The 144,179-nt window shown below is 37.8% G+C and overlaps 2 protein-coding genes and 1 pseudogene across 8 annotated transcripts; 1 reads left to right on the forward strand and 2 right to left on the reverse strand.

Moving 5' to 3' along the window:
- Positions 1-6,021: 6,021 nt before the first annotated feature.
- Positions 6,022-17,113, forward strand: MRPL19 (mitochondrial ribosomal protein L19). The gene is made up of 6 exons (XM_065929221.1): positions 6,022-6,139; positions 6,330-6,447; positions 9,635-9,753; positions 9,965-10,099; positions 14,024-14,205; positions 14,299-17,113. Exons 1-6 carry the CDS (start codon positions 6,037-6,039, stop codon positions 14,518-14,520), a joined length of 879 nt encoding a protein of 292 aa, XP_065785293.1. The 5' UTR covers positions 6,022-6,036; the 3' UTR covers positions 14,521-17,113.
- Positions 17,114-35,480: 18,367 nt separating this feature from the next.
- Positions 35,481-117,020, reverse strand: GCFC2 (GC-rich sequence DNA-binding factor 2). 7 transcript variants are annotated; one of them, XR_010662341.1, is made up of 18 exons: positions 116,740-117,020; positions 112,935-113,060; positions 95,419-95,640; positions 94,184-94,281; positions 83,355-83,470; positions 74,385-74,571; positions 69,727-69,850; positions 68,662-68,743; positions 68,084-68,196; positions 66,854-67,053; positions 64,983-65,133; positions 59,452-59,573; positions 52,253-52,329; positions 50,314-50,380; positions 48,429-48,575; positions 44,134-44,258; positions 42,872-43,318; positions 35,481-35,994 (listed from the first exon to the last, which is right to left on the reverse strand). XR_010662341.1 is itself a non-coding variant. In XM_065929224.1 (17 exons), exons 1-17 carry the CDS (start codon positions 117,008-117,010, stop codon positions 43,198-43,200), a joined length of 2,325 nt encoding a protein of 774 aa, XP_065785296.1. In that variant the 5' UTR covers positions 117,011-117,020; the 3' UTR covers positions 41,859-43,197. The 7 variants fall into 7 exon arrangements, 4 of the variants coding, with proteins under 4 accessions (XP_065785296.1, XP_065785295.1, XP_065785294.1 ...); XM_065929224.1 differs by lacking the exon at positions 35,481-35,994 and having other exon boundaries at positions 41,859-43,318; positions 112,935-113,036; XM_065929223.1 differs by lacking the exon at positions 35,481-35,994 and having other exon boundaries at positions 41,859-43,318; positions 95,419-95,637.
- A 19,618-nt stretch (positions 117,021-136,638) lies between these two features.
- Positions 136,639-136,737, reverse strand: LOC136165741 (U6 spliceosomal RNA; annotated as a pseudogene).
- Positions 136,738-144,179: the final 7,442 nt, after the last annotated feature.

Raw genomic sequence — 144,179 nt, forward strand, 5'->3', positions numbered from 1 at the left:
GAATCTGCCTGCAGTGCAAGAGACCTGGGTTTGATCCCTGGGTTAGGAATATCCTCTGGAGAAGGGAATGGCAACCTATTCCAGTACTCTTATCTGGAGAATTCTATGGACAGAGGAGCCTGGTGGGCTATAGTCTGTAGAGTGGCAAAGAATCAGACACAACTGAGCGACTAACACTTTCACTTTCACTTAAAAGTTTGGGCTTCCTTGGTGGCTCAGAAGGTAAAGAATCCACCTGCAATGTGGGAGACCTGGGTTTGATCCATGGGTTGGGAAGATCCCCTGGAGAAGGGCATGGCAACTCACTCCAGTATTCTTGCCTCGAGAATCCACATGGACAGAGGAGCCTGGCGGGCTACAGTCCATGAGGTGGGAAAGAGTCAGACACGAATAAGTGACTAAGCACAAACAGTGGGAAACGTCCCACTAACATATACAGACAACTTGTTACATGTTTCCGCAGTCGAGGCTGCCTGTGGCCTTAGTCTGGATGCTCTGCTGTGGATATCTGTCCTATTCCAAGCCTTTTTTGTGACTTGTTCTTCTTTGACAGTGTACTGAGGAAGAGGCAAGGGCTTAGAAGTGGACAGGCTCTGTGAGGAAACTCCCACCATATCCAAAGACAGAAGACATTCACTCTATCACTGGGAAACTTGAAGAATTGTCCTTCAGAATTTGAGAAATGGAGGCCCCTGGGTAACCCCACCTGAGAAAGTAATTGCAATCCCAAATCATGAGGTTGACAATGTGTAAGAGCTTTAGCTGTCACTAACAGGAGTATTTTTGTGAGTTTCAAAAATATTATAACCTGAACTTTAAATGTGATTCCAGTGGCTGACCATACACCTTTCTCAATTTTAGACAGATCTAGTCTGTAGAACTAAATTAACAATGAAGTTGCTGGGATATATAAGTAGAGGGTAGATTTTCCTTGTTTTGTTTTTTTCCACATTAGGAAATGTAAGTAAGTATTGGGGTTTCCCTAGTGACTCAGCAGTAAAGAATCCACCTGCAATGCAGGAGATGCAGGTCGATCCCTGGGTCAGGAAGATCCCCCTGGAGGAGGCGTGTCAACCCACTCCAGTATTCTTGCCCGGGGGATTCCACGGACAGAGGAGCCTGGCAGGCTACAGTCCACAGGTGACAAAGGGTCAGACACGTCTGAAGAGACTGCACACACACACACATACACACACACACACACACACACACACACACACAGAGTAAGTACTGTTTGAAGGGAATTTTCTGTGGCTCTTTTGAGCTTCTATGTGTCTTATTGGTTATGCCATTCAGACTGTTTCTCAAGACTGAGTTTACATGAGCAACCTCAAGGGATAAAAACATGTCTAACCAGGACAAAGCACAGGCTTGTTTACCGTTGCTATAAAAGCAAAGGCTTTACTAAGTTCAGTGTTCCTCAGCGTAAAGCACACCCATTGCACGGGCGCCACCCATCTGTGTTCATTGTGACTCCTGTGCGGAGTTTAGGGGCAAAGGAAACCCTTGCGAACATGCTGAAGCTCAACCTTCTTCTTGTCCATGAGTAATAAAGTCTGTTGTCTCAGGAGTCCCATGTCTTCTATCACTGTTGAGACACAAACAACGTATTCACTATAAGCAAGGGAAAATCAAATCACAGTTCCTTCAAGTATGTATCACCTCTGTGACAGCAAACTAATCGACATAATTATACAATTAGAAATAATTCTTTACTCCTGCGTGCTGCCTGCTAAGTCTCTCTAGTCATGTCCGACTCTTTGTGACCTCATGGACAGGCTCCTCTGTCCATGAGATTCTCCAGGCAAGAATACTGGAGAGTGAAGGAAAGTTACATGGCTCAAAATAGCCTGGAGTTAAAACTCCCCTCCAGGTCCTCCCCACCATTCTATGCAAAACAAAGAACTCTCTCACCCGAAGAAAAAAAATGGACATTAAGATTGATTACGTCCAGTTCCCAGCTGGTCCAGTCTCTGGCCAATCTCCAGAATTCCTTGCCCCAGCCATTTAAGAGATAACTACTCTGAACAACCTTGGAGAAGAACAGACCCCCTTAAGACAGTAGATTTCCACATATATTCTTATATATACTTACTCTTTTCCTGGGTTAGTGCAGCAGCTCACTAATCTGACTGCTGCCCCTTCTCGCCTCATTAAAGGTGATCTGTTCCTGTAAAGGGCCAGCCTCATTCTTTTTCCAAACCTCGCCTTCTTTAACTCCCTTACCCTACACAGAATACTGGAGTGAGTAACCATTTCCTTCTCCAGGAGATCTTTCTGACCCAGGGATCAAACCCAGGTCTCCTGCATTGCAGGCAGATTCTTAACCATCTGATATTAGGGAAGCCCTCCTAATATAAAGGCTGGGACTTCCCTGGTAGCTCAGACGGTAGTGTCTGCCTACAATGCAGGAGACCCGGGTTTGATCCCTGGGTCAGGAAGATCCCCTGGAGAAGGGAATAGCAACCCACTCCAGTACTCTTGCCTGGAAAATCCCACGCACCGAGGAGCCTGGTAGGCTACAGTTCATGGGGTCGCAAAGAGTCGGACAGGACTGAGCGACTTCACTTCAATATAAGGGTGGACTGATTATGTGGGAATACTTTCAGGAGCAGGAAGAGCTAGGTTTGGAGCAGGAAAAGCTCAGTTCCCCCTCCCCCCCCACCCTGGAAGAGCTTAGAAGGGGATCAACCAAAATGTCGGGAAAATCTTCTGGTTGGTTCTCCAGGTTTTACATTATGAAAGCCATACAGGTCGGGATTTTGGACCATGAAAGGACCATGGAAACCTGAAGATAGGGGATCTCACTCCACTTTTTCCATTCTGTGGCAATAAAGATCTAATTGCAGAATGGTATTATAATTTAGAGACCTGTTTTCAGACCATTTTTCTCCATTCCCCAACTTACAAAAAGGCCAGGCACTGCTACAGTAGAACTTAAGTTTCTCCTTTTTAACCCTTCGATTTTAAAGAACTACCAGTTCGTAGGGATACACTCCAGAAGTATTTCTTCTGGCTTGTAGAGGGATACTCCCATGTTGAGTAACCTGAAACCCAGAACAAGACAGCACTCCTAGAATTGAATCTAGTGTCCCAGATACATTTACCAGAAGGCTTTAACCTGAAGGGGTTCAGTTCGAACCTGATGGAGTTTCAAGAATCCTCTACTCTTCCATCGATTTCTAACCAGACATCTCTGGCCCCTGTGACACCCTGTGCAGGGTGCCCAACCCAGTACAGCCAGAGAAGGGCTTTCTAGTGTAGACAGGTTGCCAGGACTTTTCTTAGAAGGGATCCCTTGTCTATAGAGCTTATGTTCTATGATAGGTCTTCCCACACTGGGGTGTATTCCTCAAGACTGAGCATCTACAAAGTTTATAATTTGGGCTTCTGGGTAGCAACTGGTCCAATAGGCTATCTGTAACAGTGTGGAGGCTGCCAAGGCCTGGAGTGAAGGGGTCCAATAGATGCAAAGAGGAACCCTTGGAGAAATTAAGAGTTGGGTGCTATGGAAGATGGCACATGGTTCAAGGCTTGAGGGCTGGGAGGCAGAGAAATTCTCATAGTAGATTTCTGGACATAGAGTCAGGTGAGAGACTAGACAGCAGAAGAACCCAAAATCCTTGGCCCTGTCTTCCTGGCAGCTGAGATAGAATTGAGACTCGTCTGACAATTTTGTCCGGCACGGCACCAAGTGTGACGGTGGTGAGGATGCAGCTTAGGAATGATATCTAGGAAATCATTCTGGAGAAGGTTGCAGAGATAAGAAGTGAGAACGAGACCTTGTTGTGCAAGTGAGAGAGGGAGAGTGAGAGAGCAAGAGGAAGTGAGAGTCAGAGACCCCTTGATTCCTGCACAGTCAGAAATCACGTTTCTACCACGTCCCAGAGGACAGCATCAGCTGTGTCACCCCAGCAGTGCTTGAATCTGCACTGCCTGGAGAATTCCCCTGCCACCCCCTATGTTGGGGGGAGTCATAATGCTGTAAACGGACAGAGATTATGCCCTGCGGGTCTTGAAAGCAAAGGGGAGAGTGAGAGAAAGAAGGCAGGAGCAAAAGTCAGAGGCCTCAAGCCACAGCTGGGCAAGGCCAGCAATTTACCCTGACTTTCTGAATTCCCAGGTTTCAGCACCAGATATGATCTCGGGTGGCCTCAACTGCAGCGGCTTGGAGCGGGGCTTGGGTTCCCAGCCAGAGATTCACGCTTGGTTGTGGCAGTGAAAGCATCAGATCCTAGCCACTAGACCAGTGGTCAGAGACAAGGGCCCTGGCCCTTTAGCTTTGCATAAAAGGAAAGTAGTCAAGCAGGTAAACCATTAAGAGGAAAACAGTTCAGTACGTGTATATAGGCACAAGGGCAGATTTAGAGGGAGAGTCCCTCGGTTGTGCCCTCTGGCAGTCTTAATTACTTTTATGGGGTATTTCTTCTGGGTTTACTTTGGCTGACCATTTTGATTTGCCTGGTTCGTAGTTCATATTTGGTATGTCTCAGGATCCTCCCATGAGTATGCACGCATCTCTTAGCAAAGATGGATTTTACCAAAAATGCGTCTCAGTAGGGAACATCCCTTGACATAACACCCTTGGCGCCTCCAAGGAGCCTTTTCTGTGCGTGTGTGGTTGGAAGAGAGAATTCTCTACTGGCTGAGAATGAGAAATATGTGGTCCCGGCAGGGCCCAGCCTTCTCCCTTGCTGTTGCTGCTAAATCGCTTCAGTCGTGTCCAACTCTGTGCAACCCCATAGATGGCAGCCCACCAGGCTCCTCTGTCCCTGGGATTCTCCAGACAAGAAGAGTGGAGTGGGCTGCCATTTCCTTCTCCAATGCATACACGCATGCTAAGTCACTTCAGTCATGTCCAACTCTGTGCAACCCTATGGACAGCAGACCACCAGGCTCCTCTGTCCACGCGATTCTTTAGGCAAGAACACTGGAGCGGGTTGCCATTTCCTTCTCCCCTTCTCCCTTGATTGTCCTGCTATTCTTAGAGTTTCAGTCTAAGGGGAATGAATCTCTAATTGCTTTACCCTGAGGGGAACCACCTACCTCTTGCCTCAAGGTGCACCCAGTTTTCAGGGTAATATTATGACTACCTACAGTTATCCAGTGCAAACTCAAGTTTAGCTCCTTAGAGAAGTAATGCTCTCTGTAGTCTCAGACTCGAGCCACTCCTTCTGTCAAGAACTATTTTCTTTTCCTTTCAACAAAGAGTGAGGGCCAGCTAGATGCTGAGAGAAAATGGTGAGCAAAAGACAACCTCCACACCCTCAGGAGTCTGTAGTATAAGGCTGGAGTTAGAATCTAATCCAATAAATATACAAGTAATTAAAAATTAAATTAATAATTAAAATTGCAAATCATCAGAGTTGCTAATGGAAGGATGAGAGTCTATAATGAGAATTTTAACAAGCTGAAGTCTTGCCTGAGAAATTGAAGATAAATAGTGAGGATTCAAAGAGGAAGGAATGCTTTCCAGGCTGAGAGAACACCCCAGTGTACCGATATAACCTGGCACATTATGGAAACTAGAGAAATACAATTCAGTTCAGTTTAGTCGCTCAGTCGTGTCCGACTCTTTGCGACCCCATGGACTTCAGCACGCCAGGCCTCCCTGTTCATCACCAACTCCCGGAGTTTATTTCAACTCTTGTCCATTGAGTCGGTGATGCCATCCAACCATCTCATTCTCTGTCGCCCCCTTCTCCTTCCGCCTTCAATCTTTCTCAGCATCAGGATCTTTTCAAATTAGTCAGCTCTTCGCATCAGGTGGCCAAAGTATTGGAATTTCAGCTTCAACATCAGTCCTTCCAATGAATATTCAGGACTGATTTCCTTTAGCATGGACTGGTTGGATCGCCTTGCAGGGAAATAACAGTGCACTTTCCCTAAGACAGTCAGGCCTTTGTGGGGAGCGGGGCTCGGGTGGGTAGAGAAAGACGATTATTTTGTCCCGTAGAAGCTGCCATCTGGCCGTGGGCGGCCGCTTCCTTGTCGCACTGATCACTGGGAGATGTAGTCTCAACAGAGATCGCAAACATGGCGGCCTCTATCGCAAGGGGCTGCCAGGCTGCAAAGGGTCTGGGCCCGAACTTTCGATCCGCCAGGGCTCTACTCCCTGTGTCAACCTCTGTCGCCAGCCGTAAGTGCAGCGGAGCTTGCTAGCCGGGGGCAGAAGGAGCTTCGGGTCAGGCTAGGGGAGAGGCGAGTCTGGAAGTCACGGGCGACCTGGGAGGAGCCTCTCGTGGGACCGGGAGCTGGGGGAGAGTGCGAGGTTTCAGGGGCTCTGGGTTGTGAGAAGCAGTCTTGACCTCTGTGGTGTGCCTCTGCAGGGGTCCTGGCGGGGCCGGGCCGGCGGCAGATCACTGGACCTTCTGAGCCTGGCGTGTTCCAGCCACCGCCGAAACCAGTTATAGTGGACAAGCGCGGTCCCCAACGCCGGGAAAGCAGGTGAGGCCCGGCGACCTGGAAGCGATTCTTGCGTTTTTGGGTCTGTGCGTTCTCGAACCTATAGTTGCTTCCGAAGTCTGAAGCGGGTCTTATCCTAGGATCTGGAACTCACAGGATAAGAGCTTGTGTGCAGAATTCATGAATCTGGGAAGCAACCGAGCTCAGGTTTGTCTTCCTGGCTCTCCCAAACCAGCACTTTCTGCAGTCATACTAGATCAGAACTTCAAGTAGAGATTGCCCAGATTGGAAGCTCTTTGGCCTGTACCAAGAATTTTTCTGTGAAGTACGTCGTATTTCACCTGTTGATGTTAAGGAACGGATCTGACTTCCCTAGGTGGAAATGGATTGGACCAAACAGCCTGGTGTAATTTCCCAACTCATCGTATTTTAGTGTCCCTGCAAAAGCGACACAGTGGTAGAAATTTCCACTAATTTGTGCTTGAAATTTGCTCTTCAAAACAGTGTGCTTAAAATCCTGGTTAAGGGACTTCCCTGGTGGTCCAGTGGCTAAGACTGGGTGCTCCCAATGTAGAGGGCCTGGTTTGGATCCCTGGTGGGGGAACTAGATCCCACATGTGGCAACTAAAGGTCCACATGCTGCAAGATGGAAGATCCAGCCTGCAGTGATTAAGACCCAGCAGAGCCAAACAATTAATTAAAAATAATTATTTTCTAAAAACCTGGTTCACTTAAGTGTACAGTGGTAACTTTGAAGTACATGTAAATTTAGATGATCTAGGATTTGCAGAAAGTGTTTCTGTAAACTTGTATAACAGCCTTATTAAAAAGCAAATATTAGGGGGGGAAATTGGTGTGATTTAGGCTATATAAAGGGCTCCCCGAGTAGCTCAGATGGTAAAGCATCTGCCTGCAATGCAGGAGATCTGGGTTCAATCCCTGGGTTGGGAAGATCCCCTGGAGAAGGAAATGGCAACCCACTCCAGTATTCTTGCCTGGAGAATTCCATGGATAGAGGAGCATGGTGGGTTACAGTCCATGGGGTCACAGAGAGTCAGACAGGACTGAGCAACCAACACACACAGGCTATATGAGAGTTCTGTATTGTCGATTGGATTATCTCTGTATGTGTATTTGTGTTTAACATTTAAAATATCCTGTGATTCTAAGTTGAAATAAACTTGAATTTATGGAACCGAGAGACTCAGAAAATATTTCTCTGTACTTTTTTTTAAGGTGGAAAAGGAATATTTCTCTTAAATGGCAACACTTAATATAATTCAGTTAAATGGGAATAACTACTTTGATAAATAATTTGACAAAATTTAGTAAGTTTGAGGTTGTACCTTTCCATCCAGAGAGTATGCAAGTTAAGGAAAGTATATGAACTGAGAGACATGTAACATGTACAAGGAGATATGTACAAAAATGAACACAAAAGTAATGTTTGTAATAAAGATTTAGAAGTAGCCTAGATATCCTTCAGGAGGTGAATGGGCAAATACATTCACATAATGCACTGTTGTACAGCAGTGAAACATAAATGAACTAGAGTTAACATGGATGAACTTCACAAATACGATGTGTGAAAGCAACCTGCAGAAGAATTGACAAGTATTGTAGCGTTTTTATATTGCCCATACATTCATACATATGTAAAGTTTAAAAAATGTACAGGGGAAATTCTCTGCTTTTACAGAGCAATCAAATCTGGTTTTCCAAATAGTGGTACAAGCTGACATTATGTGTCTCCCGATGTGACAGAATAAGATCACATCATCATCTCAGTAATATTTTTACCAAAATGTTTAACCTCAGTCTAGGCATGTGGAAACAATAAATCCAGAATCCAGCAGTGGTCTATAATGTGATAGGCTTTGAATCTTCGAAGAAAAAAATCATTACAAATTACAGATAAGGGAAGAGTACTAGTTTAAGACAATAAAAACCAGAAATAATGTGTGAAGCTTGATTATAGTTTGAAATGGGCAACAGAATCTATAAAAGACCTTTTTCAGGACCAATTAGACACATTTAAATATGAACTATGTTAGATTATTGAATTAATGCTGAAGTTCTTAGTTGTCATAAAGGTATTGTGATAAATGTAAGAAAATTCTTAGTGGAAGCCTTCTAAAGTATTGAAGGATGAAATGCCTTGCTATTTGACATTTTCAAATGGTTCAGGAAAAAATTATATATAAAGCAAATCTGGCAAAATGTTGGTAGTTGGTGAAATTACATGAAGTATATATGAGTGTTCATTGTATTACTATTTCATCTGTTTGATATGTTTGAAGCATTTTAAAGTAGGACATTGAGGAAAAGGAAGAAATTCTTAGGAATAATCATCACCAAATTAATTATCCCATAGTAATTAGCTGTGGAGCTTCCCTGGTGGCTCAGTCGTAGAGAATCCACCTGCCAATGCAGGAGACGCAGTTTTGATCCCTGGGTCAGGAAGGTCCCCTGGAGAAGGAAATGGCAACCTGCTCCAGTATTCTTGCCTGGGAAATCCCATGGACAGAGGAGCCTGGTGGGCTACAGTCCATGGGGTCACTGAAGAATCAGACACAGCTTAGCAACTAACACAACAACAACAAAATTAACTGTGGTGGTAGGGAGGGGTACACTGGAGCTTCAACTATATTGATAATTTATTTCTTGAGATGGGTGACAGGGACAGGTATGCTCATTGTAATGTCATTTATACTCTTCTATAGATTAAATATTTTGTAATAAGTTTAAAATCAGTTTGAGAATAGGGAGATTATTTTTAAAGTTAGTTTGCAGTTGATTTATATGTTTATATCTTTTCCAATATAATTTATTGTAACATGTACAACTCAACATGAAGCCTATGGGTTACAGACTTTGGAATCTGACAGACATGCCTATATTTAATGATACATTTATAGCTAATGTAATAATAAATCTGTTATTTACTGTCTCCAAGCTTCATTTTCTTCATCTGTGAAAAGGAGATGATGACACCAAACTCATGTTTAATAAAACTTTTAACACAATGCTTAGTGAGTACTCAGGAATTATTAGCTGTTTTTATGAGAATTGACAACAATTATAGAAATAAGGTGGGCTTTTCTTATTTAGAGAAGAAAGAATAAAACATATCAGCATCCTAATCTTTCACTTTTTTTGGTAAAACAGTGGTTTGTTTTAATGGTGTTTAAGTTTGCTTTTAATTTATTTTACTTTATATTTTTCATAGGTTCTTGAGTCCTGAATTCATTCCACCAAGGGGAAGAACAAATCCTCTGAAATTTCAAATAGAAAGAAAAGATATGTTAGAAAGGAGAAAGATACTCCACATTCCAGAGTTCTACGTTGGTCAGTAAGAGCTGGATGCTTTTATCATTAGTGGTAGGAGGGTTAGTTTTCATGATACAGAGAAAATTGTTTTTCAAACAGGTTTTGCCCATATGAGGTACTTATTTCTAACATTATATTAATATATTTTGGAAGTTTTGGAGTTATGTGGAAATACTGTTGTTTGACTCTGCAATTCATGTAAAAGTTCGCTTCTCCTTTGAATTTGTAGGAAGCATTCTTCGTGTTACTACTGCTGACCCGTATGCCAATGGAAAAACCAGCCAGTTTCTGGGGATTTGCATCCAGAGATCGGGAACAGGACTTGGAGCTACTTTTATCCTTAGGAATACTATTGAAGGACAAGGTAGGATTCATTTCATTGTTTTCATTTTCTGGAAAATGTTATCTCAGGAGTCTTTTCTGTTTTCTTCATCATGGAATAAGACATCTGGAACCTGAAAGTGAAATAGAACTCTGAGGGATGATATGGAGCCTGTGGCCTAGAAACGTATGAGAACTGAGGTTGTTTCCAAAGGCTTCTTTTGTTACAGAGACAACAACCGTTAGAAGTGGACTTTCCAAATCACAGCAGCATCAAAAGATGAGACAAGTGACTATGAAACAGTGCAGGGACATTTATTTTTGAACCAAATAACCCTTGAAAACATTAAGGTAAACATAATGATGTCCTTATAAGTTGCTTTCTCCTGAAATGAATGGCCCCCATTTTGCTTTATATTACACCAGTCACCACAGTTAATAAGAACTGGAGGAATTTTTTAAAAGGCAAAATTATTTTTTCTATGCCAATAAGATAGGGGAATATATGGTAAAATTGTAGAAAAATTATGGATTATGGATCAAAATGGCAGGAACATGGATGGACTTGGAGAGTATTGAAAGTGTGAAAGTGTTGATCCCTCAGTCTTGTCTGACTCTTTGCAACTCTATGAACTGTAGTCCATTAGGCTCCTCTGTCCATGGGATTCTCCAGGCAAGAATACAGGAGTGGGTTGCTGTGCCCCAATCCAAGGGATCTTCCCGACCCAGAGATCAAACCTGGATCTCTTGCATTGCAGGCAGATTATTTACCACTGAGCCATGTAGGAAGCCCTCCTGGACCACCAGGGAAGTCACAAGTGCTGAGTTTGAAGTCAGCTATTTCACTCTCCTCTTTCATTCTCAAGAGGCTCTTTAGTTCCTCTTCGCTTTCTGCCATGAGGATGGTGTCATTTGCATATCCGAAGCTGTTGCTATTTCTTCCAGCAGTCTTGACTCCAGCTTGTGTTTCATCCAGCCTGGCATTTCACATGATGTACTCTGCATATAAGTTAAATAAGCAGGATAACAATATACAGCCTTGACATACTCCTTTCCCAATTTGGAACCAGTTCATTGTTCCATGTCTGGTTCTGTTGCTTCTTAACCTGCATACAGGTTTCTTATGAGGCAGGTAAGGTGGTCTGGTATTCCCATCTCTTTAAGAATTTTCCACAGTTTATTGTGATCTACACAATCAAAAGCTTTAGCATAGTCAGTGAAGCACATGTTTTTTTGGAGTTCTCTTGCTTTTTTCTGTGATCCAGTGGATGTTGGCAATTTGGTCTCCATTTCCTCTGCCTTTTCTAAATCCAGCTTGTACATCTGGAGGTTCTCGCTTCAGGTACTGTTGAAGCCTAGCTTGAAGGATTTTGAGCATTACCTTGCTAGCATGCGAAATGAGCACAGTTGTACAGTAGTTTGAACATCCTTTGGCACTGCCTTTCTTTGGAAATGGAATGAAAATTGACCTTTTCCAGTCCTATGTCCATTGCTGAGTTTTCCAAATTTGCTGGCATATTGAATGCAGCACTTTAACAGCATCATCTCTTAAGATTTGCAATAGCTTAGCTGGGATTCCATCACCTCCACTAGCTTTGTTCATCATATTGCTTCCTAAGGCCCACTTGGCTTCACACTCCAGGATGTCAGGCTCGAGGTGAGTGACCACACCATCATGGTTATCTGGGTCATGAAGATCTTTTTGTACAGTTATTCTGTGTATTCTTGCCACCTCTTCTTAATCTCTTCTGCTTCTGTTATGGTCCTTGCCATTTCCGTCCTTTATTGTGCCCATTTTTGTATGAAATGTTTCCCCAGTACCTCCAATTTTCTTGAAAAAATTTCTAGTTATTCCCATCCTATTGTTTTCATCTATTTCTTTGCATTGTTCACTTAAGAAGGCTTTCTTATCTCTCCTTGCTATTCTGTGGAACTCTGGATTGAGTTCCCTTTCTGTTTTGCCTTTTGCTTCTCTTCTTTTCTCAGCTATTTGTAAGGCTTGCTCAGACAACCATTTTGTCTTTTTTATTTGTTTTTCTTTGGGATAGTTTTAGTCACTACCTCCATCCATAGTTCTTCAGGCACTCTGTCCATCAGATCTACCTCCCTGGGTTGTGGTCAGTTAATTCTCATGTTGTATGTGAAGTACTTGACACAGAATTCTCACAAGTATTAGCTCTGTCTTGCCTTTAACATTTTCTACCATTAACATTTTGACTGTGACCTGTCTGTACCTTCCACACTGATACTTCCTACTTTGATTCTTTCTAGTCCCTTGGCTTTAAATACCATTCATGTGGTATTTATTCCCAGATTTATGTTGATGACTGGCCCCTTCCTTATTCCAGATACTCTAATACAGTTACCTGTTTGACATCTCCATTTGGGTATCTTGTTAAAGCAAGTTCAAAACAGAACTCCATTTCCTTCATAATGTGTTCTTTTCACAGGTTTGTTTTTTGTTTTTTCTTTTCTCTTTCCATAAGTTGTATTATTCCATACCCATTTACTTAAACCCAAAACTTAGGAGCTATTTTTAGTTATTCATTTTCACACATCCAGGCAGCAAGTTTTCATGGCTTAATCTCCAGAAATTTTATCCCAGCTTTGTCTGTGTCTCCACCTCCATTGCTACCACTCTTGTCCTTGCCTCCATCATCTCCTGCCTGCAGCTGTGCAGTATCCTTGGCTTACCTTCTTGATCCACCAACTTACTATACTTTAACCAAATGGACCTTTTTCTGGTTTTTCCAACATGGTAGGTTTGTTAAGACCCCAGAGCCTTTGTATTGCTGTTCTTTCTGCCTGGAGCATTCTTGGCCCTTTGTAGTATCAGTTGAAATTCTGTCTTTTCAAAGAAGCTTTTCCTGATGATACTGTTTAAAGTTGCCCCTGGGAATTCCCTGGCGGTCCAGTGGTTAGCACTTGATGTTTTCCTGTCAATCCCTGGTTGGGGAACTAAGATCCCACAAGCTGCATGGTTCAGGATAAATAAAGTTGCCCCTTTCTCAGTCACAATGTAATCATCTTGTATTGTCTTCACTATATAAAATTACCTTGCTGGTTTTTTTATTTATTGTTTGCCATCTCTTTATTGTTGTCACCTGCCAACTCAATGGACATGGGTTTGGGTAGACTCTAGCAGGGTGATGGATAGGGAGGCCTGGTATGCTACAGTTCATGGGGTTGCAAAGAATCGGACATGACTGAGTGACTGGACTGAACTAGAATATAAGCTTTATGAGAAGAGAAGGGTTTTATCTATTTTGATTTTGCTATAGGCACAGATCCTAAATCAGTGCCTATAACAGAATAGATGTAGAGTGAAACTTGATTAAATCCTGGTATTAATACTAGATGTTAATGTTGATCATATGTTTTACTACCTATATTTCTCTTGGGTCAGAATACACGTCCCTTTAAATGTTCATGATACAGATTATATATATTAACCTTTTATATCAGCATCTTGGAAACACTCAAAGCTGTTCCTGCTATAGAGGGCACAGAGTATTTATAAACCTCGGCCATCTTACGAGGACTTCTGAATCAAAATTAGAACTTAAAAATTGTACTTAACTCTTTTGAATCATTAATTCTGTTGCTTAAAATGTAGAAGATCCAGTTTTATTAAAGTATTGGGAAATAAACAAGAATATGAGTGAAGAATTTATTCAGACTTCCAACTAATACTGTCAAAATCAAAGAGATAAATGGCTCATTATATTTATAGAAGACATTTTTCTTTAGACTTTTCATTCTAACTCAGGTTTTCTCATTTTTTTAATCTAATAGATTTATTTCTATTTCTTTCAATAATCTTCATTTTAAAGGTTACAAATTTATATCACATTTCCTACATGAAAAAACTCTGAGCTAATTCCTTCATGAAATAGTCTTTATTGTAGTATAAGGTATATGCAGGAATCTGAATTTAGATTGTTAAGAATATGTTTTCTCTTTTTAGGTGTTGAGATTTGCTTTGAACTTTATAATCCTCGCATCCAGGAGATCCAAGTTGTCAAATTAGAGAAACGGCTCGATGATAGTTTGCTATACTTGAGAGATGCCCTTCCTGAATACAGCACTTTTGATATGAACATGAAGCCAGTAGCACAAGAACTTAGCCAAGAAGTTCCTATTAATCAGGTATAAATTGTACATTTGGAACTGGAAGTGCAAGAATAATTTTTTTTTGGCAATTATCAGCCTAATTTGTTCCTTTTCTTATATCTTCCTTAGCTAAAAGTAAAAATGAAGCCAAAACCCTGGTCCAAACGCTGGGAACGTCCAAAATTTAATGTTAAAGGGATCAGATTCGACCTTTGTTTAACCGAAGAGCAAATGAAAGAAGCCCAGAAGTGGAGTCAACCATGGCTTGAGTTTGATATGATGAGGGAATATGACACATCAAAGATTGAAGCTGCAATATGGAATGAAATTGAAGCATCGAAAAATTCCTGATCTGAGAATGGGTTTGGTTACTAGCAGAGGATATACTGACCCTCAGAGGATTTATTTAGAAACCAATTTAATCTCATATATTAGGACATAGTCATTAAATCAGTTAAGTGTTATTTTATAAATTTTATTTAAAAAATCATCACACCCGTTTATTATTTTAAAAAGAAAAATGTTCATGCCAAGTAGTCTGATGTCCATTCTTTTAATGGAGGCAAAGCTATAATAGCATCAAACTGTTACTGGAATGCTCTTCATTGAGCTTGGGATCTGAACAAGGAAGTCGGTAGGATGATTTTTTGAATTTGTGAAATAAATTATAAATACAAAAAAGGGTATGATTGAAAGAGTAATAATAAAATGATCATTCATATACCCACTACCAGATTAAGAAGTAAAACATTTGTAATATTGAAGAAGGTTAGGAAATAGAGCATTTAGCAGAATCTAAGAAGACTCTTGTGTGTCTGTAATTGCATCTGTCCTCTCTCCCACATACATGTGGATTATCCCAACTTTGTGTTAATCATTCCCTTGCATTTCTTTTAGTTTATTACATAACATACATTCTTAAACAGTACATTTACTTTTGAAAAATCTGTTTGCAGGTGTAAAAGGACAAGATTGCCTTTTTTTGTCGTGCTGGGTGTCAGAGCATGAGAGGGCTTCTCTGCTTGCGGCACACAGACTTTCTCGTTGCTGTGCATGGGCTCTAGTTGTGGTGCGAGGGCTTAGCTGCTCTTTGGCATGTGGGATCTTGGTTCCCCAACCAGGGATTGAACCCTGGTTTGATCCAGTGTCCCCTGCATTGGAAGGTGGATTCTTAACCAGTGGATCACTAGGGAAGTCCCAACATTGTCATTATTACATGAAGGCTTCAGGGAGAGCATAATGAAGTTCTTTGGATCATAGTTGCTTCAGCTTCCATGAGAGTTTACAAAAAGATACTCCACATGAGTATCTTGCTTTGGTCAGTCTCCAAAGTAAAGGCTTCCAATCTCCTTCCTGGAGGCTAAGGATCTTTCTATCTTTACCCATATTGAAGAAAAAGAATGAGATTTTCTGGCATCCTGTATTTTTATGGCCATCCTGTCCATCCCCTCCCCCACACACAAGTGCCTGCAGTCCAGAAAACTGTTCTGGCTTCTCTAGAGAAACCTCCTAACTTCATCTGATGTGGAGGAGGGCCAGACAAGCAATTGTGGGGAGTTGGGAAAAGGATATCCTATTTGAAACTTCCAAATAGTTTCATCAGGTTTCATGAGTTTAGCCACTGTCCTTGACCCCCTAGTTGCTGGTCTGCTGACTAACAATTGAGGTTAACTGGGTTGGTTCTCATCTTTCTCCACTGCTGGCTTGATTTGCCTTTCTTAAGTCTGCCAGTCCATTCATGTTTTTTCAGCTTTTAAAATTGTGTTCTGCTTGTTTCTTGTCCTGTTCTTCTTGTGGTTTTATATCTCATCCATATGTTTCTCAACATTTTGTACTATTTGCGTCTTGTCCTGTTTTCTCCTTCCTTGTGGGTTTTCTTTTCCCTGTGGTATATTTTAGTGGTTATTTGAATAATTCATTTGACAAATTAACCTATTTAGCCACTTTCCCCAGTAATAGATTTCTTTTGAAGAAAATTTCAGATATTAGTCCTTGGGGTTCTCAACATTCAGTGCTATCTTGCTCTTTCACTAAAAGTTACACTGCCACCTATTTTCAGAAAGCAACATATATACCATCATTCACTTATTTAGATTACTTGCTGAGATAGCCTCTCAAAGTAAAATTTTAACAGTCTATGTCCTACATTTTCTTCTCTTGTCAGAAGAGAACCATTAAAGCTTGTTCATTTTTTACCTTGATAAAACACACTTCAACGTTGGTAGAAGGGCAGATGAATGGTATATTTTGAGATCTAAAGCTGTGCAAATGTATGATTGGCTCATAAGTACATATGCTTATAACAACATAGCCAGTCATGTTTTTTACTCTATAAAATTCTCTAAAATTCTTTTGAATTTTCCCCCAGAAAAAGCAGATCTTAGTAAATATTTATTGTAATATATATGCATATTTTACCATAATAAAATTGATATTAAAAATGATTATAACAAAATTTATCATTTTAACCATTTTTAAATATGCAATTTTAGTGGCATTAATTACTTTCATATTGTGCTGCCATCACCATTATCTTCAAAACTTTTTCATCACTCTAGAAAGGAACTGTGACTAGTAACTCCCAATTCCTCTCTCTGTGTCAGCTCCTGGTAAGTTCTAATCTACTCACTTTATGAATTTACCTATTCTGATTCTTGTAAGTAGAATCATACAGTATTTGTTCTTTTTTAATATTTTTAAAACATATATTTCAGGTATATACATATCTTGGAGTATAATTGCTGGATCATATTTGAAATTTCCCTTATACTTTCTTTGATCTATTGGTTGTTAAAGTGTTCATTGCCACATTTAATATGCCACAAGTGAAGTTTCCACTTCTTTTGTTACTGATTTCTAGCCTCATTCTGTTGTGGTCAGAGAAGATACTTAGTGTGATTTCAGTCTTTTTTAAAAATAGAATAAACAGTCACATTTTACAAAATTATTTATTTATTTATTTAACTTTTGACTATGATGGATCTTTGTTGCTACACAAGCTTTTTCTGTTGTTGCAGTGTGCAGGCTTCTCATTGTGGTGTCTTATCATCGTTGTAAAGCACAGGCTCTAAGGAGCATGTGCCTCCTGAGCTCTAGAGCACAGGTTCAATAGTGGTGCATGGGTACAGTTGCTCTGTAGCATGTGGGATCTTCCCAGATCAGGGACTGAACCCGAGTCTCCTAAATTGGCAGGCAGATTCTTCACCACTAAGCCACCATGGAGGCCCTGCATGCAGTCTTTGAAAATGTAGTAAAAATTGTTCTATGGTCTAATATATGGTCTGGACAACATGCCTTGAGCACTTGAGAAACATATTTTACTGTTGTTGGGTTGAGAGTTTTATATGTCTATTAGGTCTAGTTTGTTTATAGTGTTGTTGAAGTCTTCTGTTTCCTCACTGATCTTCTGTCTAAAGGTTTTATCCATTTTTTGAGAGTGGAATATTGAAGTTTCTAACAATTCTTACAGAGCTATCTACTCTTTGATTCTGTCAATGTTTGCTTCATATATTTGGGGGCATCTGTCATTTTGTGCATAAATTTTATCTTCTTGATGAATTTTTATCAATATGTAATATGCATTTTGGTTTCTTAAAACAATTTTTGGCTTACAGTCTTATTCTGCTTAATATACCCACATCAATTCTCCTTTGCTTACTATTTACATAGGATATCTTTTTCTGTCCTTTCACTTTCAACATATCTGTGTCTTTGGAGCTAAAGTGAGTCTCTCAGCATATAGCTTATAGTTCTTAGCCTATAGCTGGATCATTTGATTTTACCCATTTTATCCGTTTTATCCATTCTGTTTGGAGTTTATTTTATTCATTTACATTTAAAGTAATTAGTATAAGGAAGAACTGCCACTTGTCTTTATGTATTATACATTTTTTGTTTCTCATTACTGTTTTTTTGGTGGTTAACCATTATGATTCCCTTCTCATTTCCCTTTTGCATATAGTCGTTAAATATTTTCTTTGTAGTTTCTATGGTGATTATACTCAACATTATACAGTCTGATTTGAATTGATTATCAGTTTGAATTCAACAACAAACAAAATTTCTAATCCTATAAAGCTCTATTCTCCCTTTATTGATGTCACAAATTACATCTTCATATATTGTGTGCCTCATAATATGTTTATAATTATTTTGTTGCACTGATCTTTTAAGTCATGTAACTGTTAGTCGGTCAGTTGTGTCCAACTCTTTCATGTGTCCAACTCTTTACAGTCCATGAACTGTAACCCGCCAGGCTCCTCTGTCCATGGGATTCTCCAGGCAAGAATACTAGAATGGGTTTCCATTTCCTTCTCCAGGGGATATTCCCAACCCAGGGATCAAACCTGGGTCTCCCTTTAAGTCGTGTAGGAGATAAAACAGAGTTACTAAACAAAATTACAACAATAATAGCTATTATATTTTCCTATGTATTTACCTTTACTAGAGGTCTTTATCACAAACTAGATGTAGATTCAAGTTACTGGCTACTGTCCTTTCTTTTCTGCCTGAAGTACTCCCTATAACCTTTCTTGTAGGACAGGTCTAGTTGTAATAAACTGTCTTAGGTTTTGTTTATCTGGGAATGTCTTTATTTCTACTTACTGAAGGTTTCTAGATAGAGTATTTTTTGTTGACAGTATTTTTCTCTCAGCAAGTTAAATATCTCCTGGCCTCTGATTTCTGATGAGATTTGTCTGTTAAATTTATTAGGATATTTTGATCATGAGTTGTTTCTCCTTTGCTGCTTTCAGGATTGTCTCTGTCCTTGTCTTTTGCCAGTTTGATTATTATATGTCTTGGTATGGGCCTCTGAGTTTATTCTGCTTGGAGTTCATTGAGATTCTTGGATTTGGAGATTCATGTCTGTCATCAAATTTTGGCTGTATTTAACCATTCTTTCTTCAAATATTCCTTCTGATCCTTTCTTTTGGGACATTCATAATGCACATTAGTCTTTTTGATGGTCCCATTAGTTTTGTAGACTGTGTTCACGTCATTCTTTTTTTCTTTTTGCTCCACAGGTATGATCATTGTAATTATCCTAGTATTAAGTTAGTTGATTAATTTTTTTGGCCTGCTCACACTGGCTGTTGAACTCCTCCAGCACTATTTTAAAGTGTCAGTTATATATTTCCATCCTTAGAATTTGGTTCTTTGTTGATTTCTATGTTTTTATTGCTAATCTCACTTTGTTCATATATCCCTTTTCAAATTTCCTTTTGTTCTTGGTCTGTGTTTTCCTTTAGCTCTTTGAGCATGTCTAAGACAGTTATTTAAAGTCTTTGTCTATTAATTCTGATATCTCTGCTTCTGCAGTGATTGGTTCTGTTTAAATAGCCATGCATTCCCATGTCTTTGAATGTATTTTGCTTATTTTTGTTGAAAATTGGACATTTAAATATTCTAATGTGATTCTGGAAATCAGATTTGCCCTCCTTCCCTAGAGTTTTCTCTGTTTTGATTATTGGACTATAGTAGTCCTTTGGCTTTGGAGAAGGCAATGGCAACCCACTCCAGTACTCTTGCCCAGAAAAATCCCATGGACAGAGGAGCCTGCTAGGCTGCAGTCCATGGGGTTGCAAAGAGTTGGACATGACTGAGCAACTTCACTTTCACTTTTCATTTTCATGCATTGGAGAAGGAAATGGCAACCCACTCCAGTATTCTTGCCTGGAGAATCCAAGGGACAGCGGATCCTGGTGGGCTACCATCTATGGGGTCGCACAGAGTTGGACACGACTGAAGTGACTTAGCAGCAGCAGCAGCAGTCCATTTGCTTAGTGATATTCTCAAAATTATTTTTTGCAAACAATATATTCCTTGTATGTGATCACTGAAATCTGTTTCTTACCTTTTTTTAGATAGTGTTTTGATAGGTTTTCTTAAAAGTCAGGAGCTAAAACAAACACACCTCTCCCTGTTTTTACAGGTTGTCACTTTTCTAATATACTCCCTCAACAATAAACAGGCTTGCACTAAGCCTAACAGTTAGCCTGTGTTGAAAACTTAGGGTCTTTGGAGTCTTTTTAAAGCATGTTTCTTATTCTGGATGTATGTGGCTTTCTAAATTTCCCTATATATACTTCTGAATATCCTAAGGGCCCAAAGTAACTCCCCACCCTCAGCTTTTTCTCCCAGTCCTTATATGGTCTGTTGTATCATAGATCTTAGATGTATCTCAGTTGTAATCTTTTGACCCAGGCACTTGTGGATTGTTGACTTGCCTTATACTGTTTTAGGGCAATGCTTTCTGCTTTTCTGGCCTGAGTTTCCAGTTAGGCAAAACAGAAATGAGTGCTTTGCTTCAGTTTTCAAGAAACCCCCTGAGAGGCTAGAGTATAGACATAAATAGAAATTTGTGAATGAGGTCTGCTCTGTACCATCCAGTCCATCCTAAATGAATTCAGTCCTGAATGTTCATTGGAAGGACTGATGCTGAAGCTGAAACTCCAATACTTTGGCCACCTGATGCGAAGAACTGACTCATTTGAGAAGATCCTGATGCTGGGAAAGATTGAAGGCAGGAGCAGAAGGGGATGACAGAGGATGAGATGGTTGGATGGCATCACTGACTCAATGGACATGAGTTTGAGTAAACTCTCGGAGATGGTGATGGACAGGGAGGCCTGGCGTGCTGCAGTCCATGGGGTCGCAGGGAGTCGGACACGACTGAGTGATTGAACTGAACTGAACTAACTGCACCATCCAGAGACAGGGAGTGAAGTTTCACACTGAGAACAAAGCTTTTTTTCTTCAAGATAGCTGCCACATCAAGGAGGGGTGAGGGAAGGGCAAATAAAAATGCCACAAAGGGTCCAGTGGAGGCCGGCGCCGCACTGGGCCAGTGCTGGTAAAATTTTCCCGCGCCCTGGGTTAGGTAGTGTAGAAGAGAAGCGTGTTGGGGTTTCTACCGATCCTATCAGCCAAGGTCGTTCTCCTCACCTCATCCTCATAACTACCTCCCTTACCACACGTCGGAAGGGTGGGAAGGGACTTACGTGGCGGTCCTGGACTTCACCCGCTTCCGCATTTGATATAGGCCGCCTCGGGCGGAAGCCGAGGCTGTGGGGTAGGCTCCCACACCTGTACGGACGGTGGTGGCCCGAGAGGGTCATTTTTAACGAGGGAAAAGGCATTCCAGGTTTGCTCTTGTAACTACAAGTTTACGGAGCGCTAATACAGATCCGACAAGATAAAAGCTGCAAGAGAAAGAACAGTGAAGTATAGAGAATTGGAAGGATCTTGGATTTGACTGACGATGCTTGGCGAGAAGACAAGCTGCCTCACGAGGATGTTGCAATACCACTGAATGAGATTCCTGAACCTGAACGGGACAAAGGTGGCACCACGGAATCTGTTAAAGAACAAGAGATGAAGTGGACCGACTTGGCCTTCCAGTACCTCCATGAGAATGTTCCCCCCCATAGCAAACTGACACCTGGCTCCTTGTTCATCGACAGATTTTTTTTTTTTTAATACAGATACAAAACATTTTTTGTCTCCTAACTTAAATCTTTTAGTGATAGATCAACACCCAAAAGTGTACAATTAATTTTGTGGCAGCAAAATGCAATGTGAAAATGCTCAACCAGGTTGAGAAGCTGATTGCAGTTTCTTAGGGATACAGAACATCTGGCCCTTTGAACCTAAAGTTCTTCATTAACTAGCTTGTGTTTGAACATCATTCATTAAACATTTGCCTTTAAAAAAAAATGCTATAAAGCTTTTCAACCATTTGTTTTTGTGAAAATTTTTTCTAGTATTTTTTGAGATATAATTGAGTACTATGTAAGTTATAGCTTAATAGTTTTACTTTCATATGTTGAAATGATTATCAGCATTTTTAGGTAATATCAATAATCTTATATTTGTACAAAAAGAAAATGATTCTTGTGATGAGAAATTAGAAACTAGTCTCTTAATAACTTTAAAGTACAACATATAGCAGTGTTACCTATAGCCGTCAAATTGTATATTACCTCTCCAATACTTATTTATTTTATAACCGGAAGGCTGTACCTTTTGAGCAACTTTATCCAATTCCTCCACCTCCTGCTCCCTGCCTGAACCACCAAGAATCTGATGTTTTTGGGTGTTTGTTTCAGTTTTGCATATAAGTAAGTTCATACAGTATTTGTCTTTCTCTGACTTATATCACTTAGCGAAATGCCCCACAAAGTCCATCCATGTTGTAAATGGCAGGATTTCCTTATTTCTTTATGGCAGAATAATATTCCATTGTATGTATATTACAAACCACAACTTCTTCATTTTTTATCTAGTGACAGATAGTTAGGTTTTTACCATGCTTTGGCTATTGTAAATAATGCTACTATAAACTTGAGGGTGTAGATAATTCTTTGGCATAGTGTTTTTATTTCTTTGTATACACCCAGGAGTAGAAGTGCTGGATCATATGGCAGTTATACTTTTAATTTTTTGGAGAAATCACCATACTATTTTCATAGTTGCTATATTAATATACATTTCCATGAACACTGCACAAGTGTTCCCTTTTCTCCACACCCTCAACATTTGTTCCCACATATATTTTTGGTGGTAGTTATTATAATAAGTGTGAAGTGTTATCTCATTCAGGTTTTGATACACAAAACTATACAAAAAAGGTCTTAATAACCTAGATAACCACGATGGTGTGTTCACTCACCTAGAGCCAGACAGCTTGGAGTGTGAGGTCAAATGGGCCTTAGGAACCATTACTATGAACAAAGTTAGTGGAGGTGATGGAATTCTAGCCACACTATTAAAATCCTAAAAGATGATGCTGTTAAAGTGCTGCACTAAATATGCTAGCAAATTTGGAAAACTCCAAATTTAGTGGTGATGGGACAGGAAAAGATCAGTTTTTATTTCAGTCCCAAAGAATTGCAATTCCACAGAACATTCAACTGTGTATATACTCGGTTACTCAGTCATATCTGAATCTTTGTGACCCCATGGACTATAGCCAGGCAGGCTTCTTTGTCTGTGGGATTTTCCAGGCAAGAATACTGGACAGGGTTGCCATTTTCTACTCCAGGGGATCTTCCTGACCCAGGAATTGAACCCACATCTCTTGTGTCCCCAGTTTGGCAGGCAGATGCTTTACAACTGGTGCAATCTAGGAAGCCCTAGAAAGCTCAAAGATCAAACTACCATACAGTTGCACTCATTTCACTTGCTAGCATGGAGATGCTAAAAAAGGTCTATAATAGCTTTGACTATACGGACTTTGTTGGCAAAGTGATATCTCTGCTTTGAAAAACTCTGTCTAGGTTTGTCATAGCTTTTCTTCCAAGGAGCAAGCATCTTTTAATTTCAAGATTGCAGTCACTGTCAAGAGTGATTTTGGAGCCCAAGAAAATAAAATCTGCCACAGTTTGAATGTTTTCCCCACCTATTTACCATGATCTTAGTTTTTTGAACGTTGAGTTTAAGCTAACTTTTTTACTCTCCCCTTTTCACCCTCATCAAGAGGCTCTTTAGTTCCTCTTTACTTTCTGCCATTAGAGTGGTATCATCTGAAGTTGTTAATGTTTCTTCCAGCAGTCTTGACTCCAGCTTTTGATTCATCCAGCCCAGCATTTCTCATGATGTATTCTGCATATAAGTTAAATAAGAAGGGTGACAATATACAACCTTGATGTAATCCTTTCCCAATTTTGAACCAGTTCATTGTTCCATGTCTGGTTCTAACTGTTGCTATTTGACATGCATACAGATTTCTCAGGAGGCACGTACAATGATCTGGTGTTTCCATCTCTTTAAGAATTTCCCACAGTTTCTTGTGATCCATACATAGTCAAAGGCTTTAGCATAGTCAATGAAGAAGTAGATGTTTTTCTGGAATTCTCTCACTTTTTCTATGATCCAGCTGATGTTGATAATTCGATCTCTAGTTCCTCTGTCTTTTCTAAATCCAGCTTGAACATATGGAAGTTCTTGGTTCATATACTATTGACGCCTCGCCTAGAGGATTTTGAGCATTACTTTGCTAGCATGTGAAATGAGTAGTAGTGTAGTAGTAGTTGTGTAGTAGTTTGAACATTCTTTGCTACTGGCTTTCTTTGGGGTTGGAATGAAAGCTGACTTTTTCCAATCCTGTGGCCACTGCTGAATTTTTTAAATTTGCTGGCATATTCAGTGCAGCACTTTCACAGCATCATCTTTTAGGATTTGAAATAACTCAAACTGGAATTCCATCACCTCCACTAGCTTTGTTCATAGTGATGCTTCCTAAAGCCCACTTGACTTCTCACTCCAAGATGTCTGGCTCTAGGTGAGTGATCACACCATTGTGGTTATCTGGGTCATTAAGATCTCTTTTGTGTAGTTCTTCTGTGTATTCTTGCCACCTCTTAATATCTTCTACTTCTGTTAGGTCCATACCATTTCTGTACTTTATTGTGTTCATCTTTGCATTAAATGTTCCCTTGGTATCTCTAATTTTCTTGAAGAGATCTCTAGTCTTTCCCATTCTATTTTTTCCCTCTATTTCTTTGCATTGTTCACTTAGGAAGGATTTCTTATCTCTCCTTACTATTCTTTGGAAGTCTGTATTGAGATGGGTATATCTTTCCTTTTCTCCCATGCCTTTTGCTTCTCTTCTTTTCTCAGCTATTTGTAAGGCCTCCTCAGACAACCATTTTGCCTTTTTGCATTTCTTTATCTTGGGGATGGTTTTGATCACTGCCTCTTGCACAATGTTACAAACTTCTGTCCATAGTTCTTCAGACACTCTGTCTATCATATCTAACCCCTTGAATACATTTGTCACTTCCACTATATAATTGTAAGGGATTTGATTTAGGTCATGCCTGAATGGCCTAGTGACTTTCCCTACTTTCTTCAATTTAAGTCAGTTTGGCAATAAGGAGTTCATGATCTGACCCACAGTCAGCTCCTGGTCTTGTTTTTGCTGACTGTGTAGAGCTTCTCCATCTTTGGCTGCAAAGAATATAATCAATCTGATTTTGGTGTTGACCATCTGGTGTCTGTGATGACTATCTTTTGTGTTGTTGGAAGAAGGTGTTTGCTATGACCAGTGCATTCATTTAGCAAAATTCTGTTAGCCTTTGCCCTACTTCATTTTGTACTCCAAAGCCAAACTTTTTTAAATTAATTTTTTAAATTAATTAATTAATTAAAATAACTGTTGCTATTTGACATGTATACAGATAAAATTTAATTAATTTTTTAATTAATTTATTTATTTTAATTGGAGGCTAATTACTTTATAATATTGTAGTGGTTTTTGCCATACATTGACATGAATCAGTCATGGGTGTACATGTGTTCCCCATCCTGAACCCCTGCCAGGTATCTCTTGACTTCCTACTTACTCCAGATATCTCTTGAATTCCTACTTTTGCAATCCAGTCCCCTATAATGAAAAGGACATCTTTTTTTGGTGTTAGTTCTAGAAGGTCTTGTAGGTCTTCATAGAACTGCTCAACTTCAGCTTCTTCAGCACTAGTGTTTGGGCATAGACTTGGATTACTGTGACATTGAATGGTTTGCCTTGGGAATGAACAGAGATCATCCTGTCATTTTTGAGATTGCACCCAAGAACTGCATTTCAGACTCTTTTATTGACTGTGATGGCTACTCCATTTCTTCCAAGGGATTCTTGCCCACAGTAGTAGATATAATAGTCATCTGAATTAAATTCACCCATTCTGGCCCGTTTTAGTTCACTGATTCCTAAAATGTCAATGTTCATTCTTGCCATCTCTTATTTGACCACTTCCAATTTACCTTGATTCATGGAGCTAACATTCCAGGTTCCTATGCGATATTGTTCTTTACAGCATCAGACCTGACTTTCACCACCAGACACATCAACAACTGGGCTTTGTTTTTGCTTTGGTTCAGCCTCTTTATTCCTTCTGGGCTATTTCTCCACTCTTCCCTAGTAGCATGTTTGTACATCTACTGACCCGGTAGATGTTTGTACATCTACTGATGCTATGCTTCATCATAAGCATAGCACTGCATAGCACTGCATTAATATATATATGTAATATATAATATATATATATGTAATATATATATGTAATATATATATAATATATATATGTAATATATATATTAATATACAACATTAACCTGTTATCATACACGTGGTTTGCTGATATTTTTCCCATTGTGTAGGCTGTTTTTTCATTTTGTTGATTGTTTCTTTTGTTCTGTATACATTTTTAAGTTTGATGTTGTCTCAGTTGTTTATTTTGCATTTTCTTGCTTGAGTTTTAGAAGTCATATTCAAAAAATCATTTCCAAAACACATGTAAAGAAGCATTTTTCCTATATTTTCCTTTAGGAGTTTTAAGGTTTTCAGTCTTACATTTAAGTCTTCATTCCACTCTAAATTAATTTTTGTGAGTGGTGAAATACAGGGGTCTAGTTTTATTCTTTTATATGTTCAGTTGCTCAATCATGTCTGACTCTTTGCAACTCCATGAACTGCAGCATGCTAGGCCTCCCTGTTCATCACCAACTCCCAGAGTCCACCCAAACCCATGTCCATTGAGTTAGTGATACCATCCAACCATCTCATCTTCTGTCGTCCCCTTCTCCTCCTGCCCTCAATCTTTCCCAGCATCAGGGTCTTTTCAAATGAGTCAGCTCTTTGCATCAGGTGGCCAGGGTATTGGAATTTCAGCTTCATTATGTAAATATCCAATTTTCCAGGCACAATTTATTGATGATATGCTTTCTGCATTGATTATTTTTGGTTGCCTTGTCAAATACTAGTTGCTGTATATACATGGGTTTATTTATGGGTTTTCAATTCTGTTCCATTAGTCTGTGCATCCATTTCTATGCAAGGACTATACTGTTTTGATTACAATAGTTTTTTAACATGACCTTAAATCAGAAAGTGTGATGCAGAAAGTGTGATCACTTCTCCTTTTTCAGGATAGCTTTGTCTATTCAATGTCTTTCATAGTTCCCTATATGTTTTAGGATTTTGTTTTCCTCTGGTAAAAAAAAAAGTACCATTGGAAGCTTAATAGGGATTGCATGAATTCATAGATGGCTTTGGGTATTATGGACCTTTTAACAGTACTCATTCTTCCATTCCATGAACATGGGATACCTTTCCATTTATTCATGTCTTCTCCAGTTTCTTTCATCAGCACCTTAAGTGAGAGATCTTTTACCTACTTAAGTTTATTCTTAACTTTTTCTAATTCTTTTTGATGCTATAGTAAATGAAATTGTTTATTTCATTTTCAGATAATAGTTATTAGTGTATAGAAACTCCACAGATTTTCATATGATGATTTTGTATCCTACAACTTCACTAAATTTATTGATTAGATCTAATAAGGTTTTTTCTGGGAGGGGCAGTTTTAGGATTAGAAAATCATGTTGTCTGCAAATAGTCAATTTTACTTCTTTTGTTCCAATTCTGATGCCTTTTATTTCTTTTTCTTGTCTGATTTCTCTGGCTAGGACTTCCAATACTTTGTTGAGTAGGAATGATGACAGTTGGCAACCTTGCCTTGTTCCTAGTCTTAGAGGAAAAACTTTCAATTTTTCACCATTGAGTATGATGTTAACTGTGATCTTGTCCTATGTGGCCTACATTATGTTGAGATTTGGTTCTTCTGTACTTAATTTTTGAAGAGGTTTTTATTAAAAAAAATATTTATTTGGCTGTGTAGGGTCTTTTAAAAATATTTTATTTATTTGGGTGCATCAGGTCTTAGCTGTGGCATGCAAGATGGTTGCAGTGTACAGCCTCTCTAGTTGTGGCATGTAGATTCAGTAGTTATGGCATACAAGCTCAGTTGCTCTGCAGCATGTAGGATCTTAGTTCCCTGATAGGGCTTGACCATGCAGCCTCTGAATTGAAAGGCAGATTCTTAACTCCTGGACCATCAGGGAAGTCCCTATGTAGGGTCTTGGTTGCAGCATGCAGGATCTTTGCATCATGTGATTTCTTTCATTGCAGCACATGGACTCTCTATTTGTGCTGCAAGGGCTTGGTAGTTGTGGCCCATGGGCTGCAGAGTGTGCAGGCTCAGTAGCTGCAATATGCAGGCTTAGTTGCTCCTTGGTATGTGGGATGTTATTTCCCTGACCAGGGATCAAATTCATGCCTCCCTGCATTGCAAGGTGGATTCTTAACCACTGAACCACCAGGGAAATCCCTCTAAGAGTTTTTATCATCAACAAATGTTGACTTTTGTCAAATGCTTTTTCTGTATCTCTTTCTATGATTATTTTTCTTTAGTTGTATTAGTGTGATATATCACGTGTATTCCTCTGTGGATGTTGACCCATCCTTGCAGTGTAAATTCCACGTAGTCATGGTCAATGATCCTTATAATGTGCTACTGAATTCAGTTTGCTAATATTTTATTAAGAATTTTTGCATCCATATTCATCAGGGATATTGGCCTGTATATTACTTGCAGTGTCCTTTCCTAGCTTTCATATCAGGGTTATGCTGGCCTCATAAAGTTAGTTGGAGAATATTGCCTCCTCTTCAATTTTTGGGAAGAATTTGAGATGTATTAGTATTAATTCTTCCTGGTGTGGCTCAGCAGTAAAGAATCCTGCAATGCAGGAGATGCAGGTTTGATCCCTGGGTTGGGAGGATCCCCTGGAGAAGGAAATGGCAATCCACTCCAGCATTCTTGTCTGGAAAATTTCATGGACAGAGATGTCTGGCAGGCTACAGTCCATGGGTTCCCAAAGAGTTGGACACGACTGAGCAACTGAACACACACTTCTTTAAATCCCTGGAAAAATTCATGAGAGAAGCCATCTGGTCTTGGATTTTTCTTCTTTGGGAGATTTTTGATTATTAATTCAATCTCCGTATTAGTGATTGGTCTGTTCAGATTTTCTATTCCAGATTCAGTCTTATAGTTCATCTTTCTAAGACTTTTTCCATATCAAGGTTTTCCAGTTTGTAGGCATATAATTGTTCATAGTAGTTTATGATCTTTTATATTTCAGTTGTGCCAGTTTTGAATGTCTCCTCTTTCATTTATAATTTTGTTGTCTGAGTCTTCTCTTTTATCACTGGTTGGATAATTAAAGTTTTGACAATTTTGTTTATATTTTCAAAGGACCAATTCTTTTGTTAATACTTTCTATTGTTTTTCTCTTCTGTATTTCATTTATTTCTGCTCTTATCTTTATTATTTTCTTCCTTCTATTAATTTTTGGTTCGGTTTGTTCTTCCTTGTCTAATTCCTTGATGTGTAGAATTAAATTGTTTGAGATCTTACTTATTTCTCAATGTAGGTTTTTTTTCTATAAACTTCCCACTTATAACCTCTTTTGTTGCATCCCATAACTTTTGGTATTTTGTGCTTCCATTTTCATACATCTCAAGATAACTTTTTATTCCTCCTGCAATCTATGATCCATTAGTTGTTCAGGAGAGTGTTGCTTAACTTCCCTTTATTTGTTAATTTTCCAGTTTCCTCCTGTTATTGATTTCTATTTTCATACCATTGTGGTCAATACTTGGTATGACTTCCATTTTCTTGAATTTGCTTAGACTTTTATGGCCTAATATATGGTCTATCTTAGAGAGTATTTCTGTGTGCTTGAGAATATGCTATTTTGGATAGAATATTCTGTATACATATGTTTGGTTCATTTAGTCTCTGTTGTTCAAGTGCACTCATTTGTCTTTGATTGTTTGTTTGGATGATCTATTATTGAGTCAGATATTAAAATTTCCAATTATTATTGTATTGCTATTTACTTCTCCTTTTAACTTTTAGTTTTTATTTTATATATTTAGTGCTCAGATGTAGGGTGCATATTTAGATCTCTTATATCTTGATGGACTGACCTCTTTATAATTATATAATGACCTTCTTTGTAATTTTTACCATTTTTAATTTAAAATATATTTGGTCCAAAATAAGTATGGAAGCTACTATTTTCTTTTCTTTTTGCTTATGATTTACTTGTGATATCCTTTTCTATCCCATCATGCTCAATCTGTGTGTATCTGTAGGCAGCACATCAATGGATCTTTTTGTTTATCCTTTTAGCCATTCACTGTCTTTTTATTACAGAAGTAATCGGTTTTTGTTTAAAGTAATTTTTGATAGGTGGTAATTACAATGGCCTTTTCTTTGGTTTTGTTCTGGTAGTCTGGCTGTTTTGTAGATAATTTGTTTCTTGCTTCTTATCCTGTTTTTCTTTTTTTCTGGTTTGTTGTCTTTTGGTATCAGATGTTTTGACTTTATCTTGTTTGTGTGTGTGTGTGTGTGTGTGTGTGTGTGTGCGCGCGCGCACACGCGCGTGTGTAATCACTACAGGTTTCCCCCCTTATAATTACCATGAAGCCTACATAAAAATCTTAAAATTGCAACACTCGGGTTTAAACTGGTACCAACTTTGATAGGATTTCTACAATTTACACTTTGACTTCTCTGCCTCGCATTTTTGGTTACTGATATTATAGTTTATATATTTTTTAATATTGTGCATCCAACAACAGGTTGTTGTAGTTATGTTTATTTTCACTGTTTATTTTTTAACTTTTAATCCAAAGTTGTAAGTGAATTACATGCTGCCATACCATATTACATAATCTACCATCACAAGTGAGTTTCAAACTACCTTGTTTCATGTCTTTTAGTTCAATTCAAAGAATTCCCTTTAGCTTTTCTTATAAGGCAGATTAATGCCAATGAACGCCTTAAATTTTTGGTTGTTTGGGAAAATTATCTCTGCTTTATATCTGAAGGACAGCTTTTCCAGTTATAGAATTCCTTATCGACAGGTCTTTCATTTGGCATTTTAAATATATTATCCCATTCTTTCCTGACTTGAAAATGTTTCTGTGAGAAATCTACTGATACTATTATCTGGTTCCCTTGTATGTAACTTTTCCCTCTGTCTGTTTTTCTACTTTCAAAATTGTTTGATTTGAAATTTTAATTATAACCTGAAAAAGAAGTTGTTATTAAAATGTCCATGTTGTTGTCCTTTGGGCCTTATGAATCTGAATGGATATGAATCTCATTTCTCTCCCAAGGGTATGAAGTTTTCAGCCATTATTGCTTTTTTTTTTTTTTTTTCCCATTATTGCTTTAAATATACTTTGCCCCTTTCTCTTTCCTTCTGGAATTTCTATAATGCAGATGTTGTTTCCTTTGACTGTGTACATAAATCCTACTGGCTTTTTCTCTTTTTCCTTTCCATTCCTCTGATTAGATAATTTCAAGTGTCTTACAGGTCATTTATTCTTCTGCATGGTTGGGTTTGCTTTTGAAGCTCTCTATTGCATTCTTCAGTCATTGTATTTTTTCAGGTCTAGGATTTCTGGGGGTTTTCTTTGCTTTGTCAGGGCAGGTCGGTATTGCTATCAGGGTCTATTTTGTGGTGACGCTGCAGCCTGAGATCTAAGGTTGGGGGACTGCCATTGACTGAGAACAGCTGGAAAGGACTGCTGGCTTAGCTCTCTGCCCACTTGAGGCCGTACAGGTTCTTTGGCTGGGGTTACTAGATGGTCAGAACTGGGCACTATCCTCAGCAGTTATCTTGCCTGACCTGGCAGGGCAATGGCTTATTGTTTGGGGACCTGAATCAAACAAGACTGTACACTGAATTCCCTGGCCAGGTGGGGCCACTCCTTTTGTTCTACAGACAGGGAAGCCACAGGCTGGCTCTGTGTTCAAGTGCCACTTTAAGCAGAGCTGTTGGATAAGATATGCAACTTCCTATCAAAGTGCCCTGATAAGTTTCCTGGTAGGGTGGGCAAGACTATAAATTAATTTTCCTGTCAGACTGAGTAGACTAATCAGATCCAAGGTTGGCAAGTGTCTTTGCAATCTTGACTCAGGCCAACCCATGCACCAAGTTTCCTGGCTAAATGGGGCCACTGGACTTGCAGATGATCACCTGTGTTTGCATCTATTGGTGTTGCTGGGTTAGTTTTCTACATGTTCCAGCCAGGATTTCTGGTTTGGAGGGGCTGAAGTGAGAGAGACTATGAATTAGCTCCTTTGTGTGGGCAGAGAGAGGGAATCAGTTCAGTCTGGAAAAGCTCTGTTTGAGGTCTTGACTCACGCTAACCCTCACCCCAAATTCCCTGGCTGAGTGGTGTGCTCTGTGGATGATCAGCTCTGCCTACTGTACTCTCTTGTTCAGTGTCATTGGGTTACACAGCTTATCAGGTTTTCCAACCATGCTTTCCCTGTGAGGTGAGGCCAGAGTAGAATCCCAAGAAGTAGCCAATAATCCTGGGGGAGCTGGATGTTTACCCCGGGCTCTTTTTTTCCCACTGGAGGAAATGGAGGGGCAGTGGAACCCTCTTGGTGTATTGCTGCCCTTGCCTGGGGGATAGGCAACGTGCTAAGCATGTAGCTGCTCCTCTTCCTCTGCTTATGCAGTGTCTCAGTCTCTGTGGCGCGGGGGAGTGCTTCAGCTTCACCTCTGTGTTCTAGGATTTTCTCAACAGTATCTTGCTTATGAATAGTCGTTGGTTCAACTTGTGAAGGGGAATGAAGCCAGGAACAACGCCTGACATGATCTATGTTGCTGTCTTGGTGACTTCCTACCATTTAAAATTTGTTTTGCCTCAGTGTTTGGTTGGCTGCTATTAACTTTTTGACCTTTCCAGAGTTCTGGAAAAGTTGGTTGTGAATGTTGGGGTTTTTTCAGTGTTTCTCTGGAACATCAAGATCTTCGAGGTATCTAGTAATCATTTTTCTCAAGTGTGTTGTTTTTAAACCTCCCTTTAGCATTGTGGTGGGACAGTTATTAGCTGGGAAGAAACAACTCCCTGAGTCTTTTGTATAACTCAGAGTTTAAAAGTAGCGTTTTCCTTTGTTTCCAAGAACAGGCTAGTCTATGTCCTATTAGAAGTCCTCCTGTTTCAGACACTGCAAGGCACTTCATGTCTCTTAATATTCACAAAAACCTGGTGAGATCAGTGTCTTTAGTTTTACAAATAAAGTAGCTACGGAGAGGAAAGTAGCTTATCTAAAGTGGAGACAGGTGATCAGGCTAATGTTAAAACACAAAAATGTCTGAATTTTCAGAACTGTTTAAAAAAAATACCTCCAAACTATCTCAGATTATGATGGGGAAGGTGAGGGATGGAGATTTGCTGTTTAAAAAGTTCTCATTGTGAGAAAAAAAAAGAAAGTTCTCATTGTGACTGTAATGTATAGTTTAAGAACTTAACATCTTGGTCCTACAGGAACAGCAGAATGGAGGTGAAATTCAAGGCAGGTCACTTTGTTCTAAATTAGGCCACTAACCAAAATGTCCACATACTGTGAAGGGAGTAAGTAGAGTGACTAACTTGTCTTGGTTTGCTAGGGATTCCCCAATTTTAGTATTGAAAGTCCTGCATGTTGGAAAATATTAGTCCCAGAAAACCAAGATGGCTAGTCATCCCTACCAGTCATATAGTTACAAAATTTAATTATCTGCAATAGCCTTGTTTTTTTTTTTTTTTTTTTTGCTGTGCTGTGCAGCATAAGGATCTTAGTTCCCCAAACAGGGATGGAACTCATGCATGTCTTGAGTTCATGGCATTTTTTTTTTTTTTTTTTAATTTTGGTCACACCATCTTCATTACTGAGTGGGCTTTTCTCTAGTTGCGGCAAGCAGTGGCTACTCACTAGTTGTGTGGTGCTCAGGCTTCTCATTGTGATGGCGTCTCTATTGTAGAGCATGGGATCTAGGGCATGTGGGCTCAGAAATTGCAGCTTGCAGGCTCTAGAGCACAGACTCAATAGTTGTGGCACATGAGCTTAGTGGCTCTGGGGCATATGGGATCTTCCCAGATCATGGATTGAACTTGTGTCTTCTGCACTGGCAGGCAGATTCTTTACCACTGAGCCACTAGGGAAACCTGGGAGTGTGGAGTCTTAACCACTGGACCACCAGGAAGTCCCTGCAATAGCCTTTTTATAATTTAAAAGTCCTAGTGCTCCTGAAAACTAGAGCACAATAGGGACGTGGTATTTCTATGTATTCCAGTATAGCTTTGCTATAAGAAGTCCAAATATATCCAGAAACATTCTTTGCTTTTCAATGAATAAGCTATCAGTAGTTCTCACATTCTTACTTCACAGAGCCTTTAGTTTTGGAGAAATTTTAAAAGGGTGCCCTATCCTTTATTTATCTCCATACCTCCTGTCAAATGATGGGTGCCACTTTTTAACCATTGAGGTCCTAATAACAAAATTTAAAAAAAACATGTAAATTACTTTTATTGCATCCTTAAATAATTACTAATTGAGGTTGCATTCATCTGCTGTCCTCTATGTAACTTACCAAATCTTGGAATCAGATTGAACACTATCAACTCATATCCATACAGAATTTTATACGGTATTTGCTTTTTATCACAGCAACCTTTGAAAACCCAGCTTCAAAAATACATCTCTTCTAAAGTTATGTCACATAATCTAATGTTGAAACTGAACAACCTTGGGGTGTAAGTGCCAGTGGTTCTGACAAGGTGTCAAGTACTGCTATTTTCCTTGAAAACTTAAAATGTCCCACAGTGCATCTGCATTCACAGTGCTGCCACAGGGCACCTATGATCAGTTTGGGAACTGTGGTTCCATAGACATTTGATTCTGTCATGCAACCAATGCACAAAAATATTCAAATGAATAGACAACTTTAATGTTCTTTTGACATTTTGTAAGGAGCCTGTAAAATCTCTCTGGAATAATTCCGTGAAACTTATTCAAGTTTAAAGGTATCATCAACATAAATGTTTTGTTCATGACTGTCTTAAAGAATCTGCCTGTGACATTCCTGGTTAGCAGGTCATACTGAAATATCTGGGGCAGTGATCCTAAAGCACTATCTTTAAAAAATAATTAATATAAATTGGAGGATAATTACTTTACCATATTGTGGTGGCTTTTTCCCATACATCAACATGAATCAGCCATAAGTGCACGTGTGCCCTATCCTGAAACCCCCTCCCCACCCCATCCCTCTGGGTTGTCCCAGAGCACTGGCAGTGAGTGCCCTGCTTCATGCATCGAGCTTGCCCTGGTCATTTTACAGATGGTAATATACATGGTTCAATTAAAGCGCTAGACTTGCTGGAAACTTGTTAGGGTCAGGTTTGGGCAGAAAAGAGTAAGAAACCACTGGTCTGGTGGACTGTATTGTTAAAAATCTCTCTGAATATCACTATCAGTTTTCTTCCATTAACATCCACTGATGACTTCTGAAAACTGTCATAGGAGGGGCAATTAATATGGTCTTCAGTGGTGCTCAGTTCATTCATAACACTACCAGAGATAGTTCATTATTCTAGATAGTTGTCTGACATACAAGGTATTTTTTTTAAATTGATGCATAATTAATGTACAATAAAATACACAGATCTTTGGCTTTCTCTTTGAATGTATTCCTACCTTTCTTTCATTTAATGACGTTTTCGGGTATACTTATTGTATACAATAGTTTATTTCTAATGTTGGGTAGTTTTCCATTGTATGAATCTAAAGCTCTATCCATTTTGGTTACAGTTTGGGGCTATAATTAATAAGGCTCCTATTAACACTCTTATATAAGCTTTTCTTATGAACATATTTTTATTTTCTTAGGTAAATACACCTAAGAGTGACACTGTTGAGTTGTTTGGTTAGTAAATGTTTAATAAATTGATGAACAGTTTTCCAACGCAGTTTTTCCATTTTACACTTCCATCTGCGACCTAGGAGTGTTCCAACGGCTTCACATTCTTGGCATCATTTGTTGATATTAGTCTTTTTCAGTCATTCTAGTGGATGTGAACTGGTGTATCATTGTAGTTTTAATTTGTATTTCCCAGCAGACCTAAGATGTAGAATACTTAAAAAAAAACATTTATTTATTTTTAAATGAAACAAAGATGAATATTTTTAATGATAAAAGGTACAATTCACAAAGATGATATACATCATAAATCATGAGACACCTAACAAGAAACAAACAAAGATATATAAAGCAAAAATCAGAATAAATTTAAGGGAAAAGAAAAAATATATATAATCTAATCATAGTGAGACATATTAACATTTCTCTGAGACTATTTTATCAGGTGTAGAAAAAATAAGAATGGGAGCATCTTGAATGACGTCATTAATAATTTAAATATATTTCTATTTATATTAATTTACATTAACCTTATATTCTACACAAATATATTTAAAATTTTGTATCTCATATGTTGTTATCAGATGTCCATAGGACATTTAGAAAAACTGGCAAAAAGATAAATATTACTAAATTTCAAAAAGTAGCTGTTTTTTTGTGATTCAGTTATACATATACATATATGTTACTTTTGAAATTATTTTCCATTATAGGTTATTATAAGATATTGACTATAGTTCCCTGTGCTATACAGTAAACCTTTGTTGCTTATCTATTTTTTTAAATTAGAAATGTAGCACTCCATTCATACTAAGTCAAACAAATGGAATCAAAATGTCATAAATTTTTTAGTTAGGCAAAAATTAGTAAGCTTTCTAAAATATATATACTATACATACTATATATATGTATACAAAAGTTTCTCTACTACAATTAATAAAGGTTTGATAAAGAACATCAAAAAAAAAGAATAACTGGAAAACTAAATGGAATGGGAGCACTAAATATGAAATAGAAATAGAAAAAGTGAAACAAACTAGATAAAAGATCCTCATACGGTCCAGCTGTTTTTAAACATGGCTGCTCATAAGAAACATATCTGGAGCTCTGGTGAAAAAATAATAACTGAGTATTTGTATTTTTCAAAAAATTCCAAAATAATTCTGATATGCATATGGATTTTAAAAAGTGATTACAGATTTTCTATTAAACACTTGCTTTGGTGATATAGAATTCTATTCTTCAGTTGACCAATCATGATACAATGGTATTAAGTAACAGCTACATAATCACTACAGTCAAAGATGTTTCTCAGTTTCACAATCTGTAGCCAGACAAAAAGTAAAAGATAATTACAACTGCAAGTCATAATAGGAATATGATTAACCTAACAATATAAAATAATTAATAAAAATTGGGGGATCAAGCAGAGTGATATGGTAAATGGAAGTGCATACATGCACATATTTTCATCTACCTAGTCAGTCTATGTCTTTTGATTGGTGCATTTAATCCATTTACATTTAAGGTAATTGTCAATATGTATGATCCTATTACCATTTTCTTAATTGTTTTATGTTTATTTTCTGTAGGTAGGTCTTTTCCTTCTCTTGTTTCCTGCCTAGAGAATTTCCTTTAGCATTTGTTGTTGGTGTTCCTTTAGCCTTTGTTGGTTTGGTGGTTGAATTTGCTTCACTATTGCCTGTCTGGATAGCTTTTGATTTCTCCATCAAATCTGAAGGAGAGTCTTGCTAGAGTATTTTCTGCTGTACGGTCTTTCCTTTCATCACTTTAAATGTATCATGTTATTCACTTCTGGCTTGTAGTTTCTGTTGAGAAATCAGCGGATAGCTTGATGGGAGTTCCCTTGTATGCTGTCATTTCCCCCTTGTTGCTTTTAATATTTCATCTCTGTCTTTGGTTTTTGTCAGCCTGATTATTACGTGTCTTGGTGTGTTCTTGGGTTTATCCTTATGGGACTCTCTGTGTTTCCTGGACTTGGCTATTTCCTTTCCCATGTTATGGAAGTTTTCAGCCATTACCTCTTCAAATATTTTTTCAGGTCCTTTCTCTCCTCTCCTTCTGGGACCCCTATAATGTGAATGTTGGTGCATTTAATGTTGTCCCAGAGGTCTCTTAGGTTGTCTTTTTTTGCCCCCTATATTCTGTTCTGCGGCAGTGATTTCCATCAATCTGTCCTCCAGGTCATTTATCCATTCTTCAACCTCAGTTATTCTGCTATTGATTCCTTCCAGTGTATCATTCACCTCTGTTTGTTTGTTCTTTAGTTCTTCTAGGTCTTTGGTAAACATTTCTTTGCATTTTCTCAAGCTTTGCCTCCATTCTTTTTCTGAGATCCTAAAACATCTTCACTATCATCATTCTGAATTCTCTTTCTGGAAGGTTACCTATGTCCACTTCATCTAGTTGTTTTTCTGGGGTTTTATCTTATCCCTTCATCCAGGACATAACTTTCTGCTTTTTCGTGCTATTTAACTTTCTGTAATGTGGTTTGTTAGTCACTAGGGGACTGTGGTTCTTCTTGTGGCTTCTGTCTGCCCTCTAACGGAGGAGGTTAAGAGGTGTATGTAATCTTTCTGATGGGAGGGACTGATAGTGGGGAAAACTAGGTCTTTCTCTGGTAGGCAGGGTCTTGCTCAGTAAAGCTTTAATAGCTGTCTGCTGACTGGTGGGGCTGCAGTCCCTCTGGGAGTTTTTTGGCCTGAGGTGACCCAGCTCCCTGGTCGGGTTAATGGTGACCTCGAAGAGGGTTTACACCAGGGAGGGACATTCCCAGACTGCTGCTGCCAGTGCCCCCATCCGCGGTGAGCCCCTGCCGACCAACACCCCCACAAGAGACCCCCAACACCAGCAAGTGGTTTTGGTCCAGTCTCCGGTGCGGTCACTGCTTCTTTCCTCTGAGTCTTGGCGAGTGCAAGGTTTTGTTTGTGCCCGCCAAGACTGGAGGTTCTCTTTTCCCCAGTCCTGTGGAAGTCTTGTAATCAAATCCCTCTGGCCCTCAAAGTCAGATTCCCTGGGGATTCCCAGTCCATTTGTCAGGTCCCCAGGGTGGGAAGCCTGACATGTGGTTCAGAACCTTCAAAACAGTGGGAGAATTTCTTTGATATTACTGGTCTCCAGTTTATGGGTTACCCACCTGGTGAGCATGGGATTTGACTTTTATCATGATTGTGCCCCTCCTTCCGTCTTGCTGTGGCTCTAAGGTGTAGAATACTTTTGAATAAATTTTAAATTTTGAAAAAGTCCAACTTATCTTTTTTGGTTAGTGTCTTCTGTGCCCTACCCCCTGAAATCTTTTATCTATTCCAGTGTCAAAGACAGTCTATGTTTCTCCTTGCAAGCTTTTGTCTCTAGGCTTTACATTTAGATTTGATTCACCTGTGTGGGTGTGTAGAAAATAAGGGTTCAGGTTCATTCTGTTTCTTATTCAGTGGTTCTACCAATATTGTTATACTCTCCTTTTCTGATGTATTAACATGATACTGTGGTCAAAAATTGATTATTTATATTTAGGTCTGTTCCTGGACTCTTGATTTTGTTCCGCTGATGTATTAGCTTATTCTTATCCTAATACCAAAGACTTGATTATTGTAGCTTTATAGTAAGTCCTGAATTCAGAAAGAACAAGTCTTCCAATTTGTTATTCTGTTTCAAGATAGTTTTGGCTATTTTAAGGTCTCTGTACATCTAGATAAACTTTAATTATTATGTATTTTAATCAATCACTTTGTTCTTTTTTTTTAAAGTCTGATAGAATTTTGATAGGAACTGCATAACAATCGATATTAATCAATATAAGAAGAAGATACCTGAAACAATACCTGAGTTTTCCAATTCATAAACGTGATGTCTATCTTTTTATTTAGGTTTACACATTTTTTCCCTCAGCAATTTGTGTACTCCTCAGTGCACAGTCTTTCTATAGATTTATTCCTAGATATGTGATGTTTGTCAAGGCTACTGAAGTAGTATTGCTTTAAAACTTGTTTCCACTTAGATCGCTAGTATGTCCTTAGGCTTTGAGTTTTGTAAGATCTTGCTAAATTCAAATTTTTTTTTTTTGGTAGAGTGCATAAGGTTTTCTATGTAAACAATCTTGTCACTTGAGAATAATGATTCAACTCTTGTGTTTTAACCCTTATGTCTTTTTCTTGACTGACTGCATGGTTAGGACCTACAGAATAATGCTGAACAGAAAAGGTGAGAGCAGACATCCTTGCATTAATACTTTACCATTAAGTATGATGCTAAATATGGATGTTCTTTTACAGATGGTCTTTATTGAATAATTTATATTCCTGTTTTTGTACTGGGAGAGGGTGTTGAATTTTGTCCAGTGCTTTTCTGTAATCATTGGATGATCGTATGGTTTTCCTCTTTTATTCTGTTCACAGGTGAATTATACTGATTAAATTTCTAATGTTAAGCTGACCTTCTCTTCTGGGAATAAAACCTATTTGGTCATAATGTATTATTATTTTCCTTTTTATACATTGCTGGGTTCAGTTTGCTAGTATTTGAAGGACTTTTATTCCTATATTCATGAGGAATATTGGTCTATTTTCTTGCGGTATCTTTTTCAGATTTCATATCACATATGGTATTTCTTAGAAGTCATCTACATAAAATAATCCAACTGTTCTGAGGTATATTTTCACGGCCATTGGAAAGTTCCTAAAAGCCATATAAAAAAGTAAAAACAAAAAGGTAATTTATCTGATTCAGTAAAAATTTTACATTCTTTAAGTGAACAAAAACCTGAAAAAATCCAGAGAAAGAACTGAGATGTGAGTTAAGTTGTTAACTCAAAGGTTTGTTTTTGTTAGCTGGCATTTCTCTTCTTCATTCCATTCCATTTCTTCATCCATTTCACAGTAACAAGAAAAAAAAAAGAACTCTGCATTGAGGATTAGGCAATCTCCACAAATGTTTTTGAATATTCTTAGTTACAGTATATGATGGATAAAAATCCTGAGATTCAAACCCCAAGCATAGTGAAATTTCAAAACTACTGGGAGTTTAAATCAATTTGCAGTTTTGAAAGTAGTTCTAATATTTTCAATTCTACAAAAAGCAAGAGAAATTCTCTACCCAAGTTAAAAATGTAAGGAATCATCTAACACACCTTTAATTACAAAGGCAAAAATCATAGGAAATTTCAGGTGGTGTACACTTTTAACAATAAAAAAGTACAAATTTAATACACAATAAAATATTTGCCACTTATATAAAAAATAAAGCTGTGTATAGACATATGTGTACATACTTTTTAAGTAGAGAAAAGTTCTGAAAGGATAACAAAGTGAAAACAGCAGTTGCCTCTGGGAATAATAATTGTGTAAGAAAACTTGACTTCTTTTAACAATGGCTTGAATTTTCTAGATGAGATTCTGTTCTGTATAATTTGTGTAACTAAAATAAACTTTAAGAAACTGTTCATACCAGTGAATCATGAATCTTCACTATAGTAGAAATCACATATCACTCTGCGAAAATTTATTACATGCAGCTTCAAAACTAGTGTTGATATACTGTAATGTTCTTTATCTTTCTGACTTACTTCACTCTGTATAATGGGCTCCAGTTTCATCCATCTCATTAGAACTGATTCAAATGAATTCTTTTTAACGGCTGAGTAATATTCCATGGTGTATATGTACCACAGCTTCCTTATCCATTCATCTGCTGATGGGCATCTAGGTTGCTTCCATGTCCTGGCTATTATAAACAGTGCTGCGATGAACATTGGGGTGCACGTGTCTCTTTCAGATCTTTTGAAAGAACAGCATGTATATTATCTATGGTGAAACGGACCACCAGCCCAGGTGGGATACATGAGTCAGGTGCTCGGGCCTGGTGCACTGGGAGGACCCTGAGGAGTCGGGTGGGGAGGGAGGTGGGAGGGGGGATCGGGATGGGGAATACGTGTAACTATATGGCTGATTCATGTCAATGTATGACAAAACCCACTGAAATGTTGTAAAGTGATTGGCCTCCAACGAATAAAATAATATTAAAAAAAAAAAAAAAAAAAAAAAAAAAAAAAAAAAAAAAAAACTAGTGTTGATGATGTTAGAAGCCACACGCTCAAACCCTACATGTAGAGTTCAAAGGCTGGTTCTTTATTCAAACTATTAAACTGGACATATAACCAACTTTTTCCTGATTTATCTTTTGGGCAACAATTTGCAGGATACATTTAAGACTTCCTGAAAGTTATTTAAACAAATAGATTTAAGAAAAATTATCAGTAAACTCACTGTGAAAAATGTTCTCAATTTCTTTTTGATTCAATGACCTTGCCTCACATTCTTAATCACACACATTTTTAAAAAATGAATCATATGTTCCAATTATTTAAAATACTTGTTTCCTCTCTAGGCCTACTACCAATGACACACACAAAAAAAGCATAACAAAAAAACAGTAGTAACTACCAAATAAGCAATAACTTAGTACACCAAAACTCATACACAAATTTAAAGAAAACGGCAAGTGAGGAAAACTGTAACACAGCATGGGCACAACATCAGTTATCTTTTTGTTTTGTTCTTATTTTTGGCCAAACCATGTGGCTTGTGGGATCTTAATTCCCTGACCAGGGGTCAAACCCATGCCCTCTGCAGTGAAAGTGCAGAGTCCTAACCACTGGACTGCCAAACCATCAGTATCTTTAAAATATAAAGCTCTTACAAATCCATAAGGAAAAAACAGATACTTCAAAAGAATTACAAATGACCAAGAAAACAAGTAGGCACTCTCTAACAGTCAATATAAATAATTAAAATAAGATTTTTTTTCACCTATTAAGTACAAATGAGTTAAAAAATATACTGCTGGCAGAGATTCATTGGCTGTTCTCAGACTTGTGTTAGAACAATATACTGGTATAGATTCTGGAGCACAATCTGACAAGCATTAGTAGCTTTAAAATGCCTTAATCAGAATTCTTAATAAGTAATTCATTCCAATTAAGATTTTCATTTTAACTCATACAAATGGGTTAAAAACAGAGATTGCTAAAATGAAGAGAACTAAAAGATGTTTTTATGGTTCAGGACAGAAGACTCACCAAAGCCAAAGCAGCTCAATAAGCTTCAAGTCCTTTCTTAAACTGGAAAAGTCATCAGAAGAATCAAATGGAAATACATTAAACTCCTACTGTTTCTGTGTGTTTAATTCCTGCAAACACTCAAAAAGGGGAGGTCAGTCTTTCATGATACCAGAAGGCAGAATATGGAGGGAATGGAGGGACAGAGTGCTATTCTTTTGGTTTAGGAAATTCTCTTCTCCATTACTGGGAGTAAAGAAAAGGCAACACCTTTCTTTCTTTTTCTACAAGCAAAATAGCCAAGTGTGACTACATTAAAATCTCATTTTAGTACTTTTCTATAGAGTTTACTCAAATTCTTTAATTACTGATCTAAGATGGTCTAGGTGATATTCTTCTATGAAGGATTCTGCTTGATTCAAAGCTTTTATTTTCACCAGGATAAGAATTATTTCTTTGACTTCATCCCTGAAAAAAACAACAAAAGGGCATTTTCTTTCTTAGAAATGCAATGCATAAGGGCACAGTGAAACATCAGTAGTTAATCTGAAACAAACTTTACCTGATGCCAATATCTAAAATATATAGCATGAAGTATTTAGATGCTACCTTCTCCACATAATCATGAAATTCCACTAGAGACTATTAGTGGATATATTCTGGAAAAATTTAATGTGAATGACTATAAAACCATAGAAAAAGCACAGAGGAAATCTATCATTAGCAATCTGAGCAGTGGTACGCTGCTACCAGCAGTTTATATGGACAATCATGGTGGAAGTATTTATCCCACAGATACAATCAAATGCTGCAATTTGAGGGGTCATTTTGTTTGTGTTTTGAGGTGGTTTGCCAACACCATTGTATTCAAGTCCTTAAACATCTAGCGTTGTGAATGAGATCCAGCTGCTGCTGGGTAAATGCCAGGTTGCAGATCTATATTTAACAAATGTTGAGATTTTGAAATGGCTAGGAAAATTAGAAAGACATTAAAAACATGCTTAAATAAAAGGCCTTTGACTTACAGTTTTAATTCTAAATTCCCCTGTGATATAGTTTTCTGGAAGTGCTTATTTTGGAAGAGATTTACATTTAAAAATATGAACTAATATGCCTGAGGTGTAAAAGTAAAATACTGAGTGATTCTAAAGTTGCATATGAAAACATCTAATTCTACAGTGACAGTCTCAGATTTTTAAATGTAAAGTACAAATCTTTCTAAAAATTGCCAAGAACAGAAGCCTAAACAATGCTTATGGAGGTACAAATAAAATATGCATTACCTGATTTCATTTCTAGATAATTTACGTGCAGACTGCAGTAAAAACTGGATGAAATTTTCCAGCTGGGGAATGGACGTTCTCATGGCAGAGTTTTGGAACCACTTTTCTGGTAAATATGCTGCTATCTGATAATCAAAACACATGGTTGATTTTTAATGACAGTTATTAACTAAGTACTTTAACATAATCTCATTTAATCCTTATACTACTCATGTTAAGATTCCTTGGAAGATCCCCTGGAGAAGGGAAAGGCTACCCACTTCAGTATTCTGGCCTGGAGAATTCTATGAACTAACTGTATAGTCCATGGGGTCACAAAGAGTCAGACATGACTGAGCAACTTTGACATACACACTACTCATGTTGGTTGTACTATTCTTCCATTTTATAGTTCATGGTTAAATAACTTTTGAGAATTTCCCCTTTCTTTGTTAAGGTTTTAAACTTAAAAAAAATCATATTTGTATACCGAATGCTTAAAGGAGACTACTCTTTATAAATACTTACTAGTATTGTAATACTTTCACTACTCTGTATTCCTGAGTGATTAAATTGTACAAAACATAATCTATAACTAAACACCAGAAATGTGTAGACAGAAAACACTTAGTTAACAAACCTACATTTGGCCCTTTAACAATGCAGGGAGTTAGGGACAGTGACCTATGCGCAGATGAAAATCAGTGTATTAACTTCACAGTCGGTCCTCCATATCTGTGGCTCTGCATCCACAAGTTTAACCAACTGTGGATTGTGAAATACTCTAGTACATACTGATATTTATTGAAAAAAAAAATCCACATAGAAGTGGACCCATGTAGCTTAAATCTGTGCTATTCAAGGGTCAACTGTATAAAATAGGTACGTTTAATGTGATTTCATAATATGAAATTAGATGACTTTGTGTATAACCTATATGAATAAATTAGAGTTAAGAAATAAAGGTCATTCTAAGATACACTGTATAAAAAATTTATTATAGTTTTCTTCTAATTTAACACATTGCTTTAAATGTCAATGGCAGCATAAGGAATCAATGTATGTGCATTCATTTGTTTCTTTTGGGGGTGGAAAAACCCCTCAAACAACCCTTACTGTCATCATGCTAAAGGTAATACATGACTTGGGGAAAAAGTTTTGGAAAAAACCAAAAAATGTAAATGAAAAGGAAAACTTCCTTGTTGGAGAAGGAAGAATTTTTTTTAAAAAGGAGAGAGAATGGGAGCAAGGAAAAATCTGAGATCATACTCTTTAACGAAATTCTTGGTTATGTTAGTTGCTAAGGTCAGGATCAGTATGTACCTCTAGAAAGTAGAAAGTTGTACTATATATATATAATAAAATACATTAAGAGAAAGTTCTGGGATACATGTTTTCTAAAATAAATCTAGTTGGTCAACACGGAAAACACAGTTGAAGATTTATCCTATTTCTTAATCACTTTTTTCAATTATCTAGAAAAAACAGACCCACTAGTTGCCTAAGGCAGAAAGTCCTATAAGTCTTGTTATACAAACTATATCTTTTTAGTTTTAAAACCAGCTGTTAACTGATCTAGAATTTAATGTCATTTACACTTGCTTTCCCCTTGTTTTGTATCACACGGCTCAAAAAATTCTGAAGAAATTATCTAGCTTTCCCATAAATGATCCTGGGACTTAAAGCCACACTGATTTGGTCTGGTTTTCTAGCCACAAACTTTGAAGAGAATGTCATATATCCTCTATTGCATAGTAGAGCTTTCTGGTCAAAGAGAATGAAACTGAAATCTGAAACACAACAGGATGGATGAAGATTGAAATTTCTGATAAATAATGTAGTTAAAAACTACACGATACAAAACTACATGATACAAAAACCATAGCTGGGAAAATAATGATTGTCTAGGAACTGCTAGACAGTTCCTAGGAATTGTCTAGGAATCCGCCTGCAATGCAGGAGACCCTGGTTTGAGTCCTGGGTCAGGAAGATCCCCTGGAGAAGGGATAGCCTACCCACTCCAGAATTCCTGGGCTTCTCTTGTGGCTCAGCTGGTAAAGAATTTGCCTTCAATGCAGGAGACCTGGTTTCAATCCCTGGGTTGGGAAGAAGTCTTAGGGCTTCCCTTGTGGCTCAGCTAGTAAAGAATCCGCCTGCAATGCGGGAGACCCGGTTCGATCCCTGGGTTAGGGAGATCTCCTAGAAAAGGGAAAGGCTACCCACTCCAGTATTCTGGCCTGGAGAATTCCATGAACTGTACAGTCTATCGGGTTGCAAAGAGTTGGACACGACTGACTTTCACACTTTCAGGAATATATAAGAATATAAATATTTCCCCACATTCTTAGAAGATTATGTCCATTGATTTTTTAACTTAGGATACTTTCCTAGAAGTAAAATTGCTATGTAAAAGCATGTGGACTTTATTATTATTTTTTTTTTGGCTGATGGTTCTTTGTTGTGGTGGGATGCTTCTCTCATTGTGGCATGCAAGCCCTCTAGTTGTGGCACATGGCCTTAGTTGCCCCGTGGCATGTGGGATCTCAGTTCCCTGACAAGGGATTGAACCCGTGTCCCCTGCATTGGAAGGTAGATTCTCAATCACTGAACCACTAGGGAAGTTCTCTAAAAGGTTATGAACTTTAAAGGCTTTATATCGATTGTGCCAAAAGAGTCTCCAGAGTTGTATTCCTCAGTCCCACAGTGCAGAAACTATTTCTCAAAATTGACTCTCCACACCTTCTAGATGAATGATGTTCCCGGACAGATATGGGGCTGTTGTTTCCATGTGCTTATGACAACACTGGGAATTACAATGAAAATAACAGCATACACACACAGAGAAAATCCTTACTGAATTATTTACAATTCTCTGATTATTAGTACTATTAATATTTTCCATATATTTAGAGGTTATTTTGGCACATTCTTTCTCAGGGGGCGGATTGCTTTGCCTTTTGGTCATTTTCAACAAGCACATTAAAATTGTTTAGATTTGTAGAGAGCTTTTAAAAAAATGTGGGTGTTTATCTTCATTATGCACATTATAACTTATTTCTGTTTTTCAACTTTCTATTTAACTTTTTATTATAGAAAATTCCAAATATAAACAACAGGAGAAAGAATAAGTATGTGCTGGGCTTAGTTGCTCAGTCGTGTCTGACTCTTTTGTGATCCTGTGGACTGTAGGCCACCAGGCTCCTCCTCCATGGGGATTCTCCAGTCAAGAATACTGGAGTGGGTTGCCATGCCCTCCTCCAGGAGATCTTCCGAACCCAGGGACCAAACCCAAGTCTCCCACACTGTAGGCAGATTCTTTACTGCCTGAGTCACGAGGGAAGCCACGAGGGAAGCCACGAGGGAAGAACAGGTATAGTGAGCCCAATAAGCCCATCTTCGAGTTTTAACAATAATCAAATAATCCTGATACCTTTATTTATTTAATTGGAGGATAATTACTTTACAATATTGTGATGGTTTTTGCCATACATCAATATGAATTGGCCACAGGTATACATGTGTCCCCTCCATCCTGAACTCCCTACCCGCTCCCCTCCAACCCATCCCATCCCTCCAGGTTGTCACAGGGTACCCTGTGTCATACATTAAATTCGCATTGTTTATCTATTTTACATATGGTAATGTATATTTTTCAATGCTATTTTCTCAAATCATCCCACCCTCTCCTTCTCTCACTAAGTCTAGAAGTCTGTCTTTTATGTTTGTGTCTCCTTTGCTGTCCTACCCATAGGATTATCAGTACCATCTTTCTAGATTCCATATTTTTGTGTTAATTTACAATATTTGTCTTTCTCTTTCTGACTTATTTAACTCTGTATAATAGGCTCTAGGCCGATCCACCTCATTAGAACGGACTCAAATGCAATCCTTTTTATAGTCCTGATACCTTTCTGTTTGATGCTTTTTGGTTGACCAAAGCTTTTTATTTTTGTCAAATCTATTATCTTTTCTCACCATTTTTTTTTTTTTTACATTAAAGTTCAGAAAGGACTCCCTTAACATCAGGTATAGTCATTTATTTTCCTAGTACAATATTTTATAGTTTTATTTTTTCACACTTAATTTTTTACTTTAGCTATAATTTACACTGGTATTTAAGTGAAAGGTGAGGATCTAACAGTCATTTTGTAAATAGTTAACCAGTATACTAATTTTTAAATACTGGATTCTCCTGGATTTCTAGTCTGTTAAATTAATTTGTTATTAGATAACACAATTTAAATTATTTTGCTATAAAATTAATTTTAATAACTTTTAAAAGTGATAAAATGAGGATCAATTTCTATACAACTTACCTGGCTGCACTTTTTAACAACATCTGGGCCAGGTATGGCATTGAGAAGAGCTATAATAAGGTAACGATTCAGCAGCTTCCCTAGTCCTAGCTCTTGCAAGATGTCTTCCGGGAGGAGTTCATTCCAAAGAAGAATATTGCCGAAGAGCTAAAATACAACAAAATTTCAGGTGACTCTGTATCTTTTCTCCAAAGGAAAACAAAACTGTAATAGTCTCCAACAGACAAAAAGCTGGTCAAACTGTAAAATTCTCACCACAATTAGTACTGTGGGAACCATCAATTTTAGAATGGAAAACATTTCTGAATAAACACTCAATTCTTCTCAACCTGCATGTATTTCTTCATCCTATCTTCATTTTTTTTTTTTTAGGATAACCACTCAAAATCTATTTCAAATTACCTTGCTGGAACTTTTCCAGATCAACAATCTTCCTTCTCAATCCGTTCTCTCTTGGAGGCTGGGGCCATTGGATATAAGACTGCAGAACTCCAGGATTCATAAAAGCACTGATGTTAAAGTCAGTGGTACTGTTACCAATATGTGACCTTGAGAAATCAATCAAACCTGAGAACCTCACTGCTCTAATATAGAAAATAAGATTAATAATAACCTGTGGGTTTGGAGATGTTTTGGGTAAAATCCTTTTAAGAAATTCTAATAAAATAATACAGGTTGCATCTCTCTCCTCTAAATGCAGACCTTTATGTGAATTTTATGGTAGCTTCCATTTTCTTTCCATTACTAAATTTATTATGTAAGTGCTAAACTACATCCAGTTGTACTAACATGCAATGGTTTTTCACAATGTCATTGTTGATGTTGCTCCCTCTTCCTGAAAAGCCTTTTTCCTGACCCAACCACATGACAAGTATTGACTCACCCTATCAAAACTATTCCTGCTGAAGTCATTCATGACCTTATAACTATGAAACCCAGTAAACGTTTTCAGTCTTCCTTCTAATTCTCTTCAGTGGCATTAATACTTTGCTCTCAAAAGTCCTTCACTTAGTTTCCCTGATGCCACTCTCCTGTGACCATTCTTAAGTTTAACAGCTTATTCTTAAGGCCTGTCTGAAGACTTCACTTTGTCTGCCCACTGCTGCTTCTCTTCAGAGTTTGTCATTCATCACCATGCCTCCAAACACTGCCTAAATGTGATTGACTCCCAAATCTCCAGCTCAGATCTGTCTCCTGTAATTCAGACTCACGGATTCAAGTGCCTCCCTTTATCCCATAGATATCTTACATCCACTATGCCCACTTATCTTTCTCCCAAACCTTTTCTTCCTTCTCTAATGCCCTCAAAGAATGCCGCCATAAGTTAATAGGGTGCCAAAGTCAGAAACTTGGGTAGCACCCTACATTCTTCAGGGTAGAATTAATTCTGTAATCAGTCATTAGGTTCTTTCGATGCTTCATCCTAAAGATCTTTTGAACCAATCTTTTCCTTACTGTCCCCATTGCCATTGATTCAGCACCAAATTCATCCTTTACTGTTTAGACTGGAGGTTAGACAACTATGGCCTGTGAGTTAAATCCAGCTTATGGTCTGTTTTTGTAGAGTTGGTGCACTGAGGATGGTTTTTATAATTTTAAATGATTGAAAAAAAGAGTAATTTAAGACATGGAAATTATATGACAGTCAAATTTCAGTGTCCATAAAGTAAAGTTTTACTGAAACACAGACATGCTCATTTATTTACATATTGTCTATGACTGCTTGCACTACAGTGACAGAGCTGAACAGTTCAAGACATTATACAACCTACAAAACCTAAAATACTGCTGTCTGGTCCTTTATAGAAGAATTTTTCTGGTCTTCACTATACAGTAAACTTTTTTTTAAGAAAATGTTTTTTTATTTTTGCAGTTTTCTGCTTACCTTTAGACCCGACCAGAACTGTCTTTCTTGAAACTTTGAATGTGGTGATGTTCTGTTTTCTACAGCACTAATTTAAAGCAAAAGAAAGAAAATGCAAATGACTGCTCATCTTTCAGAAACAGAGTTTAAAGAACTGAATGGTTACTTTTTTTTTTTAATCAACCAAACTGTGTCTTAACAATATAACTGAAGGTGCTCTGGTGATATCTAATAAAATTACTAATGTATGTACACTCTTCCAACAAATCCATGTTTGAGAATGCCTTCTATAGATACATTTGCACATGTACAGGATAATATGTTCATAAAATTATTCACAACATTGTTAGTAATGGTTTACTGCTTACATGTTCATCAATTACAATACAGCCATAAAATGGCATATTGTGCAGCTAGAAAAGCATGAGGAAACAATTTGTGGATGACACAAAAAGATCTCAAAGATGTACTAAGTTAAAGTAAGGTATAAAACAAGGGTTATGACAACAATATACTTACTTTGCTATAAAAAAGAAGGGGAAATAAGATTAAATCTAATTGCACTGTAAGTATTAAAATTCTATCTAAAGTATTTAATTCTAATTGCAGAAAGAAATTCCAAAAAGGTAAAAAAAAAATTACCAACAATGAGTATTCTTGCATGTGTACAGAAAAGAAGGCAAAAACTGGGTAGATGGAGGTCAGGAGCAGGAGAGAATAAGACTTTTCATTTTAAACATAAGTAAAAATTTTAAATACACATACTTTTTAACTGTGCAGATATATTACTCACCTAAAACACTGAAAGTGAAAGTGAAAGTTGCTCAGTCGTGTCTGACTCTGCAACCCCATGGACTATACAGTCCATTGAATTATCTAGGCCAGAATACTGGAGTGCGTAGCCTTTCCCTTCTCCAGGGGATCTTCCCAACCCAGGGAATCAAACCCAGGTCTCCCACATTGCAGACGGATTCTTTACCAACTGAGCCATCAGGGAAGCCCTGATGGCTCTAAAACATTACAAATCTTAACTGTTGTTGTTGTTTAGTTGCTAAATCATGTCTGACTCTTTTGTGACTCCATGGAAGGTAGTCTGCCAGGTTCCTCTGTCCATGGGATTTCCCAGGCAAGAATACTGGAGTGGGTTGCCATTTCCTCCTCCAGGGAATCTTCCCGACCTAGGGATCAAACCTGCATCTCCTGCATTAGCAGGTGGTTTCTTGACCAATGAGCAATCTGGGAAGTCAACATACTTTAATTGGGGTGAAATTTTACATGCAGGCATCTCTTTAGGATTCCAATTAACTAGCAAGCTTAGAAGTTCTTTTTTTCTTTCCATAGAACTCTTTGATCATGTAAGTACTCACTCTAGAGTGAGCTTCAGTCCATAATCCATTACTACAACTGATGCTTTCTTAGCAAACCTACCAATATGCATCAAATACTACTTGTCTGATCATTTAAAAGTAAATATATATTGCAAAGATGTAGGTTCTGGCCCCTCAGTGATGTTCCAGGCCTTATTTTGAGCTCTCTGTGTCAGGTATTATTCTGAGCACTCTCTTCATCTTCACAGTGTCCTATGAGATAGGTGTTAATTTAATGCCCATTTTATATACAAAGACACTGAGGCATGGAAAGGCCCAAGGTCAAGTGTCTAGTAACGGTGAATCTGCACTCCAGAAGCTGTGTTTCTAACCACCTGGCTATGCCACTTGTCATGTTCTCAGGAATATCATCACATCATACATGGCATATAAAAGGTGATTAAGAAATATTTGTTGAAATATCAATTTGCGTGCTCGCTTCGGCAGCACATATATTGAAATATCAATTTGCATCTTAATGGGTATATGTGTTTTGAAAAAAATATATTTAGTTTCTTCTCTATTACACTCTTAAATGAATCTGTATTGCAGGAGTAACTATTTCATAAAATCTAGAAACTAGCAACTCTTACCTCTTTGGATACAGAGGAATAAAAACATCATCTTCTATTGCCTTCTTCATTCTTGAAACAATGGATTTAAGTAAATCCTATTTTTAAAAAATGTAAAAACATCACTGATAGTCATAGATAAAAATGTATGAACCAAAAAAAAAAAAAAAAGAAGAAAAAGAAATGTATGAATCAAAAGAAGCAGTTTTAATAGAATAGTGCAAATTTGTACACACTCAAAGACCTAGGTGTTAAAGTAATTGTAAATTAGGTACAAGAGAACTTCATTCATCCAAGTGGTTGCATACTGCAGTAGCTGGTGCCTTTTCATTGCAGCGTAGTATTCTGTTGCATGACAGACCATTTATTTAGATGGTCTTTGGTTTAGGGGTTATTATGAAGCATGTTACTATATAAATTCCTGTAGAGCATGTCTTTTAGTATACATGGGCATATATTTCTAATGGGTATATATATAGAGATGGAATGGCTGGAATTCAGTTCATGTCAAATTTGGACAGAATGCCAAGTTGTTTTCTGAAACAGCGGTATCCCATTTATAGTCCCACTAGTCAGTATGAGAAATCCTGTTCCCCTACACCTTTACTAAGTCATATTTTTAGGGTTTTTAAAAGCTTGCAGTTCTGGTGAGTATGTCAGTTAGTCAGTTCAGTCGCTCAGCTGTGTCCGACTCTTTGCAACCCCATGGACTGCAGCAGGCCAGGACCCTGTGTTCATCACCAATCCCCAGAGCTTACTCAAACTCATGTCTATTGAGTTGGTGATCCCATCCAACCATCTCATCCTCTGTCGTCCCCTTCTTTCCCACCTTCAATCTTTCCCAGCATCAGGGTCTTTTCCTATGAGTCAGTTCTTCACATCAGGTGGCTAAAGTATTGGGACTTTTCAGCTTCAGCATCAGTCCTTCCAATGAATATTCAGGACTGATTTCCTTTAGGATGGACTGGCTGGATCTCCTTGTAGTCCAAGGGATTCTCAAGAGTTTTCTCCAACACCACAGTTCAAAAGCATCAGTTTTTCAGTGCTCAGCTTTCTGTATAGTCCAACTCTCACATCCATACATAACTACTGGAAAAACTATAGCTATGACTAGACGGATCTTTGTTGGCAATGTAATGTCTCTGATTTTTAACATGCTGTCTAGGTTGGTCATAACTTTTCTTCCAAGGAGCAAGCATCTTTTAATTTAATGGCTGCGGTCACCATCTGTAGTGATTTTGGAGCCCCCCAAAATAAAGTCTGTCATTGTTTCCACTGTTTTCCCATCTATTTGCCATGAAGTGATGGGACCGATGCCATGAGCTTGGTTTTCTGAATGCTGAGCTTTAACCAAACTATTTCACTCTCATGAAGAGACTCTTTAGTACTTCGCCTTCTGCCATAGGGTAGTGTCATCTGCATATCTGAGGTTATTGATATTTCTCCCGGCAATCTTGATTCCACCTTGTGCTTCACCCAGCCCAGCATTTCTCACGATGTACTCTGCATATAAGTTAAATGAGCAGGGTGACAATACACAGCCTTGGCATACTCCTTTCCCAATTTGGAACCAGTCTGTTGTTCCATGTCCAGTTCTAACTGTTGCTTCCTGACATGCATACAGGTTTCTCAAGAGGCAGGTCAGGTGGCCTGGTATTCCCATCTCTTTCAGAATTTTCCACAGTTTATTGTGATCCACACAGTCAAAGGCTTTGGCATAGTCAATAAAGCAGAAGTAGATGTTTTTCTGGAACTCTCTTGCTTTTTCGATGATCCAGCGAATGTTGGCAATTTGATCTCTGCTTCCTCTGCCTTTTCTAAAGCCAGCTTGAACATCTGGAAGTTCTCAGTTCACATACTCTTAAAACCTGGCTTGGAGAATTTTGAGCATTACTTTGCTAGTGTGGGAGATGAGTGCAATTGTGCGGTAGTTTGAGCATTCTTTGGCATTGCCTTTCTTTGGGATTGAAATGAAAACGGACCTTTTCCAGTCCTGTGGCCACTGCTGAGGTTTCCAAATTTGTTGGCATATTGAGTGCAGCATTTTCACAGCATCAACTTTTAGGATTTGAAATAGCTCAACTGGGATTCCATCACCTCCACTAGCTTTGTTCACAGTGATGCTTCCTAAGGCCCACTTGACTTCATATTCCAGGGTGTCTGGCTCTAGGTGAGTGATCATAGCATTGTGATTATCTGGGTCATGAAGATCTTTTTTGTATAGTTCTTCTGTGTATTCTTGCCACATCTTCTTAATATCTTCTGCTTCTGTTAGGTCCATACCATTTCTGTCCTTTATTGAGCCCATCTTTGCATGAAATGATCCTTTGGTATCTCTAATTTTCTTGAAGCGATTTCTAGTCTTTCCCATTCTATTATTTTCCTCTATTTCTTTGCACTGATAACTGAGGAAGGCTTTCTTATCTCTCCTTGCTATTCTTTGGAACTCTGCATTCAGATAGGTATATCTTTCCTTTTCTCCTTTGCTTTTTGCTTCTCTTCTTTTCACATCTATTTGTAAGGCCTCCTCAGACAGCCATTTGCCTTTTTGCATTTCTTTTTCTTGGGGATGGTCTTGATTCCTGTCTCCTGTACAATGTCACGAACCTCTGTCCATAGTTCTTTAGGCATCAGTCTATTAAATATAGCCCTTTGAATCTATTTCTCACTTCCACTGTATAATCATAAGGGATTTGATTTAGGTCATACTTGAATGGTCTGGTGGTTTTCCCTACTTTCTTCAATTTAAGTCTGAATTTGGCAATAAGGAGTTCATGATCTGAGCCACAGTCAGCTCCCAGTCTTCTTTCTGCTGACTGTATAGGGAGGGCTTCTCTATCTTTGGATGCAAAAATATAATCAATCTGATTTCGGTATTGACCATCTGATGATGTCCATGTGTAGAATCTTCTCTTGTTTTGTTGGAAGAGGGTGTTTGCTATGACCAGTGAGTTCTCTTGGCAGAACTCTATTAGCCTTTGCCCTGCTTCATTCTGTACTCCAAGGTCAAATTTGCCTGTTACTCCAGGGGTTTCTTGACTTCCTACTTTTGCATTCTAGTCTCCTATAATGAAAAGGACATCTTTTTTGGGTGTTAGTTCTAGAAGGTCTTGTAGGTCTTCATAGAACTGTTCTACTTCAGCTTCTTCAGCATTACTGGTTGGGGCATAGACTTGGATTACCATGATATTGGATGGTTTGCCTTGGAAACAAACAGAGATCATTCTGTCATTTTTGAGACTGCATCCAAGTAGTGTATTTCAGACTCTTTTGTTGACTATGATGGCTACTCCATTTCTTCTAACGGATTCTTGTCCACAGTAGTAGATATAATAGTCATCTGAGTTAAATTCACCCATTCCAGTCCATTTTAGTTCACTGATTCCTAAAATGTTGATGTTCACTCTTGCCATCTTCTGTTTGACCACTTTCAATTTGCCCTGATTCATGGATTCATTAGATTTCAGTTAACAATGAGAAACAAACTTCTCTCCTACACCTTCCACAGACTGTTTATAGTATACCTCTCAAGATCATGCAGAACAAATCTAATCATTCTTCCATATGAAAACTCTTCAGATTTTAAGATTGATATCTCACTTTTCTATATTTTCTCTTTCCCATACCATCTTAGACATTCTCCATTTAATATACTTTAACCTAAAATTAAATGCAAATAGCCCAGGGAAATGAGGAAAGCACATATAACAATTTTACTCAAAAAAGCAGACATCTAGAAGGATAAACTTCCATTAGTCTTTCTGCTACTCAAGTGACACTGCTGATTCATACTGAGTTTATGGACGATTACAATCCCTCTCCATTTTACCTGTGTTGCTTTAAAGTTGTGCCTCTCCCATCTTTTATTTATGCATAAAATACATATTCTTTTCACATTTTATATTTTGAGAGTCAGTCTTTTTCTTGGTATTTTGAAATTCTTTTGGATTCTAATTCTGTTATCCATAGATTTATGATAGAATTCCTAGCTTTCTGCCATTGAGAAATTTCATTAGCATGTATTTTACATACTCATCCAATTTAATAAAAATACCGAACAGGTAAAGCTGAGAGGATTCCAGCCTTATGAATCAGTATTCTTTAGGTATACTTTTACTGGTTTTCTTTGTATCTAACTATACCCTATTTTCCCCCCATTTGATCTGTAAGAAAATTATAACATAGTTAAATAATTATTTACTGTACCTGTACAGTACCTTACTTAGTGGAAGTAACTGAGATATTAGTAATATGGAAGAATATACTTTGACATATATTTGGTTTTAGGAACCCCATCAATGAGAGATTACAGTAACCACTGCTTTCTTATTTTAAGTGTTCATAATCCATCTCTGTAATAATCTATTTTAGAACCTTAGAATTAAAAGTATTCTCACCAGGCATTAGCTTACAGAATCATTTACTATTCACTGAAAATCAGCCACTGTGCTGATTTGTGTCTCTGGGGCCTTTCTCATTCTCTTCAATTCTTTAAACATCACTAAGAAAAACAGAGTGAGCTCACCAGCAAACTGTGTTACTAACCTGGAATCTTACCTAGTACACTGATTCTCAAATAGGAGTAACTTTGCCATGCCTCAGAATATTCTCTAAGTCTAGAGATATTTTTGGTTGTCAAGACTGGGAGCTTACTGCACAGAACAGTCTCACACAAAGAAATATTGGTTCCAAATGCCAAGAACGCCAAAGCTGAAAAGTCCTGATGTAGCTCTGGTCTCCTACTAAAGCCAAAAACCCGTTTCCAACATTCAGAGTAGGAGGGTTTCCAGAATTAAGATTACCAGTACAAAAACTTCATGAGTGAATCCATAAACTGTTGAAAGACTTTAGTGGTTACAAAATGCCAGGCTTGCCACTGTTAAAAGTGATCTTTTAAAGTAACTTGGCCCTCTAGGCCCCAGCTTCCTCACCTGTAAAAATGTAGTTAAAATCAACCTGTTTTACAAGGTTTTGAGGATCAAATGAGAAAGTGTTTAAAAAACTGTAACTGTAAATGCACGATTTACATTTAGGCTGTAATCACATAATCCCATGTAGAGAGAAAATACAGAATTATATAGCTGTTTGCTTGTTTGCTTGCTCTAACATACTCGTCTTGGTTCTATGCTTTGTAACAACACAAAATAAATTTACTCCTTCATCAAACATAATCTCCAAGCACGTCATCTTTAAAGTTGAATCTAATTCTTGCATGATTTTCACATGTTTTCATCCTGTTGGAGGTGAGTGGAAAATGCCCTTTCTCCTTCAGTTGCTACAATGCTCAAATCCTATTCTTTCCTTTAGGTCCTTGCTCAAATTCCACATGTAATAAAAATTCTTTCACTGCTGAAATTTCTCTCTCCTGCCTCTCTTCTTAAGTTTGATAGCACTTTATCTGAGCCACTCATGGAGAGGCAATGTGGTCAGTGAGATGAGCTTGGGTTTTAAAGTAAGACTGAGTGCATGTGTGCTCAGCTGCTTCAGTCGTGTCTGCCTCTTTGCAACCCTGTGGATGGTAGCCCACCAGTCTCCTCTGCCCATGGGATTCTCCGGGCAGGAATACTGGAGTGGGTTGCCACACCCTCCTCCGGGGGATCTTCCCGATCCTGGGATCCAATTTATGTCTCCTGTGTGTTCCGCATCACAGGCAGATTCTTTACCACTGAGCCTCTGAGGATGCCCAAAGACTGACTGACCAAGGTACAAATCTTAGTTCTAACTCAAGGTATTACTGTGAACAGGTTTCTGCGATTCAGATTCTTCATCTGTAAGATGAAGCTATCATCTTTTAAAAAAAAATTGTTTATTTTTGGCTATTCTGGGTTTTCGCTTCTGCTCAGGCTTTTCTCCAGTTGCAATGAGCACGGGCTCCTCTCTAGTTGTGGTGCATGGGTGTCCCTCGTTGCAGAGCACAGGTGCACAGGCTTCAGTAATTGCAGCTCCCGGGCTCGAGAGCACAGCTCAACAGCTGTGGTACATGGGCTCAGTTGCTCCTCTGCCTGTCGGATCTTCCTGGACCAGGGATTGGACCCACGTCTCCTGCACTGGCAGGCGGATTCTATACCACTGAGCTACCAGGGACGCCCCATCACCCATTTTTAACAGGACTGCTGAGACTAAGTGGGCTGACACAGGAATAAGGCCTAACACAGTACTGAGTACACAGCAGGAGTTAGACAAGTAAGTCTTGTCATTCCCACTTGCTTCCTACTTCAAATAACAGTTTATATGTATCTTGTTTCCTCTAAGATTACATGATTCTTGATGGCAGAATCATGCTGGTATCCTCTTCTCTCCTTTTCTTCTTACAGCTTCCCTCCTTCATTACTTAAAACTTATTGGTGTACAGAATATGAATATGACATGTCTCCTTGCTTTTCAACTACTTTGATTATTCAACTCTGGGTATCCTCCAGTCTGTGAATCTCCCTCTTAATTCTCTTAAAACTCAACATAAAATTGTCTTACTTTTTTAACTGCATCAATCTACAATATTATTATCAACAAACAAAATGATTAAAAAAAAGAGTAGTGTAATAAAAGATTCAAGAAACTCTCACCACAGCCTCTGAAAAGCTCCTTCCTCTTTATGTCTTATGTTCAGTAAAACTCAATTCTACAGTATGCTGAGAATCTATCCTTTTTTAAACTTTGAATCCTCAAAGAGCTACCTGTTCTTAACTATGCAGATTACAGAATACCAGTTAAAATACTGAATGTTAGTCTAGTTTTAAAATTATTGTTAAAGTAAGGTCATAATATTACCAGATTTTTGCCAAAAGAACAAATGTAATTAGTTTTCTTTTCTTTTAGAAGGAATCAATTTGCACTAATGTATTAATGCCTGTTCATCTCTGCAGGGCCAATGTACATTCACAAACCTGAAAAACAGGTAGTTGGGCCATGAGATCTGTTGAACAAATCAGACCATTGAACAGAGAGAAATACGCTAATAAGAATGAAAGTAATAATCTGGGTCTTACTGCATGTTTGTGTATTCTATTATAATGATTACCATTCCTGTAAGAATGCTTGGAAATATCAAGGTGTATCCTTTAATCTTATTAATCATAAAGAGCAAAAAATGGTTGGTCCTAAATATTTTTCATCAATAGTGTTCTGATAATTACTTCTGCATCGTCTGTAAACAAAGATTTATAATAAATTATATTGATTTAAAAGTAAATCAAGAAATTCATAATTCTAGACATTATTACCTGTTTGCCTTTATTAACTTCATTTTCACATGTGGAATGTTCTTCAAGAATCATTCTGCACTGCGTTATTAAACTTGTTGTCTGTGTGGTTGACAAGGGATCCCAAATGAATTCTACAAAGCCTGAAACAAAAGTTTTCAGTGGTGCACAGTTTAGTTACTAGACTACTTTGCTTGTCACATATAAACAATTGAGGCCTTTTGCAAATGCTACTTCCCTCCTCAAGTGGTTTAAAAAAATCAATGCCAATCAGTACATTATGTATTTGTATACATACTCAATTTTCTTGTCTTTTTTGGGTTTTGCTGAACTTGTATGGCTCAGCTGCAACTCTAGTTAAATCACCTTGTCACAGTATTGGTGGCTGCAACCAAGCAGTTAAAACACAACTGGAAAAAAGTACACTTTAAATTGATCACCATGACACTCCAGTGAGACCAAAACACTGCCCAGCAATCACATTTCGTTTTTCTGGCCCATTCTCTTTCCCTTCTTGGGAGACAATTATTTCCTGCCTTCTCCTTCCGCCTTGCTCTCAGTTAATGGACTTTACTCTTCCAGATGACGATTTCTTATGATTTCTTTTTTCCACCCTTGCTCTCACTGTCAGTTGATTACTTCCCAACTTGATGAGAAAAACAGAATTAATCAGAAAAGCTCCACAAGCTCCTACCATAGCATCTACGAATCTAGCAGCATCTGCACCCATAAATTCTAACTTGTCTCCCATTTTTATGGATGAAGCACTAGCCTCCTTGCTAATGCCAACCTTTAATTTGTATAAAAGAGTCCAACCCCTTTGGCTTACTTGAAGATTCTACTCCTGGAATTCTGCCCTCTCACTTCAGTATCACCATCACTTCTATTGGATCTTTTCCATCACTCTACAATTTTTTCTGTTGTATTAAAAGTAATCCCTCTGTTGACTCTACTTTCCTCTCTAGAGATGCCCTATTTCTTTCCTTCATTTTGCAACAAAATTACTCAACACTATTAAAACTTTCTATCTCCAATTTCTTTCCTCAAACTCCTGAGTTTACTTCAGTTAGGCATTACTTCCAGCAGTTCTCCTAAACTACTCTTATCAAGTAACAGATAACTTTCACATTGCAAAATCTAAAGGTTGATTCTAGTCTCCATCTGATTTAACAGCAACAACTACAACTTTTTTTTTTTTAAACTTGGCTTCCAGGATACTGATGGTTTCCCACTGACCTTTCGTCTCCTTTACTGTCTGCTTGTCATCCTGTTGACTTTCTAAATGCGGGACCTCAGGACTCAGGTCACTTACCTTCTCTTTCCTATTTACATTTATACCCTTAGTATGTCAAGTCAGTTTTGTGGCTTTAAATGCTATCTATGTGCTGATACACTCCAAATTTATATCTCCTCCGTGGATCTGTCCTTTAGACTCATATATTTAACAGCCTAGCTGACAGCTCTATTTGGATGACAGGCATCTCAAACCCAACAGGTGTCAGACTGAGCTCTTGCTATACCTCCTCCCCAAAACTTGCTCCTCTCAGTCTTTTCCATTTGAGAAAACGGCAACTCTGTCCTTCCAGCTGCTCGGGCCAAAAACCACTTAGTCATTCTTGATTCCTCTTTCTCTCTTATTCTGCAATCCATACCAAATTCTGTTAGTGTTAGTATTTTTGAAATATATACAGAATTTGATCACTTTCCAGCCACCTCCATTTTTAACACTCAAGTCAAACCACCATTGCTTAGATTACTGAAAAAGCTTCATAACTGATCTGCATATAGTTCATTCTTAACACAGGAAACAGAATAAGTCTGTTAAAATGATAAGGCAGATCTTGTCACATCTCTGCTCAAAACTCTCCAACTGCTTCTCACTCACTTACAGTAAAAGTCCTTACAAATGATTATAAGGCCCCATATGACACAGTCACGGTCATCCTGCTAACCTCTTCTTACTGTCCCTATTGTTCACTCTACTAAAGTTACTCTGGCCTATCTGCTGTTTTTCAAGTAAATCAGGCTAGCCCCTGCCTCAGGGCCTCTGCATGTGCTGTTTCTGCTCCCTAAGATGCTGCCACCTCAGACATTCATTTGGCCCACTTCTTTACTTCCTTTTGGAAATCTGCTCATTTGTGACCTTTCCAGGAAGCCCTTCCCTGGCCAAAGTATTTTAAATTGCACTCCTCTTTCATAATTTGTATCTCTCCCCCTTACTTTATTTTTCTCCTCGGCCCTTGTAACTAACACACTATAGATTTTACTTTTTATCATTTGTCTCCTTCACAGAATGAAAGCTCCATAACATCAGGGATTATTATTTTGTTTACTGATGTATATGCTGAAGTTAAAAATTGTGCTTGACTCTTGTAAAATACAAGTTAAATAATTTTTTAAAAATTTAAATAGGTTAAAAAAACATCCCAAATCAAATATAAAACTGATTTCTCAGACATCTAGAAGGTTAGGCTTGTAATAATCTTAGAAATATCTGGCCAACTAATACTGAGAATCTACTATGTGCCTAGCATTAACTATTAGAAATACAGCAATAAGTAAGATTAGGTTTGCCTCAGAACAATTTTGTTTAATGTCAAATACAAATATATTTTATATATTTTATATATATATGTATAGTTGCTTAGGTAAACAATTATAACATGTAGGTACCATCCTAAAGGTTAGTTTAGAGTACTTCAGGAACCCTCAAAAGGTATGCCTAACCCAGTTCCTAGAAATGATGTCTATAGAGTGTTCTGAAAGATGAAGAGGAATTAGTTAGCTAGATGAAAGAGGTATAGGGTTAAGGGATTTGTCAGGTGGATGGAGTGTAGAAGATGTAAAGGCCAAGGAGAAGATAGCTTCAGACCAGTAGAGGTGGAGATGAGGGGAAGAAGGAACTGAGCTTGGCAAAAGATGAGGCTAGAGAACTACTAAACAGACAAAATCCTGAAAGTCCTAGAACGCATGGTAAAGAGGTTAGACTTCAACCTAAAGGCAGTTTAGAATAAAGTGTTTTAAGTGAGGTATGACAGAATCAGACTTATATTTTAGACAGATCACCATGGCTGAAGTATAGAAAACGGGTTAGAAAAAGGAAAAAAGTAACGGATGTGGCATTTGCTTATATAAAAGAGGTAAGAGAAAAGAAAGAGTAGATGACTTGGAGGTTCTGGTTTGAACATGTGGGTAGGTGGAGGTACCATTTTCTAGACAAGGAATATAAGAGGAACAAGTCTGCAGCAAAGATGACAAGTGTGATTTTGCATTTGGAATTTGAGTTGCCAAGTAGATATATTCAGAAATTACTCTGATAAGAGATTTGGTGCTCTAAGAAGAGATCTGGACTTGTTCTTTCAGTTCCTTTTGATTGAAAATCAAGCAGAGAAGCACTGTCCAAAAGAACTTTCTGTGATGAAAGGAAAAAACATCTGACATCTGCACTATTTAATGTGATAGTCATGAGTGATATATGGCTATTGAAGAACACAGATATAGATGGCACCAGAGGAGAGTATGCAATTACCCAGGGAGCTCAAAAAGAGCTATTGTAAAGTGAAGTATTTGGAATTTTCAGATGAATACTTAAGTGAGGCATTTATATTCTATGCTATCATTAGTCGTGCTTAATAGCTAAAACTAAATGGTTAAAAGTACTATTTTTCCAAGATACTCCATGATTGCACTGTAAATTATTCTGAGGAAAATCTTTAAAGTTTAGTCAAGTTGGCTGAGAAGCAATATAAAGTAGGTTGCTTTAGTTTTTAAGAGTTTTCAGACTTTGCAGTCAGAATCCATTTTCAGTGACATGGTGGAACAGATCCTTATCAAGTATAATTTCAGATAAAACAAGTTCAGACTGAGGCACAAGCATTAATGCCCAACGGTTCTGAGCGATAGTAGGAGAAGTAAGGGGAATGTAGTAATGTTTATCTAAAGAAAGAAGAAACTCACCATACACAAAAATAAACTCAAAAGGGATTGTAGACCTAAATATAAGGCCAGACACTAAAAAAACTTATAGAAGAAAACACAGACATGACACTCTGTGATATAAATTGCAGCAAGATCCTTTTTGATCCAACTCCTAGAGCAATGAAAATAAAAACAAAAATTAACAAATGGGATTTAATTTAACTTAAAAGATTTTGCACAGCAAAGGACCATAAGCAAAACAAGAAGATAACCCTCAGAATGAGAAAATATTTGCAAACAAAGCAACTAACAAGGGGGTCAATCTCCAGAATATACGAACAGCTCATGCAGCTCAATATCAAACAATAAGTAACCCAGAAGGCAGAGGATCTAAACAGACATTTCTCCAAAGAAGACATATACATGGCTATATGGCACATGAAAAGATGACCAACATCAGAAATGCAAATCAAACTACAATGAAGCATCATCTCACAGAGGTCAGAATGGCCACCACCAAAAAATTTACAAACAATAAATGCTGGAGAGGGTGTGGAGAAAAGGGAACCCTCCTACACTGTTGGTGGAAATGTGAATTGCAACAGCCACTGTGGAGAACAGTATGGAGCTTCCTTAAAAAGCTGAAAACAGAACTACTAAATAACCCAGCAATCTCACTCCTGGGCATATAACCCAGAGAAAACTGTAACTGGAAAAGATACACTCACCCCAATGTCCACTGCAGCATTATTTACAATAGCCAGGACATGGAAACAAGCTAAATGTCCATCAACAGAGGCAAGGATAAAGAAGATATGGTAATATTCCATTATATACCATGGAATATTATCACCCAGCCATAAAAAAGACCAAAAATACCATTTGCAGCAACATGGATGAACCTAGACTGTCATATTGAGCGAAGTAAGTCAGACAGAGAAAGACAAATACGTGACATGGTTTCTATGTGGAATCCAAAAATCAGGCTATAAACAAACGTATTTACAAAACAGAAGGGGAGTCATGGCTGTAGAAAACAAACTTATGGTTCCCAGGGAACAAATGTGGGGAGGAATAGATTGGGAGATTCAGACTGACCAGACAGACTTCTATATACAAAACAGAAAACTAGTGAGAACCTGCAATACAGCACAGGAAAATCTACTCAAGACTCTGTAATGGCCTGTATGGGAAACGGATCGTTAAAAAAAGGTGGATATATGTATAACTGATTCACTTTGCTGTACACTTGAAACTAACACAACATTGTAAATCAACCATACGCCAATAAAATTTTTTAAAAAAAGGAGAAGAAATGTAAGGGGAGAAGTTAAGGGAAAGACATACACATAGTAGAGATCGAAGTGTGCCACTAATAAATGACTTACAAAAGTAACTAATAAAAGTAATGCAAATGTCACAAATACTAAAGGTCCAAGAGTATCAGGAGTTTGATAGCCAGTCACCTGCACAAACAAGCTGTTTTTAAGCAGCTTAAATTATAAATCTGTTGATTTTTACTGCATATTACAGCTGTGTTCAAAAATGAAAAAAATTTGTGACTGTAACAGGAATTATTTATCTTATATTTAGCTAAAGAACAATTTCATTTTATCAAGATTACAAAACAGTACCTGTAAGTCGAGGAATAACTGTTTTGTTGATGACAGTAGACAAGATTTTCTTATCAGAACTATCTTCCTTCTTTGAATCTTCCATACCGCAATCTATAAATTCTTTTATAGATGTGAACCATGGCATCTGTTTTAAACCTATGGAATCAAACTTATAAATAAAATTATCCAAGTTATAAATATTATTCTTAAACTTTATCTTTAAATAGTTAACTTTTTCAGTAATTACCAGAGCTTTTCTAAGGATCAAGGGAGAATAATTCCATATTTTAACCCAACGTATACAGTGGGTTAGTTTATAGGGTCACAAAGAGTTGGACATGATTGAAGTGACAGTGCTCATGCACATACAGTACTAGACCACCAAGGCTAGACAGGATGACAAGACTAACACATGATGTCTAGACGGTGAGACAGGATATTACATTTCATGCATTGATTCATGTCCAGAAATGCCCCCTGTGTATTCAGGATGTACTAAGTGGCAGGTACTGTTAGGAACAAAATATACGTTTATAACAACAGCAGTTAAAGTACCCATGGAATTTGCTTTTAAAGATATACTTACCTCATACAAAATTCACTTCTGGCTCTCCCAAGTCTCCCTGGCACAAATGTATACTTTGCATGTGGCTTATCTTTTTATTAAGCAAACAGCAGATGGCCAATTACTATTTGTTGAATGACTGAATGAACAGATCTTTGCTATATGTGACAGAATACTCAATTCAGCTTGAGTGGTTAACAAATAGGCTGCTGTCCAACCAGCTACCTTAGGGATAAGCTTGGTTCCTAAACTAAGAACACTGCATGGCCCTGAACCTAACAGAAAGTCTAAAGGCATGCATGACTAGGGCAGATGAAGACCTGCGTTAGTCGAACAAAAGGGATTCACCCTTTATTAAATCTTTATTTTCAGCCCCCCTCTCTTCCTAGAATTTAATTTTCTCAGTTCTGTTTGCTTAACCACATGGATGTCCCATCATCATTTCATTGTCTATAGTGTAAAACTTCCTGGAAAACCTTTTCCCTCTTTGAAAAGACACCATTTCTATGAATGGAACTACCATTGTCCTAATAACTTAGAATCCAAACCTTGGGGTCACCATTTTGATGTGTTGTGTTAGGGTTATTCGCAGTAGTTTATTGATTCTTCATAAAATCACTTGTAATCAACCATTCTTTCCTCTTTGCTTTGTCACTATCACCCTATGTGAGGAACTCATCTCCTTGGACTTGGGCTACAGCAACTGCCTTTCAGTATATCTTCATATCTTTCTCTCTACCCTCCAAGTTAGCCTATTGCTCAGAGCTTCCTAAATCATTACCTTCATCATGTAGCTCCTCCCATTACCTATCAAAACAAGTTCATATCTTTTGATTTAGAATCTATGCAGTCTCTACAAAACTACTATTTCTCCCCATGTACCTTTACAAAACACCTTTCCTTCCTCTCTCTCTTCCTGTTTAAATTCTACATACCCTTTAAATCCTCATTTAAATTCCCCATCTTCATTGTAGCTTTCCTAGTCAGGTATACCCATTATGTCATCTCCAACTTCAGAACTCTTGGTACCTATTTTGAATTTCACTCAGATTGCAAAATTCTTATGGTCTAATACTATCTTTATTTTTTTGAGTGATCTTCAATTTACCACAGAAGATTTTTTTAAAGTGTTTCCTTTACTGATGTGTTAGCCTTAAAACAGAGTGAGAACCAAGAAATGGTAAATGTAGACTACTACTCCAAAGCATGATTATTAATTCCATCTGTAAAGGTGAGATATTTTATATTACAGTTAACCTGATAACAAGAGGATTTAAGTAACTAAATGTGATCAGGATTATTTTTTCACATTAAGCTCATATACCTTAAGAGGGTTCCAGTCAATCAACTGAAATCGTATTAGGGGATTTAAAAGCTTCGGAATGCATAAACTAATGAAAGCTTCATAGTAAGAATCAGGAAACTTTTCTCGCCATTGTTGAAATTTCAATAAAATATTCTGGATATTACAAAAATCACTGTGTACATCTTCAAAAATCTTCTTATGATCCTGTAAAATGTCACCTGTGAAGAAAATGAGTCTTTGTATATTACGCATTTTATATTTGTGATCTTTAAGTTTGATTCCTATAAACATAGTTATGTCTAACTTATGTAATCAACTGAGTTGAAAGTTATTCCTTGACATTAACATATAAATTAGTTTTTATTAAAAAAAAAACACACCTTAGTAACAGCTGATACTAATAAAATCTACCATTTATTAAGCCCTTGCTATATGCCAAAACATTATAAACACATTATCTCATGTCATCATAATAACTATCTTCCCTAAAAGGTAAGTGTTTCTAGCCTATCTGTTTACAGACAAAGAAAAAGCAAACAACAATATCAGATACAGTGAAGTCAAGTAATTCGCTTAATGTCACATAGAATAGATTCCCTCTTTGAACTCATCTATTTTGACTGTAAAGCCCACATTCTTTCAACTGTACATATTTTACCTTCTTACAATGCTAAAAATGGACTTTACTATAAATTCAATTCAAATTCAAACTCCGGGAGATTGTGAAGGACAGGAAAGCCTGCCATGCTGCAGTCCATGGGATTGTGAAGAGTTGGACATGATCGAGCAAATGAACAACAAATAGGAACTTCTGTGGTGGTGCAGTGGCTAAGACTTCAAGCTTCCAATGCAGCAAGCCTAGGTTCAATCCCTAGTCAGGGAACTAGATCTCATAAGCCACAACTAAGACCTGGCACAGCCAAATAAATATTTTTAAAAATTGAAAAAAATGATAATATAGAAAGCATGTAGCAGAGAAATGAAGCCAAAAATGTTCATAGCTCATTTATAACAGGAGATGAAAAAGGTTGAGGGGAAAAAACTACAAAGATGCAGGAATACTCATCCCACTTCTCCACTTTATCCATTCTTTCAGAGGTACAGACAAGTCTAATAAGGAAAAAAAAGTATTATTTTTTCTGAATTTTCCCAACTATTTTGTATAGCTTAATTAAGGGCAATCACGGCAAAGATTTTCCATCATTTCAGTATTTCAAATTAAGCCACATCAGAAACTTGATAACTGACCTTGGCTTTTTTGGAAGTCAGTCATGTCTGCTGAAGACAGTTCATCATCACTAGATGTTCCTTCTTCATGAGTACAATTCCCAGAAAGAACCCTTGCTTGTCTTCTTCGTGCCCTGTATTTCGCAATAAACCAAAAATAAAATATGAAAATAAATACATTAAAACAAAAAGTAAAAGTCATCATTACTTAACATGCCCAGAAATAAACAATCATACTTTCACACAATTTTATGTTAATATTTTTGATATTTTAGCTTCATTAATCTGAACTGATTCTTCCTCTTATTCTTGTTAGACACTCCCATGATTTGGAAAAAGGAGTAGCAATGTATTTAGGACTAGCTTCCAGGTATGAGACAGTCCCAACCTGATAAATACCACTTTACACATTCCTTCTAACTGATCCAAATACACAAGTGTGTCTTTAAACCATGGGGTAGAGGACTGCTTAACTAAATTTTGGTTTTACACCATTCTCACAAATTAATATGCTAGGTTATAGTTATTTATACTATATGATTAACTATATTTAAACTATGAAAAATACTTGCTCAGTGATGCTTTAAGTCTTTAGTTACCTTCGAGATTCAACCTCTTCTAAAATCCATTGAGTTTTTTCATCTATAGCCAAGCTATTATTTATTGATGTCTCAGGTGTGCCTGTTAATGAATAAAATTGATTTTATACTGTAAATTCTAAAAAGAAATACAGTGAAACATTTTGAAAACAAAAGTTATATTTTAGGTATGTATACACATTTGTATACATAAACATCCATACATAGACTATGCTTAAATTACGTATTTCATTATGCAATGAAATTGCAATGTTAACTCTCTACCACAATATTAATAGGTATTGAGTTTGCTAATTTAAGAAAATGTACCTTGTCTGGCAAATATAGCTCAGCACTTGAGAACAGTAACAAAAATAAAGTTTCTTTCTCTTGTATTCTTTTTCAGCAGTTTTCACCATTTATTTTACTGTCCCTATGGTCAAATTCTAGAAACACATTACCATTATGCCAATCATATTATCTCCTATTTTAGCATATACTGTAATTTATGACCAACTAAATGTCATATATTTGAGTCATTTTGATTTTGCTTTTATCATCTACTTGATGCTGTGGTCTCATTTCTTTCACTATGCCCTGACAGCACCTTAATCAAAGGAAGACATCTCTGCAAATACAAAATCAGTGGGAGAATTAAAGGGCTGCATCCAATTCTTTTATTAATATAATGAGATCTTATAGATGATTCTATACTGAAACCCACCACAATTTCTTTAACTTCCACAATTAATCTATGGAAAATTTATAAAGTTGGACTTCCGACACAGTCTATGTGTTTATGTCAAGTCATCTCAAAATAATCTTTAAATGGTCATATAAATATTTTCTTTCAAACACTAAGTGATTAGAAGTCATAATTTTTATTTTTTTAGATCTGGACTTAATTTAAGACATTTTGAAGCCAAGATTTTAAAATGGTTTGGGAATTTTAGAAGAGGGTAGGTGAAGGGTCAGTGGGAAAATACACAATAAACATTTTTTATACAGAAATAAAAATACTTTTAACTTTTAGCTACAATTTAGCTTAATGAAGAAAAAATCACATTGAACATGAAAAACACTAACATGATAACTGTTGTAAATACGCTGATTCATGTTTTAATTCATCTTGCCTGCGTTTCATAAAGATCATGGCTTGTTTTAAAAGGAGTGCATGCATGGCTGATTCTATTTCTTGGATGCTGATAATCTGAAATACATACATAAGTAACATTTTGTGGGTGATCATTAAATGATTATAAAAAAAAATTATATATAAGCACATTATATGCACAAATTTCCTATAACAGAAACATTTTTAACACTATCACATCTCAATTAAATGAACATTGTGAGGAACAGACGTAGCTTCCAATACTTATAATACTAATAAAACTAAAAAATAAACTTATTGTACCAAAACAGCTATAAATATCATAAATAATAAAATCTAACTTGGCTGGAGTCAGGAACATGGATAAAAGTGAATAGATAAGAAAGATTCTTTTTTGAGATAGAAGAGAAGAAGGAAATTATGACTGCAGCTATTTTTCACAGGCTGAGCATGTCAGACTGTAGGGGAACATCTGAAGAAACTGGTAAATTTTGAAAAAAATAGAGGACAGAAGACACCTAAACAGACAAGGAAGCAAGTTGTGAAGCAGAATTACAGTGATTAGTTAAAACTGGCATTCATATTATATATTTCTTGGGCAACAATTCCCCCCACTTCAATCATAGCTAATGCTATGGATTCAAGCCTTTGACAGTGTAATTCTTCAAGGATGAATGAAGAAGGTCACACTGTAATAAATATTTCAGAAAAGTAGCTACCAAATAGTATTAAGGGTAGCTGACTTAAAACAATAGGGGAGAAACTAATTTGGTAATCTTTTAAAAGTAATAAAGAAAGTAGAGTGTATTTTTAAAGTGATTAGTCTACTTTAAGAAAAGGACAACTCAAGATCCCAATTTAAGGACTTAGTATGTATAAAACAAAAACAGGAATTATAATGGAAAAGAATGATTCATAAATCTGATTAACATAAAAAGTTAAAAACATCTGATGTCATTGCTAATAGAGAAATATGTATCAAAACTACAGTGAGGCATCATATCACACTGGTTACAAAGGTCAACAACAAAAAGTCTACATAAAACAAATACTGGAGAGGCTGTGGAGAAAAGCGAACCCTCCTACACTGTTGCTGGATATACAAACTGGTGCAGCTACTATGAAAAACAGTATGGTGGTTCCTTAAAAAACTAGAGTTGCCATATGATCCTGAAATTACACTCTTGGGCACATATCTGGAGAAAACTCTAACTCAAACAGATACATGCATCCCAATGTTCATAGCAACATTATTTACAAGAGCCAAGACATGGAAGCAACCTAAATGTCCCTGAAAGATGCCTGGATAAGGATGATGTGGTGTATATATGTATACACACACACACACACACACACACACACACATATACACACACTGGAATACAACCCAGCCATAAAAAAGAATAAAGCCATTTGCAGCAGCAGGGATACACCTAGAGACAATAATACTAAGTGAAGTAAGTCAGAAAGAGAAAGACAAATATATTATGATATTACTTATCTGTGGAATATAAAATATGATAAAAATGAATCTATGGGAAAGAATAAACCAGGAGTCTGGGATTAGCATATACAAACTACTATACACAAAATAAGCAACCAGATCCTACTGTACACCACAGGAAACTATATTCAATATCCTGAAATAAACCATAATGTAATAGAATATGAAAAGAACATACATATATATAACTGAATCACTTTGCTATACACCAGGAACTAACACAACATTGTAAATCAACTATACTTCAACTAAAAATTGAAAAGAAAAAAACAAAAAGCACACCTAATATCGAAAAAAGGACTTCCTGGGTAGCACAGCAGTAAGAATCTGCCAGGCAAGCAGGAGATGTGGGTTTGATCCCTGAGTCAAGAAGATCCCCTGGAAAATGAAACAGCAGGCCACTCCAGTATTCTTGCCTGGGAAATCCCATGGACAAAGAAGCCTGGCGGGCTACAGTTCATGGGGTCAAAAACAGTCGGACACAACTTGGTGACTAAACAACAATAAATATGAAAAAACCACCTCAACAAAATTAAAAGACAAAACAAATTGGAATGTTTACCTACATCAAATTTTAGGATAAAGCACTAAAATTTTCAAGCAATAGAAAGCTGTTCATCATATACTGGGAAAAAGGGAAAAAACCCACAAAAACAAACCCATCGTATGAACAAGAAGATAGCAGGGCAAAGGACACAAATAATTCACTAGAAGAAAACTATATGTGTTAAGAAAACAAATGACTTGTGAGATCAAAATAAATATGTAAAAACTAAATACACTAGAAACTGATAGAATTTTTCTGAAGGATAATTTAGCAATGTTTCATAAGCCTTAATATATTTAGACACTTTGACTTAGTAATTCAACTTCTAGGACTTTTCTTAAACAGACAGAATTTTTAAAATTTATATTGCTATTTTAGTCAGTTCAGTTCAGTTGCTGAGTCGTGTCTGACTCTTTGTGACCCCATGGACTGCAGCCTGCCAGGCTTCCTTGTACATCACCACCTCCCAGAGCTTGCTCAAACTCTTGTCCATCGAGTCGGTGAGGCCATACAACCATCTCATCCTCTATCATCCCCGTCTCCTTCTGTCTTCAATCTTACCCAACATCAGGGTCTTTTCTAATGAGTAAGCTCTTTGCATCAGGTGGTCAAAGCATTGGAGCTTCAGCTTCATCATCAGTCCTTCCAGTGAATATTCAGGACTGATTTCCTCTAGGACTGACTGGTTTGATCTCCTTGCAGTCCAAGGGACTCTCAAGAGTCTTCTCCAATCCAATTAAAACGCATCAATTCTTTGCCACTCAGTTTTCTTTATGGTCCAACTCTCACATCCATACATGACTACTGGAAAAACCACAGCTTTGACTAGATGGTCCTTTGTCAGCAAAGTAATGTCTCTGCTTTTTGATATGCTGTCTAGTTTGTCATAGCTTTTCTTCCAAAGAGCAAGTGTCTTTTAAATTCATGGCTGTGGTCACCATCTGCAGTGATTTCCGAACCCAGGAAAATAAAGTCTATCACTGTTTCCATAGCTTCCCCATCTATTTGCCATGAAGTGATAGGACCGGATACCAAGATCTCCATATTTTGAATGTTGAGTTTTAAGCCAGATTTTTCACTCTCCTTTCACTTTCATCAAGAGGCTCTTTAGTTCCTTTTTCTGCCATAAGGGTAATATCATCTGTGTATCTGAGGTTATTGATATTTCTCCCGGCAATCTTGATTCCAGCTTGTGTTTCATCCAGCCTGGCATTTTGCATGACATACTCTACATTAAGTTAAATAAACAGGGTGATAACACGCAACCTTGACGTACTCCTTTCCCAATTTGGAACCAGTCTGTTGTTCCATGTTCAGTTCTAATTGTTGCTCCTTGATCTGCATACAGATTTCTCAGGAGGCAGGTATGGTGGTCTGGTATTCCCATCTCGTGAAGAATTTTCCACAGTATGCTGTGATCCACACGGTCAAAGGCTTTAGTGTAGACAATGAAGCACAGGTAGATGTTTTTCTGGAACTCTCTTGCTTTTTCTATGATCCAGTGGATGCTGGCAATTTGATCTCTGGTTCCTTTGCCTTTTCTAAACCCAGCTTGAACATCTGGAGGTTCTTGGTTCATGTACTGTTGAAGCCTCGCCTGGAGAATATTGAGCATTACTTTAATAGTGTGTGAGATGAGTACAGTTGTGTCGTAGTTTGAGCATTCTTTGGCATTGCCTTTCTTTGGGGTTGGAATGAAAACTGACCTTTTCCAGTTCTGTGGCCACTTCTGAGTTTTCCAAATTTGCTGGCATATTGAGTGCAACACTTTCACAGCATCATCTTTCAGGATTTGAAATAGCTTAGCTGGAATTCCATCACCTCCACTAGCTTTGTTCACAGTGATGCTTCCTAAGGCCCACTTGACTTCACATTCCAGGGTGTCCGGCTCTAGGTGAGTGATCACATCACCATGGTTATCTGGGTCATGAAGATCTTTTTTGTATAGTTCTTCTGTGTATTCTTGCCACCTCTTCTTAGTATCTTCTGCTTCTATTAGGTCCATATCGTTTCTGTCCTTTATTGTGCTCATCTTTGCATGAAATATTCCTTTGGTATCTCTAATTTTCTTGAAGCGATTTCTAGTCTTTCTCATTCTATTGTTTTCCTCTATTTCTTTGCACTGATCACTGAAGAAGGCTTTCTTATTTCTCCCTGATATTCTTTGAAATTCTGCATTCAGATGGGTATATCTTTCCTCTTCTCCTTTGCCTTTAGCTTCTCTTGTTTTCTCAGCTATTTGTAAGGCCTCTTTAGACAACCATTTTGACTTTTCGCATTTCTTTTTCTTGGGGATGGTCTTGATCACTGCCTCCTGTACAATGTCACAAACCTTTGTCCATATTTCTTCTATTTGCATGTAAATATTGCTATTTACATGTTGCAAAACAATTACAAAAAACACCTAACTGTCCAATATTAAGGGAATACTTAGCATTCCAGTATGTCAAAAATAGGTAGGAAGAATCCTAGATGAAGTACCTAGTTATGGGATTTAAACTAAAAAACAAAAAAAAAAATTGCATGGTAAGGGAATTTCTCTATAAAAAGGAAATGATTCAATATTTATAGACACATACCTTTTCATTAAGACAGTCAATTAAATTTTCCACATAAATTTTCATGCTTTTATAGAATTTAAAACTTAGAGCTTGATTTGATGAATTCTCTAGGTTCTGGATGGTACTCTTTGAGCTCTTGATATCTTGTATGTATTTTTCATATTCTCTTAGATGTGAGCGGTGAGTATCCTGTAGTAATGTTAATCTAAATAAATAGAAAATAAACATAAAAATTGCTTTATATTACAAATTTATTTCTATTATAGTAAGTAGCAGTCTAATGAAAATTTTTTCAGAGCTACCTTATAAAGATCACCAAGGAAACTGACAATCATACAAATCTGGGTTTATAAGATGTGTGGAGCAAAGGAAAATTCCACGATAAGAGAGGCTTCAAAGGGAAAGGTAGCATAGGACACGGAGAGATTTTTAGGTGCTACAGCTAATCTCAGGGTAGTCTTAGAGGAGAAATTAGTGTGGATTGATCAGAATACATAAACTAGGTGACCTTCTAGAAAAATTGTGCAAAGTCTCTTCAGTCATATCCAACTCTGTGACCTTATGGACTGTAGCCCGCCAGGTTCCTCTGTCCATGAGATTCTCCAGGCAACAGTACTGGAGTGGGATGCCATGCCCTCCTCCATATGTGTACTTACTTTATATAGGCAGTTAACAGTCTTTCTTTTGCAATGTTTCAAAGGGTGGGGTATGTGCGGGGTCTGAGGTAGTCCAGTCTTCCAATCTTGATGAGCATCTCTGGACCTTTAATCTTGCCTCAGGTGGTTTCACTGCCTTCCATTTCTCTTCAAGCTGTTGTCTGGGACAGTGCTCTTTTTTCACACTTCAGGTCTCCTGCTTAGAAGAGATGTAACGGAGCTGCACACAACCTAGTCTTGATTAGACAAGGCTATGTGAGTGCAGGATCTTAGTTGGTCCAGTCTCCTAATCTTGACAAGCTTCTCTGGACCTTTAATCTTGCCTCAGGTGGTTTCATTGCTGTTCCTCCTTTGTTTAGCAACTGTTCTGCCATTTAGAACTGAGATAACGTCATGGAAGCTAGAGTCTAGCCTATAATAAATGAGGGACAAAAAAAAGGCCTCAATACCTAGGAGCTCCACAGGGCCCTGCTAGGCTCAACACCTCCTTTTCTTTGATACTCCTCAATCTTGAGGACCACTGAATTCTTTCCATTTCTCTTCAAGCTGCTGCTCAGGATACTGCTCTTTTTCACACTTTTAGCAGCATAGGGTCTCCTGCTTTGAAGAGATGTAAGGGAGCTTCTAGGCAAGGTGGAGACCTTGTCCCATTTCAGGTGAGTTTTCCAGCACAGCTTCGTAAGTGATGTCTTAATAATGTCCTTGTTGTTATTGTTGTTCAGTCGCTCAGTCGTGTCCGACTCTTTGCGACCCCATGGACTGCAGCACTCCACACTTCCCTGGCCTTCACCATCTCCTGGAGCTTGTTCAAACTCACATCTATTGAACTGGTGATGCCATCCAACCATCTTATTCTCTGTCGTCCCCTTCTCCTGCCTTCAATCCTGCCCAGCATCAGGGTCTTTTCCAATGATTTGGATCTTTGCATCAGGTAGCCAAAGTATTGCAGCTTCAGCTTCAACATCAGAACCTCCAATGAATATTCAGGATTGATTTCCTTTAGGATTGATTGGTTTGATCTCCATGCAGTCAAAGGAACTCTCAAGAGTCTTCTCCAACATCACAGTTCAAAAGCAATCAATTCTTCAGTGCTCAGCCTTCTCTATGGTCCAACTCCCACATCCACACATGACTACTGGAAAAACCATAGCTTTGACTAGATGGACCTTGGTTGGCAAAGTAATGTCTCTGTTTTTTAATATGCTGTCTAGATTGGTCATAGCTTTTCTTCCAAGGTGCAAATGTCTTTTATTTTCATGGCTGCAGTCACCATCTGCAGTGATTTTGGAGCTCAAGAAAATAAAGTCTCTCACTGTTTCCACTGTTTCCCCATTTATTTGCCATGAGGAGATGGGACCGAATGCCATGATCTTCATTTTTTGAATGTTGAGATTTTTCACTCTCCTTTTTCACTTTCATCAAGAGGCTCTTTAGTTCCTCTTCACTTTCTGCCATAAGGGTGGTGTCATCTGCCTATCAGAGGTTATTGATATTTCTCCCAGCAATTCTGATTCCAGCTTGTGTTTCATCCAGTGCAGCATTTTGCATGATGTGCTCTGCACATAAATTAAATAAACAGGGTGACAATATACAGCCTTGGATGTACTCCTTTCCCAATTCAGAACCAATCTGTTGTTCCATGTCCAGTTCTAACTGTTGCTTCTTCACTTGCATACATATTTCTCAGGAAGCAAGTCAGGTGGTCTGGTAATCCCATCTCTTAAAGAATTTTCAAGTTTGTTGTGATCCACACAGTCAAAGGCTTTATTGTAGTCAATGAAGCAGAAGTAGATGTTTTTCTGGAACTCTCTTGCTTTTTCTATGACCCAGTGGATGTTGGCAATTTGATCTCTGGTTCCTCTGCCTTTTCTAAATCCAGCTTGAACATTTGGGAGTTCTCAGTTCATGTACTGTTGAAGCCTCACTTGGAGAATATTGACCATTACTTTGTTAGGGTGTGAGATGAGTGCAATTTGGTGGTAGTTTGAACATTCAACCTCAATCATATCCTTAAGAAGGGTTTTTGTCATTTCTGATGCTTCAGTGGTCTTATATTTGAAACATAAGAGTCCATGTGGAATTACTGTTAGATCAGTCTGTGGTCTTCCTTAGAATATAGCTATCTGTTAGTTAGTGTCAGTCACTCAGTCATGTCCAACTCTTTGGGAACCCATGGACTGTGGTCTCTGTCCATGGAATTCTCTAAGCAAGAATACTGAAGTGGGTAGCCACTGCCTTCTCCAGGGGATCTTCCCAACCCAGGAGCTGGTATTAAAGTCATTTGAGCATGCTATGATTTGGTATGAATTTTTTGCTTTGTGACCTATTTTGACACTGTGAGTACTTTAGAATTAGAGAATTAACTAACAATGAAACAAATTCATAGTATTTGGACCTGAATCAAACAATTAAAAAAATTAAACTTTTGCTAATCTCCTTATGGGCTTCCCTGGTGGCTCAGTGGTACAGAATCCGCCTGTCAATACAGGAGATGCAGGTTCGATCTCCAGGCAATATCCCCTGGAGATGGAAATGGCAGTGCATTCCAGTATTCTTGCCTTGCAAATCCCATGGACAGAGAAGCCTGGCACATCAGGCTTAGCTGCCCTATGACATGTGTAATCCTCCCAGACCAGGGATTGAATCTGTGTCCCCTACATTGGCAAGGTGTACTCTTAATCAATGGACCACCTGGGAACTCCAAGAGATAACTATTAATAGCAATAGATAACGGTTAGCTATGCTTTAGAAATGTATTTGTACCAAAAACCTTAAAAATATAACCTTTTAACTTTATATTTTTTATAAAAATGTAACTTTTGTTGCAGTTAACTTTCCCTGCAAATTTATGTTAAGAAATAATATTATAGTTTAAATAACTTATAGGAACAAAATGTTCATTATCTGTAGCATTATTTATAATAGACAAATTTAGAAACCAAAACATCTAACACAGAAATGCAATATACCAACTATATGGATAAACAAAACATCACTATATGTTTATAATTTTTACTGTAGTAAAAAGTACATAACTTACCATCTTAACCATTTTAAAGTACATTACAGTAGTATTAACTATATGCACACTGCTGTATAACAGATCTTTAGAACTTTTTCATCTTGCAGAACTGAAACTCTATACTCATTGATCAACAACTTTCCATTCGACTCCCCTCCACATGGGGCAACCACCATTCTACTTTTAGTTTCTAAGAGTCTGACTACTTTGCTTATGTGCTTAGTTGCTGAGTCCTGTCTGACTCTTTGTGAACCCACTGACTATAGCCCACCAGGCTCCTATGTCCATGGAATTTTCTAGGCAAGAATACTGGAGTGGGTTGCCATTTCCTACTCTAGGAGATCTTCCTGAGCCAGGGATTGAACTGGGGTCTCTTGCACCTCCTGAACTGGCAAGTGGATTCTTCACCACTGCAACACATCATACAGAGCTTCCCAAGTGGCTCAAGTAGTAACGAATCCACCTGCCAATGAAGGAACTGTGGGTTCAGTCCTTGGGTTGAGAAGATCCCCTAGAGTGAGGTTATGTTCTGTAATTCTCTAATGATTAGTGATGTTGAGCATCTCTTCATGTTCCTTCACCAATTGTATGTCTTCGAGAAAGGTTTATTCCAATCCTTTGACCATCTTTCTGCTGGGTAGTTTGTTGTTGAATTATATGAACTACTTACATATTTTGGGTATTAACCGCTTATCATATATACAGTTTGCAAATATCTTCTCTTATTCTGTTGGCTGCCTTTTCACTCTGTTTATTATTTCTGTGCTGTGCAGAAACTAGTTTCATATAGTTCCAACTATTTTTGCTTTTATTGCTTGTGTTTTTTCTTTCTTGGGTCCTTTGAGATTCCACATATATTGGTGTTGGAGAAGACTCTTGAGAGTCCCTAGGACTGCAAGGAGATCCAACCAGTCCATCCTAAAGAAAATCAGTCCTGAATACTCACTGAAAGGACTGATGCTGAAGCTGAAACTCCGATACTCTGGCCACCTCATGCAAAGAACCAACTCATAGGAATAGAGCCTGATGCTGGGAAAGACTGAAGGCAGGAGGAGAAGGGGACAACAGAGGATGAGATGGTTGGATGGTATCACAGACTCAATGGACATGAATTTGAGTAGGCTCTGGGAGTTGGTAATGGACAGGGAAGCCTGGAGTGCTGCAGACCATGGGGTCACAAAGAGTCGGACATGACTGAGCGGCTGAACTGAACTGAAGGTATTTTAGGATTTTTTTCCCTATTTCTGCAAAAAATGCCATTGGGATTTTGATAGAGAATGCATTACATCTATAGATTGCTTTGGGTGATATGGACATTTTAACTATATTAAATTTTCTAAACCATGATCATGGATACCTTTCCATTAATTTATGTCTTCAATTTCTTTCAGCAATATTTCATAATTTCTGGTGTATAAAACTTTCACCCCTTGACTAATTCCTAAGTTATATTCTTTTTGATGCTATTGTAAATATTTTCTGAATATATATTTTTGGACTTTTCATTGTTAATGCACAGAAACAACTGATTTTCATCCTGCAATTTTGCTAGATTTATTAGCTCTAACAGGGGTTGTGTTTGTTTCTTTGTGTTAAATGCAGTCTTCAGGTTTTCCCATGTGTAAGATCATGTCAACAGAGATAATTTTACTTCTTGCTCTCCTATTTTGATGTCTTTTTATTTTTATTCTCACCTGAATTCTCTGGCTAGGGCTTTCAATACTTTGTTGAATACAACAGACAAGAATAGGCATCCTTGCCTTGCTCCTGACCCTACAGGGAAAGTTTTCAGTTTCCCACGACTAAATATGATATTAGCTGTCCATTACTCCTATATGGTCTATATTATGTTGAAGTAGTAACAATTTCTCACAAAAGCACACTTAACATCATCAAAGGCTTTTCCTGTACCAGCTGAGATGATCGTGTGGTTTTCACCATTCATTCTGTTTATATAGTGTATCACACTGATTTTCTTATGAAACACCCTCATAATTCTAGGAATAAATCTCACTTGGTCATGGCGTATAATCCTTTTAACTTACATTTGCAAGTATTTTATTGTGAACTTTTACATCAATATTCATCAAGGATACTGGTTTACTAACTTCCTTTTCTTGTGCTATCTTTGGGATTTTGGGGATCAGGGTAATGCTGACCCCAGAGAATGAGCTTGGGAATGTTACCTCCTCTTCAGTTTTTTGGAAGAGTTTGAGAAGGAATGGTGTTAGTTCATTATTAAATGTTTGGTAGAATTAGGCAGTGAGGCCATCTCACACATATATATGTATATAACTGCTATACTGTCCCAATGAATGATCCTTTTATATTATACAATGGCTTTCATAGTCTCTTGTAGTTTTTAACTTAAAATCCTTTTCTCTAAGTAATGCCACTCCTGCTCTCTTTTGTTTACTGTTTGCATGGAATCTTTCTGCAAGACTTTCACTTTCATTCCGTATACATCCTTGAGTCTAAGTGAGACTCCTACAGATGGTATACAGTTGTATCTTACCTTTATTTTTTTTGGCTTGGGTGGCTTGTGGGATATTAATTTCCTGACCAAGGACTGAACCTGGGCCCTAACCACTAGACTGCCAGGGAATTACTGGATCTTGCTTTTCTTTTCAACCCATTCAGCCACTGTACATCTTTTGATTCTAGAATTTAATCCATTTATATTTAAAGTAATTACTGATATGGAAGGACTTATGATTACCATTTTAAAATTGCTTTTTGTCTTATTTTGTCCCTCTTCCTCTCTTGTTGCTTTGGGCTTTGTTATTTTATTTTTTTAGGGATGTGTTCTGGGTCATTTTCATTTTCCACTGCATATCTTCTATAGATATTTCTTTTATGTTTACCATGGGGTTTACAAAAAATATTGCAATTCCAGTAATCTCTTTTAAACTGAAAACATCTTAACTTCAATCTCATATGAAAACTCTATTTCTTTACATCTCCCCTGCCACCTCTTGTTATTGATACCACAAATTACATTAAAATTTTTATATGCATTAACATATCATCATAATTATTTTTGTGTTTTTACCTTTTAAATTCAATTTCTGAATTAAAACTGATTGTCATACCACTCTTACAGTATTACAGGATTCTGCACTTACACGTACATTTACCTTTACCAGAGAACTCTGTATTTTTATGTGCCTCATGCTACTGTACAGTGTCCATTCATTCAACTTGAAGGATATCTTTCCTCAATTTTTGTAAGGCAGGTCTAGTGGTGATGAACTCCCTCAGCTTTGTTTTTTTTTTTTTTTCCCTCAGCTTTGTTTATCTGAGGTCTTTATTTCTCCTTCATGAAGGATAGTTTTGCTAGATATAGTAATCTCTGTGGGCAGTTTCCTTCTTTCAGTACTTTGAATATATCTTCCTACTCTCTTCTGGTCTGTTAACAGAGAAGACCTTTGTTGAGACGCCTCCTGATAATGTTATGGGACTCCCTTGGACATGACAAGGTCCTTTTGTTTTGTCACTTAATTCTTTCTTTGTATCTAGGAAGTTTGTCTCAGTGTAAGCCTCCTTGTAAGACTCCTTGCTGGAGTTCTTTAGCTTTTGAAATTGAATGCCCATTTCCTTCTTCAGGCTGGTAAGTGCTTGGGCATTATACCTTCAGATAAGCCCTCTGTCCCATTCTGCTACTCTTCTCCTTCTTGGATTCCCATAAAGTATATGACATTCTGCTTGATAGCATCATGTAAATCCCTTATTTTTTTTTTTTCACTTTTCTTCATTCTTTTTTCCTTTTTGTTACTCTAACTTGGTAATTTCAAATGACTATTCTTTGAGGTCATCACTTGTTTCTTCTGCTTGATAAGAGTCTGCTCTGGATCCCCTTTAGTAAATTTTTCAGTTCAGTTATTATATTTTCAGCTCCAGAACCTCTGGTTCTTTTACAGTTTCCATTTCTGTTGTTATTCCAACCTTGTTCATGTATCATCTCCCTGATTTCTTTAGTTGTCTGTGCTCTCTTATGGCACATTAAACTTCTTTAAGAGGATCATTCTGAATTCTCTGTCAGGTAATTCATAGGCCTCTGTTTCTTTTGGTTCTGGAAATTAATTTTGGTCCTCTAACTGGGCCAGGTTTCCTTGCTTCTTCACATGTCTGGTTATCTTTATGTTGTACTTTTTGTATTTGAAAATGCACGTAAGGGCAGTTTCTCCCCTATTTGAAGCTGTATCCTTTAAGTGCATTTCAATTAGCCTGGATAAAGTTTCCCAGTGGTGTAGTATGGGGAAGACTGTCTTCTCAAACCTTTCATGAGGGATGATTCTCCTCAGGGTTTCTAGAGATTTCCCAATTAGAGACATTTGTGGGTTTTCCAGGATTTTAAGGTCTCTTGGTCCCCCTGGTGTTTGCAGTACTGAAAGCTTTCTGGCTCTGCAACAGGCTGCTTGGCTCATTCTTGTCCTCTGTGGCCCTCAGGAATGTAATGTATGATGGTTCTCCAACAGTGCTCTGAGACAGACAAGAGACAGACAGAGACAAGTCCTTTGGGCAGTACCTCTAGAATATAGAATATATGTTCCGCTCTTTCCCTTACAAAGGAAAAGCTAGGAGTCGGGTTTTTTTCTCTCCATCGAAAGCGGTGCTGACTTGCTAGAGTGGCTAGATGCAGTTAGAATGAAATGGCTTTTCTCACCGATTACAATGTGGCTAATCTTGGCTTTGAGCTTCCCTGGGATACTACAACTTCCTGATTTCTGGGGTACTCATAAACGCTTTTTGGATAGTATGCTGTTGTTCAGTTGATATCTCTGTGGGGCAACGAGGTCTGGGGCTTCTAATTCTGCCATCTTGCGGCCATAACTTCCAGCATACTATTTTTAAAAATTGAGGGCTATTTAACAATGTAGATAAATGCAGATTAAAAACAGTAAGTTAAAAAAAGCAGGAGTTGATATTATTTATTGATTTTAACTACATGATATATCTATTATAAACACTGAAAGACATATACAAAAAAGGATCAGTTATGTTAGTGCAGTAACACAGGTGATGCTAATTTTTCCTGTAACTCTTTAATATCATCATTTAATAATTAATAAAATATATATTTATATTTATGGCTGTGTCAGGTAGCTGTGGCTCACAGGCTCAATAGTTGCCCTGCGTGTGGGATCTTAGTTCCCTGATCAGGGACTGAACCCAAGTCCCCTGCACTGCAAGGCAGATTTTTAACCACTGCAGCACCAAGGGACGTCTCAATTAAAAATATTATAGTGCTAATTTTTTCACTACTAAATGTCTATAACAACTGTAAAATTTGAAATTAATATTACTTACCTAGTATTTAGTTGCTTCTTTATAATTTCTAAACTTACTGGTGGAAATGAAATGGAAGCATCAAACTTCTTCACTGTTTGAGATTCACGGCTACAAGAAAGATCTATGTCTTGTCCCTAAAAATAATATGAAAATTTGTGTTGTTTTCAACATTCATTAGTCCTCCAAATATTAATACCATGAAAGCAGACTGGATACACTAAGGTCTCACCAGCTTAAAATTCCATGCCTCTGACATTTTTTATGGTGGTAATAAAATGTTTTTAAAATTATCATACAGTTTTAAAATTTAGAACTTTAAACTTACATGCAAGAGGCAAATTACAAAATCTCATTTTCCACAAAAGTTTGGTTTTCAGTGTTTTTAAAGCTAGTTCTATTTATGATCTAATATACTCTCAAAAAAACAAATACCAGAGGCTTCAATCAAGATGGCAGAATAGAAATATAAGTAAAATGAAGACAAAGAACGACTCTCAATTAAAAGATCAAGAGAATTGCCTTAAAAGAACAATCACTGAAACAGACCTCTCCAGTCTAATAAACACTGATTTCAAAAAGGAGATAATGGAAATACTGAAGGAATTAAGAAAGGAATGAAGAAAGTCTGTATTATACAGACTACTCTAAAAAATAAACTAGAAACTAGAAAGAGGAGCCGAGAAAAATTAGAAAACTCACTTGCCAAGATGAAAGCTGAGCTAAAGGCAATATAAACAGAAAATGAGTAATGCAGAATACATAAGTGTTCTGGAAGATGGAATAATGGAAATCACCCAATCAGAGCAGCAGACAGAAAACCAAATGAAGAAAATGAAAGCAATGTGAGAATTATGGGATAATATAAAGAATGCCAATCTATGCATAACTGGAAAAAGTAAGAAAGGGAAAAGGGGATAGAAAACACATTTCAAGAAATTATGGCTGAAAACTTTCCAAACTTAAACAAACAAACAGATATCTAGGCATAGGAAGCACAGTAGTCACTTCAGTCATGTCCAACTCTCTGGAACCCCACAAAATGTAGCCTGCCAGGCTCCTCTGTCCATGGAATTCTCCAGGCAAGAACACTGGAGTGGGTCGCCATGTCCTCCTCCAGGGAATCTTCCTAACCCAGGGATCGAACCTGCATCTCCTGCATTGCAGACAGATTCTTTACCCACTGAGCCACCTGGGAAGCCCATAAGAAGCACATGGTCTCAAACAAGATGAGCTCAAGCAGACATACACCAAGACATATTATCATTAAAGTGGCAAAAGTTACAGATAAAGATAGGATTCTAAAGGCTGCATGAGAAAAACAAAGAGTTAATTACAAGGGAACCCTCATAAGGCTATTAACTGATTTCTCTATAGAAAACGTTGCAGGCTAGAAGGGAGTGGCAAAATATATTCAAAGTCCAGAAAGGAAAAAAATACACAACCTAACATACTCTACACATCAAGATTATCATTGAGAATAGGAGAGAGAGAATTTCTCAGAAGAGAAAAAACTAAAAGAATAACAGCAATATTAATCTATCCTAGCAAAGAAGCAATAATCTATAGAAAAGAGAAAAAAGAGAAAATCCAAAATGGAAAGGAAATCACTTAAATGAGCCAGTATACATATTAAATTAAATTTCACAAAAAACATTTTTTATGAAAGCAATGATAAACAAAATGAACAGCAAAAGCATAAACATGAAGATGTAAAAGAGGACATCAAAATCATAAAATGCCAAGTTGGAAAGTAAAATACATAGATTTTTAAATTTTAGAATGTGTTTGAGGACATATGACTATCAGCCTCAAGGAAGTAGATATAGTAATGGGTTAACATACTTGAAAACAGTGTGGGTAACCACAAGTTGGGCTTCCCTTGTAGCTCAGCTGATAAAGAATCTGCCTGAAATGCGGGAGACCTTGGTTCGATCCCTGGGTTGGGAAGATCCCCTGGAAAAGAGATAGGCTACCCACTCCAGTATTCTGGCCTGGAGAATTCCACGGACTGTATAGTCCATGGGTCACAAAGAGTCGGAAACCACAAATTTAAAACAGACAACAGAGTCACAAAAATCAGTAAGAAGAGAACACAAGCATAATACAAAAGAAATCATCAAACCACAAAAGGAAAAAAGTAATAATAAAGAAGAAATAAAAAATCAACTGGAAAATAAGGATAAAAATGGCAATAAATATGTATCTATTAATAATCACCTTAACTGCCAATGGACTAAATGCTGCAATCAAAAGACAATGAGTGGCAGACTGGATTAAAAAACAAGAGCCCACAATATGCTACCTACAAGAGGCCCACTTTAGGGTGAACAACACACAGACTGAAAGTGAGCGGATGGATAAGGATATTTCATGCAAACAGAAATGATAATAAGAAAGCATGGGTATCAGTAATGGACTTGAAAACAAAGGTCATAAAGAAAGATAAAGAAGGACACTATATAATGATGAGAGAATCAACATAAGAAGAGTATATTACAATCAACATATATGCACCCAATACAGGAGCACCCGATTACACAGAACAAATACAGACTAAAGGGAGAAATGGACAGGAATATAATAGTAAGAGATTTTAATAACCTACTCGTATCAATGGACAGGTCTTCTAGACAGAAAATCAATAAGGCAACAGAAATCCTAAATGATACACTAGAACATTTAGACTTAATTGATATTTTCAGGACATTATATTTAAAAAAACCCCAATATACATTCAAGTGCACATGGAACATTCTCTGTGGTTGACCACATACTGGGGCACAAAAGAAGGCTCAACAAATTTAAGAGTACAGAAATTTTTGAAGCAGCTTTTCTGACCACAACAGCATGAAACTGAAATTAACCACAGAAATAGAAATGACAAAGCAAACAAAAAACTCGATTACCTGGAGCCTAAAGAACTTGTCTCAAAAACAAAAAACAAAAAAAAACCCCAATGGGTCAATGATGAAAGCAAAGAAGAAACTAAAAAAATACCTTGAGAAAAATTACAATGAAAAGATAACCATATAAAAATCTATAGGATGCAGTAAAAGCAGTGCTTAGAGGGCAGTTCATAGTGATATAGGACTTCCTCAAGAATTAGAAAAAGGAGAAAAAACAAAACTCAAAATCAGAAGAAGGAAGAAAATAATAACGATCAGAGAGGAAATAAAGTAGGGATTTTAATCAATAAAAACAAGGGTTGTTTCTCTGAAAGAATAAATAAGATTGACAAACCTCTAGCCAGTCTCACCAAGAAGAAAAGAGAGAGGAATCACATAAACAAAGCGAGATATGAAAGAGGAGAAATCACAACTGATATTGCAGAAATAAAAAAAAAAAACTGTAAGAAAACACTATGAACAATTATATACTGACAAACTGAACAACCTGGAAGAAATGGACAAATTTCTACAAACATAACAGGTCACCAGAATTGAATCAAGAAGAAACAACATACTTTGAAAAGACCAATCACTTGAAGTGAAACAGAATATGCAATTAAAAAAAACACAAAACCTCCCTACAAACAAAAGCCCAGGACCTAATAGCTCCTCAGGCAAATGAGTTCAAAAAAGAACTCATACTGATCCCTCTCAAAATCTTCCAAAAGACTGTAAAGGAGGGAGAACTCCCAAGAATATTCTATGAAGCCACTATTACCCTGATACCAAAACCAGATAAAGATACTATAAAAAAAAGAAAATCACAGGCCACTATCTTTGATGAATATAGATGCAAAAAGTCCTAATAAAATACTAGCAGCCTGAATCTAACAACACATAGAAAAGATCATAAACTATGACCAAGTTGGATTCATCCCAGGATCACAGGGATGGCTCAACATGCATAAATCAATCAATGAATGTGATTAACCACATTTGACACAGAAAAGACAAAACTACATGATCTTCTCAATAGATGTAGGAAAAGCATTTAACAAAATTCAACATTCATGATACAAACTCTTAAGAAACTGGGTACAGAGGGAACACACTACAATGTATAAAAGCTACAAACCTACAGCCAACATAATACTCAGCGATGAAAAATGGAAAGCCTTCCTGGTAAAATCTAAATCAAGACAAGGATGCCCACTCTCACCTCTTCTATTCAACACAGTACTGGAAGTACTAGCCAAAGCAAACAGACAAAAAAAAGAAATAGACGGTATCCAGACTGGACCTGAAGAGGAAAAATTGCCATTTGAAAATGTAACATGATAATAGAAAACCATAACAACCCACACAAAAACTATTAGAACTGTTAAATTCTTGAACTAGCCAGGATACAAGATTAACACACAGAAATTGGTTGCATTTTTTTTACCCTAACAAGGAACTATCAGAAAGTGAAAGAATAAAAATAATACCTTTTAAAATCACAAAAAAATACTTAGAAATAAACCTCACCAAGGAGGTAAAAGACTTATGTGCTGAGAACTATAAAACATTAGTAAAGGAAACTGAAGATGATTTAAAGAAATGGAAGACATCCCATGCTCTTGAGTTGGAAGAATTAACATTGTTAAAATGTCCATACTACTCAAAGCAATCTACAGATTTAATGTGATCCCTATCAAATTACCTACAACATTTTTCACAAAACTAGAACAAATAATCCATATGAAATCACAGAATTGCCAAAGCAAACCTGAGGAAAACAAGCAAAGCTATAGGCATGACCCTCCCAAACTTCAGACAATCCTATAAAACTACAGTAATTAAAACAGTGTGATAATGGCACAAAAACAGACATGTGGATCAATGTAAAAAAACTAAGAAATAAATCCACACAACTATGGCCAACTGGTCTTTGACAAAGGAGGCAAGAATGCAACAATGGAGGAAAGAATTTCTTCAGCAAGTGGTGTTGGAAAAGTTGGACAGCCACATGTAATTTAACAAAGTAAGAACATACTCTTAACTCCATACACAAAAAATAAATTCAAAATGGTTTAGAAACTTAAATGTAAAGCATGACATCAGAAAACTCTTGGAAGAGAACATAGGAAAAACATTCTCTGACATAAATTATACAGTTTTTTTTTTAAGATATTTTCTTATGTCAAAGCAAATTAGAAATAGAAGCAAAAATAAATACGTAGCACCCAATCAAGCTTATAAGCTTTTGTACAACAAAGGAAACCATAAACAAAATGAAGACAACCTATGGTAGAAGAAAATATTGGGTTGGCCAAATATGAGAAAACCAGAACAAAGTTTTTGAACAACCCAATATTTGCAAATGATCCAACTGACAGGGAGATTCCAAAATCTACAAACAGCTCATACAACTCAATAACAATAACAACAAAAACAACCCAATCAAAAAATGGATAGAAGATCTACATAGACATTTTTCTAAAAAGACACACAGACAGCCAACAGGCACATGAAAAAATGCTCAACACTGCTAACCATTATAAGAATACAAATCAAAACTGCAAGGAGGTACTGCCTCACACCAGTCAGCATGTTGCTGTTTTTCAGTCACTAGCAGTGTCTGTCTCTTTGTAAGCCCATGGATTGCAGCATGCCAGGCTCCTCTGCCAGAACTTGCTCAAATTCATGTCCATCAAGTGGGTGATAGTATCTAACCATCTTACCCTCTGCCGACTGACCCCTTCTCCTTTTGCCTTCAGTCTTTCCCAACATCACGGTCTTTTCCACTGAGTCAGCTCTTCACATCAGAGAGCCAAAGAAATGGAGCTTCAGATTCAGCATCAGTCCTTCCAGTGAACATTCAGGATTGATTTCTTTTAGGATTGACTGGTTTGAGCTGTTTGTAGTCCAAGGGACTCTCACAAGTCGTCTCCAGCACCAGAATTCAAAAACATCAATTCTTTGGTGCTCAACCTTCTTTATAGTCCAACTCTCAAATCTGTACATGACTACATGTACATGACTACCAGTCAGAACAGCCATCATTAAAAAGTATACACATAACAAATGCTGGAGAGGGTGTGGAGAAAAGGGAATCCTGCTACACTGTTGTTGGGAATGTAAATTGGTGCAACTACTGTGGTCAACAGTATATGGAGGTTCCTCAAAAAACAAAAAATAAAGCTGCTATATGATCTTGCAATCCTACTCCTGAGCATATATCCAAAGATAAATATAATTCAAAAAGATACATGCACCCCAATGTTGACCACAACACTATTTACAATAGCCAAGACATGGAAACAATCTAATGTCCATTGACAGATGAATGGATAAAGAGGAAGTGGTACATATGTACTAATAGAATAGACTGCTACTCAGCCATAAAAAAGAATGAAATAATGCCATCTGTAGCAACATGAATGGACCTAGAGATCATCATACAAAGTGAAGGAAGTCAGAAAGAGAAAGACAAATACCATATGATATCACTTAAACGTTAGGTCTAAAATATGACACAAATGGACTTTTACCTATGAAACAGAAATAGACTCACAGATATAAAGAACATACTTGTGCTTCCCAAGGCAGGGGAAATGGGGAAGAGACAGATTGGGACTTTTGAAGTATCAGATGCAGATGAAACTTATGTATAGAATAGATAATCAAGAAGGTCCTAATCTATAGCCCAGGGAACTATATTCAATATCCTGTGATAAAACATAATGGAAAAGAATATGAAAAAAGAATGTATATATAAAACTGAGTCACTGTGCTGTACAGTAGAAATTACAATATTATAAATAAGCTAAACTTCAATAAAGTAAATTAAGAACAGCAACAAACCAAATATTTGTGTTTTCATGATAGAAGTTGCCATCTAACTCCAGTTGAGTGAAAGGATAGCAAATAGTAGTCTGCTGGTGGGTTTGTAGGGTAAAGCTTTTAATTTTGTTTAAGCCACCATTATTTGGGTTTTCTCTTACTTGCAAAGGAATGCGTTCCTGGGTAATACATGTTGTAACACAATATATTTCACATTACAAAGAAAGAGAAACAACCAAAAACATCTCTGATCAAAAGAAAGAAAAAAAAAGGAAGGAAAAAAACCAAGCAAATATTTCTGTTCTTATTAATAGTAGTGAAAAAAAATAATTCAGATTGCAAATAACTGGAAAATAGAATGGCTCAGAGACTTCTACAACTGAAGGCTTACTTATACTTAGCTTTTTAGTTTTAATAACATGAAGACTATCAAAAATTTTCTTACTTAAAACAGCAAAACAAATTTCAAAGCACTCCTACTAAAAAGATTAAAAATAAAGTTGTTAATAATTTTAAAATTTTAAAATTAAAATAATTATAATTTTGAGCCTTATAGCCACCTGCTCAGGTAGGTAACACTATCATTCAAACTTTATAATTTCCATTTTATTGCTGAGAAAATAGATTTAGAAAAATGAAATTATTTTCTCAGAGTATACGAGTATTTATTGAGCTCTCACCATATTAGGGACTATGGGATATAACACTGAAAAAAATAGTTAATAATTCTTGACTTCATGGAGAGTGTATTTTAGTGGTAAAGTCAGAACCCAAATCCAGGACATCTGACCCCAAGTGTAATGCTTTCTGTTGTTAGTTTTGTTTTAACCCTATTTATTTGTTTGAATGTCACATTTAGGCATCTACCATACTTTTAACTGTAAAATTAAAAGTAAAAAAGATATAGTTGCCTCAAGGGGCTTACAATATATGGAAAGCATTTATAATCTAGTGGGAAAAGAACATGATGTACATGGTATAGTGGGCTGAATGATGGCCTCCCAAAGTTAGGTCTATGTCCTAACTCGTGGAACCTCTGAATATAACCCTGTTTGGAAATAGAGTCTTTGGGGTTGTAATTAAGTGAAAAATATCAAGATGAGATCATTCTGGATTATCCAAGCAGGCCCTAAATCTGATGACACGTATCCTTATAAGACAGACATTAAGCAGAGGCACAGAGAAAGCCGTGTAAAGAAGGAGGTGGAGACAGAAATTATGCGGTCACAAAGCAAGGAATACCTGGAGCTACCAGAACTTAGACAAAGCAAGAACGAATTCTCCACTGAGAGATTCAAGGCAATCCCTACCAAAATGCTGGGCTACCCAGTGGGTTAAGAATCCACCTTCAATGCAGGAGACACAGGACATGGGTTCGATCCCTGGAGGAGGGCATGGCAACCCACTCCAGTACTCATGCCTGGAGACTCCCATGGACAGAGGAGCCTGGGGGGCTACAATCCATTGGGTTGCAAAGAGTCAGACATGACTAAAGCTACTGAGCACGCACACCAAAATACCAAGGAAATTTTTCATGGAATAAGAACAAATAATCCTAACATTTATGTGAAACCACAAAAGACCTTGAAATAGCCAAAGAGTTCTTAAGGAAGAGCAAAGCTAGAGATATCAAGCTCCCAGATTTCAAATTACAGTAATCAAAACAACATATTACTGGAACAAAAAGAGACACATAAATCAATGGAACAGAACAGACAGCCCAGAAGTAAACGCATGCTTATATGGTCAGTTAATCTATAACAAAGAAGGTAAGAACATACAATGAGGAAAAGACAGGGGTGGTGGTTTAGTCGCTAAGTTGTTTCCAATTCTTGTGATTCCATGAAGTGTAGCCCACCAGGCTCATCTCTCCATGGGATTTCCCAGGCAAGAATACTGGAGTGGGTGGCCATTTCCTTCTTCAGGAAAAAAGACAGCCTCTTCAACAAAATGGTGCTGGGAAAACTGGACAGCTACATTTTTGCAAAAGAATGAAATTGGACCACCTTCTTACACTATTTACAAAAATCATTTCTGAAACCATAAAACTCCTAGAAGAAAACATAAATGATATATCTTTGACATCAATCTCAGCAATATTTTTTTTGGCTATGCCTTCTCAGGCAAGGGCAATAAAAGCAAAGATAAACAAATGGTACTACAAACTAAAAACATTTTGCACAGTAAAGGAAATCATCAATAAAACAAAAAGGCACCCTATTGAATGGGAGGAGATATCTGCAAATGATATATTTCATAAATAGTTAATATCCAAATTACATTAAGAACTCATACACCTCAATATTAAAAAAAAAAAAAAAAACCTGATCAAAAAATCCACAGAAGATTGGAAAAGATATTTCTTCAATGAAGAGTTAAAATGGCCAACAGACACATGAAAAGATGCTGAACATCACTACTCATCAGGGAAATGCGAATCAATACCACAATAAGACACCTCACACCTATTAAAACAGTTATTATCAAAAAGACAACAAATGGAACTTCCCTGGTGGTCCAGTGGTTGAGAGTCTGCCTTCCAATACAAGAGAAGTGGGTATGATCCCTGGTTGGGGAACTAAGATCCCACACACTGCAGGGAAACTAGGCCTGTGTGCCACAACTAATGACCCTGCATGCTCTGGAGCCTGCACACCACGACTAGAGAAAAGTCTGGGTATGCCACAACTAAGACCTGACATAGCCACATAGATAACAAATAAGTTGTGGCAAGGGTGTAGAAAAAAGGGATCCCTTGTGCACTGTTCATGGGAATGTACACTGGTACAGCAACCAGAGAAAACAGCATGGAGATTTCTCAACACGTGAAAAAAAAAGAACTACCATATCATCCAGCAATTTCATTCTAGGTAATTACCTGAAGAAAATAAAAACATTAATGTGAAAAGTTCTGAGCAACCCTATGCTCACTGCAGCATTATTCACAGTTGCCAAGATAAGGAAGCAATGTAAGTGTCCACTGATACACAAACAGATAAAGAACATGTGGTCTGTGTGTACATGCATGTGTGTGTGCATGAGCGTACTTCGTAGTTCAGTTGTGTCTGACTCTTGCGACCCTCTGGACTGTAGCCCACCAGGCCGTTCTGTCCAAGGGATTTCTTTTCATGCAAGAAATACTGGAGTGGGTTGCCATTTCCTTCTCCAGGGGATCTTCCTGACCCACGGATCAAACCCACATCTACTGTGTCTCCTGCACTGCAGGTAGATTCTTTACCCAATGAGCTATTGGCTAAGTCTCATATGTGTGTGTGTGTGTGTATACACACAATGGAATATTATTCAGTCATAGAAAAGAATGACATCATGCCATTTGTCACAACATGGATGGATATACAGGGTATTATGCTAAGTGTAACAAGACAAAGACAATCTCTTTGATCTCACTTATATGTGGAATGTAATAAAGAAAACAAAACAGACAACTTATAGATACAAAGAACACACTGATGGTTGCCCAAGGGGAGGGGGAAATAAGTGAAGCGAATTAAGAGGTTCAAACTTTCAGTTATAAAATAAATAAGTCACAGGGATGTAATATAGTGGTCCCCAATCTTTTTGGCACCATGGACGGATTTTGTGGAAAATAATTTTTCCACAGATCAGGAGTGTGGGGGATAGTTTCAGGATGATTCAAGCATATTACATTTATTGTGCACTTTATTCCTAATTTAATGCTGCCAGTGATCTGATAGAAGGTATTAGTTCATGTCCCAGAGGCTGGGGATCCCTGATGTAATATATAGCTTAAGGAACATATTCAATTACGCTGTAATAATTTTGCATGGTGAAAGGTGGCTACTAGACTTATCATGGTGATTTATTTCATCATGTATTTAAAAGTCAATCACTGTTTTCTACACCTGAAACTAACAAAATACTGTATGTCAATTCTACTTCAATTTTTAAAAGAATAAAAAAAGGGGGGGGAAGATTCTTCCCCAGGGGCTTCAAAAGGAGCACATTCCTACCAATACCTTGAATTGAGACTTCTAGTCTCAACAACTGTGAGAGAATAAATGTCTGTTGTTTTAAGCCATCAAGTTTGTGGTAATTTGTTACCACAAATACATATGGAATGAAACTAATACATATGGTATAAAAAATTACTACCTTTGTGATTTTAACAGCTTTCCTCATCTGCTGCTGCTCCCAAATATCTTGATTTTTTTCATCTTGACTATCATCACTTGTTTCTTCATTTCTAGTTTCTAGGAAAAAAAAGTTGATGTATAAATATTCCATATTTTTCCATTCTAATTAAAGTGAAGTGAAAAGTTGCACAGTCGTGTCCGACTCTTTGCGACCCCATGGACTGTAACCTGCCAGGCTCCTTTGTCCAAGGAATTCTCCAAGCCAGAATACTGGAGTGGGTTCCTTTCTCCAGGGGATCTTCCAACCCAGGGATCGAACCCAAGTCCACTGCATTGCAGGTGGATTCCTTACTGTTTGAGCCATTCTAATAGCAGCAGCAATCAGCAATTCAGGAGCTTATAAATGGCTTAGCAGCACTTTTTATGTGTTAACTTTTTCTTCCCAATACCTAATTCTAGGAGGAAGGCACTATTAGTATCCTCTCTTTACAAACAAAGAAATATAGATAGCGAGGTTATATAACATAACCCTGTATCAAAGGACTGTGTTGAAATCAGGCCTTGATTTGAGCAATTTGACTTCAAAATCTGTACTTATCACCACACTGTCTCACTGAAAACATGGCAGTCTCACTTAAGAAAAAAATTGGGAAAAAATGAAACACTTGGTTTCATCAGAGATTCTCAATTATGCCTGAGAATCTATATATGTATCAAAAATAATTTCCAGGTTAATAGGAACCAAAATACCATTCAGAAATGGTATTATCTGAAGTGACAAAAATTTGGTAAAATATTCCTCTTAATAAATGAGAAATGTGAAAATATTCTTTGAGACATAATGATTACTGGTTGAGGAAAACTTTTTACTAGGGCAGGGAAGATTTTAATATATGAGACCTGAAATCCCTATAGATGCTTCCATGTTAAAAAATCTTATAAAAGTGACAATGGAAGTCTTCAATATCAAAAATATTTTATCGAAAACTCTACAAATTTTTTTAACCTGTCAAGAACGATCAAGTGGAGATCAGATAACAGTAAACATTATTGTACCCTGGATAACATTTTGATACAGACATATAAAATATTTTAGAAGTCATGATGTCAGTGATATTGGTATAAAAAAAACAAAACTTAAAATATTTTAGAACAGCAGATACTACATTATGTTTTTATGGTTATACTTACCATAATATATTCTACTGAAAAATGCCTTAATATTCATATACTACAAATAGATTAAATACGTACTTGTTTCTTCAGCCATTCTTTGTCTAAGTGTTTGAGGCTTCGGGGTAAACGGCATTATATCTTTAAAATCATCAGGCTCACTTTCAGAGTCTTCACTGTTTTTCTTCATACCAGAGTTGGTGAAGGCATGTTTTACATCCAAAGAAATATAGTCCTCTTGGGCCCTGGCCAATTTGCATTTTCCATAGGTTGCTTGAATAAAAACTGCATCAGGGATATCTACTGAAAGAAACAAAGAGGAGGATATTGAAAACAAAATACCAAAAGAAAGAAATATTCCTCAAAATTAAAGGAAAAAAGCACCATTTTCCCAATTTTTTCATTATTTTGATATAACTAAATGATTCAAAATCTGCATCAATAATGGAAGATATTTTGATAGAGGTTAAATATAACATAAAGAAATAAAGCAAACCTAGAAGCATCAGAAAATAAACTGAAACAACTCCAATTAATCTTTTGTCTTTCTTATTCATCAGATGCTGTTGCTGACTTTTTGTTGAGGGCTAGCTACTTCTCCTTTCCAGAAGTTCTGAGATTACCCAGGTAGGGATGTGGACAGGGCTGAGCATGGAGTTACTCGTGGAGCGTGGAGAGCAGAATGACAGTGGGAGAGCAGTCTGACATAAAGTACGAGGGACAGCCTACTGTGACCTGCCCCTAGACATTAGGCATCCAGGCACACAGGGAGTGAGAAACAGACTAAAAGCCAGCACACATTCAGATCAGGCTCAAGGGCCTGTGGTAATTCTCACATAAACAAATATAAGTTAAAAAGTATAAAAGAAATAATCAGGTTATTTACCAAGATTAAAATATTCAAAGGACAACATCTTTTCATACACCCTTATTTTTTATTCAGTACAAACTTCATTGATATCTACTCTTTCAACTCAAAATAAGTTTCTTCATGCATGATCTAAGTTGAAATTTATCTTTACACTCAGGAAACAAACGGTTTCTTAGGTAAACAAAATGGAGAGAGAAATAATCACTTCTAGCACTTCAAAAATATTAACAGGAATACCAAGTCACTGAGTAAAATTTTCTAACTTCTCTCATAAATTATTCCAAATTCTTTGAGAAATAAAAGGATGTCATATAACTGGAGATACAGAAATACTCTATGTTTTAATAAATTATTTTAATTGGAGAATAATTACTTTACAATATTGTGGTGGTTTTTGCCATATATCAACATGAATCAGCCGTGGGTATACATGTGTCTCCCCATCTGGAACCCCCCTCCCACATCTCTCCCTACCCTATCCCTCTGGGTTGTCCCAGAGTACTGGCTTTGGGTACTCTTGTTTCATGCACTGAACTTGCACTGGTTATCTATTTCACACAGGATAATATACATGTTTCAGTACCATTCTCTCAAATCATCCCACCCTCGCCTTCTCCCACAGAGTCCAAAAGTCTGTTCTTTATATCTGTGTCTTTTTTGCTGCCTTGAATGTAGGATTGTTAATACTGTCACTCCAAATTCCATATAAATGTATTAATATACAGGATTTGTGTTTCTCCTTCTGAATTACTTCATTTTCTATAACAGGCTCTGGTTTCATCCACCTCATTAGAACTGACTCAAATGTGATCATTTTTATAGCTGAGAAATATTTCATTGTGTATATGTACCACAACTTCCTTATCCATTCATCTGCCAATGGACATCTAGGTTGCTTCCATGTCCTAGTTACTGTAAACAGTGCTGCAATGAACACTGGGGTTCAATGGGTCTCTTTCAATTCTGGTTTCCTCAGTGTATATACCCAGCAATGGGACTGCTAGGTTGTATGGGAGTTCTATTCCCAGGTTTTTAAGGAATCTTCACAGTGTTCTCCATAGTGGCTGTATGAGTTTCCATTCCCACCAACAGTGTAAGAGAATTCCCTTTTCTCCACACCCTCTCCAGCATTTACTGTTTGTAGACTTTTTGATGACAGCCATTCTGACTGGCGTGAGATGACACCTCATTGTGGTTTTGATTTGCATTTCTCTAATAATGAGTAATGTTGAACATCTTTTCATATGTTCACCAGCCATCTGCAGAGTCCTTGAACTACAAGGAGATCAAACAAGTCAATCCTAAAGGAAATCAGTGCTGAACATACATTGAAAGGACTGATGCTGAAGCTCCAGTACTTTGGCCACCTGATGCAAAGAACTGACTCATTGAAAAAGACCTTGGGGCTGGGAAAGATTGAAGGCAGGAGGAGAAGGGGATGACAGAAGATGAGGTGGTTGGATGGCATCACCAACTCGATGGACATGAGTCTGAGCAAGTTCCAGGAGTTGGTGATAGACAGGGAAGCTTGGCGTGCTGCAGTCCATGGGGTTGCAAAGAGTTGGACATGACTGAGCAACTGAACTGAACTGATATCGTCTTTGGAGAAATGTCTGTTTAGTTCTTTTGCTCACTTTTTTGATTGGGTTGCTCGTTTTTCTGGTATTGATGAGCTGCATGAGCTGCTTGCGTACTTTGGAGATCAATTCTTTGTCAGTTGTTTCATTTGCTATTATTTTCTCCCATTCTGAAAGCTGCCTTTTCACCTTGCCTATGGTTTCCTTCATTGTGCAAAAGCTTTTAAGTTTAATTAGGTCACATTTGTTTATTTTTGCTTTTATTTCCATCACTCTGGGAGGTGGATAATGGAGTAGGTCTTGCTGTGATTTATGTCAGAGAGTGTTCTGCCTATGTTTTCCTCTAAGAGTTTTATAGTTTCTGGTCTTACATTTAGATCTTTAATCCATTTTAAGTTTATTTTTGTGTTTGGTGTTAGAAAGTGTTCTAGTTTCATTTTTTACAGGTGGTTGGCCAGTTTTCCCAGCACCACATGTTAATAAAGAGCTTGTCTTTTCTCCATTGTATATATTTGCCTCCTTCATCAAAGATAAGGTGTCCATAAGTGTGTGGATTTATCTCTGGGCTTTCTATTTTGTTCAATTGATCTATAATTTTGTCTTTGTGCCAATATCATACTCTTTTGATGACTGTAGCTTTGTGGTATAGTCTGAAGTCAGGGAGGGTGATTGCTCCAGTTCCATTCTTCTTTCTCAAGATTGCTTTGGCTATTCGGGGTTTTTTGTGTTTTCATACAAATTGTGAAATTATTTGTTCCAGTTCTGTGAAAAATACCATTGCTAGTTTGATGGGGATTGCATTGAATCTATAGATTGCTTTGGGTAGTATTCTGATTTTCACTATATTGATTCCTCCAATGCATGAACATGGTGTTTTTCCATCTGTTTGTATAATCTTTGATTTCTTTCATCAGTGTTTATAGTTTTCTATATATAGGTCTTTTGTTTCTGTAGGTAAATTTATTCCTAAGTATTTTAGTCTTTTCAATGAAATAGTGAATGGGATTCTTTCTTCAATTTCTCTTCCTGATTTTTCATTGTTGGTGTATCGGAATGCAAGGGATTTCTGCATATTAATTTTATATCCTGCAACTTTACTACATTCATTGATTAATTCTAGTAATTTTCTGGTGGCATCTTTAGGGTTTTCTATGTAGAGGATCATGTCATCTGCAAAGAGTGAGAGTTTCACTTCTTTTCCAATTTGGATTTCTTTTATTTCTTTTTCTTCTCTGAATGCTGTGACTAGGCCTTCCAAAACTATGTCAAATAGTAGTGGTAACAGTGGGCACCATTGTCTTCTTCCTGACTTTAGAGAAAATACTTTCAATTTTTTGCCATTGAGGATAATGTTTGCTGTGGGTTTGTTGTATATGGCTTTTATTACATTGAGGTATATTCCTTCTATACCTTCCTTCTGGAGAGTTTTCATCATAAATGGATACTGCATTTTGTAAAAGGCTTTTTCTCCATCTATTGACATAATCATATGGTTTTTATCTTTCAATTTGCTAATATGGTGTAACACATTGATTGATTTGTGAATATTGAAGAATCCTTGCATCCCTGGAATAAAACCCACTTGGTCATGACGAAAAACACTCTAATTTTTTAAACAGATAAGGAGAAACAGTTCTTAGAAATTACAGAATATACTTGACACCACAACTAAGAAAATCATGAAGTGGTTTTTTAATTATGAAGCAGTAAGTGGTGAACACTAGAAACCAACATGCTCATTAAAAACAAGGAGAAGCAAATCAAGTGATTTACTTGACTAGAATTTTTTGTAAAATAGTACCAGGAAAATGACACAGGTCTCTTCAACTTCTTAAAACACTCAGGATAATGTTAGCATTTCCTGACCTTGGTTACACATTAGAACTACCTGGGAAGGTTGATAATCTGATAACTAGACTCCTATCCAAAACATGGGATCTAAATTCAGTTGATCTGAGGCAAAGGTGAACAGTGGTATGTTTTATAGCTCCCTCAGTTCAGTCGCTCAGTTGTGTCAATTGTGTTCAGTCAGTCAGTTGTGTCTGACTCTTAGCGATCGGACTCTTTGCAACATGGACTGCGGCACGCCAGGCTTCCCTGTCCATCGCCAACTTCTGGAGCTTGCTCAAACTCATGTTCATCAAGTCGGTGATGCCATCCAAACATCTCATCCTCTGTTATCCCTTCTCCTTCTGCCTTCAAACTTTCCCAATCTTTATAGCTCCCTAGGGGAATTTAACAGAGAAAGCAATGGCACCCCACTCCAGTACTCTTGCCTGGAAAATCCCATGGATGGAGGAGCCTGGTACGCTGCAGTCCATGGGGTCACAAAGAGTAGGACATGACTGAGCAACTTCACTTTCACTTTTCACTTTTATGCATTGGAGAAAGAAATGGCAACCCACTCCAGTGTTCTTGCCTGGAGAATCCCAGGGATGGGGTCGCACAGAGTCAGACACGACTGAAGTGACTTAGCAGTAGCAGCAGTAGCAGGGGAATTTAATGTGCTACCAGGCTTCAGCAATAACTGAACCGTGAACTTCCAGATGTTCAAGCTGGTTTTAGAAAAGGCAGAGGAACCAGAGATCAAATTGCCAATATCCACTGGATCATCAAAAAAGCAAAGAGTTCCAGAAAAACATCAATTTTCTGCTTTATTGACTATGCCAAAGACTTTGACTGTGTGGATCACAACAAACTGTGGAAATTTCTAAAAGAGATGGGAATACCAGACCACCTGACCTGCCTCTTGAGAAATGTGTATGCAGGTCAGGAAGCAAGAGTTAGAACTGGACATGGAACAACAGACTGGTTCCAAACAGAAAAAGGAGTATGTCAAGGCTGTATACTGTCACCCTGCTTATTTAACTTATATGCAGAGTACATCATGAGAAACACTGGGCTGGAAGAAGCACAAGCTGGAATCAAGACTGCCAGGAGAAATTCCAATAACGTCAGATATGCAGATGACACCACCCTTATGGCAGAAAGTGAAGAAGAACTAAAGAACCTCTTGATGAAAGTGAAAAAGGAGAGTGAAAAAGTTGGCTTAAAGCTCAACATTCAGAAAACAAAGATCATGGCATCTGGTCCCATCACCTCATGGCAAATAGATGGGGAAACAGTGGAAACAGTGGCTGACTTTATTTTTCTGGGCTCCAAAATCACTGCAGATGGTGATTGCAGCCATGAAATTAAAAGACACTTACTCCTTGGAAGCAAAGTTATGACCAACCTAGACAGCATATTAAAAAACAGAGACATTACTTTGTCAACAAAGGTCCGTCTAGTCAAGGCTATGGTTTTTCCAGTGGTCATGTATGGGTGTGAGAGTTGGACTATAAAGAAAGCTGAGCACCGAATAATTGATGCTTTTGAACTGTGGTGTCAGAGAAGACTCTTGAGTCCATTGGACTGCAAGGAGATCCAACCAATCCATCCTAAAGGAAATCAGTCCTGGGTATTCATTGGAAGGACTGATGTTGAAGCTGAAACTCCAATATTTTGGCCACCTGATGCGAAGAGCTGACTCATTTGAAAAGACCCTGATGTTGGGAAAGACTGAAGACAGGAAGAGAAAGGGGCGACAGAGGATGAGATGGATGGGCATCACTGACTCAAAGGACACGAATTTGGGTAAACTCCAGGAGTTGGTGATGGACAGGGAGGCCTGGCGTGCTGTGGTGCATGGGGTTGCAAAGAGCTGGACACAACTGAGCAACTGAACTGAACTGAACCAGGGTTATGATGATACACTTACATTCAAACACTCAAGTGCATGAATGCAGAAACAAAAATACTTGAACTGGAAGTGATTCACCTATCAGTCTCTCCCCCAGTGGCTCAGATGGTAAAGAATCTGCATGTAATGCAAGAGACCAGGGTTTGATCCCTGGGTTAGGAAGATTCCCTTGGAGAACGAAATCGCAACCTACTCCAGTATTCTTGCCTGGAGAACTCCATGGACAGAGAAGCCTGGCAGGTTATAGTCCATGGAATTGCAAAGAGGTAAACATGTTTGAGTGACTAACACTTTCACTTTCACCTATCAGTGACTTAATGGGGTTTAATCAGTAAATTACAAGCAGTGGACTAAACAGTCAGTAAACTAGTGTTACATAAAGCTAATCCTCTCTCAAGCTACGATAAAGAAATAAAAGCTCAAGGAAGACGACTCCATCCTGTCCTGTCTATATCTAATACCTAGTTCAAGGGTTCCCACATAGCAGATGCTGTTCAGACATAAGAGGAATTAATAATGTTAGCATACTGCTTTATAATAATAAAAACATCATATTCTTACAGATTTATAACTCATAATTTTCACATATATCATCTGACCTAAAAAGTAGTGGTTAGGAGGGTGATCAAGATGGCAGAGTAGGAGCTCATTTCTCCCCACAAACACATCAAATACACATCTACAAGTGAAACAATTCTCACAGAAAACCAACTGGAAACTAGTAAATCTACACAAGCAAAGCTGCAAGAAGGATCTCCATGTAACTGGGTAAGACAGGGAAAAAAGGGGGCATTATGACAAGATCCATGTCCTTGGGAGAGACATGTAAGCTCTAAGGTCCACACTGGCAGACTCTTGTCGGGGGAGTACCCCTGCCAGCTGAGAAATCTGTTGGGACAGAGAGAGGGGCTGGAGAAGCCTAGACCTTATTTGCGTGCAGGCATGCTGACTTGCTAACAGTAAGGGTGAAAAGGAACTAGTGCTGATGGCTGCTCCCCCACTGTTCTTCCCAAGCCTCACCTTACTTCCCAATCAGAAGCATGCTCCAAGTAGGGCCACAAATACAAATACGCTAAGTGCAAAACCTGGGAGAGAACACCATTTACTTCTGTAGAGACAGTCTTGAGGGTCTGGGCTGTGGTCCTGGCTGAATCACGTAGCCCACTGTCAATGTACACATGGAAGGGAGTGAGTCTGGGGGTGGCACACCAGGTGGTACCACAGAAACGCATGGTGGCTGGATGCTGAGGCTCAGTGGGAAGGCCCTGGGCAGGAGCATGCAATGGTTCATTTCCCAGCAGGAGTGTTCCAGCCCTGCCCACTCCACACCTCAGCATGGAGCTCAAATTAGAGTAGACAGGTCCTAGAAGAGGTCTGCCACAGAGGCAGCCCAGCCCAACAGCACAACCACCTTGGTCCTACAGCCACAGTGCCCCAGCCTCTAGACCCACTCCACAACAGAGCCTACCACTAGGTCTGGAATGAACACAATGGAGAAAGAGATGTGAATTAAACTGTATCTAGCAGATGCCTGCATGGGCAGCACATGGCTTCACTGTGACCACACAGGCCCCACTTGCATCAACAGTCACTTCTTTTGGGGCAGGGCAGGCACTCAAGTCTGATCAAACACAACCTTCAGGGCTTCTACTTCAATACTGTGGGCAGAGCCTGCCCCTAACAGAGCTGTGACAGCCTCAGAGAAAAGAGGAGGCCCTGCCCACCACAGAGTCCAGGTTCTGGACACTATGACACCAATCACATTGCATGTCAAGGGGATAATAGCCAGCAAATGCTGAGGAAAGATGTGCCTGGCACCCACACCAAAAGCAGCCCACACACCAAAAATATCTGACCAGCATGGTCTACACAAGGATAGTCCCACATAAAAATACCCCTTCAAGACCACAGTAGATAAATGTTTCTCCAAAATTCAGAGACAGATAAAGTAAAATGAAAAAGCAGAGGAACTACCCTTAATTAAAAGAACAAGAAGAAACCCATGAAAGAACAAATAATGAAACAGACCTCATCAGTCTACAGGCACTGAGTTAAAAAAGAAGGTAAAAAAAATTCTAAAAGAATTAAGAAATATTATCCATAGAAATGCAGATCACTGTAACAATAAACTAGAAACTATCAAGATGAACCAGTCAAAATTAGACAACTCAATTACTGATATTAAAATGAACAGCAGACTAAATAACACAGACCACATAGTGATTTGGAAGACAGAATAATGGAAATCACTCAATCAGAATAGCAGACAGAAAGACAAATGAAAAAACATGAAAGCAATATATGTGACCTACAGGATAGTATAAAGCATGCTCATCTATGAATAATGGGGTTCCACAAGGAGAAGAGAGAGAAAAGGAGACTGAAAATATATTTGAAAAAATTATGGGTGAAAACTTCCCAAACCTTGAAGAAGGAGCAGATAACCAGGCATAGGAAGCACAGAGGGTCCCAAACAAGATGAAGAGAGACCCACACCAAGATACACATCATAATTAAAATGGCAAAAGTTAAAGTGAATTTCTAAAGGCAGCAAGTGAAAAACAAAGAGTTAATTATAAGGGAACCACCATGAGGCTATCAACTGATTTCTCTGTAGAAACTCTGCATGCCAGAAGGAGTGGCATGATACATTCAAAGTCCTGAAAGGGAAAACCCTGCTACCTTGGATACTCTACACTGTGCTCAGTTGCTCAGTTGTGTCCGATTCTTTGTGACCCCATGGACTATAGCCCTCCAGGCTCCTCTGTCCATGGGGGTTCTTCAAGCCAGAATATTAGAGTGGGTTGCCATTTCTTCAACCAAGGGATCTTCCCAAACCAAGGATCAAACCCAAGTCTCCTGCATTGCAGGTGGTTTCTGTACCATCTGAGCCACCAGGGAAGCCCCTGAATACTCTACTCAGCAAGATTACCATTTAGAATAGGAGCAGAGATAAAGAATTTCTCAGACAAGTAAAAACTATAAGAATTCAGTATTACTAAACCTACCCTAAAAGAAATATTGAAAGGTCTCTAAATAAGAGAGAAACAAGAATCTATAGGAACGGGAAAATCACAATGGGATGCCAAATATATAAGAGGATTGAAGATCACTTAAATAATCTATGTGCTTCATAGATTAAAAAAATATTCTTGTAAAAGCAATTATAACTACAATGAAAAGCAAAAGAATAAGCATGAAGATGTAAAATACGAGATCAAAATTTTAAATGTGGGGGAAGGAACTATAAAAATGTAATTTTTTTTACAACATGTTTGACTTGTATGCCTATCACTTTAAAGCAAGTTGATATAGTTATGGGTCAACATATCAATATTTGAACCCCACAGCAATCACAAATTAAAAACATAGAAGAGATTCATAAAAACCAAAAAAGAAAGGAATTCAAGCAAAATACAAAAGAAAACCATCACACCACAAAATGAAAAACAAAAAGAAGAAACAGAAAACAAGTACAAAAACAACTGGAAAACAAGGTTTAAGATGGCAACAAATACATACTATCAGTAATTTTACTTTCAAAGTCAGTGGACTAAATGCTCCAAATAAAGAGTGGCAGGCTGCATAAAAAAACAAGAACCTACAATACACTACCTATCAGAGATTCACTTCAGTGTGAAAAACACACACAGATAGAAAATGAGGAGATGGAAAAAGATATGCAAATGGAAATGATGAGAAAGTGGTAGTAGCAATACGTATATCAAACAAAACAGACTTTAAAACAAAGGCTACAAAGAAAGACAAAGAGCACTGTATAATAATAAAGAACTCAATACTAGAAGAGGATTTACACTCATTAACATAGATACACCCAATCTAGGATCACCTAAATATATAAAGCAAATACTAAAAGTTAACTGAGCAGTTGCGGATCATTAATTTTAAATCATTATAACTAGGCTCAAACATATCTTTATTAAAATAGGAACCTGTCTTGGTCAACATATTTTTGCCAATAAGAAATAAGTTTATTTATTCCTGTAGCGTAGAAATCCATGCATCAGGATTCAATAAGCTCTTGGAAAGCATTTTCTGCCTCCTGCTGGTTATGGAAGAATTTTTCCTGCAAAAAGTCGAGATGCTTGAAGTTGGTGAGAGGTCCGGTGAATATGGCAGATGAGGCAAAATTTCGTAGTCCAATTCGTTCAACTTTTGAAGTGTCAGTTATGTATTGTAGTCAGGTGTTTTCATGGAGAACTCGGTCCATTCTGTTGACCAATGTCAGCTGCAGGCACTGCAGTTTTCAGTACAGCTTACAATTTGCTGAGCACTCTTCTCAGATGTAACGGTTTCGCTGGGACTCAGAAAGCCATAGTTGTCAAACAGAGAGCAGACCACCAAAGAGTGACCATGACCTTTTTCTGATGCAAGTTTGACTTTCGGAAGTGCTTTGGAGCTTCTCAGTCCAACCATTGAGCTCATCACCGCCAGTTTTTGTATAAAAACTTTACATTGAGCTCATCACCGCCAGTTTTTGTATAAAAACTTTACATTGCACATCACAGTCTGAGAAATGGTTCGCTGTTGTTAAGCAGAATAAGAGAAAATGACATTTCAAAATGAAGACTTCTTTGATTTTCAGTTAGCTCATGAGGTACCCACTTACTGAGCTTTTTCACCTTTCCAATTTGCTTCAAATTCCAAATGACTATAGAATGATCAACACTGAGTTCTTCTGCAACTTCCTGTGTAGCTGTTAAAAGGATCAGCTTCGATGATTGCTCTCAATTGGTCATTGTCAACTTCTAATGGTTGGGCACTATGCTCCTGATCTTAAAGACTGTTGTCTCCTTTGCAAAACTTCTTGAACCACCACTGCATTGTATGTTTGTTAGCAGTTCCTCAGCCAAACGCACTGATTTTGCAAGTTGCTTTATGATCCATTTTGAACTCGTTTAAAAAAATCACTCAAATTTGTTTTTTGTCTATAAGCATTATTTCTATAGTCTAAAATAAATATAAAATAAACAGCAAGCAGTAAATCATTATCAAAAAAAACACAAAGCAAGAAATGTGCAATAAAATGATATGTAACATAATCACATTTATTTCAGAATGTATTCCAATATCAAATGGTCAAGTTCAACAATGTAAAACCACTATTAATCTTCTGCCAACCTAATAATAGATGTAAAGTTACAACTGACAGGAATACATAACAGTAAGAGACTTTAATACTCCACTGACATCAATGGACAATCCAGTAAGGTGACAAATGAACTAAAAGAAAAGAATTCACATTAAAAAAAAATCTCTAGGGAAAAAAAGTAGAAATCAACCATAGAAAGAAAAATGGGAAAAGATCAAACATATGTAGACTAAACTACATGCTACTAAAAGTCCAATGGGTCAACAATGAACTAAAAGTCAAAAATACCTTGAAACAAATGACAATGAAAACACAACCATATGAAATTTATGGGATACAGCAAAAGTAGTTCGGGGTGGGGGTGGGGGCGGGCAGGGAAGTTCATAGTGATGTGGTCTTCCCTCAAGAAACAAGAAAAATCTCAAATAAACAACCTAACCTAACACCTAAAAAAATTAGAAAAAGAAAAAACAAAACGCAAAGTCAGCAGATGGAGAAGGAAATGGCAACCCACTCCAGTGTTCTTGCCTGTAGAATCCCATGGACAGAGGAGCCTGGTGGGCTACACTCCACAGAGGCACAAAGAGTCAGACATGACTTAGCAATGAAACAACAAAGTCAGCAGAAAAAAGGAAATAATAAAGATTAGAGAGGATATAGATAAAACAGAAATCAAAAGAACAATAAAAAGATCAATAAAAACCAAGAGTTGGCTTTTTGAAAAGATAAACAAAATTGACAAACCTCTAGCCAGGTTCACCAAGAAGAGAGAGGAACCAAATCAACAAAATAAGAAACGGAAGAGGAGAAATAACACTGATATCACAGAAATACAAAAAATCATAACAGAATACTAGGAACAATTATATGCCAACAAATTCGACAACCAAGAAGGAATGAACAAGTTTCTAAAACATTACAGCCTGCCAAAACTGAATAAAAAAGATACAGATAGTTTGAACAGACCAATCACTAGAAGTGAAACAGAATCAGTAATTTTTAAAAAACTCCATATAAACGAAAACCCAGGACCTGACAGCTTTACTAGGAAATTCTACCGAACATACAATGAGGAACTTAAACTTATCCTTCTCAAACTCTCCCTAAAGACTGAAGAGAAGGGAACACTCCCAAATTCATTCTATGAAGGCCACCATCACCCTGATACCAAAACCAGACAAAGACACTACCAAAAAAAAAGAAAATTCAGTGCAACATCTTTGATAAATATAGATACAAAGGTCCTCAGCAAAATATTAGCAAATCAAACCCAACAATACATAAAAAAGATTATACAAAATGATCAGGTTGGATTTATCCTAGAGTGACAAGGATAGTTCAATATATGCAAATAACACTGACAAAAGGAAAGTAAAAACTCACATGATTTTCTCAAAAGATGCATAAAAAGCATTTGACAAACTTCAGTATCCTTTCATGATAAAAAACTCTCACCAAAGTGTGTATGGAGGGAATGTATCTCAATATAATAAAATCTATTTATGACAAACCCATAGTCTACAACATACTCAACAATGGAAAGAACATGTTTCCACTAAGTTCTGAATAAGAAAAGGATGTCCATTCTTACCATCTTTTTTTTCTTAGTCAGTACACATCCAGAATTTATTCTAATACATTGTGAAGAAATAGGGTCAAAGATGAAAAACATATTATCATCTCATAATCACAGAAGATTTAATCCTGCTTATATTTAAAGAAATGTAATAATTCTACACAACAGTGCTCTGTGTATTTGCCCGACTCCAACGACCAAGGTTTTACATTCTATCATCTTGCCTCTAGTAAGCAATGTAAAACCACTGCTGAAGGTGGTGACTATGACTATATGTTCTATAGTTCTTGCTCAAATGCTCAGTCATGTCTGACTCCTTGTGACCTATGGACTACAGCTTGGCAGGCTCCTCTGTCTATGAGAGTCTCCCAGCAAGAAAACTAGAGTGGAGTGCCATTTCCTTCTCCAGGGGATCTCCTCAACCTAGGAATTGAACCTGTGTCTCTTACATCTCTGGCACTGGCAGGTGGATTCTTTACCACTAGCACCACCTGGGAAGCCCCCAAAGGAGAAAAACATATTACCATCTCATAAAATAATCATAAGATTTAATCCTGTTTATATTTAAAGAAATGTAATAATTCTACACAACAGTGCTATGTGTACTTGGTTTTTCTTCAAGCAATGAAACCTAAGAATTGTGCTTCTTATATACTTATTTATTATTTTATATAGGAGTATGGGCTTCCCTGGTGGCTCAGATGGTGTAGAATCTGCCTGCAAGGTGGGAGACGTGGGTTCCATCTCTGGGTCAGGAAGATCCCTTGGAGAAGAGAATGGCAATGCACTCCAGTGTTCTTGCCTGGAGAATCCCATGGACAGATGAGCCTGGTGGGCTACAGTCCATAGAGTCACAAAGAGTCAGATATGACAGAGCTACTAACACTTTCACATAGGAGTATAGTTCATTAACAATGCTGTTAGTTTCAAATATACAGTGAAGTGATTCAGTTATACATATACATGTAGCTATTTTTTTTCAAATCCTTTTCCCAATTTGGTTGTTACAGATAATTGAGGAGAGCTCCCTGTGCTATTCAGTAGGTCCTCGTTGATTATCTATTTTAAATGTAGCAGTGTATACACATCAGTCCCAAACTTTCAATCTACCCCCCTCACCCTTCCTCCCTGATATCCATAAGTTCATTCTCTGAGTTTAAGAGTCTGTTTCTGTTTTATAAGTGGTTCATTTGAATCGTTTTTTTAGTTCTGCATATAAGCAATATCATATGACATTTGTGATATTTATTAAAACAAAGAAATAATACCATTTACAGCAAGTAGCATGGATGGATCTGGAGATTATCATACTAAATGAAGTAAGTTATGCAGAGAAACACAAATAGCTCACCATTTCTATTCAACATAGTTTTGACAGTTCTAGTTACAGTAATCAGACAAGAAAAAGAAATGAAACATATCCAAATTGGAATTGAAGAGATGAAGTTATCATTTTGCATAGATGACACGATACTCTATATGGAAAACCCCAAACATTCTACATAAAAACCATCAGAATAAATAAATTCAGTAAGATAGCCAGGCTACAAGATTAATATACATAAATCTGTTGTATTTTTTTACTCTAACAATGCAATATCAGAGGGGGAAAGTAAACAAATTCATTTAAAATCATATAAAAAAAAAATCCTAGGAAGAAACCTAACTAAGGAGGTAAAAGACCTAAATGCTAAGAACTATAAAACATTGATAAAGGAAATTGAAGATGATTCAAAGAAAGGGAAAGATATCACATGCTCTTGAGTTGGAAAAATTAATATTATTAAAATGGTGATATTATCCAAGGCAATCTTCAAATTTGATGCAATCTCTATCAAATTACTAACGACATTTTTTCATAGAACTAGAACAAATAATCCTAAAATTTATAAGGAACCACAAAAGATCTCCCAGGGCAATCCTGAGGATAAAGAAGAAAGCTGGAAGCATAACTCTCCCAGACTTCAGATAATACTACAGAGCTACGGTAGAGCCCAGAAATAAAACCACACACCTACTGCCAATTAATCTTGACAAAGGAGGCAAGAACAGAACAACAAAAAGACTCACAGACGTAAGAAAAAAACTTATGTTTACCAGAGGGGTAAGGGTGTCAGGGAGAAATAAATTAGGAGTATGAAACTGACACAAACTACTATACATAAAATAGATAAGCAATAAAGACTTACTGTACAGCACAGGGAACTATATGCAATATCTTGCAATAACCTATAATCTCAAAATAATCTGAAAAAAATATATATAACTCAATCAGTTTGCTATACACCTGAAACTAATACTGTAAGTCAACTATACTTCAATTAAAAAAAATAGAAGTTAATACTATGCCCCACTGGTAAGCAGTCTCTGCAAAAATGAATATCTCAAGGCAGACATTCCAGTACTGGATCATTCAGTAGACATATCATCTGAACAGCAACAACAACAACAAAAATAAATGCACTATATCTTCTATATACTTCCTTAAACTTATCTCATTTCTTCTTTTTTCCTTTCCAGAATAAAAGAAAAAATGTTCCTTGCAGTACAAGTTTTCATCTTTCAATAACACCTTAAGGGCTATGATAATCAAAAACTATTCAATATATTTCCAAACTCTGCCTTCTCTCCTTAGGTTCCCAGTGCTACCAACACTTTACAAGTACTGCCTTACCCTGTCTAATCTGTCATTTTCTACAGCAGCATGTTAAATACAGTAACCGCCAGCCACATGTGACTATCTAAGCAAACTAAAAATCCAGTTCCTTAGTCACACTAGCCACATTTCAAGAATTTTACAGCCACGTGTAGCTAGTGGATAATGTACTGGATGGTGAAGATACAGGACCTTCACAGAAAGTTTTACTAGACAGCATTATATCTAGAGTCTGGACAAAACTTTACTTGTTTACTAGACTTCAATTCTTAATACTAGCTTTACCACTAAGTACTTCTGTAGCTTAATGAAATTGTTTAAGGAAAAACATTACAAAAACTTCTGGTTCTTGTTATTTCATATGTAATAAAGCACTTGCTACTATATTACAAATCTTTAAAAATATATATTAACAATTATATTTCAAACTAGTGTGTTTTCTTTATAAAGCTATACATTTTGTTTTGCTCAGAAGGGGTCTTAGGCTTTATGAGACTGAAGAGTCCGCAGCACAAGAGAAGTTAAGAACCTTGAATTAGAGTGGACCAAGGAAATATTTCTGGCTTTTTGGGCCATAAGTCTCTGTTATGACTTCTCAGCTCCGCCACTGTAGTGCAAAAGCAGCCACAGACAATACACAATTGAATGAGCATGGCTTTAATAAAACTTTATTCACAAAAGCAGACAGTGGGCCAGATTTGGCAAACAAGTGGTAATTTGCCAACCCTTGAATGGAATTATCTTTCTAAGACACAAAAATGGTCATGTCATCTACTTGCATAAAGTTTTCAGTAGTTTTCTCAAAACCCTGGATTATCTAACTTCAACCTGTACTTTACTTTCTTTTTCTTCTTCTTTCTCAAACCTTAACCAAGCATTTTCAGCCCAACAACTACTTTTTAGCTCTCTGCACATTATTGTGGTTATCTTCCCTAGGTTTTTATATAATGCTGCATCCTGTACCTGAAACATCCTCATAGACAAATTCTTACCACCTTTCAGACACTGAAAGATGGCATGAATCACTCAGTAGAGCACAATGGTTAAGAATTCAGACTCTGTGAAGTAAGCCAGAAAGATAAAGAACATTACAGTATACTAACACATATATATGGAATTTAGAAAGATGGTAATGATAACCCTATATGCAAAACAGAAAAAGAGACACAGAAGTACAGAACAGACTTTTGAACTCTGTGGGAGAAGGTGAGGGTGGGATGTTTCGAAAGAACAGCATGTATATTATCTATGGTGAAACAGATCACCAGCCCAGGTGGGATGCATGAGTCAAGTGCTCGGGCCTGGTGCACTGGGAAGGCCCAGAGGAATCGGGTGGAGAGGGAGGTGGGATGGGGGATTGGGATGGGGAATACGTGTAACTCTATGGCTGATTCATATCAATGTATGACAAAACCCACTGAAAAAAATAAATTAATTAATTAATTAATTTTAAAAAAAAAAGAAAAAAGAATTCAGACTCTGAGGCAGCCAGGGCCCAGAGTAGTTCAATATCCTTTTAGACTAACTCAGCTATTTAGAAGCAGAGCGAGGAGTGGAACTCAGCTCTCTATCATTAATTTTTTCAGCATTTATATATCATTAACTATGCTCAGGTAAACATTATGCTGAACCTGAGATGTATAAGGCAAGATCCCTTCCCTAGCCCCAGTCAAACTGCTCAGCTAATGCCACATGGAACACAGTTAATCTCTGTTAAGCTCTGCCCAAACTCTTGACCCACAAAATTGTTGGACATAATAAAACAACTGCTTTATAAAATAAAATAAGTAAATAAATCCGAAACAAAACAACAAAAAAAGGATATAGGCTCTGCAGCAGATTCCCTAGGTTGGAATCCTAGTGCTGCCTCTTATAAGCCCATCTGACCTTGGGCATGTTATGTAATGGAAATGACAGCCAATTTTGGTCCCTTGACAATCATTAGTAATAACTTACTTGCCCCATACTTCACTAGAGTTTTATCAAAAACAAGAATCACTGGTATAGAAAAATACTAATATTAGAAGTAAAATTCTTAACCAAAATTACAAAAATTACTGACCTACTGATGAAAACTCATCCTCCAGAGTCCTAGAGCTGTTGGGAGATGAACTCTGATCATCTTTACTTTCTGAAGAATGGTGTGCTCCATCCTCTTCGTCAGCTGAAAGATCAACCATTCTGGATTCTAACAGGACATTTTTTGAATATAACAAGAAAGATTCAGGATGTTGAAATCAATAACCGAAATTCTACACAACACATAGCATATATAAAATACGGTGTTTTAATTTTACTTCACATATTTAAAGTAGATATCCAGACCTTTAACTTCCTTTCTTTCTGAAATCAACAGTCTATAAATATGCAACAATATATCCTATTTGCATTATCTACTTAACTAGTGAAATAACATGAAATACATACTATTAAAAAAACGCAACAAGGGAAAAAACAAAAAGAGAAAAAAGTAAATGACAAAAAAATGAAGGAATATTTAAAAGAGAAAAGACTAAAGTAGATAAAGAAAAGAACACTTAATGTATACTTGCTATGTGCTAGGCATACTGAAGTCTGTTCTACAAAATACACTTCATTTAATTCTCACAATTCAATAAAGTAAATGCTATTACTGATGAGGATACTAAGGACTGGAAAGGCTAAATTACATGCCCAGTATCACAAAGTTACTAAATGGAGAAATCAAACTCTTGGATTTAGGCTGGTGGTAAGAGGTACTATAATGGGCACTGCAGGCTCAAACTAAATCATGGATCTATTGCCACTGTGTGATTTTGGAAAGGACACAGTCAATTAATCAATAAACAAAGATAGTATTGAGAGAGAACTCCCCACAGAAGTGTTATCAGGACTGAATGAGCAAAACATAAAGGAAGTCATAGTATTATTGACAAAAAAGGACTTATTACAATTATTTTGTAATATTTGTGAACAACCGTAAGATTTAAGATTGCATAAATAACTACTCTATCTTAAAAATGTTCCTTAGGGATTTCCCTGGCAGCCCAGTGGCTAAGACTGAGCCTTCCAATGAAGGGAGTGCAGGTTTGAACCCTGCTTAGGGAACGAAGATGCTACCAATCACGCATGGGTAAAAGATCTACTCAGAGTGCAAAACACACGGGTGGATTTTAATCTATTCAAGCATAACAAAATGATACAGTTTCAGCTTCCACATGTCACGTAGAAATTAGCACTTGCCTTCTGCCTGTACAAGGATTAAATCACAAACTGCTATAGTTACTGATCTTCAACACATCCTGAAAGGAGTTCAGGGTAGAGATCAGGAATGAGGCACTCTGTGCTTTGGGAAAACTGGCAGAACAGGCTTTCAGATAGGTATTTTCAGGAGATTTTATGAGCCCAGTTCTTGCAGCCCCTCACATCTAGAAAAGCACTAAAATCATTAATGGTGACATTTGTTCCTCATGACTAGCAGCAAGCTTCTGCTAAAATGTGTTTCTGACTGCACAACTCCTCTTCACTAAAATCATATATAATACTGACCTCTTCTCTACATCTCTGGAGCAGTTTCTCAGAGCTATATGAAATGCTGTCTCCTGGGCTACAGTTTTCATTTTGCCCCAAACAAAACTTAACTCACAACTCTTACATTGTGTGTTTTTTTCAGTTAACATCCGTTGCAAACTAACCTTTGAAAACCTATTACCTTTTGAGCTTCGTTGTAATACTCAAGTAGAATACTCTCAAAGAACTAAAAAGGCTATTAAATACTCTTAATCACCTATCTGTGCTTTTCTTCACACGTTCAAACAAAACAATATATTTCAACAGATTGAATGCAGAGACAGCTTTCAGAATTCAGCTGTCTTCTGATACGCCAGACATTAAAGACATTTGCAAACTGAAAACAACGTCATTCTTAACTATTTTTTGGAAAACAGTTATTTTTCTTAAAAATGTTTATTACCCTTACATGTAATGAGTTAACTTTAAAAAAGAATAAAAATGTATCTTAATTTCTAATATGGTAAACTTTATAGGTGCTTCCTCTCTGGTGGCTCAGTGATAAAGAATCCTCAGCCAAAGCAGGAGACTCAGGCTCCATCCCTGGGTCGGGAAGATGCCCTGGAGGAAATGGCAACCCACTCCAGCATTCTTGCCTGGAGAATCCCAAGGACAGAGAAGCCTGAAAGGCTATATAGTCCTTGGGATCACAAAAGAGTCAGACATGACTTAGCAACTGAACAACAATAAACATTATAGATACAATCCACAGAAACAAAGCTTCTTTGGGATCTTTAATTATTCTTAAAGAGTATAAACGGTAAACTTTAAGACCAAAAGGGTAAGAACAAAAAGTTTGAGAACCAAAGTATAACCAGATGACTTACACAAAGCACAAAAATATTTTAAAAAATCATGAAAACTTCAGACAAACAGGTGATTATTAACAATGACTAAGAAATCAACAAAATCACTTGGACTAAAAATACTGGGGTGAAAATATTCCTACCTCAAGACTATATAACCAAAAACTATATATGTATATATATAGGGTTTTTTTTTTACAGATACTTTACTGAAATTATACCATCTTGAAAATAATAAAAAAAAAAAGTAACATATTAGCAACATAGGTTTGTTTTCTACATGGTATTTCATCCTGTGACAAATCAGAAAGCTTCAATTATCATTCTACTGGTGACATTATCCACAGGTGACAAACTGGATTTTCTACTCATATTAACAGGGCAGGGATTAACCTCAATTCATTAAACCTGGGTGTTATGTATTCTGGAGTGCCATGGATTGCAGACAAAGTAGGTAAAAATTGCCATTTACCTGGAGAAGTTGATTGGTTCCAGAGACTTTACTACTAAGTTCACGATGGAATATTTTTAGAAGTTCCTTTTAGACTGAAATAGAATCTCAAATATTTTTATGTGTGTCTGAGTCTGAAGTTAATGTATTTATACTTCAAGACACCACGTAACAAGTTCCTTCCAAGTCTGTTTCTGTGTTTTTATTTCTTTCTCTAACTATATAGCTTTATTTCTAACTATATTCGTATTTAACTCCAATTCAAACTAGAACATATCTCATGTAAACAACTTTATGCTGCCTGAATCCTAGTTTCAAGAAGGCAAAGGTACTTCAAAATTGCTGCATTGCATTTAACTTTATTGCTAGCTAGTCTACAGCGTCACCAGTCAGTGAAAGTCGCACAGTCGTGTCCCACTCTTTGCGACCCCCTGACTATACAGTCCATGGAATTCTCCAGGCTAGAACACTGGAGTGGGTAGCCCTTCCCTTCTCCAGGAGATCTTCCCAACCCAGGGCTCTAACTCAGGTCTCCCGCATTGCACACGGATTCCGTACCAGCTGAACCACAAGGGAAGCCCAATCTACTGTTAGTGTCACATATTGCTACGCTTATCTTTTCTTTAAATAGATTAAAAAAAAAAAGTCCCAAAGTCTGTCACCTAAGTTTTCCCAGCGTACCGGTTTGGTTAAGTGTTTTCGAGAAAAAGAAATGAGGACAGAAAGCACTTCCGCCTACCTAAGAGTATTAGGAATTTTTAAACTCTTGGGTGACAATTTAGCATCAAGCACTTAAAAGCAGTCACTGGTGAGGGTTCAGTTGACGATGCAAACACAAGCCCAAACCGCGCAGAGTTCTTTCTACGCCCCCAAGCGGCCCAATGTGGACATGCAGGCAGCAGGCCAGTGTTCACAGGCACGCACCTCCGCGATTCAATGCTGCTGTGGTAGGCACCGCGTTACAGAAAGCTTTAGACAGCCCCGCGGACTGCTACCTCACCCTCCCCACTCCCCACTCCCCGCTCCCCGCTCCTGGCGCCCACTCTCCTGCCCAGCGTCACCTGGGACGTCGGAGGATCCATCCAAGCGCGGAGCCGCTGTCGCGGCGCGCCGGGAACTAGCCCAGGCCCGGCCGCGGCGGCGGCCCCGGCCCCGACGGAGCAGTTCAGCCACCTCCGCATGGCCTCTTCCAGACGGCGGCCCTTGCACCGCAGGGCCCCGGGCCGCCTGCTCCCCAGTCTCCCCGGGTTCAGCAAATGTCTCCTGGGCGCCGTCGCTGTCACTAGAGTCTGCTCGGCGCGGCCGGAACGTTCTTTTCGGCCTGTGAGCCATGGCCGAGGACCCAGCGCCCCGCGCAGCTTCCGCTTCCCGCCGGCTAACCCCGCCCCTCTAGGGCAAGTAACCAGGCAGACGCTCCTGCCTTTCCACTGCTTGCTTGCATAGGACCCGCCCAGCTTGGACGTCAGCTTCGCCCTTCGCGTGCGTGCTTCGCTTCTTTCGATCTGCTCGAGAGTTGGGGTTCCAGGGATGAGGTATGGGGATGTAGATCGTTCTCTTTGCTTTGCAAGGTGAGCTTGAGTAGATAGATGGCCGTTGAGAAATTCTCGCCGACTCTGCCGTGGAGAGCAGCGCTCACAGACTCCCTTGTACACACGCTTTCGAGGAATCAGGCATTATGCCCACATCCTGGACTGAGACTGGATCTGCTCTTCTACTTTCTAGGGAGAGTGAAGTTCTCTCTCCAAACAAGAATTAAAACAAAGGAGAAATGAAGCATTTCTTGTCGTATCAATAAACAAGTATGGCACAGTAATCAGTGATTCCAGCTCTCCAGGGCAATTGGGAAGAAAATAATACCTGTGATCCGGCTTTAGCTGCTCATTAGTGAGTCCTCAATATTCAGAAAACTAAGATCATGGCATCTGGCCCCATCACTTCATGGCAAATAGATGGGGAAACAGTGACATACTTTATTTTGGGGGGCTCCAAAATCACTGCAGATGGTAAGTGCAGCCATGAAATTAAAACACGGTTGCTCCTTGGAAGAAACCCTATGAACAACCTAGACAGCATATTAAAAAGCAGAGATATTACTTTATCAACAAAGGTCCGTCTAGTCAAAGCTGTGGTGTTTCCAGTAGTCATGTATGGATGTGAGAGTTGAACTATAAAGAAAGCTGAGAGCCAAAGAATTGATGCTTCTGAACTGTGGTGTTGGAGAAGACTCTTGAGAGTCCCTTGAACTGCAACGAGAGCCAACCAGTCTATCCTAAAGGAAATCAGTCCTGAATATTCATTGAAAGGACTAACGCTGAGCTGAAACTCCAATACTTTGGCCTCCTGATGCGAAGAACTGACTCATTGGAAAAGGCCCTGATGCTGGGAAAGATTGAAGGCAAGAGGAGAAGGGGACGACAGAGGATGGGATGGTTGGATGGCATGACCAATTTGATGGACATGAGTTTGAGCAAGCTCTGGGAGCTGGTGATGGTCAGGGAAGCCTGGTGTGCTGCAGTCCATGGTGTCACAAAGAGTCGGACATGACTGAGAGATTGAACTGAAACTGAAACAGTGAGTACTGAGGAAAGCAGGATACTCACCAGAGATAGCTGAGATGCACATGAAAGGAATTATTTCAGTAAGCCCAACCTCTTGCATTTTCCCACACAAAGAAAAACACTAAATTCCTTAACTTGAGATAACTGGTTTTCTTTAATTCACAAAAATACTTTTGAGGTTAAGACTACCTGCCCTTTGTTGCATTCAGCTCAGTTCAGTTGCTCAGCCGTGTCCGACTCCTTGTGACCCCATGGACCGCAGCATGCCAGCTTCCCTATCCATCACCAACTCCTGCAGCTTGCTCAAACTCATGTCCATCGAGTCGGTGATGCCATCCAACCATCTCATCCTCTGACATCAATTTCTCCTCCTGCCTTCAGTCTTTCCCAGCATTAGGGTATTTTCTAATAGGTCAGCTCTTCACATCAGGTGGCCAAGGCATTGGAACTTCAAGCATCAGTCCTTTCAATGAATATTCAGGACTGATTTCCTTGAGGATTGACTGGTTTGGTCTCCTTGCAGTCCAAGGGACTCTCAAGAGTCTTCTCCAACACCACAGTTGAAAAGCATCAATTTTTCAGCACTCAGCTTTCTTTATGGTCCAACTCTCACATTCATACATGAGTACTGGAAAAACCACAGCTTTGACCAAACGGACCTTTGTTGACAAAGTAATATCTGTTTTTTAATATGCTGTCTAGGTTTGTCATAGCCTTTCTTCCAAGGAGCAAGCGTCTTTTAATTTCATGGCTGCGGTCACCATCTGCAGTGATTTTAGAGCCCAAGAAAATAAAGTCTCTCACTGTTTCCATTGTTTCCCCATCTATTTGCCATGAAGTGATGGGACCAGATGCCATGATCTTTGTTTTTTGAATGTTGAGTTTGTCAGTTTTTTCACTCTCCTCTTTCACTTTTGTCAAGAGCTCTTTAGTTCCTCTTCACTTTCTGCTATAAGGGTGGTGTCACCTGCATATCTGAGGTTATTGATATTTCTCCCAGCAATCTTGATTCCAGCTTGTGCTTCATCCAGCCCAGCATTTCGCATGATGTACTCTGAGTACAAGTTAAATAAACAGGGTGACAATATATAGCCTTGATGTACTCCTTTCCTAACTTGGAACCAGTACATTGTTGCATGTCAGTTTCTAACAGTTGCTTCTTGACCTGCATATAGATTTCTCAGGAGACAGGTAAAGTGTTCTAGTATTCCCTTCTCTTTAAGAATTTTTCCACAGTTTGTGTGATCCACACAGTCAAAGGCTTTAGCGTAGTCAATGAAGCACAGGTAGATGTTTTTCCGGAATCCCCTTGCTTTTTCTGTGATCCAATGGATGTTGACAATTTGATCTCTGGTTCCTCTGCCTTTTGTAAATCCAGCTTGAAATCCAGCTTGAACATCTGGAAGTTCTTGGTTCACATACTGCTGATGCCTAGGCTAGGAGAATTTTGAGCATTACTTTGCTAGCATGTGAGATGAGTGCAATTGTGTGGTAGTTTGAACATTCTTTGGCATTGCTTTTCTTTGGCATTGGAATGAAAATGAAAACTGATCTTTTCCAGTCCTGTGGTCGCTGCTGCGTTTTCCAAATTTTCTGGCATATTGATTGAAGCACTTTCACAGCATCGTCTTTTAGGATTTGAAATAGCTCAGCTGGAATTCCATCATCTGTCTATCCTTTCTCCAGTGGATCTTCCTGACCCAGGAGTTGAACCAGGGTCTCCTGCATTGCAGGTAGATTCTTTACCAGCTGAGCTACCAGGGAAGCCCCCATTTACAATACTAGCTTATTGTTTTTTCTCAAAAATTTTATTTGTAACAGCTTTATTGAGGTAGAATTGACACAATAAATTTCGCATTTTAAAGTGTCCACTTTGATGTTTTGCTATGAAATTGTCACCAAATCAAGAGACTGAACATCTTCAGTACCCTCTGTTCTCTCTCTCCCTCGTCCTTCCCCACATCCTCTCCATCCCCAGGCAGCCTCTGATCTGCTGTCACTATAGATTAGTTTGCATTTTCTAGACATTTATGTAAATGCAGTTTTACTGTATGTACTCTTTTGTCTTTTTTTCACTCAACGTAATTATTTTGAGATTCATCTATGCTTTCGTGCATCAGTTATTCATTCCTTTTCATTGCAAAGTATTTTTCCATTGTGTGTATGTATTGTTGTTGCTATTTTGTTTAGTTGCTAAGTTGTGTTCAACTCTTTGCAACCCCATGGACTGCAGCACACCGAACTTCCCTGTCCTTGACTATCTCCCAGAGTTTGCTCAGACTCATGTCCATTGAGTCGGTGATGCCATTCAACCATCTCATCCTCTGTCTTCCCCTTATCCTCCTGCCCTCAATCTTTCCCAGCAAGAGGGTCTTTTCCAATAAGTCAGCTCATCTCATCAGGTGGCCAAAGTATTGAAGCTCCAGCTTCAGCATCTGTCCTTCTAATGAAGATTCAGGGTTGATTTCCTTTAGGATTGACTGAGTCCAAGGAACTCTCAAGAGTCTTCTCCAGCACAATTCAAAACATCAATCCCTCAGTGCTCAGCATTCTTTATGGTCCAACTCTCACCTCTGGCCTGACTACTGGAAAAGCCAGTATGTATGTGTAAAGTGTGTTTATTAATTTATCTGTTGATGAATATCTGGGGGATTCTGTTGTTTACTATTACACATGAAACTGCCATGAACACCTGTGCACTAGTCTATGTGCTCAGTTGCTGCAGTCCTGTCTCACTTCATACGACCCCACTCCAGTGTTCTTGGGTTTCCCTTGTGGCCCAGCTGGTAAAAAAATCTGCCTGCAATGTGGGAGACCTGGGTTGAATTCCTGGGTCAGGAAGATACCCTGGAGAAGGGAATAGCTTCTGGTTTAAAGAGCAGTAATAAGACAGAGATTCGCTTAGTCATGTCTGACTCTTTGTAACCCCACATACTCTAGCCTGCCAGGCTCCTCTGTTCATGGGATTCTCCTCCCAAGAATACTGGAGTGGGTTGCCATTTCCTTCTCCAGGACATTACTAATTTGTTAAATTAATTAAAGTTTATTAGGAAACTTTGCATTATTCATCTCATATAATTTAAAATTGCAGAGATTAATAGTTGAAAGAAAATTGGCATATGAAATATTCCCAGGTTTTAGAAATTGATGTCATATTTACTCAAACAAATCGTTTATCCCACAGTGAAGTGACATTTTAGTTAGCTTCTCTAGCATTAACCAGTGGATCCTGAGCTCCCTCTAGTGAGAAATGTGCTACTTACAGAAGGGTGGTGTCAATCTTTTGGAAATTGCCTCCTTTCTCGTAATAGTGCTTTTCATTCTCTATTGTTCAAAGTAATAGATATATTTTCAGTTTTAAGCCAAAACTATGTCAGATTTCCTCAGAGAACAATTTTTTTGAGAAATTACATAAATAAGTAAGATATCACTCTCTCCTCTGAGAATTAAAAACACTTATTAGTGTTGCTAAAGAACCCACCTGCCAATGCAGGAGCCACAGGAGATCTGGATTCTATCCCCGGGTCAGGAAGATCCCCTGGAGGAGGGAATGGCAATCCACTCCAGTATTTTTGCCTAGAGAATCCCATGGACAGAGGAGCCTGACAGGCTACAATCCATACAGTCACAAAGAGTTGGACACAACTGAAGTGACTTTGCCTATTGTGGAAATGCATCCATAAAATTTGTTTTCATTTGTGCAGTATCTGTCTTTGAGTACCTAGTATGATGGTCCCTTGTCCTGAGATTGAAGGGTCACAGTACCCTTGGGGATCATGCTCCTGATGGTAAGCTGCTATTAGCCAAATTAGCTCTACAGATTGACCTGTTAGAAGATACTTTTAAGAAAATGATGCTCAAAATATTTAACATAAGATCTACCCTCTTAATAAATTTTTAAGTGTACGGTACAGTATTGTTAATTATAAACACGATGTTATTCAGCAGATCTCTGGAGGTTTTACTTTTTAACTGAAACTTTTTACATGTTGTACTTTAATGCCCAATTTCTCCTCCTCCAAGCCCCTGGCAGTCACCATTCTTTTTGCTTCTAAGCCTTTGGCTCTTTTACGTAACTCATGTAAGTGGAATCATGCAGTATTTATCCTCCTGTGGCTTAGCATAATGTCCTCAAAGTTCATCCATTTTGTCACATATAGCAGAATTTCCTTCTTTTTTTAATGCTGAATAATATTCCACTGTTCCTATATACCACATTTTTTTATCCATTCATTAGACAATAGACATTTAGGTGGTTTCCATACCTTGGCTATTGTGAAAAGTGCTGTAGTAAGTGTGAGAATGAAAATATGTCTTCAAGATCCTGATGTGAATTCTTTTGGATAAATATCCAGAAATGGGATTGCTGGATCATATAGTAGTCTCGGGCTCCCCTGGTGGCTCAGTGATAAAGAATCTGCCTGCCAGTGCAGGAGACTTGGGTCAGGGAGATCCCCTGGGGAAGGTAATGGCAACCCACTCCAATATTCCTGCCTGGGAAATCCCATGGACAGAGGAGCCTGGTAGGCTACAGTCCATGGATTGGACACAACTTAGTGACTAAATCAAGAACAAAAATGGTAGTCTTATTTTTAACTTTTTAGGAACTTCCATACTGTTTTTTTCAACTGCACATTTCACATTCCTGCCCAACAGTGTGCAAATATTGCAGTTTCTCAACAACCTTGCCAACCCTTATTGACTGTTGAGTGATTGCTTGATACTGACCATCCTAACATGTGTGAAGTGATGTTTCATTGTGGTTTTGATTGGCCTTTCCCTGATTAGTGATGTTGACCTAATATGGTTTTGTTGTTGGTAGTGGTTTTGTTTTGTCATTGAGTTGCACCTTATATTTTTTGGATATTAATCTCTTATCAGATACATGGTTTATAAATAGTTTTCTCCCTTTCTGTATGTTGCCTTTCACTCTGATGATTGTTGCTCTTGCTGGGCAGAAGCTTTTTAGTTTGGTGTAGTCCTACTTGCCTATTTTTTATTTCATTGCCTGTGCTTTTGGCATCATATTCAATAAATCATTGCCAAGACTAGTGTCATGAAGATTTTCCCTTAAGAATTTTAATTTTTAATTTTAACAGCTTAAGATTTTTCCTTTAAGTGTTTAATATATTTTGAAATTCTTTTTGTGTATGGTGTAGGATAAGTGTCCAATTTCATTCTTTTGCATGTGAATATCCTGTTTCCCCAACACTATCTGTTTAAGAGATTATTCTCTTAAACAGTCCCAAGTGTGTTGTTTTAAGCTGATAAATATTGGAATAAATTGTCACACAACAGAAAATAACTAATGCAGCTCCTAAGTGAAACTGATGCTCCTGGTCTGAGGACCACACTCTGAGCAGCTAGGAAGTAAAGGAAAAGAATAAGATCACTGAAGAAGGCTGAAGTAGTCAACAGAAGGCACTGGATCGGTGGTTTGAGTGTCTCAGCCACCGCACGTGTTGCTGTTTGTCCCCCTGGTGCAATTACAATCAGCATAAAGAAACCAAATATTTGTGTGCATGTATTTCTTCACCTAATCCAGAAATTGCTAATGATTTGCAAGTGCCTTGAAGAAAGAAAATCATTGGGATAGGGAATCAATAAAATTTGCAAGTTCTCTTGAAAATTTTCTTAGGATTGGAAAATTATAATTTTCTGTAAACTGATGATTTCAGTTATCTTCACAGATTTGTAACCCTTCATTTTAGGTATTGGTTTAAAAAAAAACTGTTACTGAATTTAATAACTTGAAAAAGTCAAGGTCATTGTTTCTCTCTTAGAATGTTTTATTATGTAAGCCATCCAATCAGATCTTCCAAGAGTGTGGTGGAATAAAGAGAAGTAAATGTACATCTTCAAAAAAAAGATGTACAAAATTGTTCATAACGTACCAGCTCTATTCATAATAGTAAAATATAACTGGGGAAGATCAACATCTAACAACTGGAAAATGAGTAAAACTGTGGAATATTCATATAATGGAATACTATGTAATAGAAAGAATGTACTACTGATATACAGAGCAACACAGATACATGTTTAAAACATTTTGTTGAGTGAAAGGAGCCAGACACAAAAATATAGACAGTGTATGATTCCATTTATATGAAGTTCAAGAACAGGCAAAACTTTAGTCATAAGAGAGATCTTTGAGAAGGGGGTATTGAATGGAAAGGCCACAACGGAACCTTCTGGCATGTAGAAATGCTTCGTGTAGATCTAGGTGGTGTAAAATTCATTGAGCTGTATGCTTACGATTTGTGCACCTCACTGTGTGTAAGTTATACCTCAAATTTTTAATGGAAAAAAGGAGGTAATGGGATAGAAGATATGGTAAGGTATCTGGTGATGTAAATTTGAGATTTTTCTGCCCAGAAAATATTTAACCTCATAGATCTGCATGAGATTAATTGGGAAGAGAATTTAGATAGAGAAGAGACCTCTAGATTAAGCACTAGGGAACCAGAAGTTGGGAGAAGGAAAATAAGTCAGCAAAATAGAGATTAAGAATGAGAGAGAAAAAGAACAGAACTAGGTCTCAGAGAAAATGAAGAATAGAGTGGTCACCTGCATGAAACACTACTGAGAGCTAGAGATGACGACAGAGAAGTGTTAGTACAAAAGAGACATGCTGCTTTCAAAATCAACTTGAAGGTACTCCAACTACTCTCCATTTCCAACTCTTAACTCCACTACCCATGACCCCAACACACAGCACTTAAGTCCTGAGAGCTTCTGGTTTAAAGAGCATTAATAGGTTTTTAAAATTCTGTCTGAAAATCAGCTGTAAAATAGTTCAAATTATTTTTTAAATTACCATATCAATAAAGCTCCAAGACCCAGTCTTACTCTCAAAACACAAAAAAAGAACATAAAACTAAAGAACTTTTTTCCCTTTAAAGAAGTCTTGAAGCGCTTTTTCAAGTTATAAAAAAAAAAAGTTCTGCAGGATAGGCAATTTGGACCAATTTTCCTAGAGGACAACTAGAAATGACTATTTTAAAATATATGTTTGAAATCATATGAGAGCAAATAAGGCCATGAAGAATTATGTGCCAAGATTCAGGAGAAAACAGAAAGATGGAAGTCTAGGTAGCTGAGTCCAGTATTTGGGGCTCTGCCAATCTTCCAGTTTCAGAAAATGCAAAACAGATGAGAAGCTAAACAGAGGTTTGTACAGACTCATGGGGTTTGGGAATATGATCTAAAGCAAATCCTCAGGCTTTGGGTTGAGATCAAAGGGTCACACTCTAGGAGTAGGTTGAACAAGACCTCATAAGCACTAAAGCCCAATTCTGAATTATCAGTTTTGGAGGGGATTAAGTAGCTCTGAGATTGGTAGTGTCTGTAGCCACCTGTCAGGAGGAAACATGAATTCTCTATTGAGGAAAAGGGCACTACTTTGAGGCTTCAAATTATCTCTATAACCACATTTAAAAAAAAAAAAAATAGCCAGGCATACAAGGAAACAAATCGATGTATTCAAAAATCGAGAGAAAAAAAAAACCCGAAGGGGAACCAGCGAGTGGAGTTTCAGACATAGATTTTAAAGTAGCAATGCTTAATATGTTCAAAGAGAAAAGACAAATTTGGCAACTAACCCAGAAATTAAGAACTCAATAAATAGGTTTAAAGGCAGATTAAACAGTCCAAAGAAAAAGCACCACTCATTTTTAAAAATTGATAATTGGACCATATTAAAATGAACACTTTCTGTTCATTTATAAAATTAGATAGCCAGTGGAATTTTGCTGTATGACACAGGGAGCTCAGATCTGGTGTTCTGTGACAACCTAGAGGGGTGGGATGGAGTGGGAGGTGAGAAAAGTTCAAGAGGGAGGAGACACATGTATACCTATGAATGATTCATGTTGCTATATGGCAGAAACCAACACAATATTGTAAAGCAACTATCCTCCAATTAAAAATAAAAATTTGTATAAAGACCTATTGTTCATCAAAATATATTAAAGTGAAAGAAGAAGTCAAAAGTTTTTATGTACAAAGGAAATATGTTCAGAAAGTATAAAGAACTTTCAGAAAGTATAAAGAATAAGAAAAAGACAACCCAACAGAAAATGGGCAAAAGACTTGAATGGACACTTCACTCAAGAGGATATTCAAATGACTAACAAATATAAATTGTGGATAAATTTAAAAATATAAAAGACCAAGAGCTTTCAGTTTTAAAATACCCTTTCCTGGGATTTCCCTAGTGGTCCAGAGGTTAGGAATCCATGTGCCAATGCAGGGGACACAGGTTTGATCTCTGGTCCAGGAAGATCCCACATGACATGGAGCAACCAAGCCCCTGCACCACAACTACTGGAAGGCATGCTCTAGGGCCCACGCTCTGCAACAAGAGAAGCCATTACAGTGAGAAGCCCCAGCACCAAAATGAAGAGTAGTCCCCACTCTCCATAACTAGAGAAAGCCTGTGCGCAGCAATGGAGACCCAACACAGCCAAAAAATTTAAAAACCTATTCCTTAAATAAAAATTTAAAAAACCCTTTCCTCCATATTTCTGAAGCATGTAAATAACATGCATGATAATTAAATTTTAAAAATACATTTAAGATTAAATCAAGTAAGATATTGGAAGAAGATAGTTGTGGTCTTTCCCTCCACCCTGTCTTTCCTTCCACCCCACAAGAAATTATGATTGTTTCCTGGGTATCTTCCCAGAATTTATTTATGTGGAAACAAGAAAGGATCATAAAATCTTTTTCTCCTCTCCTACACAAAAGGCATATCTTACCTGCTAAGTTAAAAAAACCCAAGTACAAGAGTGTTTTAACTTAGTAAGACATCCTGGAGATCTTTCCTTATCAGTACACAGGGAACTTCCTCATTCTTTCTCACAGTTGCATAATGCTCCACTGTCCATATGTAATTATAGTTTTTAAAATCAGCCCTCTGATGGTTATTTGGGTAATTTTCAACCTAATTACAACCAACAGCCTCATACATCGTTTCATATGTAAGCAAGTGTGTCTATAGTAAGAATTCCTCAAAGATGGATTTAGTTGAATCAAACTGTAAATACACCTACAGTTTGGTAAACACTAAGGGTTGTGCCATTCTCCTCTTCCATCTGCACTGAGGCAGTGCCTGTTTCCCCATATCCTCTTACAGAGTATGTCTCCGGACATTTCCTTGTTTGCCAAGCCAATAAGTACGTTAACAGTAACTCAGTGCAGCTTCCCTGGTATCTACATTGGTAAAGAATCCACCTGCAATGCAGGAAACCTGGGTTCGATCCCTGGGTCTAAAAGATCCCCTCGAGAAAGGGACTGGCAACCCACTCCAGTATTCTTGCCTGAAGAATTCCATGGACAGGGAGCCTGGCTAGCTACCGTCCATGGGACCGCAAAAAGGACACTGTCACCTTTTCATTACAACTGATGCTAAACATCTTTTTGTATGTTTGAGGCCTATTTGCAACCATTTTCCCGTGAAGTCTTTGTTCCCCGGTTCTTTGCCTATTTTTCTAGTGGGTTTTGAATGTAAATTGTCAGATATTTTACAATGAGTATTCAATATATATTTGTATTTGGGGGGCAAATTATTCAAGAAGGAAAAACAAATGTTAAAATTCCAGTCATAAAAACAAATATACCAGCTTTTCTTCCAGGAGTCTGGAATCCGGTCAAGGAGGGGACCCTGAACTACACACGATTCTCCTGCCGCGGTTGACAGGCGCCAGGACCCGACAGCGCATGCCCGGAAGAGTCTTTCCCCCCACCCCCACCCCCACCCCCACCCCCACCCCCGTCCGGATGTCTGTGCGCGTGCTCAGAGGTTTCCTAACGGAACATCTGTTGCGCATGCTCCTAAGCCCGCCCTACTGGGACATTTCCCACAAAAAACTGAAGGCGTTTGTACTTTCGGGTTGCGGACCCTGTGAGCGTCACCTGGCCACATGCTGTTGGAAAACGTCCCCGACTTGAAGAAAGAAGGAATTCCACTACAAAACCAGACTTCTTCCCATGGCTCTTAAACAAACAAAAAACCCCACTGCATCACATCCGCGGGTAGTCATCACAGCCTCTCCAAACAGTGTCTAAAGCGAGTGTTTCAAGTTGATGCTTTATATTGAGGACGAAATAGATGATAAATGACTTTCGAGAGTGTCAGGAGTTTAATAGTAAGCTATATACTTACTAGACAGAGAAAGAGACGCGCAGAAAGAATAGGCTGGGGAGCGGGGTGGCCGGAATCTATTATTCACAGAGAAAAAGATGCTTTTCCAGTTTGGTTGATGCGACGGAGAGTTAACCTTACTGAAAGGCACCATTGACTCCAAAAAGGATGCTGCACCGGTCATGTTTCTGCATTTTGTGAGACTTTTTGAAAGCTCTGGAGACAAGTGCCCAAGATTTTTAAACTAAATCCTTAGAGAGGTGGCTCTGGATACTCAAAGACTGTTTTCCCCAATAAGCTATAACGTTAGCTCCATTCTCCTCACCCTGCAAAGCATCTTGTGTTCAATAGCTGGTTATATATGACCCGAAGAAGTTTCTTTAGGGACCAGAGAATTTTTTAAATAAGTCCTGCCAAGCATTACCTTAGTATTTTAAATTTCTCTTTCTAAGTAAGTTTGGAATGTCAGATAGTACCTGCTACGAAGTGGGGGAGGTGGTGATGGCTGAGCCAAAGGTTTCTTTGAAGTGCACAGCTTTTCCTACCATTTCAGAAGCTGTTCATTACTAGCCAGATGCTTTATCAAAGCTCTAATAGGACAGCTTATTTCAGAAAATGGACTGAAGCCATGGCTGTGTAAATGCAGCTTTGCACCACCGTGGCACTCCTGGTTGGAGCCAGTTGGACCAGGAGACCTGTCCATAAACTAGTGTATCCTGTGTCCTGGTCTTTATTAATGTTTAGTTATAAAATGCACTTACTGTGTTTGACCACTGTGAGGGTAAATTCTTTAATAGCTACTTTGGGTCAGACTTCTACATTAGAATTTTTTTTATCTTTTTCCTGAAGCTTTAACTATTTCTTAGACGATGTTTATTGGAATTTAGCAACGTGGATATTGTTGATGGCCATAAAGCATGTGCAGTGGCATTGTGGGGACAGATATGCATTTAGGGTGGATTTTAAGAGAATAGGAGTCAGTAGAAAAAGCATGTGTATACCAGTGGCCTTCAAACTAGGGCACACAAAGACTTTCCAAGGGACCAATTTTCAGGTCCTCAGTTTCATATGAACTCTTTCCTGAAATTGTGTTTTTCTAAAAACACTCTTCCCAAGAGCAGGCCTGTGTTATGGGTACAGCTTCCCCTTTCCCATGTCAGCTTTCGCAGTCACTCCTTTTCCCTTCCGTACAAAAGAAGGTGTACATCTCTTTGTATAACAACAGCATGTTGCCCAGGAGGTAAAATGTCCAGGGATGAAAAGCAGAGGGGACTGCTTGTCACAGTCTGTTTGTCTGTCACTGTTTGACCCTCACAGTGGTCAAACACGGTAAGTGCGTTTTATAACTAAACATTAATAAAGACCAGGACACAGGATACACTAGTTTATGGACAGGTCTCCTGGTCCAACTGGCTCCAACCAGGAGTGCCATGGTGATGAAAAGCTGCATTTACACAGCCATGGCTTCAGTCCATTTTCTGAAATAAGCTGTCCTATTAGAGCTTTGATAAAGCATCTGGCTAGTAATGAACAGCTTCTGAAGTGGTAGGAAAAGCTGTGCACTTCAAACACTGAACAATAAATTGAAAAAGCAGAAACTGTTGACTGCAGCCAGGACCCAACAGTGCCTGCTCGTAAGAGTCTCCCCAATCCGGACATTCAAAGTTATTTGGAACATTGGGTGTTTTCATAGTCTTTCCTTTCAACCAAATTGAAGATGACAGATAACAATGTGATGACAGTACAAGAGTCATTTGGGGCATTAATTTAAGAGTCCAAAGAAATGACTGATATTGCTGTATCAATTTCTTATACTTCTACTTAGTAATGTGAACAAGTTTCTTATCACATAAAAATGAAAAATTGGAATGTAAACTGATGCTGAGCCCAGCATTCTGAGCAATAAGCTATGCTTAAAAACATAAGCCAATCAGGAAAATTCCTGGTGATCCAGTGGTTAGGACTCCAAGCTTTCACTCCCGAGGTACCAGGTTTCTTCCCTGGTTATGGAACTAAGATCCCACAAACCATGCAGCCAAAAAAAGACAAAAAATAAAAGAGAGAAAATATGTAAGCCAATCAAAAAAAAAAAAAAATCTACTCCCTTCATTAAGATAGGATTTCCAGGATTTGTCTGGTGGTCTGGTGGCTAAGATTCCCAAAGCAGGGGTTCTGGGTTTGATCCCTGGTCAGGGAACTACATCCAACATGCCCCAACTAAGAGTTTGCATGCCACAACTAAAGATCCCGAATGCCTCAACTAAGACCTGGTGCAGCCAAATAAATACTTTTTTAAAAAGATAGCATTTCTAATAAAATTTTACTTCAGTGTGATTTTGCTCTGTTATGTTTTAATAATTACAATGAACCCACGAGACACTGTTTAACTTTTAGAGGCTTCTGGTCACAGGAAAACTGTACACATTTTAATTTCATATACTGTTTTTCAAAGAAGTATGATAGGTAATCAATAAAAAAACTTTGAAGTAAAAGATATATTACATTAGAGTAAATTTCTATGAGGGAAGCAAATTAGAACTAGGAGTTAAAAGATGGTAATGATAACCCTATATGCAAAACAGAAAAAGAGACACAGATGTACAGAACAGACTTTTGGACTCTGTGGGAGAAGGCGAGGGTGGGGTGTTTCGAGAGAACAGCATGTATATTATCTATAGTGAAACAGATCATCAGCCCAGGTGGGATGCATGAGACAAGTGCTCAGGCCTGGTGCACTGGGAAGACCCAGAGGAACTGGGTGGAGAGGGAGGTGGGAGGGGGGATCGGGATGGGGAATACATGTAACTCCATGGCTGATTCATGTCAATGTATGACAAAACCCACTGCAATGTTGTGAAGTAATTAGCCTCCAACTAATAAAAATTTAAAAAATTTAAAAAAAGAATAATGAATAATTATTTTTAAAATTAATAATTTTATTGATTTTAAATAATAAAATTTGTGTGCTAAAGGTGAGCTTTTTAAATTGTTTTTGGTTTTTTTGTGAATGATGAGTATATTTGAATGTACTGAATATATTTTAAAGAATGATGTTGCAGTGTTAAAACACCAATACATACAATATTCTGGAAATTACAGCCTTTCCAACTATATAAAGAGCATGAAAAAATTTAAATGTTAAACTAAAAATGTTTGCCAAGGGGAAACTAAAAACTGAAAAGCTATGTGCCAAAGGGGTACAAAGCTTTACTCAACCTCCCAGGGCAGGCAAAAAACAAGCAAACAAAAAAAACCTTTGAAGACCACTGCTAAGGAAAAATTCAAGTTTTGCTGTGAGGGAGAATGGCAAAATGGAATAGTGGCTGAAGGGTAAATGTTGAGTCAAGAGGAATGATTTAAAGTATGAGTTGAGACATGTTTTGAAGCTGATGGGTGTGGACAGAGGGAAAATTCTCTAACCTCTGGGTTCAACCTCAGAATTAAACTGACATTTAGATGAGCAGGAGAAAAGCATACAAGTTTTGTTAAATTTTTACATGCACATGGGCCCTTTACAAGAGACTGAAGATATGAAGAAGTGACCAGATTAGAAAGCTTTTATACCTTTTAGACAAAGACACAATAAACTTATGAAGAAATGACAAAGAGGTTTGAGCTGGTATAGTAAATTATAGGAAAGTGCCTATGACATGTATGGGGCAGGTTGAAATAGATGAGTTATTTTATTTGTAGAGATCCATTTCAGCATTGATTCTCAGTCTATGGTGATAAGGGTTTTCTTCTCTTACTGGTACACGGAGAACACCTTTCTCCTGGGAAATTTTATGGTCTGGTTTTAGGTAGAAAAAAAGGAGGTCAAAGAGCTCTTCCTGCATCTGCTGTTTCTTAAGTGCCTTCGGCTCAAAATAATATACCAAAAAGGTGTATTTGGGGGTAGCATATCCTGATAGAGCTGATGTAGGAGAGGGGAGTGGCATTCTTGCTAAGGTGACACCCCAAAGGATCCAGGCAGAAACAAAGTCAATTTCGATGCAGGAGGCAAGGAAAAGGTGGCTGCAAGTGTAGGTAAATCATATATATATATATATATATACATATATATATATATATAATGAAAGGATTTTTTTTTTCAGTAAACAATGGAGTGGGATGGGGGCATTAGTTGAGAGGGGTGGGTGTTGTGAGAGTTTAGGAGATGTTGAGAAGTAGGTGATAGATACACTACATGTAAGTATCTGAAATCTACATAGCCTAGATAAAGGTCCAAACATGTCTGGTGGTCTATGGGAAAACTTATGTTTTTGCTTTATGGAAGGGAACTCTAGTGATCTATCACTCAAGGAATTCTTGCTGAGAGAGAAATCATTAAAATTAAAAATTTTCTTATTATCCAATCCCATATAAATATTATTGCAGTTTTCAGTCATATTTCAACAGTTTGAAACCTCACAAATCTCAAAAAGTCCTTGACATTTGATATATATTGTCACCTATGACTCTGAAAAACTATGTTGGAATACCAGAGAATCATCACTGATATTTTTTAGATATTTTCACACACATTTTAAGTCAAATTTGGGGAAAAAAATATGATAGTCATATAAATCAAATATTGATAAAGGTCCTTTTTATACCAGAAGTGAATATGGAATTTTTATTATAAAACTCTGTTAAAAGTGTTTTATTACTAGAATCAAATTGGTTTTGTTTTCTTCATTGAAATCTTACAATAGGTGCTGAGTATTTTAAAAATTGTATTGCTTTTTGTAAAGATAATAGATTTTTGTCAAATTGGTCACTTGACAGAAAATATATTTCCTTAGTTCTTAACATGCCAATTATGTGAAACTAAAACACTAAAAAGTAGAGCTACTAATATTTAAAAGTTTAAATTTGTCATACAAATACATTTAATATACCATATGTCTTGGGAGCTCTCTCCTAAATACCAACTGATTAAAATATAAACTTCATATCTCATTATATAGAATGTTTTAATCTAAAATATTGAACCTACATGGCAAGGAACAGAATAAAACAAAACTTTCTTTAAAAAGCAGAACCAGGGCATTCCCACAGTGAATAGGAACCAGTGGTACAGTGGATAGGAATCAACTTGCCAATGCAGGGGACATGGGTTTGATTCCTGGTCTGGGAAGATTCTACCTACTGTGGAGCAGCTAAGCCCATGGGCCACAGCTACTGAGCCCGAGCTCTACAGCCCAGGAGTTACAACTACTGAGCTCATGTGCTGCAATTGCTGAAGCCCATGCACCCTGGAATCTGTGCTCCACAACAAGAGTGGCCACCAAAATGAGAAGTCCATGCACTGCAACAGAGTAACCCCCAATCACCAAAACTAGAGAAGGCTGATGTGCAACAACAAAGATCCAGCACAACCAAATTCAAACAAACGAAAAACAGAACCCAGGAACACTGCCTTGACTCGCTAGTAGTTGGGTCTCCGCACTTCCACTACAAGGGGCGTAGGTTTGATTCCTGGCTAGGGAACTAAGATCCCATATGCTGCATAGTACAAGCAGGACAATATTAAAAATAAATAAACAAATATACTACAAATACGCTACTATCTATCTGAATTTCCGTTCCTAGATCTAGGTAGGAAATCCAAAGAAATCGCATTATTCAAATCTATTTGTTCTTGAGTGTCAACTAATAGCAGGAGTTTAGATAGAGGATGAGATGGTTGGATGGCATCACCACCAACTCAATGGACATGAGTTTGAGCAAGGTCTGGGAGTTGGTGATGGACAGGGAAGCCTGGCATGCTGCAGTCCATAGGGTCGCAAAGAGTTGAACATGACTGAGCGACTGAACTGAACTGAGACAAAAGAAATTATCCAACAATTTTCTTGAATATCAAGTTCCTGAGTTTGGATAGCAAGGGTTGCCTTGAGTGTTATTCTCCACATATATGCATAAAAATGTTATAATTATTATGATGTATCATCTGTCAGAGACTGTGCATCATATAGTACTTCTTTCTCTTCCCTCATCCCTAAAACCCAATCAAGTCCTGAAAAGTTGTATCTCCTAAAGTGAAAGTCACTCAGTTGTGTCCGACTCTTTGTGACCCCTTGGACTATACAGTCCATAGAATTCTCCAGGCCAGAATACTGGAGTGGGTAGTCTTTTCCTTCTGCAGATGATCTTCCCAACCCAGGGATCGAACCCGGGTCTCCCACATTGTGGGTGGATTCTTTACCAGCTGAGCCACAAGGGAAGCCCAAGGATACTGGAGTGGGTAGCCTATCCCTTCTTCAGCAGAGCTTCCTGACCCAGGAATTGAACTGGGGTCTCCTGCATTGCAGGTGGATTCTTTACAAACTGACCTATCAGGGAAGTCCTGTATCTCCTAACTGAAAATCTATTTCCCTCCATCATTCTCACTCAATCCAACAAGTGTCTTAATGGTCACCATGTATAACAAGTCTCTTTGGTCCATTCTTTCCAGAAAAAAAAAAAAAACAGAAAAAATATTCTAGACATTGTATTCATGCCACTGTCCCATTTAACACCCTTCAGTGGTTCATCATTGTCCTTAGGATCAAAGCCTATGTCTCCAGGGCTTCATCTCTCATCTTTTCCTGCTACTCTGACTCTATTCCAGGTGCATCAAAGTATTACACTTGCCTTTCCATGAGAGATTCAAATCCTATCTCCAGGCTTTCTTTCTTTCTTTTTTTAATTTTTATTAGTTGGAGGCCTCCACCTTCCTACAACAATGTCATCCCTTTCCTATGAATAGCCTCTACTTCAGCTCTATACCTCAAATGTTACTTTCTTTGGAGTGGCATCTCCTGATCTCCCCTCCCCTCACCTGAAGGGTAGATTCGGGGTCTATTCTCTGAATTTCCATTGGAATTCATGCTCCCCACTGCACAGCAGTCTATTTTGTGAAGTATCTTACCTCTGCCCTCTAAACTCTAGGACTGTAGCCACTATCCCTAGTTCTTAGCACAGGACTGACACACAGTAAGTATATGCTCATAAATACTGCTGCATGGATGAATTAACATTTCCAGTAAAATTACTATAACCTGCTTCACAAACTCAAGTACCTATGTATTTGCAATGCTTTTGTTTTATCCAAACAACTGCTTAATCACCCAAAGCCCTTTTCGCAGGATGCCCATTATATCCCACCTGGCTCCCCCATAGATTGCCCAGATATGACAAGCAATGACTTATGCAGGTTATAGTGGGATCTGCTCTCCTCTTAATTATAGCCTGATCAATTGGCTAAAGCCATAGTTTCTCATCTCACACTGTCACTTTTGGAATGCTGTCCCCCTTGATCCAAAAGGCAGTGCCTGTCCACTGCTTGGAGATGAGGCCCTTGTAGGTCTACATTCCTGCTATGAGACTGAACAAGGAAGACAAGCTTAGTTTGTTTGCAAGGATGTTCCACATTTGGCTTCCCAAGGGCCCACTCTTCACAATCAACCTGAGCAGGTCACACACAGTCATAGGAGGGCAGGGTCAGGATGATTCAATGTGCAGCAGGTCCAGAACCACCATTTCTCCCTTTCTCTACAGCAAGCACCGCTTCCCAAAAAATGAGGCAGTTTAAAAAAATTTTTTTATAGTAAAACACAGAAAGTCCTGCTATGCCTTTCTCCCAGAACATTCAGAGCTCCTTACTGCTTGCCTATCCTAAGTAAAGCTTCCCTCTGTCATTCTCTACCCTAACCTGTACTGTGAAAGGAAAAAACACAAATTTGATCTTTTGCAGAGTACTTTTCTGGTCAGGCATCCTGTTGTGTCAAGAAAGAAGACACAGGCACAGAAAGATACTGAACAAGTTGAAATTTTAAAATTTAAGTCTATCCTCCAACTAGTTGGTCTAATGATTTAGCCTCTTTAGACCTCAATTTTTATCATCTGAAAAAGCAGGAGACACTTAGATCCTTTCCAGCTCTTTAGAATTCTATAATTTCAATATTTAAAAAATCAATTTACATATAATATATATGTAAATATAATTTACATATAATAAAAAGCATTTAAAGTATGCATTTCAAGTGTTTAACAAATTTATACTATAGTCAAGTTATAGACCATTTCTATCACCCCAAAATGCAATTTCCATTTCCATCATAGTTCCCCCTCATGCCCCTCTGCAACAAATCCCCCTGAATGAGGCAACCACTGATCCGCTATCTGTTACTATAGATTCAATTTTTCCTATTTCCAGATTTCATCTAGATGGAATGTTACAATATATACACTTTCTAGTTTATTATTTTTTAACATGGTAAGATACGTGTAACAAAACAGAGGAATTCTTCATAAATTTGTGTCATCTTTGCACAGAGGTCATGCTAATCTTTCCTGTATAGTTCTAGTATATATGGTGCCAAAGTGGGCACAGTATGTAAAACACAGTATGTAAAGACTTCTCTCATACCTGGGTTTGTTTTTTGTTTTTCATGGTATAATATTTTTGTGATTTACTCCTGTTATTGCCTGTTCAAGATATTTTAAATGTATTTTTAAAAGTCAACAGTGTTTTTAGACAGGATACTTTTTTTAATACCACCATTCAAATGTTAAAAAGTTAAACTTGAGTGATTTCTTGATTTCACAGAGGATCTGTTTATTAGCAAAGAAAAGGTTGCCGTGCTATTTATTTTCAGAATCAATTGCTTTCACATGTGAAAATGTAATGGTGGCCCATATAAGGATGAGATCAGAGCAGGGCAACAGGGATAACACTATGGAGGTAGGTCATCACAACCCATTGTGAGGATAGCATTGGAGAGAGTGGTGGGGGCAGCATGGGGGTGGTTAGGAGATTGGCTCACATGGGTGATTCAATACATGAGAAAATATATTTCAGATAATGGTAGCCAGATTGATCACCAACTGAGAAGGAAGAAACAAAAACAAAAAGGGAAAATGTTAGATGAATCCTGCAGTACTGAAATGGGCTTGGCATTACCAGTGTGAATTAATAGTTTATAATATAGGTGAATAGTTACAGAAATAAATATGGAAGTAAGGTATATATTTATATTTCCTAGCTCGACCACAGAGTGGGTGCAGAAGCAGAAATATCCCAGTAGAAATGAACACATCTAGCACCCAGATGTTGGTTTCTAAATACCACTCGTCACTAAAAGGAACCAGTCTTCCTTGACTCTGGCTCCAGAGTGGAACAGGGAAACCACAAGTTGACCTTGGAACATCTTATTGTGCTGAGAAGATGGAAGTCCTAAAAATAAATGATGGGGAGATGTCAAGAGGAGACAGGATCCAACTTGAAGGGGCTCCCGCTGGTCAAGTCTGGGATAATTTGAGCATCAAACTGATATTTATAGAACTCACTGAGTTAAATAGGATGCATGCTATAAACAAATGAATCAGATATGTGGATAAGAGACAGCTTTTTCTTATAGTAAGAGAGAAATAGAAAAATACCATTTGGCAACTATCATGGTAGTAGTTGACTGAAGGAAGAGTAATCAGTGGGTTCCAATACTAATTGATAAAAATGTGATGAGTAACTAGATATTAGTATAGTTTCAAAGTATTTCCACATAAAATACTTTTAATTACAAAGAAGAAAAATAACTTCATAATGGAGATTAGAAGATATGATCTTACTCAATTGATCAAATTTAATAGCACCAACAAAGTACAAATTATCATTGAGCCACTCAATAGGATATGAGGGGTTTACAGAACAAATCCAAATCAAGGAGAGTCTATAAAATTCCTTTGCCTTATAATCTTCAAAAATGTCAATGGCATGAAACTCAAAGACTCAGAAACTGTCCCAGGTTGAGAGAGTATGATGAGACATGACAGCTAAGTACAAGGTGTGAATCTAGACTGGATCCTTTATAGGTAATATAAAAAATATAATTGGGACGATTCACAAAACTTGAATGTGGTCTCTGGGTGTATATGGGAATTCTCTGTGCTAATTTTTTTTTAACTTTTCTGTAAGTTCTGAATTATTTCAAAATAAACTTTTAAAAAAGATTAAATCAGTTGGTTTCAGAAATCATTTTTTACATTTACTATCTTGGCCAGAATTCCTTAGAACTATTTTTTTTTTTTCATTTTGTGTGTGTGTGTGTGGGTGTGTGAAGAATGATTTTGGATCTGTTAGGATGTATTTGCTTGCAAGTAACAAGAAATCCAACTCAACTATCTAAAACAAACAAACAAACAAACAAACAAAAATCATGTTCTCACAAAATGTCCTGAAGTAGTTTAGCCAAAAACTTTCATTAAACTGAAGTCCATTTTTCAGTGTAGCAACTTTGTCCTCTTTTGGCTTTCTTCATGATTGCAATACAGTTTCAGCAATTTCAAGCTCCATGTTATGACATTACAAAATCCCGAGGTCTGAAAGGGAAGTAGAGTGCATCCCTTACTCACACCTATTTTTAAATAGCAGAGAAAATGTCCCAGAAATGCTTCAACAGACTTTCCCTCACCTCTCATTATCCACAATCACATCCTTATTCTTAAATGAATCACTGGCAAGCAAAGTTGAATCACCATTACTAGCCTGCACAAATCAAAATTCATCTTCTGGGGCTAGTGAAGGGTAAGGGTTGGCTTCCCTTATAATCATCTTACCACTTAACACTTGAGAAAATCTGGAATTCTATTAGCAAAGAAGGAAGGGAATGGCTGCTGGGTAAGCAACCCAACATTATCTGCCACACAATGCTTCTTAATTTGATTGAATAATCTTTAAAGGTTTCTTTAGTGATCTCTCTTTTCCAGTTTTCTCACCTTCTGAGATGGCCCACAGTCTGTCTGTGGGGTATATATCTCTCTAAATAAACTTTTCACTTTACAATGGCCTGCTCTTGAATTCTTTTCTGCACAAAGTCAAGAACCCTCACTTGGTGGCTGATCCCAGGGACTCACTCAAGACCCCAGGACACGACAATCCTCTCATGTCCCATTTTTTCCTTCAACATAATGACTTACAAATAAAGTTGCTTTTTTTAAAATCAAAACTGTGTAAAGAGCTTTGCTCAGAGAAGCCTAGCTTTTCCTAACCTCTCCACCTTATTCCTGCTCCCCATAGATAATTAGTATTGTCACTTTTTTGGTTGATGTCTTCTGTTTCTTTTTGCAAAAATAAATGTATTTATTGTTGAACTAATATGGATATATTGTTAAGTAAAACTAAATATACTGTTTAAAAATAGTCTATGGATTTCTTATTTCTATTTCCTAAACAAAAGACTCTTACTCTATACATTTCTTGCTTCTCTGCTCAATACACCCACATCAATTCACAGAAATAGGGCTTCCCTGGTACTCAGTGGTGAGTAGTCCACCTGCCAATGCAGGGGACATGGGTTTGATACCTGATCTGGGAGGATCCTAGATGCCTCAGAGCAACTAAGCCCATGAACCACAACTATTGAGCCTGTGCTCTGGAACCCAGGAGCTCTACTGAGGCCATGTGCCACAACTACTGAAGCACTCACAACCTGGAGCCCATGCTCCACAGAGAAGCCATTGCTATGAGATGCCTGTGCATTGCAACTAGAGATTAGTCCCTGCTCACTGCACTATAGAAAAAATAAGAAAAAATAAAAGCTTGTATAGCAATGAAAATCAAGCGTAGCCAAAAATAAATAAAAACATTAAAAAATTCATAGAAATTATCTTTGTCCTTGCTCTTGGTAGTGGCTAGTCAGTACTCTAATGTGTTGAAAGTGAAAGTCACTCCGTGTCCGACGTTTTGTGACCCCAAGGACTATACAGTCCATGGACTTCTTCAGGCCAGAATACTGGCGAGGATAGCTCTAACGTGCTGGTGCCCTATTATTCAACCAGTTTCCTGCTGATGAACATTTGAGTTGTTTTCACATTATGCTATTGTGTATGAATAGTGCTATAATGACTAATCTTACTTTTGTATCATTTTACATTTGTCAGAATGTAATTTCATACTAATTTCCTAGAAGTGGCATGGTTGGTTTAGTCGCTAAGTCATGTACAACTCTTGAGACCCCATGGACTGTAGCCTGCCAGGCTCCTCTGTTGATGGGATTCTCCAGGCAAAAATACTGGATGCCATTTCCTTCTCCAGGGGATCTTCCCGACCCAGGAATTGAACCCAGGTCCCTCCCATTGCGGGCAGATTCTTTACCGACTGAGCTATGAAGGAAGCCTGGATGTGGCATTGCTGGGTCAAAGGACAAATGCACATGTATATTTGCTAGACATTGCCAAATTCCCCTCCTTAAGGTAGCACCATTTTATTCTTTTCAATTTTGGGGGGGTCATTTTGAAAGTTGAGAATTGGTACTTCAGTGTAGTTTTAATCTGCATTTCCCCTATAATATACTCAGCACCTTTTGTTTGTTTGAAAGCCATTCATATATCATTTTCTGTGAACTGTCTATCCAATATTTTGTTCTTTTTTCATGAGTTCTTGTCTTTTATCTTTTTCATTTTGATTTTTAAATAAGTATTATATATTAGCGAGATTAGCCCTATGTAATAAAACATTTAATATTTTCTCCAAGTTACAATCTTTCCTGACTTATTTATTCATTTTCTTTATGCCATGAAGTTATTTCATATTTCTTTTTTTTTTTTTTTTATTTTTCAGTGGGATGAAGTTATTTCAAAAATAGTTACCAGCCTTTTCTTTATTGCTTTCCCCACTCCCAGATTAGAGAGGAATTTATACACATTTTTTCTACTTCTTTTTTTATTTAATTATTTACAGATAGCTCTCTGGTATTTTGAGATTCTATTCTAGTATATGATCAGGTACAGTGCAAATCTGTCATTTTCAAAATATTCAATTGTCCCAATGCTTAATTTATTAAAAGTCCATCTCTCCCAGTAGGTTTGAGATGCCACCTTTGTCATATACTCAAATTCTTTATTTTCTTGAGTCTATTTCTGGATTCTAGTAGATCCACACCCAGTTTTAGTTGTAGAGACTTCATAGAGTACTTTCACATCTGATAGGGCCAGTCTGTTCTGCACACTACATTCCATTTCTTTTTCAAGATTTTCCTAGCTCTTCCTGCATATTTTTTCCGTATAAACTTTATTATCAATTCATCTAGTTCCATGAAAAACATGGTATTTTTATTGTAATTACAGTAAATTTGTATATTATTGGGGGAAAATGAACAACTTTATAATATTGTAAACCTATCCATGAACAAAGGCTGCCTTTGTATATGTTCAAGTAAAAAACAAACATTAATGAAATAGAAAACAAAAATACAATAGACAGAATTGTAGTTTAACAGGAAATGACCAGTCCATACTGATGATTATTCTTCAACAGAGTTTTTATAGGTATAGTATTATCACAGGATATAATCAGGTTACATTTACCTCTGTCCAGGCCATTTCTGTCTCTATAATGCACAGTATAATACAGAAAATATGGGTTTCACTATGTCACATATTATACAAGTTTATGGAATGTTAGTGGTGCAGTGGTAATGAATCGGCCTGCCAATGCAGGAGACACAAGAGATGAGGGTTCCACTCCTGGGTTGGGAAGATCCCCTGGAGGAGAAAATGGCAACCCACCCCAATATCCTTGCCAAGAAAATTCCATGGACAGAGGAACCTGGCAGTTTACAGTCCATTGGGTTGCAAAGAGTCAGACATGACTGAACGACTAAGCACACACCCACAAAGGATTTTGCAATATCCATCATTTCTCTAAACTAAAAAAAAGGGGGGGGGGGTGCGAAATAGTTTGTCAGCTTGCTAGCTAGCTGAATTTTGACAAGAATCTTTTATAAACTGCTTTGCAAATTTGGGAAAATTTATGTATTTACAAAGTAACTGTATAGTCTTGCCAGCTGGGCTCTTGAAAAATGCTCTCTGAACTAAATTTTTTTAAATTTCATCATCTAGCAATGATAAAACTTATTTTCACATTCGTGGTCTATAACTAACCTCATGCATTTCATAAGGGTCAGTTTTGATCTTCAAACATTTTGGTTTGTGGGGGTGGAATTGAGGGTGAGAGAGAATGGGTCATAATCTTAAATTTCTCCATCGAATGGCTTTTTTTTTTTTTTTCTAGAAGCTGGTTCTTTGAAAACCTGATAGAATATATTAGCCTCTGACAAGATTAAGGAAGAGAATGACTTCTCTGACAGTCCAGTGGTTAAGACTTCATCTTCCAATTCAGGTGGTGAATTGGAAGATTCTTGGTTGGGGAGCTAAGATCTCACATGCCTCGGGGCCAAAAAACCAAAACTTAAAACAGAATATTGTAACAAATTCAATAAAGACTTTAAAAAATGGTCTTACATCAAAAAAATCTTTAAAAAAAAAAAGAGGGCAACAGGAAATGCTAATTAGAAATGAAATTTATGGGACTTCCCTGGTGGTTCAGAGGTCAAGAATCTACCTTGGAATGCAGAGGACACGGGTTCAATCCCCGGTTCAGGAAGATCCACATGCTGTGGGGTAGCTAAGCCCAAGCACCACTGAGCCCACAGTCCTTAGAGCCTGTGCTCTGCAACAAGAGAAGCCACCGCAATGAGGAGCCCACGCCTCTCAACTAGAGAATAGCCCCCACTCACTGTAACTAGAGAAAGCCTGTGAGCACCAATGAAGATCCAGTGTAGCCAAAAACAAATAAATATTTTTAAAAATAAAAAAAAAGAAACGTATGGAAAAACAGGTGAGGCATGTGATTGTGTTCAAAGCAACAGAATTTGAGGCAAAGTGATGTATGGATGTGAGAGTCGGACTGTGAAGAAAGCTGAGCGCCGAAAAATCGATGCTTTTGAACTGTGGTGTTGGAGAAGACTCTTGAGAGTCCCTTGGACTGCAAGGAGATCTAGCCAGTCCATCCTAAAGGAGATCAGTCCTGGGTGTTCATTGGAAGGACTGATGCTGAAGCTGAAACTCCGGCGCTTTGGCCACCTCATGTGAAGGGTTGACTCATTGGAAAAGACCCGGATGCTGGGAGGGATTGGGGGTAGGAGAAGCGGGCGACAGAGGATGAAATGGCTGGATGGCATCACCGACTCGATGGGCATGAGTTTGAGTAAACTCCGGGAATTGGTGATGGACAGGGAGGCCTGGAGTGCTGCGATTCATGGGGTCGCAAAGAGTTGGACACGATTGAGCGACTGAATTGAACTGATGGGAGCCACTACCAGGCCTGCCCACATGTAATCGTCTCCCCTATTCCTGTCCTCTGATAAGCATGGCTACTTGGAAGCCTATTTTGAAAAGTGTGGAGTCAGAAGATAGTAAGAGCCTGGGTCCTCAAATTACCAATTCGGGAAGCTGTCTGCTAATGAAGAATATGTATTTGAAATTTACTCAAATGACATGTAAACTTCTATTGTACTTGAGCCCTTTGGGGGGGTTGCAGTTAGAATTATCTTAAACCAGCATTCAGTGTGTAAAGAATTCAGCATCTCAAATTAGTGGGGGGAAGAATTCTAATAGGTGTATTTATCGTCAGCACGGAAACTGGATAACCATCTGAAAGAAACACAAAGCTGCATCCATACTTCACATATTATACCATGAAAACTTGCAAACGAATCACATACTTAAATGGCAAAAATAAAATCATACATGTTCTACAAGGAAACATGGAGAATTTCTTTATAGCCTTTAAATGTGAAAGACCTTTCTACACATGACTCAGAATCTAAAGTCATGAAAGATTAGATGTTAAACTTGAGAAGCTTAATGTAAAAACTCTCTAATGGACCAAAATACACTATTCACCAAGTAAAAGGCAAAATGATAAATACAAAACGTCTTCACTTTGTTCTCTCAGCCTTAAGGGTGGTGGTTGTACCTGCAAATACTCTCGTAC

The sequence above is a fragment of the Muntiacus reevesi genome, chromosome 3 (assembly GCF_963930625.1).
Source record: "Muntiacus reevesi chromosome 3, mMunRee1.1, whole genome shotgun sequence".
Taxonomy (NCBI): Eukaryota; Metazoa; Chordata; class Mammalia; order Artiodactyla; family Cervidae; genus Muntiacus; species Muntiacus reevesi.

Excerpts from the sequence above, each read along its gene's own strand:
- MRPL19 (XM_065929221.1), top strand. The coding sequence starts at position 6,037 with ATGGCGGCCTCTATCGCAAGGGGCTGCCAGGCTGCAAAGGGTCTGGGC. Across the intron at positions 6,448-9,634 it reads CCCCAACGCCGGGAAAGCAG|GTTCTTGAGTCCTGAATTCA; the intron begins GTGAGGCCCGGC and ends TATTTTTCATAG. Across the intron at positions 14,206-14,298 it reads AAGAAGTTCCTATTAATCAG|CTAAAAGTAAAAATGAAGCC; the intron begins GTATAAATTGTA and ends TATCTTCCTTAG.
- GCFC2 (XM_065929222.1), bottom strand. The coding sequence starts at position 117,010 with ATGGCTCACAGGCCGAAAAGAACGTTCCGGCCGCGCCGAGCAGACTCT. Across the intron at positions 113,061-116,739 it reads TGGATCCTCCGACGTCCCAG|AATCCAGAATGGTTGATCTT; the intron begins GTGACGCTGGGC and ends ATGTCCTGTTAG. Across the intron at positions 48,576-50,313 it reads AGTTCTGGTCGGGTCTAAAG|CTCTTCGGCAATATTCTTCT; the intron begins GTAAGCAGAAAA and ends GTTGTATTTTAG.